At 35.5% G+C, this 121,896-nt stretch overlaps 2 protein-coding genes across 6 annotated transcripts; one reads left to right on the plus strand and one right to left on the minus strand.

Annotated features, from left to right (window-relative positions):
• Positions 1-8,397: 8,397 nt before the first annotated feature.
• Positions 8,398-118,694, minus strand: LOC136026162 (ATP-dependent DNA helicase Q1-like). 5 transcript variants are annotated; one of them, XM_065702472.1, is made up of 12 exons: positions 118,676-118,694; positions 110,386-110,481; positions 105,565-105,735; positions 105,001-105,180; positions 103,128-103,258; positions 89,506-89,680; positions 86,080-86,246; positions 69,334-69,564; positions 62,824-62,925; positions 58,252-58,406; positions 39,356-39,717; positions 8,398-10,057 (listed from the first exon to the last, which is right to left on the minus strand). In XM_065702472.1, exons 2-12 carry the CDS (start codon positions 110,438-110,440, stop codon positions 9,687-9,689), a joined length of 2,100 nt encoding a protein of 699 aa, XP_065558544.1. In that variant the 5' UTR covers positions 110,441-110,481; positions 118,676-118,694; the 3' UTR covers positions 8,398-9,686. The 5 variants fall into 5 exon arrangements, with proteins under 5 accessions (XP_065558544.1, XP_065558541.1, XP_065558540.1 ...); XM_065702469.1 differs by lacking the exon at positions 118,676-118,694 and adding an exon at positions 112,156-112,186; XM_065702468.1 differs by lacking the exon at positions 118,676-118,694 and adding an exon at positions 112,134-112,171.
• LOC136026160 (uncharacterized) lies at positions 42,258-47,967 on the plus strand. Its single transcript, XM_065702465.1, has 2 exons — positions 42,258-42,366; positions 47,240-47,967. The coding sequence occupies exon 2, from the start codon at positions 47,246-47,248 to the stop codon at positions 47,879-47,881; it is 636 nt and encodes a 211-aa protein (XP_065558537.1). The 5' UTR covers positions 42,258-42,366; positions 47,240-47,245; the 3' UTR covers positions 47,882-47,967.
• Positions 118,695-121,896: the final 3,202 nt, after the last annotated feature.

The following is a 121,896-nucleotide window of genomic DNA, read 5'->3' on the forward strand; positions in this document are numbered from 1 at the left end:
TCGAGACATAGAGTGTCTTTTTCATAGCCTGGAAAGGCTTTCGACTGTATACAACAATAAACAATTTGGATATTCTTCGATGCAATTGCTTCCCTGTCAAGCCAGCTTGAGTTATTGCATGCCTTATGTAAAGATACATAAGTGTTTGTTGAAAACAACGATAATAATGGTAAGTACTATGGTAAGCTATTATAATTTAATTAATATCAGATAAATAAGTGTTGATAATTTCTTCAAGCGCTTTGCCTTTCCATCTTCATTTATAACGAACAGTAAACATGTAAACGGGTACAATTTTTCGATAAGGCATTGGAAGATAAACTCGACAAGTCCGAGTATTTCAGAAGCCTTTTTATATAAGAGGAAGTACTTCCACAGTTGCTGGTATGATCAGAAGAAACTTCTCGTGCGAGGACGACAAAATGCTTGCTCTACTATGCTCTACAAGTCCCTTGTCCGCCCGATTCTTGAGTATGGACAATGTTCTACAAGACCATACTACAACAAGGACATAGATGCTCTCGAAAATGTTCAGAGGAGGATAACTAAATCCATTATTATATTTATTTGTATTTTATTTGTCATTATATTTATTTGTGTGCTTAAGTCTTTAAGATAATTTAAGTTGAATACTGAAAGTTACTGATATAGCAGGCGGTGCAAGACTATGCAAAGTTCAAAATTATTTTGTTGTTGTCAGGCTACGTACTCACTTTTGACTCCTAAGTCAATATTCTTATTTTTTATACTTGTCTAGGGGTGTTTTCAGAAAACCGCTACTTTTCTATAATAATACTAACAAAAGGAAATATTATCAGTTGGTTTATTTGCACTAGTTTTATCGATATATATTAGATTGACCATGAAACAATACTTTTTGTTCGTTTTATGTTTTTACTTCGCTCTTTACTCCCCCCCCCAAATTCGTTTTTTAAAATTGATCTTTACCCGTTTTTAATTTAAATTTAATATAGAAGCAAAACTGCCAAAAAATTTGCTTTTTTGGCAGAAAAGGAAATATTATCAGTTGGTTTATTTGCATTAGTTTTATCGATATATAATAGATTGACCATGAAACAATAATTTTTGTTCGTTTTATGTTTTTACTTCGCTATTTATTCCCCCCCCCAAATTCGTTTTTTAAAATTAATCTTTACCCATTTTTAATTTAAATTTAATATAGAAGCAAAACTGCCAAAAAATTTGCTTTTTTCTGGGGGTAAGAAGTGATGCCTCACTCTATTTAATGAGAGCCCTATCCCTGCTTTAATGAGAACCCTATCCCTGCTTTGAAAGACATCCCTATCCCTTCATTCCAACGACAGCCAGCAGGTGCATGTTACATCATAGGGAATGTTTTCCACGAGATGCAAGTGTCTATTACGTGATAGTTTCTTTGAGTGTCGAGAAAAACATTCAGGGGGCCGCCAAATCAGGATTTATTGTCTTGTTATGATTAAAAACCTAAGAGTGGAGGGAAAAACCTTCAGGAGCCCGTCAAATAAAGATTTCTTTGCTTGTTACGTTTAAAAACCTGCAAAGGTCCTCCCAAAAATAAGGGCATGGTCCTTACATCACACAATATTTTCGTGCTTTACAGCCATTTCGTGTCAGCAAACAGGGGCTTTTTGCCACCATTTGCTATGACCAGAATCGTTTTAGATATCTATGGATTCTCCTAGGAATAAAGGCTTGCTGGTAAACATACGAAATCCCGCTATTTTCCACGAAACAGAAGCGTCACTTGTTCCACTATTCTTCCAACAGGAACCGAGGAATTTCTTTTGTCCCTGGGGGTATAAAAATGGGTACTAGAATGGAATTCACATCAGTCTTGGAAAAGATTTTGGAAGTGACACAACAAGACGTTCCAAAAAGGAAAAGTCTCAAAGATTCCAACAGGTAAGCCTCTCTATCTATATACTCCCTCCCTAAGCAAAACAAGTGTAGACACCCAAATTTGAGCTCATGTAACTCCCTATATTAGACATATCAGACATTAAGCACCCAAGAGCCCTGACCCCTGATTGGGTCAGATGTAACACTTGGCAACAGAGTAAAAATTCACTGATTCTATAGCTTTTTTCCTCTAACGTATTCTATCATACATATTTTTCATAAACAGAGTACCCTAACTCTCCCAAAATTTTAATTTAGCTACTTTTTGCTATCTTTAAAAGGGGGACTAGGTTAGGAAAATGAGACGGGTCTACAGACTTGTCTTGGGGAGGTATTTTGAGACATTTACCAGGCTTATTTTATCGCTCTTTAAGGAAATAAGTGTGAATTGAAGTGCTTTATCATCGCTAAAATTTTCAGACAGCTAAATAATGCAAAATCTTTTGTACAGCATTTTCTTTACTTTTCTTTGAAAAGTTTCTTTTATCACCGTGGACTGTGAAAACTACTTCTACGCTTAAATACTTCCATATACAGTTGACAATTTAAGTTGGAGAGCTGTCTGACGATAGGATTCTGACAATGATAAAGAAGGGGGAGGAGAAGTAAGCAGGTGCCAGGGGTATTGAGTGCAAAAGGGGCGTGATTTATTAAACTCGGATTTCATCTTTTTTCTACGAACGTTCTTCTATTAAATTTAACCGCACTATTAAAAACATTTGTAGTTCAGCTGTGAATGATGTTTTCTTTTTTACTATATTATAGCAAGAATGAATATGAAAAAATTTAAGGACTGTGATATTCTCTAATTCAAATTTTTCTGTTAAATACCCTATTTTAGACTTAGCCCCCTTAGCAATGGGGTTATTTCTGAAGGCTAAGATGATTTTTAAGCATAAATGTAACTTTTATACAAACTAATTCCATAAGATCTATCTTTTTCAGTACAAGAAAAACTAAGATTTTATTTCTTTTTAAGGAACATTCTGAGCTTTTTCCCCAAAAGAAGGCGCGGATTGTGCAAAATGGGTAGAATACGGTACTCTCAAGACCTTTGGCCATCATGTAGGGCGAGAATGCTGGCCCTTCCATGCCCCCAGCAAAGCAGGGAGAATGCGACGACCTCTGCCCTGCACGGTGATGATACACCCCCTTCGGCCCCCAAGTACAATGACAGTCAAGCTGCGGGGCCTTCAAGAGCTGTGCCACCTACGCAGTGCGAAGATAGAGCTGTCGATCTTAATGTCAGATTCGATTCTTTGATATTCTTTCATAAAGCTTATCTATTAACGCGATAAAAAACTTGTATTTTCTAGCTAATGTATATTCTTTTTTAGACTATGAAAGGGGGAAACCACTAGGATGTAGGGGTATTCTTTGCTGCCTCTGGCAGGGAGATTTGATGCCATCCCAAAAAATCAGACATTCTTTTCCGGTAAATAAAAGAGGGAATAGCTAGGATCTTCCTACCTCTAGAAATAATGCATTCTATTGTTGAAAACTTTGTGTTACACTAATGAAAATATTTTGGAGAGGGATTTAAGGGCATAAACCAATAGATGTTTTTCGCAAGAATGATAATACGCCATTCTTTTTTGGGTCAATAAAGGGGACATAGCTAGGCTTTTGGCGGTCCTATAGAAAATAAGTAAAATAACACATAATTTCAAGTTAATGATGGGCCCCTGGCCCGTTAGTTCTGGAGGCTTTGAGGAGTCTTAGATTAACATTCTTTTTTGGCATAATGACATCTTTTTTCATAGCTCCAAATCATAAATGCCTCAAGAGAGTAAGAATTTTTATTCTTTTTTCAGGCCCCAAAAATGATGTCCTAACATGGATCCAGGATATGCAGACATTTTATTTAACAGCCCCAATGGACACAACCTCCCCCTCAGAAAGTTTCTAAAACAATTTAGAAGATTATAAAAGCTGAAACGTGAGAGGGGAGTAGCTCTACCCGCATTTATATGGTAATTCCGGATATTAAATTCTTAACTAGTAGTGTGGGCCTACGGGTCCAAAGGGTCACTTTGGGGGTCCATGCATGGCCATTACACCTATAGTGTGGTCTCAATGCACCCGAAGGGTCACTTTGGGGGCCCATGTATGATATAATTTCTGGTCGTTACACCTTTAGGTGTTAGCGAAGTCCTTCTAGCTTTGAACGCTCACACTTAAGCATAAGCAAGGGTCTCCCCTCTGATATTTTTTTCAGTCTAATATAAATTGTTTTACAGGATGAAATCCAGAGTTTTTTAATGACCAAATAAGCTCTTATTTTTTCTATAGGTGCACATACTAAAATTACCACCTATACCAAGAGCGTACATTGACAAAGTATTGGCACCACCAATGCAATTTTGTGACAGTCCATGTACGACTCAAGGGAAAAGTGAATGCGAAGAAGATTATAGTGCGGTGTGTGAACCTTGAATGTAGCTCCCCTATATTTGATTTAGATGTCTTTGTCTGGGATCTCAGCCTTGATAGGGACTATGACTGGGTTGTCTAGATACCAACAAGCGAGGTCGAGAAAGCACCCATCCCGCAAATTAATAATGATATGGGGGATAATGACAAAGTGGTGCCGGTTCACCCCTGTTTTACATGATTCCTTTTTAGCATCTGTAGTTTAGTTATTTTTGTGCCTAACTAATAGTTTATTAGGTAAAATAGTAATTTGTGACAGGTAGTAAAATAGGTAGTTTCCATATTTCAAGGCAGAATTAGTAACATTTCATAGATTCTGGTAGATGCTCCATTCAGGGTTGAGCAAATAGACCATTGGAGATTAGGCGATTTAGACGATAGACAGTACAATCTTTACGATTAATTTGTTTCTCAGGTACTTACTTCAAAATTCGCCTTACAAGTAGAGCAACTGGAGTAGGAACAATCAATTGGAGTAGCAACAGCTAATTGGATACCTTCGATATATTGAGAAGAATAATATAACCGAAGATTTTTGTTTCACAAACTTATTCCTGGAAAAGCCAAATCCCTTGAAGCTTTTATGTAATTGACACTTTTTTCTAATGAGAAAGACATATTGTAGAAAAACTGCTCTTGACTTTGTACAGATGCTGCAAAATCAATGTCAGGACACAAAACTGGTTAAAACGAAAGCACTTCTAGCACTTGTCAAAATGAAAACACTCGATGTTCTCGCGATGCACTGCATGCTCTACAGACCAGCTCTTATATCAAGGATACTTATTAGTGAAGAGAACGCAAAGGATTCATGGCCACCTGGTCCGACAAGATATTCGAATATACGATGAACAAGGATACAAAGACGACAGTCGGAATAATAGGAGAACAAATCGATGAGAGACAGACTGAAGCTTCGATATTGATTTCCACTGCCATCACTAACGGTTTCATGCAAGTAGTCAACGTACAGAGACATTGAAACGTCACGAAGACAATCAGTCGACGACAGCACAATTACAACTTTCGCGAGATAGAGTTTGAGACATTTTCACTACATGTGGTAATCCGTTAGGCAGAGTGGACTTCTACCCAGTGAATATTGTGACGTCAGAAGTTGTGGACGATTGTTTCTGATATTACTTGTGTAGCCACAAAAAGGATAGAGGTGGTTGAGGACTTTCTGTGCAACAGGAAAGAAGATATGAAAAAGGTTCAACTCTGAACTCTCTCTTCAGAGAGAAAAACTCAGAAAGTGAAGGGTGTCCCTGGAACCGATCTCCTGAGCTCTGAAGTAACAGCCTTGAAGAGAATCATTACTGCTCAGTTGAGCTACGGCGAAGAAAAGGAGAAAGCAGTTTCAAGAATCCTCACAAAAGAGATTCTTCCTTTCCCTCCATCCATTTTTGAACATCTTCCGCCACAATCAGCCAAGACATCCTCTGGCTGGAAAATGAGGACAGAGAACAAAACTGTACTGTTGAACTGGCAAAGAAAAAAAGGAGGACTTGCAACATGGCTGGCGACTTTGAAATCTGAAGAAAAAACATCAGCTACAGTACACATCATTGACCTAATGTCCAAAATGAGATCATATCGGCCTGCAAGGTTTGAAAAAGTCAAATCCTTCACGGAAATATTGCTTATATCGTTGTAGCATGATTTTCCAGTGAAATTCTAATTGTCGCACATCGGTACAATGGGCTGCTTGGGAAGCTCATGGACACCGGATCTCCTTTAAATCAGCATGCAGACTCTGACGAGGGAAAGGAAAAAACCTCCAGATTTCCACTCTTAGTATAAACGACGAATATGATGCTGTACTTGCAAGCTCAGTGTATAAAAGCTGGCTCCTCAAAATTTTGTATGAAACCTGGGAGCAGATGGGTGATCAGCTTCCAAACGCACTCAACCTTTTTCGCTCAGGTGGGTTCAAGGAGAGATTCAAAGTGTCTCTCGTCAAGCATGGCTGCAGTCCAACTTTACCAGAACACTGTTACTCCAGTCAAGAAAAGACTGACCAACGCCTTATGACACATGCCAAGTACTCTAGCCGTTACGCATGTAGCATCGTTGTACATGGTAACGACACGGACGTGGCAGTAACCTATGTTAGTTTTCTGAAGAGCTTCAGGCTGAGGGACTGAACGAACTTTTCTTGAAGTTCGCAACTTATATTATCCCAGTGCACGAACTGGCGGATGGAGTCTACTTGTAAAAAGAGGAGCAGATTAAATTACCTTTCGTGCACTGTCTGTCAGGGTGTGACACAATGAACGTTTTCTTCGGCGTCGGGAAAGTCTCTTTCTTAAACACCGCGGCATCTCCAACTTTTGCCTCAAAAATTGTGTCTATGACGGAGCGGATCAAGGATGCAGAAGGGAAGCTATCAGTCGACGCGTTTGGGGAAGTTTACGACCTATCAAAATCCCTGGTCGCTGAAATGTACGGTAAACAGGCCAGATTTAATTCACCGGCCAGTGTAAGGGCTTACATTTGGTGCCAAAAACAAGATGTGAGGAGATTAACACCTTCCAGCCATGCATACGAAGAGCCATATTCGCTACATGGATAATCTTGTCGTCAGTACAGGCTCGGCCGAGCATTCCAGATATACACCTCCATAAATGGGAGATGGCTGAAGGGGGAGTAGATCCGGTTGGCTCAAGCTGTAAAGAAGCACCAAGGCTGGAAGCTTACTGCAGATGCCAGGGTGGAAGATGCTTATGCTTATTTTTCCCGCCAAGTTTCATCCCGATCCCTCCACTCTAAGCGTTTTCCTAGATTTTAGGTTCCACCTCCAACTTCCCCTTCACCGGATCTGGTCAGGATTTAAAGTAAGAGCTCAGAGACATGATATCCTTCCAAACATCAAATTTCATTAAGATCTGATCATTCCTTCGTAAGTTAAAAATACCTCATCTTTCGAATTTTTCAGAATTAACCTCCCCCCCCAACTCCCCCAAAAAGAGCGTATCCATTCCGGTTATGTAAATCACGTATCTAGGACTTATGATGATTTTTCCCATCAAGTTTCATCCTGATCCCTCCACTCTAAGCGTTTTTCGAGATTTCAGGTCCCCCAAAACTCCCCCCAATGTCACCAAATCCGGTCGGGATTTTGAAATAAGAGCTCTGAGACACGATATCATTCCAAACATCAAATTTCGTTAAGATCACTCCTTCGTAAGTTAAGAATACTTTTTGATTTATCAGAATTAACCCTCCACCCTCCAACTCCCCCGAAGAGAGAAGATCCGTTCCGGTTATGTCAATAACGTATCTAGGACTCATGATTATTTTTGCCACCAAGTTTCATCCCGATCCCTCCGCTCTAAGCGTTTTCCGAGATTTTAGGTTCTCCCCCCTTTCACCAGATCCCGTCAGAATTTAAAATAAGAGCTCTGAGACACGACATCCTTCCAAACTTCAAATTGCATTAAGATCCGATCACTTCTTCGTAAGTTTAAAATACCTCATTTTTTCTGATCTTTTAAAATTACCCCCTCCCCAAATCCCCCACAGAGAGCGGATCCGTTCCGGTTATGTCAATCACGTATCTAGGACTTCTGCTTATTTTCCCACCAAGTTTCATCCCGATCCCTTTACTCTAAGCGTTTTCCAAGATTTTAGGTTTTTCCCCTCCAGCTCCCCCCCCCAATGTCACCAGATCTGATCGAGATTTAAAATAAGAGCTCCGAGACACGATATCCTTCCAAAAATCAAATTTCATTAAGATCCCATCACCCGTTCCTAAGTTAAAAATACTTCATTTTTTCTATTTTTTCCGAATTAACCGACTCCCCCCCAGATGGTAAAATAGGGAAAACGACTATTTCTAATTTAATTTGGTGCAGTCCCTGATACGCCTGCCAATTAAAATATTAAAAAATGATTAGAACCGTTAATTATTTATTCGAAATTTTGCGCCCCTAGAAGTTCTGCACAATTGTGAACTCAGGGCAAGTGCCTCTGCCTCCTAAAACCACCTCTTCTGAAATGCAACTGATTAATAGAAGTGCAATCTGTCAAAACCTAAAGATCGTAATATATTCATCGCGAAAACAGGTTTTAATCAATTGTAATTTACTCAACTTCGAAAATTAAGTACAGCATGAGGAGAACACACGGAAACATTAGAATAATTATAATGATGTTGATTTACCATGGTATGAGTATGACTATAATCCCCCCTCCCGCATGTATCTTAGTACAGCCTCCTCATATGTGCCAATCATCTTACACTAAAAAAGAACGGTAAAAGTATTCACTAAAATTATCAAAACACAGTCCTTAGAGGAAAAGAGTTTGAATAACTGATTTTTTGAAATTTGATCAACTTTAAAAATATGCAAAAAACACGCGACAAAACACATGAACAATACAAAAGATCATTGCTGAATCCGTGCAAAACCTCGAAGTCTCGGGATGTAAAACCGTTCCTAGCCCCCCCCCCCCTTTCTCCACATATACCTGACTGCAGTCTTCTATATGCAACAGAAATCAAGAATTAAAAATACATTCCTTTCAAAAACTAGTTATGAGTATCTAACAACAAAACATGTTTTTTACAAAAATGTAAACTAAATTAAGACTATTATATGTATATACAAATATATGTCCTAAATTAAGACAAATCCTTGATTTCACAGACGTCACTAGTCGACAAAGTAGGGACAGTTGCCAAATATGGCATGTCTAACTCTAAATTACCTTTTGTGGAATAGATTTGTTTCAGTAACACTTTTTTAATGAATCAAAATACTTTCTGAAACAAAACAAGGCAGAAAAATAGGCCTCTTTTTATTGAAAATCCTGATAATTTTGTAGAAAATTTTCTAAAACACAAAAAGAATGAAAAAAAAGTACTAGAAAAAAGAAAAGAAAATACGAACATAAATAAATATAAAATGAAATAACATAAATGAGAACAAAACAAGAAAATGCAAGTAGGAACTGACAATTTTTTTCTACGAAAATGTGATGATTTGGTTATACAAACTTCAAGGTTTATTTACAATAATTTCTTACGAAACTTTTACACCCGTTTCTTTCTAATCTGGATGTTTGTAATATACATTGCTATCAGAGGCGCCAATCAGCGGGAGGAGGGAGGTGACTGAAAAGACCCTTTTTTATATTTTCGTTGAAAATTGACCCCCTGACTTTGAGAAACATTTTATTTCTGTCGCCATTTTAAAAGAAAGTGAAGGCAAATGTTTCGTCCCACTGTATTTTCGAGAATCGGCGCTCCTGACTACTAAATTTATTCTTATTTCAAAGGTTGGCTGATATTCCGTTTAAATTACGTGAACAATAGTTTTAATATAAAGAAACTAAAAAAAAAACTTTTTTCACTTGACAACTCTGCACTCATCGTCACTTGAGTCACTAATAAAACATTTCTGCACCTTCTTAATTTTCTTTCTGTGCACAGTTATGTCAAAATCTACATCACCCTCATCATCTAATATGGATTCCCCCTTTTGGCTACGTTTCCTTTCCTCAATACTAGTTTGCTTCCCTCTGGAAGTCTCACAATTCGCAACCTTCTGCATCTCCGAATTTGAGCTGATAAGAGATTGGTCAACGGAACTGACTGAAGAAACCTTGTGAGTGTTTTTACTGATGAGAGGGGTGGCTGGTTTTGATGTCACCAAGGACCTTCCAGGTAGTTCCATTGTAACTGTAGTTTTTCCAGAAACTACACTGTTCATTCGAGGACCTAGATTATAAATTTAACATTTAATACATGATCTTGGTGATTTTATGGAAATTTATTTAAATCTTATTTGTTAGATCTCCCATGATATATACGTTTAAACAATATGGGAAAGATATAATTCTGCTATATATTAGCACATCAGTGAGGTTGGGGATAAATGTTATTGGAACTGTAGTCAAAATGCATTAGCTACAATTGATTTGCATATTATGAAGCAAGAACTGTTTTCTTAACATGTTTCCTTCTCAACAGCCCCAATTCTATGCTTATACCAAGACATGTACTTAAATAGTTTTAGTAAATTTAGCTAAATATAACCCAGTCTGACTTTTCAATCTCAACAGAGTCTTAAGCTCAGACCTCTTCATCTACGGTAAGTGGGTTCATTTTGATGTATCCTTCTGTCAAATGCAACTAGGTGGCGAAGTTTATATTTTGACAAGGTTAGGTTTTATAAAAGTTCCTACTGTCACAAACTTACCTCTGCAGTGAGCAATCTTACCCTATTGATTTGCATGACAAATGTGCGAATCTGACGTAAAATATGGAAAAGAAGTACAAAAATTGTGAGGGATTTTGACTAACTATTCTCACAGAATCGACCATAAAACTCGTAAAACGTGAAATTCAATTCAATAAATGACACAAAAAGTGAAAGTAGAATGTGACTAGCTAAACTGAAGCCGCGCAGACACTATTGGCCGCATGGATTCTAGAAAGAAAACTGGCGTACAAAAAAAGAAGTACTAGTGGACATTAACTAGCAAAACTAATGCTGCCGTTACATTATTGACCGCAAAACATTAGAAAAGGAACTAGTGTATACATAGGCTGCATAGATTTTAGAAAGGGAACTAGTGTGTAAATTGGCCGCATAGATTTTAAAAACGGAACTGGTAAAAAAAGTAATAGGGGATGGTGACTAGAAAAACCGAAGCCGCCATGAAAATATTGGCCGAATAGATATTAGAAAGGGAGCCAGTGTGAAAACAGAACGCACGGACTCTAGAAAGGGATCTGGCGTGTAAATTAACCAAATGGATTTTAGAAAGGAAACTGGTGTATAACAGTGAGTAGCAAAACTGAAGCCGCCATGACAAAATTGGCCGCATGGATTTTATAAAGGAAACTGGTGTATAAAGCGGCCGCATAAATTTTAGAAAGGGAACTGGGTTATAAAAGATGTATTACAGGACAGTGACTAGCAAAAGTGAAGCCGCCATGACAATGTTGGCTTCACAGATGTTAGAAAGGGAACTGGTGTATAAATAGATAGACCGCATAGGGTTTAGAAAGGGATATGGTGTGTAAACTGGCCGCATAGATTTTAGAAAGAAAATTTGGGTTTAAAAAAGTAATATTGAACAGTAAGTAGCAAAACTGAGGTCATGATGACAATAATGGCTGCATAGATTTTAGAAAACGAACTGGTGCATAAATTTACCACACATATTTTAGAAAGCGATCTGGTGTACAAAAACAGTAATAGGGGACAATGGCTAGCAAAACTGAAGCCGCCATGACAATATTGGCAGCATTAATGTTAGAAAGGGAATGGTGTATAAATGAAAACCGCATAGACTTTAGAAAGGGATCTGGTGTGTAAATTGACTTAAGAGATTTTAGAAAGGGAACTGGCACATGAAAAAGTAATAGTGAAAAATAAGTAGAGAAAGTGAAGCTGTCATGACAATAATGGCCGCATAGATTTTAGAAAACGAACTGGTGCAGAAATTGACAACACAGATTTCACTAGCAAAACTGAAGCAGACACGACAAAATAGACCGCATAGACTTTAGAAAGGATCTGGTGTGTAATTTGGTCGCATAGATTTTAGAAAGGAAACTGGTGTATAAAAAAGGTAATGCATAACAGTAAGTAGCAAAACTGAAGTCGCCTTGACAATGATGACGGCATAGATTTTAGAAAGCGAACTGGTGCACAAATTGACAACGTATATTTTAGAAAGGGAACTGGTATACAGAGTGGCCGTATAGATTTTAGAAAGGGAACTGGTATAAAAAGAGGGCATTACGGGATCAGTGATTAGCAAAACTGAAGACGCCACGGCGATATTGGCCCCACAGATGTTAGAAAGAGAACTGGTGTATAAATTGACTACAAAGGGTTAAGAAAGGGATTTGGTGTGTAAATTGGCCACATATTAGTAGTCGGCGGATTGTGGATTTAAATGCAGCCCTAACCCTGCTTTTAAATGCAACCTCATCCCTGGATTTCGATGGGAGTCCTATCCTTTGCAATCCCAGTCCTGACACGTTTTAAACTTCTTCACGACGCAGGCGCATGTTACGCCATAAGGAATGCTTTCTAAGAGACACATGTACATGCTATGTCATAGGGAATGTTTTCTAAAAGACGCATTTGCATGTTACGTAATTGGAGTAGAGGGAGACGCGATCTTGCGTGACTTGTTGGATTTGCTTCAGTATTATTTCTGCATCGGAAGGATTAACACCTACATCTTATTTTTTAAAAATGAAGACAAGATATCCCAAGAAGACGAGTGTACATGATAAAGTTGTCGTAGCGATGAATACTGATAAAGAGAAATATCTAAATGATAAAGCAAGTGCTAATCGCGATCTTATTGGAAATGTACACGTGCGTTGTCATGACAGTAAGGAGTTAAGTTTCTTTGGAATACCAAGAAAACTCAAGTGTTATAGAGGTGGATATGTGAGTGTAACATCTCCAGAAAAGTTAGTGTTGAAAGAAAACAAAAACCTAAAACTTTTTGTTGATGACGAAGGCGAACTTCTTGCTGATGGTAAAAGTTACCCGTTGATAGATCTTATCACCATCCTCCTACTATTACCATTCAACGAAAGGTAAAAAGAAGACAAATGTAGCCCCGCAACGTCATGCGAAATGTCTTGTCTAGATGTCGAAATTGTTACCTATGTAAAAAATAATTTGGTAACAGACAGAGAAATTGCGAGTAAAACAAACTAGGTACTAGCAGACATTATCTGCAAGGAAATTTTGTTACTAGTGAGATTCATAGTTAGTCTATAATCGGTGGTGAGAGTGTCAGGATTAAAAATGACCGGAATTGATGAGCAAAAAATCATAAGGAAAATAGTGAATTTAGAAAAATGTCTGATTCTAGATGATGATCTTCTAGAGTTATCTCTTCAAAGGAAAATATTTTCTCAAAGAATGGTTAACGATTTAATGAGAAATGAGTCTCCGTCTATGGACTATTATAGGAACTTTTACATCATGGCCCATATGCATCTACTCAATTTATTGATATATTAATTGCAACAAAACAAAATAATGTTGTAATTTTGCTTTTGAACACTACCTAGACGGTCATATCGCATGGCAACAAGAAACAAACCGACATTAAAAAAATCCTGTCTGAACATGTTTTGCGACGTCACTTCTCCTCCTAAAAGACTATCAATTTTTCCAGTTACTTTCTTTTTAGAAGTGAGACAACAGTCAATCTCGAAAAATGTTTTACACATGCCCACTATGTTTGCATACATTGAGCAGCTGGACATCTTGTGAAAACTGTACTTTTGTTGCTGACTAAAATGAGAAGTGTAGGTTCTGCACTCCATGTAAATTGCATAGAGGATAGACAGTGCGAATTAAAGACTGTAATTACTGCCTCGAAGAGACTTCTGGATCTCATATTAGAGGCTTCCTATGCTCCAATTGTCACTATGATAAATGTGATCAACAGAAAAATACATACCCTGGTGTGATTGCAAAAAAACTCTAAAAATGATTTCAGTTTATTTTAAGAGACTGGTATCACCCTGGTTTTAAATTACTTTGTGAAGAAAAACCTGGTCTACATTTCAATTCCTGGAATAATAAAAGTCGGGTTTTTGCGACATCGCTGCGGCGATACCGGCTACTATGACTATAAACATACATACTTTTATTTGGCTGTTACAGAAAGTGATTCTTTATACGAGAATTTACTCTTCATACGACTCTTCATACGAATGCAACATTGCTTCAAATAAGCAAATTGAACCACGTGAATTTTATAATTTGAACCAAAATATTATTATTGACTTTACAAAGAGACATAATAAAATGAAGTTACATTATTTTGTACAAAATGTGACCATGACTTTGCTGCCAAGATGAATACACGTTGAATCCTTACGAGCTGCCGCCACTTACGGTTTTCGATGATTACCTATACGTAGAAGAAGAAATCTAAAGGACAGAGTTTTTGTACATACAAGTTTTATTAATAAACGAATTTACAAACATTTCAAAGCATCTCACTCTTAGGGCACTAAAATTTACATTATACAGACATAAAAGGGTATTTTCAACCAGGAAGGCGTTCAATCGAAGATTGTCACCATAAATCCTAGAAAATACACTGTAAGTATATCCGCGACATCAAAAAAAATTATAGTGCCCGAGAACCACAACTTTGGGTTGATAAATCTTGTACTGGCTTCCGATTTTGAATAATAGATTTTTCACTTTGCCCAAGAAAGTTTTTAATGCGAGGACAGGCCAAGAGGAACTGAAAAGTCTAATGTTCTTCGCTGTTTGAAAGATGTAGAGCCAATGCCCAAGATTTACAGTTGATGGGCTACTATTAACAATGATAAGGGTATTATTAAAACTTTGAATATGCTTGAGGAAATCAGAGAGTTCGCAATAACATTTGTATTTGGAAATGTAAGGATCCAAATTGAATAGATTGATTATTTGATTCGTGTTCATGGTGCAAAGTGTAAGACAACACTGCCATCAGGGGTAATTTCCCAATAGGTTTCAAATTGATTTAGCGAGATTAATGCAATCTCTCTTCCAAAGGCTCGGCAAAGGTAAACTCTAAGCGTACTGTACCCGTTTGAACAATATTCATATCTTGGGTACCGGACAAATCTAATACAATGATACCATGGGTTTTCGCAAGCATTTTTTCTGTTGTACCTTTTTCAAATAATTGTGAATCTCGATGTAGTGATTGCATTGCCAATTTATATAGGGTCGTGTAGGATTTATCAAAGAACAGATAGTAGAGTGGAATTCCATTTACTTTGCAGACAAAAGATTAGTCCTAACATTTCAAAGTCATGTTAATAATTCGCCGGGATCGAACGGCACTAGCACTTCTTACAAAAGCCAAAGCAAGTTTTGAAGGAATTACACCATTGATAAATGATGAGTTGGAATAGGCACGTGTACCCATGGCAATAAGTCATTGATTCGTGATTGTATTAGGAACGAGAAATTTGATATTATTTCCACTAGCTCTTAATTTTTCAATTGCCAAAGTAACATAACTCGTAACTTGTTGTTTTCGGATATGGAGTATTGCCGAAGTAAGAAAGACTACTACATCAGGTGCGTGTCAACTACTTTTTGCAAAATAAATTGGATTGAGATAGTAGTAGCTTTATATCAATTTTAACATTGGGAGGCAACCCTAGAGGTATATTAAATATCTCATGAATTGTTTTCCCAACCAACTGTAAATCTTGAGTTGTCAGATCTCTAAGTATATTGCTATTGTCAGTGCCCGTTTCATATTCATATCTAATAGCCACATCTCTCAATTTCTTGTAAAACATTTGAGTCATCAACATGAATTGTAAATAGCTTACGTACTTTGAAAAATTTTAGAAGCGACAATAAAACTTAAAAAGAACACAAACTGTTCCGTACATGAAACGGGCTTTCCCCTCCTCAACAACCCACTCTTTACGTTCAAGTGCTTTATTGTGTTAAAAAGAAGAGTTGTGAGAAAGAGTCAAACTTAGCGTAAAGACGGGGCATTGAGAAGGAAACAGCCTCTTTCATTTAGGGAATAATTTCTGTTCGTTTTAAGTTTTACTTCGCTCTTTACTTTCAGTTAAGAAACTTGTGTTTTCGATTTAATTTCTGAACGTTTCAAATTAATGCAGCTTTTGATTTTGGCTCACCGTACATGACTAATTAAAACGAAATTTTCATATCAATTTTACTTTTTTGGCTAAATGGCTTTATTACTGTTTTGATCGGACGATTTTGAGAAAAAACAAGGCGGGGAAGGGGGCCTAGGTGCCGTGCAATATTTTTGGTTACTTAAAAAGGCCAGTAGAAATTTTGAATTTATTTACGGACGCTTTTATTATTAGTAAATATACGTAACTTACAAACTAACTTACGTAACGAACTTATATATTCTTATATTTTTATTACATATATGAAGGGGTTCATTCCCTCGTCAATACCTCGCTCTTTACACTATAGTTCATATTTTGTTTCAATTCTTTAAGAATGACCCCTGAAACACAAAAGAAGTTCAATTAGAATAAATAGCTCTTTTGTAATTACTAAAAATACTTTAGCCCAAAGAGTGAGGTATTGAGGAGGGAACGAACACCTTCACCTTCCTCCGTAATAACTTCTGTTCGTTTTAAGTTTTAATGTTTCTCCCTATTTCCAGATGAAAAAATTGTTTTTTTATTTACTTTCTCACTGTTTTTTAAATAATGCTGGAAAATCCTGTGCCCACTTCATGAAAATTCTCTTCTCTCCTGATAAATTCCTCCATGGAAATATAATCTCATGTAACCCAGTCCCCCAGCCCACTCACCACTAAAATAATCCGTCCTGAAAACGTCAGTATACCTCCCAGTAACCAATACTATAAGTAACGAATGGGCGAAGTTCATACCTTGCAGCCCTTCTCCTGGGGACTTTTAGAAAAAAATGAGCGTATGAGGGGGCCTAGTTGCCCCCCAATTTTTATTCACTTAAAAAGGGCCCTAGAACTTTTAATTCCTGATACAACGAGCCCTATTACGACATTCTGCGACCACTGAGTCAATAAGATCACATCTGAGAAAAAAAAACAAACAACAAAACAACAAAAAAACAAACAAACATGCAAAAAATACAAAATTCTACATTTTTGTAGATAGGAGCTTGAAACCTCTACAGTAGGGTTCTCTGATACGTTGAATCTAATGGTGTGACTTTCATTAAGATTCTATGACTTTTAGAGTGTGCTTCCCTCTTTTTCTAAAATAAGGCAAATTTCCCCAGGCTAGTAACTTCTAATGGGTAAGACTAAAGGTGGTGAAACTTATATGTTGAAAATCAACATAAAAATCCAATTCTTTTTATGCATGTATTGGTATCAAAATTCCGTTTTTTTAGAGTTTCGGTTACTATTAAGCCAGGTCGCTCCTTACTACAGTTCGTTACCACGAACTGTTGAATAGGAAAGAAACGTCGAATTGCATCACATTCTGCGGTATACTCGTGGAGAAGCCATAACCAGTGTTTAACTGACTCAATGTACGGAGCCCTTACACAATATAAAATCCCCTTTAATCTTTAAGTTCTCTCTCTTCATATTCTGTGTCGTACTGTAACACTGAAACCCCAATCTTTAAATGCTCGTTAGCCCTCCTAAAATGTTAATCCCCTTAAGTGTTACAGGACACTGCCCCTTTAACAGGTTAAGTCTACTTTAGGAAACTAAGCACCATCTCCACCTCCATTAACTGTCAAATTTTTCAAATATATCTTACTAGAATCACCTCTTGATAATTTATGTCCTTTGACGAGGACTGAATACTCGAGACACTCTAAGGCCGTATCGTAACAAAAGTGTTGTAGACCACAACACACTCTCAGATCTGCATTATAATTTCTAAAATTAGCCTTCTTCCTTCTGCCTCTTAAATAGCTTCCTTTTTTAAGTTTCGTTACACTCACGTCTATATAAATAAATCTATCAAGCAGCTGCTATTTTTATTATGATTCCCTACCATATTAAAAATACTACCAACCCAATCTGAAAAAAACCCCTTAAAATTACAAAAATCCAGACAAAGCGTCCGTATTTCCGTTTGAAGGTAATGCTAGTACATATTACCGGAGTTTTTATTTTAAAAAATATTTTTCGAACGATGGATGCTTTAATGCTATCCCTATCTCCCACCTCCTCAATGTGTTTTTCCGAAATTTTGCTGACATAGGAGTGCGGCATGTATACTGGATCCGCAGTACTACCACTTGTAAGAGTATTGAAGGGATCTCCAGACTCAACTTTTAAAAACATAAATATTGCACAAAGCGGTTTCAGTAAGGTAAAAATCGGGCAATACAGGAGCTTCCCCAGTATCACTGTGAGGGGGGACTGTTCATCTAGCACCCTCTCGACTTTGCTAGGTGGCACTTGTTCTAATAGATTGTTTAAAAACTCCCAGTCGAAGCTGAGATCCTTCACGATACTATCCAAATCAAAATTTGGGTAAAATATACAAATAGATCTCACCCAAAACTATAATCCTCCTAAGACCAAACTACCGGCCAGTTAAGAATCTAATGACCAGAAATGGGCCTTCAAAGAGACCCTACGCACCATAGACCCCACACTACGAACTATAAATTTAAGACCGAAAATTACCCCATTAAAGTGGGTAAGTTGTCCCCTTTACGTTTCACCTATTACAATGTTCTAAAGAGTCCTAAAATATATACGGAGGGGGATGTTGTGTGTATTGGTGCTGCTCCAAAGAGGTCAGTGGGCAGATTGCCCATCAAAAGCTCGATATCATTATTGGCGGCCTGAAAAAAGAATACGTATTCTTATTCCCTTTGATGTATTTATGATTTTAAGCTGTAAAAAGAGTATTAAGCCAGTGGCTCCTCTCATAATAACGGACCAGGGGCCCGTTATTATGCTAAAAAGGAATATTAATCTAAGGATCCGCAAATCTCCATTCTTAGGAGGAACAGTAAAACGCTTTAAAAGAATAGAATAAGTTATTTTTTGAAATAGGAAGATCCTAGTTATTCCCCCTTTTATTAACCTAAATAAAATTTATTATTTTTAGCCATTTCCCTAGGATCTTCCCTCAAAACCATTGACAGCACCCCTAGAGTAAACTAAAAGGAATACGTCACTTTTTAAATATGGGAAATATCACCAGTGTTCTTAATATTTCCCAAACAACTTTAGTTTTTAGCGAAGAACCATTCAAAGCATTTACTTGGCTGAAAAGAATGGGCGATTTTTAGGATAGGGCAATACCATTAAACTCCGCCCTACGTCTTAGTTATTTCTCCCATTGTTAGTCTGAAACCTATAGGGGGGTTAGTCTAGACCTTTCCTATATGAGGAATCTAAACTTTCTTAGCCTTAATAAGGTTAAGTTAACAGAAAAAACTTCAATTAGCAAATATTACCGTCCGTAAATATTTCCTTGTGTTTTTATTCTTAATATAATACAGTGAAGGAAAACATTGGAGCTATACAAGTTTTTTACAAGTGTGTTTAAATGCAATAGAAGAACATTCTGAAAAATGCTCTGGTGCCTACATACTTTCCCTCCTTCTTTATCATTGTCAGAAACCTTCACTCTCCAACTTAAATTGTCAACTTTATATACAAGTATGTGAGAATAAAAGTGGTTTTCACAATAAACTTTTTTCAAAGAAAAGTAAAAGCTTTAAAAAATTTGCCATTGTTCAGTCGTCTGAGAATTTTACTGCTTCAATTCAAGGCCAAGAATTCAAAATCAAAATCACAATGCAGCAATCAATTGTGAATACAGGGTTTCGTCTGGATCCGAGTACACTGATTTACAATTGTTTCCTTAAAGAGCGATACAATAGGCTTAGTAGGTGCTTCAAAATAACTTCCCAGGAAAAGTCTGTGGACCCCCCCGTTTTCGAAAACTAATCCCCCTTTTCAATATAGTGAAAAGTAGAATTCTTAGAGAGTTAGGGTACTCTGTTTATGGGAAATATGTATAATAGAATAAGCTTTAGGAAAAAGCTACACAACTTCAGGATTAAACCTGGCCCTATCCCGGGGGGGGGTCAAATAATTTGATATTATTGTAAAAAAAATGACACTTTCTTTTGCTTCTTTGCGAATTGCAAAAACCCCAGTTTGCAATTCGCTTGAAATATCATAGTGTTCAATTTTTCCGGTTGGTAAGAGTCCCTTTCATGCAATTATCAGAAGAGCAGCTGTCCAGTGAAAAGTAAACCTTTAGATCATTAATGGTTTAAGCACAAAATCTTCTAGCAACCTTCTAGAATATGCTTCGATTAGCAGATAAGTGCATCAACATTGCAGACGGGCTAAAAGCGTATATTTTGCGAGAAAATCAGAATATTCTATCACTGGGAGAACCATACAATAGCGGGAGGGAGGTTTTTTTTATAGATGTTTATCTAATATAGAGAATTATAGTAGGTTCAACTGGTGTATGCGCACCTTATTTTTCGGTTAGGCGAGGGTATAGGAAGAGACCTGTTGATATCTTTGAGACATATCCGTTTTTTGAAAGTTGTGTCACCTTCAAGATCTTATGTAAGATTTGATATTTCCTTTCTAATACCCGTTTTTATAGCCTCACAGGAGACAATTGAAAATTACTCGGTTACCGTTAGAAAAATAGTGGATGACACTCCTGTTTTCCTGGAAATAGCAGAATACCAACAAGCCTTTGTTCATAGGAAAATCAATAGTCTCTCTAACGGTTCTCCACGTAGGAAATGGCGGTGAAAATCCCTCGTTTTATAACAAAAAATAGATGAAAATATTGGGATTATGTAAGGACCATGCCCTTATTTGAGGGATTACTCTTAAAATTTTTAAAAGTAAATCATGATTTGGCGGGTTCTCAAAAGTTTTTAAAGAACAATCTTAGAAATCCTGGAGTAAAGAAACCCAGAAAGTTTTTTGTTAAAAGAACCAAAGAAACTATCAGGTAAAACCCAAAGAAATCCTGATTGTTTTTTTTTACAATATTTTAAATATTCAAAGAAACTATTAGGTAACAAGCTAACATATTACGCAAAGGTATACATTCCCAATGACGTAACATGCACCTGCTAGCTATCATGGAATGATGGGATACGGATCTCACGGAATCCAGGGATACGGCTGTCGTGCAAAGGTGGGATAGGGATGTCGTGGAACGGTGGGATAGGGGTGGCACGGGAATGGTGGGATAAGGCTGTCGTGGAAACTGGAACCCCTTCACTGCTTAAATCAATTCATTATTTTATATACTGTGTAATGATTTAAACTTATTATTTTTATGCCTAAGTTTTAAAATAATTTTAATTGTATGTTGATAGTTACTGGCATCACAGCTCCTGTAGGACTATGAAAAGCGTTATAGACTATTTACTTTTGACTCATAAAAAATATTCTTGTTTTTTATGCTTGGCTTTTGTGTATTCAGCAAAAGGGTAGTTTTCTGTAATCCTACAAACATAGAAAAATGTTACCAGTTGATTTATTTGCATTAGTTTTATTGATATAAGTTAGATAGGCTATGAAGTAATAATTTTTGTTCATTTTATGCATAAAAAACAGACGTATCATTAAATAGACACCAGACCGCATGGGATTTTGCAAGTTCCTTGCGCGTTTTCTTCTTTGTCTCCAGTAAACGCGTTAATTTTGAAATTCGTAAACGTGTTAATTTTTAAACTTCAAAACTTAACTCTAGCAAACTCATTAACTTTGAAACTTATACTAAGGGTAATTGTGGGAGAACTTTTCCACAGAGGAGGGGATTTCCGGAACGATTTTAAAAACAAACAGCAACTAAAGTCTTTCAAATGAAATTAAGCTACCGAAAAAAAATTTCGCCAAGAATTGTCTGCAAGAAATTTCCCTAGCGGGGAGGGAGGGGGGTTATTTTACAAGGGAACAACTTTCCATGGAGGGGAACCCAACTTTCCTCCATTATTTGATAATGATCAGAAAAAAACAACAAGTTTTATCAACTAAAAGTAAGGATGAACATCAAAACTTAAAACGAACAGAAATTATTACGTATATGAGGGGGATGGTTCCACCTCAATACCTCCCTATTTACGCTAAGGTTTGACTTTTTGTCCCAATTCTTTAAAAACTACCCCTAAAACACAGGGACTGTTGAATTAGAATAATAACCCTTTTCAAAAGTTCTAAAAAAGTAAAAATTAACGTAAAGATCGAGTTATTGAGGCACGAGCAACCCCCCTCATATAAGTCATAATTTCTGATAGTTTTAGGTTTTGATGTTGCTTCTTACTTTCAGTTGAAAAAACTTGTTTGTTTTTATTTAATTGTATACCAAAGATACATAATAATAAGGTCAATGTTTAGCAATATAAAATTGACTTATCAGAAAAAAAAAATGCAGACTACCCCTTCCCCTTCTGTGTATGAAGGTTTACCATTCAGATAAAATATTTTTGTTGAAGCTTGCGTATTTCCTGTAGTCTATAAAAACTACTGCTGTCGCAAACGTGTTTTTCAAAAAAGATGATCAAACAGTTTATGGTAACAAACTGTAGTAAGGAGCGACCCGGCTCAATAGTAAACGAAACCCTAAAAATCGGAATTTTGATGCAAAAAGATACATCAAAAGAATCGGATTTTCATGCTGATTTTAAATACAAGTTCCATCAAATTTAGTCTTTGCCATCAAAAGATACGAGCCTGAGAAAATTTACCTTATTTTGGAAAATAGGGGAAAACATCCCGTAAAAGTAATAGAATCTTAACGAAAATCACACCATCGAATTCAGCGTATCAGAGAACCCTATAGCAAATATTCATAGCTCTTATCTACAAAAATGTGGAATTTCGTATTTTTTGCCAGAAGACAGATCACGAGTGCGTGTTTATGTTTTTTTCTTTTCCCCAGGGGTCATCGTATCGACCAAGTGGTCCTAGAATGTCGCAAGAGGGCTCATTCTAACGGAAATTAAAAGTTCTAGTGCCCTTTTTAAGTGACCAAAAAATTGATGGGCACCTAGCCCCCTCCCACGCTCATTTTTCCCCAACGTCAACGGATCAAAATTTTGAGATAGCCATTTCGTTCCGCATAGTCGAAAACCCTAATAACTATGTCTTTGGGGCTCACTTACCCCACAGTCCCCAGGGGAGGGGCTGCAAGTTACAAACTTTGGCCATTGTTTACATACAGTAATGGTTATTGGGAAGTGTACAGACATTTTCATTTTGGCTTGGGGGGGTGGGGTTGAGGGGAGGATTTTCCTTGGAGGAATATGTCATGGGGGAAGATAAATTCAATGAAAAGGGCACAGGAATTTCTATCATTACTATAAAAAAACATGAAAAAATAAACAAGAAAAAGGTTTTTTAATTGAAAGTAAGGAGTAAACAAATACAATGTAGAGACAATAGAGAAAATTTCAAGACAGTGGAAATTATTTCTGTAGATATTTCGGTCCTATGTCCAAGGGCCGTCTTCAGCACAATACAAGAATAAGAGAGAAACTATATATATATATATATATATATATATATATATATATATATATATATATATATATATATATATATATATATAGAACTTACATCAAATTGTGAGGATTAAAACTGAATAATTAAAAACACTTTTTAAAACTTTTTTTAAAAATAGCCCTAGCACCCTTACTTCAAGGAAGTTCAACCAGGACTGGCGAAAAGAATGAAATGAGAGTATAAGCTCATTCAAACTGAAGAGAATAAAATGATTAGATGCAATTTCTTAAAGCTAATCTTGCTTGTTTAGCAGCCTGTCTCAAAGGCCTTTTCGTAGTTGGTTCAGTACTATTATAAATCGGTTTAGTAAAATATTTTGTTAGATCAGTTTTAATTAAATTTGAGTATAAAGAATTTAGTGAGTATTCCCCCAAGTCCCTGTTCAAAGAAATATTATTATTTATTTTGAGATTAATTTCGATTGATTCTCGAACCACCTGTTTTATTCCCAAATCATTACTAATGAGTGAAGAGTTTTCAAAAAGTAACATGTGGGACGATTATTAAATATATGCCAACCTAAAGCAGAATCAAAGGAGTTGTTGGAACTATTTGAAATTAAGGCCTTGTCGGTGTCATTTTTATGCTGTTGTAACCGTTTGTCTAGATTCTGATGGGTCCTGCCGACATAGTATTTTCCGCAATCACATGGTATTTGATAGACCCCTCTTTGGCGAGTAACTGGGGTCTTATCTTTACCCGAATTTAAGAAATTGATGATTTTAAAATTATTAGTAAAAATTATGCACAGATTATTTTTTGTGGAAATATTTTTTAATTTTGTTGTGATCTTTGGGATATACGGAAGATAGACAATATTTGAGGGCTTATCAGTAGCCTCACATTGTGAAGTATCTTCGTCGATACTTCTTCGAAGTATCGATTTCCCTCACTGATCGTGCCCTGAATATTTGCTCCAATTCATATATAAATGCAGAAATAAACTTTATCAGAGATATTCTTTTTGGTAATGGATACCCCATTCCTTTTGTCAATAAAATAATTAACCGTAGAATAAAAAGACATTCTTGTAAAATCAAAGAAGATACTTCACAATGTGAGGCTACTGATAAGCCCTCAAATATTGTCTATCTTCCGTATATCCCAAAGATCACAACAAAATTAAAAAATATAGAGCTTATATTCTCATTTCATTCTTTTCGCCAGTCCTGGTTGAACTTCGTTGAAGTAAGGATGCTAGGCTATTTTTAAAAAAAGTTTTAAAAAGTGTTTTTAATTATTAAGTTTTAATCCTCACAATTTGATGTAAGTTCTTTTATATATATATATATATATATATATATATATATATATATATATATATATATATATATATATATATATATATATATATATATAGTTTCTCTCTTATTCTTGTATTGAGCTGAAGACGGCCCTTGGACATAGGGCCGAAATATCTACAGAAATAATTTCCACTGTCTTGAAATTTTCCCTATTGTATCTACGTTGCATTTGTTTGTTATGGAAAGGCAGTGTGGTCTTCGTCGCTATTTTCGTAAAGTAAGGAGTAGCATTAAAACTTAAAACGAACAGAGATTATTAAGCATATGAGGGATTCTAAAAATACCTTAGCATAAAGAGCTAAGTATTTAGGAGGAGATAAATACCTCGCTCTTTATGCTGAAGTATTTTTAGTAATTTCAACTATTTATCCTACGGCCTTTCTGATACAGGGGTCATTCTTAAAGAATTGGGACAAAACTTAAGATTTAGCGTAAAGAGCGAGGTATTAACGAGAGGACATACCCCCTCACATACATAATAAAAATATAAGAAGATAAAAGTTTGTTACGTAAGTTAATCTTATGTTACGTATATTTTTTACCAATAAAATTCATTAAAAATTATAAGTTTTAGTTGCCTTTTTAAGTAACCGAAAAATTGGAGGGCAACTACGCCTCCTTCCCCAACCTTTATTTCTGAAAATCGTCTGATCAAAACTAAGAGAAAGCCATTTAGCCAAAAAAGAATTAATATACAAATTTCATTTTAATAATTTATGGGCAGAGAGCCAAAATCAAACGTGCATAAATTCAAAAACGTTCAGAAATTAAATAAAAAAAACTAGTTTTTTTAACTGAAAGTAAGGAGCGACATTAAAACTTTAAACAAACAGAAATTACTCGTATATGAAATGGGTTGTCCCCTCCACAGTCCCTCGCTCTTTGCGGTAAAGTTTGACTCTTTGCCACAATTCTACTTTTAAAACATTTAAAAACTTTAGCGTAAAGAGCAAAGGATTGCGTAGGGGACAACCCATTTCATATATGGAGTAATTTCTGTTCGTTTTAAGTTTTAATGTTGCTCCTTACTTTCAGTTAAAACAAAGTAGTTTTTTTATTTAATCACCACAGCCCCTGCCAGGTCTACGTAGCGGTTGTTTTTGCCACCAAATATTGTTTCCGACACGATTTAGCGAGCGGTTTCATACGAGATCTGGTATCTATTTAAAATTAATAATCTATGGTTTTAAGCTTCAACTTCGCTCTTTACTTCCCCCGGAAAAACTTTCTTTTTTAAAAATTAATTTTAAAAACAGAACTAGTTGTATAAAGAAAATAATAGTGGGAAAAGTCAGCAAAACATTGTTCAGCTTCAGCAAAACTGAAGCCTCCATCACAATATTAGTTGCATAGATTTTTTTTTTTTTTTTTTTTTTTTTTTTTTTTTTTTTTTTTAAAGGGACCAGGTGCATAAACACTTAATAGAATGTCCCACAAACAAAAGTTATATTTATTCTGCTTTACAATATAAATATTATTTGCTCCTAAAACCAGGCAAGACAAATGAAATATATATATATATATATATGTATCCCAACACCTGGTTGGTGGGGGCACTTCCCCCCTCAAGCCCCCCCGCGCGCGTAAGTCGTTACGCGCCATTGTAGTTGTGTGTCCTACCTATGTCCCACCTGTGAATCTAGATATATATATATATATATATATATATATATATATATATATATATATATATATATATATATATATGTTCTTAACTACGTAAAACTTGCGAATATACAACATTCTTCGCTGTCCCATTGTCTGTGCATATAAATAGGCTGTCAGGTTTACCGACTCTTGAACATGCAACATATAATGATGGTCCATGGGAAAACAATCCGTATTCAGATCTATACCTCATGATTCTAATGATTGCCCTTGAGCTTTGTTGATGGTGATTGCTAATCCAACATTCCCTATGTCCCCGTCGTCATTTATATGACGTCGTTATTTCTTTTTAGTTTTTTTTTTATTTTTATTTTTTTTAGTTTTGTTTTTCTCCTTTATTTTTCATTTTTTTCCTCCTTGTATTTTTTCTTTTTTATTTTTTTTTAGCTTTTTTAGTTTTTTTATTGGTTTTTAGTTTTTTTTTTCTTTTTAGTTTTTTTTTTGTAGTTTTAACCTTTTTTTTAGTTTTTTTAGTTTTTTTTTTACTTATGTCCTGGTCGTCATTTATACTCCCTGTGTCCCGGTCGTCATCTGTGTCCCGGTGCTTTGTTGATGGTGATCGCTAATCGAACATTCATTGTGTCCCGGTCGCTTTCTCTTTGAGTGTCCCGGTCGTCATTTATATTCCCTATGTGCCGGTGTCCCGGTCGTCATTTAATTAAGCTGTGTATTCATTATAGAAGATAAGGTTTCCCCCCAAAAATTTTTGTGAAAAAATTTAAAACATACAGATATTCACCTCTAAAAACAAAATAACTTGAAGAATCATCCCCATTCCCTCTCAATTTCAGCTGTGAAAACCTACCTATGAAGAGTTGTGCCTAACTGAATCGGCCTTTAAATTTTTGTCCTTTTTCACGACAATTCGTATAAACACTCTGAAGCACTCAAAAATTCCCTGGAGAAATATTGTTTCTTAGAAGAAATTTACGAACAGCAGTTTGGTTTTACGTCCGCCTGTTTGGAGAATCACCTGGGGAATGCGAATGAATATTCAATGATGGATAGTCAAACAAGATAAAATGAACAAGAATGGGTTTAGTTTACATGCAACTGGTGTCTACGAGGTCTTCCAGCAATTTTCTCCTTCGAGAAATCCATTTGACAAGCCAGAAAATTTGAAATTTTAGAAGTTTTTAAAAGTTGTTTTATCAGCAAAAAAATCTTCACTGAACATTTTTATGGTATATGGGATATAGAGGAGTGCGTATAAAGAGCGAAGGACTTCAAAATCTTGTCAATACTCAATCTAGCAAACATAAGTTCCTTTCTCAGTGGCGTCAATTCACGAAAATATAGGGGGGGGGGGCAAATTTGTAATATTTTAAAAAATTACTCAATGCAAATGACAGAAAAGGCATTTTCCAATGAAAGCACCCTAAAAAAGGTATTTTAAAATTTCGAGGGGAAAGCAAATACACGAGGGCAACTGTCCGCTGCCCCTTCAAAATGGAACCCATTGCCTTATCTAAGTCCCAACACGCAGCTATTACAAAACTTCCTCTACAATTCACAAAAAAAGTACTTGATGCATAGGTATAACTTGTTGACCCACTTTTACTCACAATTATGTTCTCATACCAACGAGAGATAACCATGGTTACAAGCAGGTAAGTACCCAGAAATTTTTGTCGGGGCGCCAAAAATAGAGAAAACTTCGATGGAGCCGAATAATAAAAAAGATTAGTTTCGTGATAATTTCAATAAGAAATACTCATTAATTCAACACAATTTTAAGATTTTGGGGAGTCCCCCCCCCAAGAAAAATGAAGTCGAAATTTACAAAGAGAACTTGAAATCGCATCAGAAATGTGAAATTGATATTTAGTCCCTTATGATTTCTGGGGGGAGGTAAACGCCTAGAACAGGTTACGACAAGCAGAGAAGTAAACAGGAACTTTTTTGGGGGACAAAAAACAAACAAAACTTCGACTGGGCACAATAATAGAAAAAGGTTAGTTTTATTTGATAATTTGGATAAGAAATAATTATAAATTCAACAATAATTTTACATATCAGGGGGAGGGGATAAACTCCACCCCCACTCCATACATCCTGACCACGAGGTTCCCAAATGCGGTTTTAGATATATTTTCAACTTTTCAGACGAACTTACCACTTGGTTCACGAGAGGGACGTTTTTAAACTAGCAAAAACGTCTTTTGCGTGTCTTGGCTAAGAATCTTCTGTCAAACTCTATCAATTAAATGTATAACTAAAAACCAAACTACCTCGTGCATGTTTCCAAAAAAAACTTTTAAAATAATCTTATTACTGGAAAAGTATTATTTGCAATTCAAAACTATGAGTTTCAGACATCAGTAATAAGAATAATTTTGGAAGATTCAAAGAACATCTTGACGAGTTTTGAAGTTCCATCTAAGATCTACATGGTCTTTTTTTCAAAAAAAAACAAAAAAACAAGTTAAATTAAAACTTAAAACGAAACAGAACTTTAAAATATTAAAACTTAAAACGAACAGAAATTATTCCGTATATAAAAGTGGATGGCCCCTCCCCCACGCCTCGCTCTTTACGCTAAAGTTTGACTCTTTCTCACAACTCTACTTTTTAAAACAATAAAAAACTTTAGCGTAAAGAGCAAGGCGTTGAGGAGGGGTAAAACCCCTTCTGTATACGGAACAATTTCTGTTCGTTTTAAGTTTTAATGTCGCTCCTTACTTGCAGTTATAAAAACTTGTTTTTTTATTTAATTTCTGAACGTTTTTTTAATTAATGTATGTTTTTATTTTGGCTCACCGCACATGAATAATTAAAAAAAAAATATTTTTTTTTTTTGGCTAAATGGCTTTCTCATGGTTTTGATCGGACGATTTTGAAAAAAAAGGGAGGGCGAGGACGCCTAGTTGCCCTCCATTTTTTGGTTTGTTAAAAATGCGACTAGATTTTTTATTTTTTTACGGACGTTTTTTATTAGTAATAAACATACGTACCTTACGAATTAACTTACGTAATGAACTTCTATGTCTGTATATTTTTATTACGAATATGAGGGGGTTCACCCCTCGTCAATACCTCGTTCTTAATACTAAAGCTTGAATTTTGTCCCAAATCTTTAAGAATGACGCCTGAAACACTAAGGCCTTAGAATAAATAGTTGAAATTACTATAAATACTTTAGCGTAAAGAGCAAAGTATTGTGGAGGAGACGAACCCCCTTATATACGTAATATTTTATGTTTGTCTTAATTTTTAATGCTGCTCCATACTTGCAGTTAAAAATTGATTTATTTTCTCATTTTTTTTTAATAATTCTAGAAAATCCTGCGCCCCCTTCATGGAAATTATCTTCCCTCATGAACATTTCTCCATGGAAAGATCCTCCCATGTAACCTTCTCCCCGCGACCCATCCCCACATCCCAACGCGAAAAAGTCACCCTCAAAACGTCCGTACACTTCATAATTAACAATTACTATGTGTAAACAATGGTCAAAGTTTGTAATTTGCTGCCCCTACCCCAGGGACTGGGGGATTGCCATCCCCAAAGACATAGTTATTAGGTTTTCGACTAAGCTGAACAGAATGGCTATCTAAAAATTTTGATCTGGTGACTTTGGGGGAAAATATGTGTGGGAGGGGGCCTAGGTGACCTCCAATATTTTCGATCACTTAAAAAGGACACTAGAAGTTTCAATTTCCGTCAGAATGAGCCCTCTGGCGACATTCTAGCATAACTGGGTCGATACGATCACCCCCGAAAAAAAAAAAAAAACAAAAAAAAACGCATCAGTGATCTGTCTTCTGGCAAAAAATACAAAATTCCGCATTTTTGTTGATAGAAGCTTGGAACTTCTACAGTAGGGTTCTCTGATACGCTGAATCTGATGGTGTGATTTTCGTTAATATTCTACGACTTTTAGGGTTTGTTTCCCCCTGTTTTCTAAAAATAAGACAAATTTTCTCAGGCTCGTAACTTTTGATAGGTAAGACTAAACTTGATGAAACTACTATATTTAAAATCACCATTAAAATGCGTTTTGGTTACTATCGAGCCGCGCCGCTCCTTACTACAGTTCGTTACCACAAACTGTTTGATTCCCGACAGTTTTGTAGAGCGCGCGGGAGGGGGGTTAAGTCATTTGTTTCATTTGATTGGAAACTGAAAGTTCTAGTTCCCTTTTTAAGAGTCAAAAGAGATCAGAGGGCAACTAGGCCTCCCCCTACACACACGCGTCTCTTTTTCCCCAAAACCTATCCGATTAGAACTTAGAGATAGCCATTTTTTTTTAAAAATAGTTCAAAGATCATATAACGAAAACTGATTGAAAATTGAAAGTTCTAGTTCACTTTTTAAGAGTAAAAAAAGATCAGAGGGCAAAAATCCCCCCCCGCCCTTCCTCCTAAATACATCCCATTAAAACTTAGAGATAGTCATTTTGTTAAAAATAGTTCAAAGGTCAGACAAGAAAATTCCAGTGTCAATACAACACCCAAAGCCCGGGGACAGACATTGTAAGTTATGTATTTATAAATCCGATAAATTTAACTACTATGCAAGCATCCGCCCCAAGAAAGATAAAAAAAAGCGCTTGCGACTGAGTGGCTACATAAAACTAATTTTCTAAGTAATAATTCACTACAAAAAAACAACTAATAGCAACCAATCTCTCATCAACTCATCAATAATAATAACCAATTTCATAATAATAAACAGAAAAGAGAGAAAAAAGAAAAGAAAAGAAATAAACTATGAACCTTTGCCTAGCAAATACTTTTTCAATTTATTTTTAAATAACCCCAGGTGCTCAGCCGCCCGAATGCACTCTGGAACGGAGTTCCACACATTAGGTCCTGAAAATCTAGTAGGAAAGCTGGCCCTGGTTCCACTTCTGTGGGGACGCCGAAATCACTAGCGTGACATGTTTCATAATGATGCAAAGATCTATTTTCACTAAAGTAATCACGAAAAAACTCTGGACTTACATTTTCCCGACATTGATAAGTAAAGACTCCAACTTGGTACTCCCATAGCTGTCCTACATTCAGCACTTGCAACTTTATGAAGCAAGCTGTGGTGCTGTGTTCACCTTCAACATATCCACCACTTTGACGCATTGTTTTATTTTGAAGAATCTGAACACGTTTAAAATTCACATAAAAATTTCTTGCCCATAAAATGCAGCCATACGAAATATATGGATGAATCAGAGCGTGGTATAAAAGCAATAAAACTCTTGGAGGTAAAAATTATTTAAAACGTTGAATTGCTCCAAGAAACATTCAGATAACAAAAATTCAGGGGTCGACACCCCCACCCACGAGTCCCGGGGCAAGTGTTTTAGGTTATGCCCCGGAGGTGTTTAAGGTTTTGATGTAATGGTGGTCGTATAAATTTCCAAGGCGAGTCATTTGAGTGGAAATCCAAAGTTCTAGTTACCTTTTTATGAGTCAAAAGTTAACAGAAGGTACCTATCCCCCCGAAACACACACCCTCGTTTCCCCAAATGTATCCAATGAAAATTTTGAGATAGCCAGTTTGTTTGAAATAGTCCAATGATCAGACAACAAAATCTCCGTTGTCAACATACCCCCAAGAGCCCAGGGAAGGGTTGTAACTTATGCCGCGGGGTCATAGGCCTATAAGGTTTTTATGGAAGAAAAATATTTGCGTCATTATGCCCCCAGGGCATATTTACAACGCCAACTTCCGGACCCTGGAGGGTTGTGTCGATATGGGAGTTTTTTTTATATTATCTCTGAACTATTTTAAACAAAATGGCTATCTCAAAAGTTTTATCGGATGCATTTGGGAAAAAAGAGCGTGGGGCGGGGCCTAGTTGCCCTCCGGTCACTTTTAACTCTTAAAAAGGGCACTAGAATTTTCGATTTCCAATCGAATGAGCCCCTCCGAAGTTTATACGACAACCCCTTCCATTTTAAGTGCTTCTGGGAAAAAACAAACAAAAAACATTGGATCCGCATGACCTTTACTATAGGTAACGCTATAACGTTGCCTCAGATTCCATTCGGAAGACGACGCTATAGCGTTGCCTCTGATTCCATTCGAAAGATTCAAATATTTGCCAATAAACCTTGTAGAAATTCCTATGCAGTTTGTTACGCGAGAGCGAGTGTCTATACCTCAATGCAATGCCCTTTTCACCTTGTGTATTTTTAGACATAAGTCATCATATGAAGAACTAGACGAAAAACAACTAGATTGATCGTGATTGATTTGCATCCAAGATAAGAATTAAGTCACAAGTCTTAGAATTGAAGCGGTCAGGTAATATGAGAATGCAGCGATACCTAGATGTTTTCATTGCACAAATATAGGCACATTTTTGCAGCTAGGGCTAATGAAATTAAAATTCAAATGTGTTAATTTGAACTTTATTTCAAACTAATACTGGGATTCTGGTTGAGAACAATGACTAAGGGGTCTGTGGTGCAGACCAATAGAACTAGGATATACAGAGAGAAATACTTTTTTTTCATCCTGCTTCTACTGGACAGAACCTCTGCACCTTTACAGTCAAATGAAATGAACAATAATAGACATCGCAGTAATGCTACCTAGTAAAGAGCGATGAGCGTATTATGTTTTTTTTGCCAAGGCACTTCGTATAGAAGGGGTAGTCGTAGAAACTTCGAAAGCAGCTCATTTGAATGAGAAACTTAAAGTTTTAATGCCCTTTTTAAGAGACAAAAGTAATTTGTGGGCAACAAGCACCCCCCACGCCCATGATCTCATAAAACATACAATCAAAATTTTTAGATAAACCATTATGCTCAGCGTAGTTGAAAGATCCAGTAATTATGTCTTTGGGAAAGTCGGCCCCCCTTAAATCCTTCAGGGCAAGGGCTTTTAATTATGCTAGTTGGATATTGTTAATATATAAGGTTTTTATGGAAGGTGTGGTCGTATAACTTTGAAGGGGGCTCATTCAATTGGAAATGGGGCGTTCTTACGTCCCTTTTAAGAATCAAGTAATCGGAAGGCAACTAGCCCCACTACGTCCTCATTTCCTCAAATGCATCTGATCAAAATTTTTAGACAGCCATTTTGTTCAAAATAGTTCAAGGATCATATAACAATACCTCCAGGGATGACACAAACCCTCCAGAGCCTGGAGACAAGGGTTGTAATTTATGCCCCGGGGCATACATGTTTTTATGGTCGTCGTACAAATTTTGGAGGAGGCTCATTTGATCGGGAATTGAAAATTCTAGTTCCCTTTTAACAATCAAAAGTCAATGGAGGGTAACTGGCTCCCAATACAACATCTTCTCCCCAACTGAATTCAATCGAAATTTTGAGAAACTACTCTATTTAAAACAGTCCAAGGACCATATAACAATGCCTCCAGAGTTTACACAGCCCCCAGAGCCCGAGGGAAAGGTGTTAAGCTACCTCCCAAGGGCATAAGGAGTTTTTATTAAAATTGATAGTTCTAGTACCCTTTTTAAGAGTCAAAGTGACTGGAGGGGAGCCAGACCCCCTCCCCCAAACCCATTATTTCCCAATACACACCAAATCAAAATTTCGAGAGAGCTGTTTTGTTCAGCATAGTTGAAAGGTCCAGTGATTATATCTTTGGGGATATCGAAACCACCCTCCCCCTCACACCCCTCAGGGCAAGAGCTGTAAGTTAGTCAATTCGTCCATTGTTTAGAGATAGTATATGTCATTGAGGAAGGAGGTTATGTTTAACCTTCAGTTTCCAGAAAGACGAAGGGCATTCAGGTAAGGTTTTCAGATAATGTCGAGAGGAGTCTAAACTAAATCAAAACACGGTATGTGCATGCGGGTTGTCAGAAAGCCGTAACTCAAAAATTACTGAGTATATTGATTTAGAAATTTCAGGAAATGATAAGTGAGATGATTAATTGACCAAAAAGGCAATATTTGCACGCTAATACTACTACTGAGACAATTACCACTACAACTGCTACCAGTGCTGCTACTATGGTGGCTAACCCCCCAGATAATACCACCCCCATTCGGCTAGTTGGTCTCTAATCCTTTAGGATTTGAAAAAAGGACTATAACTCCCAATTTCTGATCTATTGAGCGAACTCCGAAATTTCTGCGACTATGAGGTGGAGGTGTGGATGATGAAGGGATATTCCCCTCCTATACGGAATAAATTATGTTCATTTTGGGGTTTAATGTTACTTTTTACTTTGATAATAATAGCATAGACCAGAAATATTCCCAGAAATAGTAATGGAGTAGATATCAATTTCACATTTTTGATGTTTTTTTTTAAAGTCTCTTTTTACCCCCCCCCCCCCGTCCAGAACAAATCCCCTCCGAAAAAAATTACAGTCACGGGTCTGAAGGATTAAACATCAATTTCGACTTCATCCTCCCCTCGTCTCTCCCTTAGAACTAGTTCAGCGTTAATGTGATGCTTCAATGAGAGCTGGGATGTTTTGGCATTAAAATACACCCTTTGAGGTATCTCCCTCCCTCCCTAACCACAAAAAAACAGAGAGCCCCACTGTAGAAGTTGAAGTGCTTTTTTAAGTTTTGTAATTTGTCCATGAAACAGTTCGTGGTAACGAACTGTAAGTAAGGAGCGACATGACTCAATAGTAACCGAAACTCTAAAAAACGGAATTTTGATATTAATAGATATACCAAAAGATTTGGCTTATTATGCTGATTTCAAATATTTAAGATTCATTAACTTTAGTGTTACCCATCAAAAGCTAGGAGAAAATTTGTCATTTTTGAAAAAAAGGAAAAAAATACACCTTAAAAGTAAAAGAATCTTAATGAAAATCGCATCATCAAATTCGGCGTATCCGAGAACCTTCTTGTAAAAGTTTCCAGCTCTCATATTCAAAAATATAGAATTTTGTATTTCTTTTTTTGCCGAAAGAAAGATCAAGGAAGCGCGTTTTTTGTTTTTCGTTTTTTCTTTTGTTGTTGCACCCTTGTGATACCGTCTTCTCGAGGTAATAATATGGCAGATGAAGACCAGGGGACCTGGAATCTTTCAAAAACAAATCCCTTAAAAAATTATCAACGACTTTCATGTAAGGTTTTTTTTGTAAAAATTAATTTAAAAAAACTTCATCCACAAGACAAGTTTTTTAAAGAAAAGTAAAGAGCTCTATTACACCAAAAATGAGCAGAAATAAAGTCAAACAAACTTCAAAACAAAAAAAAACTATGGAATCTGATAGAAAAAAAAATTAATTTTTTCCATGAAAAAGATAATGTCAACAAAAACGAACAGAAATTAATTTAAAAAACTTTCCACAAAACAAGTTTGTCAAAGAAAAGTAAAGAGTTCCGTTAAGCCAAAAATGAGTAGAAATAAATTCAAATAGTTTTCCAAGCGTAAAACTACCACAAATCACCAATAATAGATAAATTAAACCCAAAACGAACAGAAACTACAATAAATAACCGAGTCAAACTCAAAATTATCAAAAACTAACATGAGTAGGGCTGACAACCCCCCCCCCGCCTTCTCAAGATCAGAACATAATTTTTCACTTTACTGAAAAGAAAAAAAATCTTAAATGTCTTCACTTTTTTGACTTTAATAAATTAAGAAGTGTTAAGACTTTAAGGAATAAATATCAGAAAATATATTTCAAACTGGCAGTCCACGGCTGCTTGCTTTTTTTTAGTAGAGTACAAATTATGTTCTGGTCTTGAGAAGACATGGGGGATGTCAGCCCTACTCCCTTTAATAATTGCTTGTTTTTAGTTTGACTAGGTTATCTATTGTAATTTCTATACGTTTTGGGTTTCATTTATTTATTAATGGTGATTTGTGGTAGTTTTACACTTGGAAGACAAAAAAACTATCTCGTAGAATTTGACAACGTTTTCGTCCATAGAAACTTAAATCATAAAAATTTGTTGGTTTCCAAAGCCAACTATGCTTTCAAAGGAAACCTTTTGGTGCCACATGTTTTTAGCTTAATATTGATGGTTTTCCTCCTACATTTTTTTTTCCTTTTTTTTTTAATTTGGCACCCGCTACTGCTAAAAATTGCAGAAGTTCACATGGAACATAAACAAAGATAGATATGCTGTTTTTTCTAAGTTTTGAAGATACTTATGGTGTGTAAACTCCTCTTTTTCGCTTTCCTTAGTTCTTCTCAACGAGAAAAAAAACAACAAAAAAAAAAACAAACACACAACTCAAATAAAATTCTCAAATTTAGAAAACTCTGTTTTCCACGGGGGGGTATTTTTCAGAGGGGAGATATTTTCTGCAGGGGTGTTTTCCACAGGGGTTATTTTCTAAGGAAGGTTAAACACCTAGAACCTACTACTACTACCACTAAAACTACTGCCTCTGTAATGAGAATTACCAAGGCTAAAGATATTGAAATAAACATCTGAGAAAACACGAAGGGGGAAAGTTGAATTAAATCAAAACCTACTATGTGCATACATATTGGTGATATGAGCGTACCAGTAATACTTTTGGAACGGCTTACCGCATCACGATGAAACTTCCGGAGCATCATAAGGGGTTTTGTTCAACTGACCGACATGTACATGACCAACATAAACATAAAAAATGAACATGTACAAGCTACTACTACTATCAATACTGCTATTACTACTACTAGTACAACACTACTGTTGCTACTACTTCAGGATTTGTATGAATATACAAGTAATCAAAAGGGCATATCTACAATATCATAGCAACGGCTAAATGTATTTAGTTGAAATTTCCAGGACTTGATGAGGGGATGTTCCACTGACCAAAAGGCAACATGTTATGATTACTGCTGCTGCTAGTACTAGTACTATTATTGTCAATACCACTAGTATTTTAAAGAAAATCTAAGGACTCTGATCTTTTATCAGAGGAGTTCTCAGGTCGTTTTTTCTTGATTCTTCTCCAATCAGTGGTCTTTGAACTTTGATGAGAATAGCATTTACTCTGTTTAGTGTCCTATTGAGTACGGAAATTTAAATTTAAGTCTAAAAGCAGTGAGATCTAAGATCTCAACACTTTGACAAAAAAAAGTTAGCTAGGTTAGAAAGGTTTTGATATCAGTCAAGCAAGATCTTAGCAACAAAAACAAACCTTATGTTTTGCTCACTGGTGAAACTATAGTCTGGCTTGCGCATAATTCAGACCATGAAATATGTACCGTACATAAACTGCATTGATTTTTCGCTGCTTGTCTACGGTAAAACAGTAGAGCAGAAAGAGTTTAAAAAATTTCAGGGTTTTTGGCTGTTTTTAAAAAGCTGTTGTTTGACAAGATATGAGTCAAACAAGTCTGATATCAAAACCTATCAATTTTCATAAAATTTTTGCAAGCAAGAGAAGAAAATTTATAAAATAGATCAAATTCTTCATTTCTTCCACTAAGGAGCCAAATGAGGTAAGATATTATCCCATCGATAAAATTTATTTCGTTTGAGTAAGGGGGACGGGATTTAAATCCAACTACCCTATAAAATATACACGACTGAGTGTGCTCCATTTAAACTGAACATTTTACTGAAAATTAGTGAATTTCAGTAAACTAAAATTACTAAAAATTACTAAAATTACAAAATTACAAAAATTACTAAAAATTAGTGAAAAATTAGTAAATTAAAACGAAAAGCAGAGTGTTTTTTCCTTGTAGAATCCCCTTTTCAGGTCTAAGCGTTCCCCCTCAGCCGGAAAATTCCCCTTGGATTATTTCCCCCCATTTTTCCCAAACATGTTTGATTAAAATTTTGAGATAGCCATTTTGTTCAAAACAGTCCAAAGGCCAAATAACCATGCTTCAGACTTGACAACACCCCTTCCAGCCCAGCGGCAAGGGCTGTAAGCTATGAAAGTTGCCCATTCATAAAGTTTCAATGGGAAGGATGGTCATATAAACTTTGGAGGGGGACAGGTACCTCAAACTATGAATTTTAGTGCCAAAACATTCTAACTCTCATTGAGCCTCAGGGTAGGGTGAGCCTACCCTGTTATTATGAAAGTAGAAAGCAACATTAAGCCCCAAAATTAGAAGAATTTGTTCTGGATCGGTAAGGGCTAGTCCTTTCTCATCCTGAACCTCCCCCTCATGGTCGTAAAACCTTCAGAGGATGCTTATTCGATCGAAAATCAAGAGTTCTAGTCTTTTTTTATAAATCCAAAGTGATTGGAGACCAACAGCCTCTGTCCTCGAACAATTTTGACATCTGGTCCTTTTTTTTACCCCTTAGGACGTCTGATCGATATTTTCAGGTAACTATTTTGTACTTTCTCTGTGGCTGCTCAATTTTGCGTGTGGGAGAATTTTCCATGAGGGGGAATTGTCCTGTGGGGAGTTTACTGCGAGGGGAATTTTCCGCATGGAAGAATTTTCCGCGGTGGCAACTTTCCAGAGGGGAGTTTTCCACGGAAGGGAGCCGGCTCCCCCCCTTTTCTATAGTTCCAGTTACTATTGACAGGGTTGCTCTTTACTTGCAATTGTTTCCACGAGCTGTTTAAAACAAAATTATGTAAATGTGCCCAATGGGGTAGAGAATAGCCATAAGGACTATTGCAAAAACATACTTTTGGGCGAAAGACTTTCATTCAGACCCTTTAAGAGACGATAACATTGTGTTTGCGATTTTAAGATATTTCAAGAATAATTTGCAGAACGAGCATTAAGTAACGAAGCTTAGCTCATTTATATAGAATATTTAAAATTTAAATCAAGGGAATACAGCATTTCTTTATATTGGAAAGCTAAGTATTAAAAAGAATCGTATTTCATCTGAAAACCGTCTAAAGGGTATTAAAAGTAAAGTCCATGGCCCAATCAGGTCTTATTTGTAAATTTCGATTAGTGTTGTTGGATTGTTGTTGATATTATGATAAATAAAAAACACTCAGCTCATTTTAGTCTTGTATAATCAGGTTATTTTCTGTTTGTTTTAAGTTTACCACAACCAAGGAGGTCATCGATGAAACTTATTTCGCTTGAATGGAGGGGAGGGGAAGAGATGCGAACCTACCTATTTCCAAAACATTGTCACAGAACGCTTTTTGAATTGCCACAGTGAAGCTGAAAAACCAACAAATAATAGAAAAGGCAATTCCTTACCTGCCAATACGTAACTAATTGTGTTATACGGTGTAAAATGAAAATCTTCTTTGAGGAAACCTTCTAATAATAGATAAGATACAACGTTTTCGCAAGATTCCCTCCCTAGTGGCGGTGCTTTGAGACCAGCGACTTTCAAATTTGATTGACCTTTCCCTAGCCAGGCATCAACTAACTTTGGGCCAGTAACTTTTTGTTGGGCAGCCTTAGCGTTGGATAATACCTTTCCTAGATCTCGAGTGTAGTTCGTTATGTCAACCAACTTAACTGTCTTGGGATAGCGACAATGGTCACACATTTTATCACAATCAACACTTTCCCATATTTCTTCGAAGTGTTCAGCTATTATGTGTCGACGGCATCTGGAATGGAAAGGAGCTGCTAACGAAAATATTTTAAAAAGCTGCTTCAGAGAAACAAACAAACACGTTAAAAATACCATTCAGTACAGAAAATAAAACAAATTGACGTTGAAAATATTTTCCCAGTAGGTTAATAAATAATAGGACTTTCTAGAAAGTCGCGAACTGCTGCAAAGAGATGCAACCAGGTACACCTGAATCCCTGAATCTATTAAGGCGTCGATTACTCTGTTAACAGAGGAAGAAATCGGCAAATAATATGAAAATGGATTAAGCTTCAAATATAAGATGTTACGGGCTAAGGTCCTTTCCTTTACATAATACAGTAATTCAAAAGACGGTATGTTACATACCATAAATTTTACAAGAGAGCAAGAAAACGGAAATGTTTTTTTTCTTTTCTTTTTTGAAGAGTTAGCCGCATATAAATATTTAAGATATAGCAAAAACAATTTCGATATAAAAAACCCCATGTCTCAACCATTCTGAGAACAAAAAAGACGATAAAATGCATTCAGGAAAGACTTGAGAACTATATAAATAAGAGAATACAAATTAAAAAAGAGGAGAATACCATTCTCCCTTCATTCCTGGCCATTGGGCCTTGGCGGGGGGGATATAGTGATGCATGTGTTTTTATTGTTTATTGTATCTGAATAAATATGTCTCGAATCCAATCGATATAGCTTCCCCAGTTGAAGGGGATGGACTGTAGATGCAATTCTCACAGAAAAGATATCACACAAAGCCTTTTAAATTACTGCGGTCGTACTGTGTGTTTGTCGTCAGAACCAAAAATAGAACCGACGATCGAGAGGCACTCAGCTCTTCTCAGTGAAGACCTACTTTTTGCACCAAATATCGATCTTGAGTTAAGGATCTCCCCCAATCTTGGCATAGCGAGCCCAATGGCACAATCAGAAATTTTCTATTTGCTATAATTTCAGTGATACGACCTAGTATCTATAGGGGTAAAAATTGATGCAAATCGGATAAAGGATAATAATGGCAGTTAGTAATGATAGCACATGGCCCAAGACTAATGCCCGAGCCACATCATAGTCACACTTGTTGATAAAAAAAAGAAGAAGCTAGATTCCCGAATCATAACATGTCCTTCATTGATTTTTAACTTCAAATTTGTATTAAAGAAGCGAAGAAGATAAATGACAGGAACTTGGTTTGAAAAGCTATTATCAACACTAACCAAGTGATGTCTACAACTACGATGTCTTGGTGACTTTTGTCGTTCCCGGTCTACTTTATAGTGACACTTCGATAAGATCAAAATCACGCACCACTACAGCGCCAATTATGAATGCCGTTCGCAATTTCTCGAGTTGACATTGTTCAGCTTCATTACTCAATATGTGGGGTTTACCAATCGATTCGAAGGTTTAAACACAGTTCTTTGAAATAGATATTTTACTAGTTATAAGATGTTATCTCGCGAAAGAAAATTAGACAAAGTATTAGTAGGTAATATTTGGAAAAAAAAAAATTGATATTCGAACTTCCAACCGATTTCTCCCTATTTAAATTTTTTACTTTTTTAGTACAAGTATAACGTTGAAACCAAGAAAACATGTCATTCATATATCTCGGCTTTTTAATCAACATGAATATGCTGCAGTTCGGGCATTATCATGATTACAGTGATAACTGCAACCTCGTTAAGAGCGAACCACGGCCCATAGTAACCAAAAATTGAAAAACGCATTACAAATAGATTCTAGCGCGGAAAAATTGCTATTTGCGGCTGATTCAGGAAAGGTAATTATTATTTCTACTAATCTAAACTGTAAAATGCTCTTTGAAAACAAATTTACTGGAATTAAAAAAAAAAGAACCTGAAGTCTCTCGAAAATTACGTCGATTAGAAACGAAAAATACACTACTGGAGTCACCATTGTCGAGACCATTAAACAAGAAACTTAAAACTCCTCACCTTGAACAACAACAAAATGACAAACAAAAAAACAACAACAAAATACAACAACAAAAAATTGCATCAGCAGCACTGCTCTTTTTTCTCCCAGTGCACCCCTCTCGTTCTATAGAAATACTCGTAAGCAACCGGAAAAATGATAGCCTGACAGATGGCCACAGTTTGGCTTCCTCAATCAGCCGACTCTTCAAGCCTCCTACCACATTTAAAAAGCTTGATCTATCCCAGAGTTCTACTCATGTAGCCAACACATACTTTACAATGATAAAGCATTTTAATGTAGGCCTATGTAATTAATTTCAAAATTAACAACTTTACTTTTTACAGTCCGATTTTTTTTAGTCTCTTGCTCAGGGAGCGATAAATAAAACACAGATGCAGTTACAGGACGAAACACGTTTGTTGCTCAATATTTATGTCCAGTGAAATCATTTCTTAGACGTGGAAACAAGTCTTAAATATGCCATAAAAAAACAAACAAGATCGAAAATCAAGAGTGACCAAAGAAGGAAAAAACCCTTTCAGTTCTTGATAACCATCAAGCCACTATGAATAATCTTGTTCCAAGAAAGATATTTTGACACTTCCTTAACGGACTTAGCGGTTTAGACTATAAGAGCAAATAATCCATTACAATAATGTCAGTTTATGTAGGATTTCTGAACACATACAACCTCGTTTTGAGATAAAAACAGGCCTAAGTAAGAATTTTACTTTATTTTAAGAGCAGGTTTCAAATGCTGAGCATTCCCATGCTCAAGGGTACTTGAGGGGTCAAATGGGTCTCACGTTTCCCTCCAGTTGGTTTCGGCCCTTAAGACAAAAGAGTCTTTAATTTGCGATAAAATACACCCTCTCAAAGTTCCCCAGACAAATCATTCTATATGATGAGGCCAAAATAAAAATACACTGGAGGCACATCACTCTTCATTAAGTCAGCATTATATCGCTATAAGAAGCTTCTATTTAATTTAGAGTCTCTACCACACGGGTTACAATTATCATGCTTCCCTGGGAACGGTTTTTTAACTTTGCGGCCATTTTGATAAGTCTAAAACAATTACAGGAGATAGGCCTAGGCACTTGTTTCGTCGGGGTGACTGAGACAAAACAAGAAAAATAGGTGTATTAAGTCGGATTGAAAGAGATCATATGAAAAACATAAACATTTTGGGACAGGGGAGCAGGATTCAATACTCCGCCCCTCAGTACACGACTCATTTTAGGATCCAATACCAAAGCAAAGCCTGAAAGGAATGTTAAAGCATAGAATCTTAGGATAAAACGGGAGAATTTTTACAGTCCAGTCCAATACAGAAAGATACAGAGGAACTGAAATGGGAGGAAAGGGGGAAAGAAATAAAAAAAAACAAAATAGACGAAAATAAGAAACTTGTGTCGAGTATTTTATTTCTATTTGAAGCTCCAGCTGGATGAGAATTTACAGCGAAAGAATCCAAACTGGATGAGATATTGAAAAACCACTTGATTATATTAAATGAAAAAAAAAGTTGTGTGCGAAAGCAAAAAGTTGTTACGACTCAAAACGAGTCAAAATTATAATGCGGTATATTTGTTTTACCACCATTTTAAACCCTTTCCCTATTAAGAGCGGTAAGTTAAAACTTACTGTTTCCTAATGAGATAGAAGATTAGGGAACATGCAAGATTCATACTTTTAATTTGTGACTTAACTTCGGACCTACGGAACTACCCTATAGTATTCCGTGGTCCTTCAAAAGTGATAACAACACTAGAAACATCCCATCATATTGTAGTCATGTGCACAAGAGTTTATTGCAGGGTGGTAGATAGGAGACATATATTCGAAAAAAAAATTGTATGATAAAATGATCTAGTGCTAAACATTGTTAGCGTCGGTCCTAAAGAAATAAAAAGTGAAGGGCAAATTTTTGTTCAATTCTACTTAACAAAACATTCTAAATAGTGCAGGGGAGGGAATTTTTTTCCATTTCCCCTGAAAAGTGTGGGTAAGCCGCCCTCTGCAGTGGCTGCGTCAGGCAAAACGGCATTGTCAGTTACAGCCACACAACGTTTTCCACCCATACCTCGTGACTCCAAAGGAGAAGCCAATGAGCCACCTAGAGAAAATGAAGACATTGGAAAACTTCCTTTTGGGATATATAAGCCCGCGTACTTGCCTACCATTCCTCGTCCTATGGTATGTTTAAAACCGAGTCATTTAAAACCAGTAAAGAAGACATTATTACTACAACCTATTAATACACTGAATGTACTATAGTTCGCTATCATGACACCTATTCATCGGAGAATTGCCCCCCCCCTGAAAATTTCCTGGCAGGCTCCTTAAGTCGACGCAACAATTCATCTTGATAAATTTCGTTTAACTGCCTAGGACAATATGTTGCTGTAATCTTGAGACATCTTAAAAAGGCTCTTTGGTACTTGAAAATCGAATGGCTACGCCAGAACACATTTTGACGCTTTTAGGGACAACATTGTCGTTTTGTAGAACACAATGGTACAGAAAGTGGCACTTTGCAGTAATTTGGTCTTCTTGTTAATTAGTTTTAATGAAGATCCGAATATTTTTAGTATTTCCACAATTCTGTCCTAACAACAGAATATCCTGGTATGACTGTCATCAGGAAATGTCCCCGAGGGTGGTTATAAGTACTACTAGAAGGTTTTCTTTTTACCAAGATTAAAAGACAATATTTCTCATTTTCTTATTTTTATATATTTTTAATGTGCTGTTGTTTTCTAGGAGGGTATAGCCCCACCCCCTACCCCAATCAAAAGGTCTTAATACACATTACTGATTTATTCTGGATGACTCTAATTTTGATAGAAATTAAGATAGTGACAACCAACGTAAACAGTGTTAGTTTGCTCATTAATTAATTGATAATAGATAGGGTACCCTGTGTTCCCTGTTAAATGTCTTGCCTCTAATACTGATTGGTTCCCTTATGCTTGAACCCCCACTGAATTTTCACACTTGGAGAGTTTGTATACCAACCAATGTTTCTGCCATGTTTTACTCCACCAATTTCAAATAGATCAAATGGTTTATAAAACCCACGTGGCCAACCTACCTTAAACTAATCAGCAGTTTGACCCTGTACCTCCCCGCACACTTATTGCCGTCTTAGGGGATAAGCTTCCAATGCTCTTTGCAGCGCGCGACAGCGTCAAAGGGAAAATACTATTTCAACCTGCACTTACAATGCCCAGAGCAAGGCTGGAGTTACTTCGAAAATATCAATCCCTAACAAAGCGGCTATTCCCACGTTTCAACATGACACGTATCAGGGAAAGGGACTGGAATTGTTCTTTTTTGATTATTATGATTTAGCTTGTATAAGAAAAATGTGGAGGCAATGAGCTAGCGTTGAACCAATCAGCTGTGGCCATTTTAGCGAAGTTTGCAGTTAACGTTGTTAGAGAAAATACGTTTGTTTTTTGTAGAGTTTTAGGCATACTTTAGACATGCGGTTCATTAGACCGCAGTAATTATACTGCTGTTCTGCGCTACTGTGAGCAGGATATGCTTTAGGTTTACTATATGAATGAGCAAAGCAGAAAGCTAAACCCTTACTCAGTAGTGACTCAAGATTTTAAACACTTGAAGACCTCAAAGTTTTAAAAACGTTGGGACCTTCAAACTAGTAGGAAACTTCCGTAAAAATTGATGAGAATGACAAAACTTCGCAATATTTTCGTATTATTCTGTTTTCTTAAGAGTAAACAACTAATTTGACGGTTCCAATGGGCTTGAAAGAAGGTTCGGCCCTGAATTTCCCAAAATTTATGGGTACTTCTTATTCAAAGTAACAAAAACATATTTGATTACTGGGCCCCCTGAAAAAGTACATGTCGATTCATCACAGATAAATGTTTTATTTTTCAATGGCAATAACTTTAAAGCATATCCAGAGAACATTTGGAGACGGGGCTGTGTGCAAAGGAAGTCTTGGGGCCAGCATCTTGAATTCTGAATTTTTCTCATATCATGGACCCTTCTTAATAAAATCATCAGTTTACTACCCCCCCCCCCCAGAAAAAATCGACGATCAAATCCAAAATGACTAGGCCACGGCAAGATACCATTTTCTGCTATTTTATGCCGCTTGAAAAACATTTTGTCTCGAATAGAGTCAAAATACTTTCTAGAAAACGGTCACCAGGAAGCCCCTAGCTTTGAAACCATCAAAAAGCTGTTATGATGCCTCTTACTTACTGAGGATATACTGCCACGCAGTGGATCCCTAAATTTGCCACTAATCTATTTAAAATGAATGGTTATTACGGTAGTAAAAAAGAGTGACCCCTGTCAATAGGACCTGAAACTCTAAAAACGGTATTTTATTAACAGCACAAACATCACAAGAGCCTATTCTTTTTTTGGCTCATATTATATGCATAGAATCCATTCTTTTTAAATTCATCTATAAAAAGCATAGTATTGGAAAAAAGGAAAATACCCCCCCCCCCACACACACACACAAAAAAACACGGTCTCGCTGAAAGTTACATCCACAAAAACAAAACATATCGGTAGCTGTATCAAACGGAACGCACTCAAGATATACACTGTTATATCAGAAAAAAAAGTTTCTTGCTGTATTTCAGTATCTACTCGGTGATAATCAGCTTAGCATGAGGGAAAAAAACTAAAATGTTGATGCATTTTACTTAAATATTTTAGTTGGTATTTTGGTTAAGTTAGGTTAGGTAAGAAACCATTTTATATAATGCAAAAGATACTTTTCTTTCTCTGTTAAATAGCAGAATGTTTAATATATTTTAAAACTTATGCGGATTGAATTACGTCTGATATCTGACACTTTCTTAAAAGATACTGACTGAACCCATTTAGACAGTATAAAAGATAGGGACTTAACATTCTTTTTCTGAGACAACTATTTGAGAATTTTGACGACTTATTGCATGTAGTCCTTTTCTTTCATCACATACAAAAAGAAGAAACAGATGCGCGGGGAAAGGGGCTCTTAGGGGCCATACTTCTCCCAACTCTCACAAAGGGTGACGCAATCAACCAAGTAATCACATAATATCAAGAAAGAACTCACTTGAACGGATATTTAAAATCTAGTGCTCTATTCTAGTAACAAGAGAAATGGCAAAACGGCATGCCGCAAAACAATCGTGTTCCAAATGGGGCCAAGGTCGTTTTGAGAAAAAATTATGAGATAGGCACCTCCTTTAGGGGGTTTATCAAAGAAACCTATCATTCACATGACTAGAAATAATCCCGAGAAAGACAAGAGAAAAGTATGGTAAAAAAAAAGAACTATCCACTTGCAAAGTCTTGCAAAGAAAACATATTCAATTCAATTCATATTATTATCAACGCGCTCACAATACGTGAAAAAATGAAAATGAAAATGTACATTTCTAAAACAACAACAAAAAATAAACCAAAAGTGACGAGAAAATAACATCAAAATTTACCAGTTCTTTTGCAATAAAAATGCCACTCGAAAAATGAAAACTACAATATTTGTTTTTATTTTTAAAAGGTCACAAGAAATCAGTCATAAATAATACCAACTTCATTAATTTCAGGTCAAGATGCTGAGATTGCCAATCATGAGACCCGTGGGAATGCAAAGAGGGCCCATGTCCCGGTTGGGAAGCATGCCAAGCCCCATGAACCGTATGCGCCGTGAAACCATTCTTGACCCAAAAGACATCTTGCTTAGCGAAGAAATTCAAAAAGAAGAAACCCGTGAGCGTCGCTCTACCTGTGAGTGTGATAAAAAGGAGGAGATGGAAACGGAGTGTTGCATTGAAGAAAAGAAAGAATACAAACGCAAAGACCATAAGTACCGTGAAAAACGGCAATGGAATGATGTAGCCTTGTCCCGCGAGAAACGTCAATGGCAAGAGGAGCAGCTATCCCGAGAAAAGCGCCAATGGGTTGAAAACACACTTCCACGCGAAAAACGCCAATGGAATAGCGATAACATCTCACGCGAAAAACGTCAATGGAATGGAGATGTTCAGTCGCGTAAAAAACGCCAATGGAGCGAGAATGTTCTACCACGTGAAAAGCGTCAATGGAACCCAGATAGTCTCTCTCCTGAAAAACTTCAATGGGTCACACGTTTCCGACGCGAAGATGCTGCTAAGCCGACTTTGGTCGTAGAAGATATCGACGAAACAGCTGCTAGTGTTCTTCCAGCGCTCGAAAATTTCAAATTTTAGCACACATATGCATTACAACTTTATTTTTTTATGCATCATATTTGTGTGAATTTCAATCAGTCCGAATACATATATTTTCGATAGTATGTGCAGAGTTTAAGCAGCAGTATTAGACAATTTACGAGCTCTGGAAAGTAGGAATTGGAAATACTTGCTAGTATATAATGAAGATTAAAAAAAAAAAAAAAAAAAAATCGTAATCAAACAATACATCATAAGTAGCAGGAATTTATTTCAATGTTTGGTAAATAACTTTGAGACACATACACACACAGAAAAAAAAACATCTGACAAACAAAATAATAAAATAAACAAATTACAAAAAAATAAAGGAACTGATTAGAAAAATCATAATAATTTTGGATTTTTGGGTAACCGAACCAGAAGCATCCCTCGGCGTATGTGCCTGATAATTATTTCAATTAATACACGCAACGTAACAAGTAACGGAGTATTTCTTTAACAACTGGAAAAACAAGAAAAGCTTCGAACATCGTCTCCTCTTTTGAACATTTTTTTTAGACAAGAATTTTGATTGTTTTTTTTCGACAGGGTTGAGCTATACAGAATTTCAAATCGAGCAAAATGAACTCAACAAGAGTATTACCCACTCAGCCACGTGCGCAGATATTTTTCAGAGGAGGGGGGAGGTAACAATAAAATAAAATAAAGGAAATTTAGGATTTCGCGGGGGGGGGAAGAACCCCTCCTGTATCCGTCCCCGTAGTCGCCTGCCAGTCCCTTAAAAATTAATGTAACATAATTTTATATACCCTTTACTGAAAACACAGGTTCCCTGGAAAACATACGGCGTAACATATATTAATATCAGGAATTGAATGCTACATTTGCCTTTATTTTACCTCTGTTTTGCATCCTATAATCAAACAGTTTGTGGTAACGAACTGTAAGTAAGGAGTGATGCTGTTCAATAGTAGCCGAAGCTCTAAGAATAAGAATCTTGATAACAATGGATACATCAAAAGAATCGAATTTTGACATTTATTCAAAATATATACGATTTATAAAGTTTAATGTTGCCCATCAAAAGTTACGAGGCTAAAAAGTTTGCCTAATTTTCGAAAAAGGGGGCAAACACCTCTAAAACATTAAGAAATCTTGATGAAAATCATACCATCAGATTCAGTATATTAGAGAACCCTTGTTTAAAGGTCCTATATACAAAAATGAGGAATTTTGCATTTTTTGCCAGAAGAAAGATCACTGAGGCGCGTTTATGTTTTTGTTTGCGCATTTGCTTTTCCCAGGGGTGATCGTATCGAACCAGTGATCCTACAAGATTAGGAGAGAGCTCATTTTATCAGAAATCAAAAGTTCTAGTGCCCTTTTTAAGTGACCGAAAATATTGGAGGGCAGCTTACGACCAAAGAAGCGATGATCGCTTCTACATAGCCTGTCAGAGTTCTTGATGATGGCAAATATCAGACAGAGCGAAGCACGAATGGTCACACTGGACCGAAGGGTATGGAGGAGGCGCACGTCAGTCTACGCAAAGCAGCACTCGGCAGAAGACCAAAGTCAAAGTAAGTCTAAGCAGCTAGCCTCCCTCGCATCCGATCAATATTTTGAGATTGCCATTTTGTTAAGCACAGTCGAAAGAACTAATAACTATGTCTTTGAGGATGACTTGACCGCTAAAGCTCCCGGGGGAAAGTCTGCAATCTATGAAGTTGGCCCATTGCTTGCAAATAGTATTGGTTACTGGAAAGCATACATATATTTTTGGTGGAAGGGGGCTTATGTTGGAGGATCTTTCCATGGACGAAATTTTTGCGGGGAAGGGATTTTTCTATGGAGGGGGAGCTGGATTTCCCGGTTTTATTTAAGAATGATCAGAAACTAAATAAAATATTTTTTCAACTGAAAGGGAGGAGCAACATTAAAATTTAAAACAAGCAAAAATTATTACTGCCCCTCCTCAATACCTCGGTGTTTACGCTAAAGTTTTTTTAGAACTTCAAAAAATATCTTATTATTCTAATCAAACTATCTTATTATTCTAATTAATAAAATGGGTGGATGTATTTTTGAAAAAAAAAAAAAAAACAGTTATATATTTAAAATCCACCGCAAAAAAGGTTATCTTGGTCTGCCTTGTCTAATATAGTTTCCCTCCATCAAGCATCCGTTTAAAAATTCGGTGCACGGGAGCGTTGTGGAGAAATTACTGCCTTATCTGACCTCTTTGGCTTCCTTCAAGGGAGCGGAATATCTTTTAAATAGATTTAATGAAAACTGGCTTCAGAAATTCAAGAATTTGTAGCCTTGCAACGATAGCAGAGGAGACAAGACCTCTTGGGCTTTGGTGCCCTATATGATTCCACAAAAGGATAAATTTCTCCTATGAAGCTGGAAAACGAAAGCATTAAGTCAATTTTTTAATTCTAAATTTATAATTAGAATTACATATTTTCATAAAATATATTTTTTAGTGCCAAACTTTTCCATCAAGTGCAAAAGTTGATTTAGCTAATGATTAAGAAATGGCTTCGAAATAATTTTATTCGCAGCCAAATTTTATTTTATAGACGAATTTGATTCTATGTCTCTTATTAAAGATGTGAAGCAGTAAACTGAAGAAGCTGGTTTCGATTCCCGTTTTACAAAGCGCTACACATGGTGAATGCTCGATATGCCACTAATCCTCTACTGCATTTAAATTTTAAGCGATAATTTTCGTATTTTACACTAAATTTCTACAAGAAAAGTTTTACTCTGTTCAACCTGCCACTAGCCTTTATGCCACTAATACCTTATAATATTAGAACTTTACAAGAAGAATTTGAAATAATTGGACTCTTATATCCTAGAATTTGCAAAGCTACTAACCTTTCGTATGAGCGAAACTTAAATTGGCATGGCTAAACTTTGAACCTCTGGCACAGATTGGTATGAGGCTTTAATATGAGCCGAACTTGAGTGAGCCGCCACTTGTGTTGTACTAGCCAAATTCCTTTTTTTGGGCAATAGTTGGTATGAGCTTTAGACGAAGCCTAGAATTTCTATAGCTTTTTGGATCAAGAATTTCGTAGTCTAGTGTTTTAACGGTCATTTTTTGGCTCAACAGATTCGTAGCCTATTTTTGAACACCATTACCTTTTTGCACGTCAATTCACAGGCAAGCATTTTAATTACATATTATTGGGCCCTAAAAGTTTGCAGGATACTTTTTTGCTCCATGATTCATGTGCTAGTGTTTCGATCACAACTTCCAAAGGTAAACTGAAACCGAGACAGGGGGAGGGGGTATCCTTTCTAAATTATCCTAAAGATTTCGTAGCTCTCAAACTTGAGTCTTAATGGTCGACTATGCAACATGCAATTGTGGATTTTATTTGAATTGATATAAAAAACAAGATCTAAGAGCTCATACGGCACTTGTGACGAGGCAAGAAGAGCTAAGAGCAAAGAGCTCATATGGTGTGAGCTCTAACAAAATTCTAAGAATCAATAGATTGATTTAAAAGGAAAATCAGAGGGTTAATGCCGGTCAAGATTTTAAATAAGAGCTCTGAGTCACGATGTCCTTCTAAATCTCAAAATTCATTAAAATCCGATTACCCACTCATAATTCATAAATACCTAATTTTTCCTAATTTGTCCTCTCCCTTTAGCCCTCACATGGTCGAATCTGGTAAAACGACTTTATCAAGTCAATTTGTGCAGCTCCCTGACACACCTACCAATTTTCATCGTCCTAGCACGTCCAGAAGCACCAAACTCACCAAATCACTGAACGCCTCCCCCGATTCCCCCAAAAAGAGCGAATCCAGTACGGTTACGTCAATCACGACAGTTGCTTATTCTATCCACCAAGCTTCATCCCGATTCCTCCACTTTAAGTGTTTTCCAAGATTTCCAACTCCAACTCCCCCCAATGTCAAAACATCTGGTCGGGATTTGAAATAAGAGCTCTGAGACATGAATTCCTTCTAAATATCAAATTTCATTAACCTTCGATCACCTATTCGTAAGATAAAAATACCCCAATTTTCACGTTTTCCAAGAATTCCGGTTTCCCTCTCCAACTCCCCCAAATGTCACAGGATCTGGTCGGAATTTCAAATTAGAGCTTTAAAGCACAATATCCTTCTAAATATCAAATTTTATTAAGATCTGGTCACCCTTTCGTAAGTTACAAATACCTCAATTTTCAAATTACCCCCCCCCCCACTCCGCCGAAGAGAGATCATATCCGGTCCGGTTATGTCAGTCACGTATCTTAGACAGGTTTTCATTCTTCCCATCCAGTTTCATCCTGATCTCTCCGCTTTAAGTATTTTCTAAGATTTCTGCCCCCCCCCCCAATGACGTTGGATCCGGTTGAGATTTAAAATAAGACATCTGAGTTACGAGGTCCTTCTAAATATCAAATTTCATTGAGATCCGATCACCCGTTCCTAAGTTAAAAATACCTCATTTTTTCTAATTTTTCAGAGTTAACCCCCCCCACCCCAACTACCCTTAAGAGAGCGGATCCGTTCCGGTTATGTCAATCATGTATCTAGGAATTGTGCTTATTTTTTCCACCAAAGTTTCATACCGATCCCTCCACTCTAATTGTTTTCCAAGATTTTAGGTTTCCGCCTCCCAACTCCCCCTCAATGTCACCAGATCCAGTCGGGATTTAAAATAAGAGCTCTGAGACACGATATTCTTCAAAATATCAAATTCCATGGAGGTCCAATCAGCCTTTTGTAAGTTAAAAACATCTCATTTTTTCTATTTTTCAGAATTAATCCCCCCCAACTACCCCAAAAAGAGCGGATCCGTTCCGGTTATGTCAATCATGTATCTAGGACTAGTGCTTATTTTTCCCACCAAGCTTCATCCCGATCCCTCCACTCTAAGTGTTTTCCAAGATTTTAGGTTTCCCCCTCCCAACTCCCCCACCCCAATGTCACCAAATCTGGTCGGGATTTAAAATAACAGCTCTGAGACACTATATCCTTCCAAACATCAAATTTCATTAAGATCTGATCAACCGTTCGTAAGTTAAAAATACTTCAATTTTTCTATTTTCCGAATTAACGGGGCCCCCACTCCTTCCCAGATGGTCAAATCGGGATAGTCAAAAAGTGCCATAAAAACTTTTTCCACAGAAAGAGTTTTTCAACGAAAAGCAAAGAGCTACATTAAACCAAAGACGAGCAGAAATAAAATCAGATAAGCTTAAAACCACCATAAATCAATATTCTTTTCTCTTTTTTTTTAGTTTGAATTGCAATTGTTGATCGCTTAAACAACAAGAGCTAAGAGCTCATATGGCACTTGTGACAAGGCGAGAAGAGCTAAGAGCCAAGAGATCATATGGTATGAGCTCTAACAAAATTCTATGAATCAATAGATTGATTTAAAAAGGAAAATAAGAGGCTTAAAACCGGTCAAGATTTAAAATAAGAGCTCTGAGTCACAATGTCCTTCTAAATATCAAAATTCATTAAGATCCGATCACCCACTCGTAAGTTATAAATACCTAATTTTTTCTAATTTTTCCTCTCCCTTTAGCCCCCCAGATGGGGGGCTAAAGTCAATTTGTGCAGCTCCCTGACACGTCTACCAATTTTCATCGTCCTAGCACGTCCAGAAGCACCAAACTCGCCAAATCACTGAACCCCTCCCCCCAACTCCCCCAAAGAGAGCGAATCCAGTACGGTTCCGTCAATCGCGTATCAAGGACATTTGCTTATTCTATCCACCAAGCTTCATCCCGATTCCTCCACTCAAAGTGTTTTCCAAGATTTCCCCCTCCAACTCCCCCCAATGTCAAAAGATCTGGTCGGGATTCGAAATAAGAGCTCTGAGACATGAATTCCTTCTAAATATCAAATTTCATTAAGATCCGATCACCTATTAGTAAGATAAAAATACCCCAATTTTCACGTTTTCCAAGAATTCCGGTTTCCCCTCCAATCCCCCCAATGTCACAGTATCTGGTCGGAATTTAAAATTAGAGCTTTAAAGCACAAAATCCTTCTAAATATCAAATTTCTTTAGGATCTGGTCACCCTTTCGTAAGTTAAAAATACCTCGATTTTCAAAATTACCCCCCCCCCCCAACTCCACCAAAGAGAACAGATCCGGTTATGTCAGTCACGTATCTTAGACAGGTTTCTATTCTTCCCATCCAGTTTCATCCTGATCTCACCGCTTTAAGTATTTTCTAAGATTTCCGGTCCCCCCAACTGTACCCCCCCCCCAAATTACGCTTGATCCGGTTAAGATTTAAAATAAGAGATCTGAGTTACGAGGTCCTTCTAAATATGAAGTTTCATGAAGATCCGTTGACTCCTTCGTAAGTTAAAAATCCGTTATTTTTTATTTTTTCTTATTTTTCAGAATTAACCCCCCCCCCAATAGAGCGGATCCGACCAATTATTTAAATGACGTATGTAAGACTTCTGAATATTTTCCCCACCAAGTTTCATCCCGATACCTCCAATCTAAGCGTTTTCCAAGATTTTAGGTTCCCCCACCCCAAACTTCCCCCATTGTCACCAGATCCGGTCAGGATTTAAAATAATTGCTTTGAGACACGATATCCTTCTAAATATCAAATTTCATTGAGATCCGATCACCCGTTCGTAAGTTAAAAATACCTCATTTTTTCTAATTTTTCAGAATTAACCCTTCCCCCAACTACCCCAAAGAGAGCGGATCCGTTCCGTTTATGTCAATCATGTATCCAGGACTTGTGCTTATTTTTCCCACTAAGTTTCATCCCGATCCCTCCACTCTAAGTGTTTTCCAAGTTTTAGGTTTCCCCCTCCCAACTCCCTCCCAATATCACTAGATCCGGTCAGGTTTAAAATAAGAGCGCAGAGCCACGATATCCTTCTAAAAATCAAATTTCATTGAGATCCGATCCTCGTTCGTAAGTTAAAAATTCCTCATTTTTTCTAATTTTTCAGAAATAACCCCCCCCCAACTACCCCAAAGAGAGCGGATCCGTTCCGTTTATGTCAATCCTGTATCTAGGACTTGTGATTATTTTTCCCACCAAGTTTCACTCCGATCCCTCCACTCTAATTGTTTTCCAAGTTTTAGGTTTCCCCCTCCCAACTCCCCTCCCATTTTCCCCAGCTCCGGTCAAGCTTTAAAATAAGAGCTCTAAGAAACGATATCCTTCTAAAAATCAAATTTCATTGAGATCCGATCAATCGTTCGTAAGTTAAAAATACCACATTTTTTCTAATTTTTCAGAAATAACCCCCCCCCCCCCAACTACCCCAAAGAGAGCGGATCCCTTCCGTTTATGTCAATCATGTATCTAGGACTTGTGTTTATTTTTCCAACCAAGTTTCACTCCGATCCCTCCACTCTAATTGTTTTCCAAGTTTTAGGTTTCCCACTCCCAACTCCCCTCCCATTTTCCCCAGTTCCGGTCAAGCTTTAAAATAAGAGCTCTAAGACACGATATCCTTCTAAACATCAAATTTCATTGAGATCCGATCACCCGTTCGTAAGTTAAAAATACCTCATTTTTCCTAATTTTTCAGAATTACCCCCCCCCCCCCAACTACCCCAAAGAGAGCGGATCCGTTCCGATTATGTCAATCATGTATCTGGGACTTGTGCTTATTTTTCCCATCAAGTTTCATCCCGATCCCTCCACTCTTAAGTGTTTTCCAAGATTTTAGGTTCCCCCCCCCCTCCAACTCCCCCCAGTGTCATCAGATCCGGTTGGGATTTAAAGTAAGAGCTCTGAGACACAATATCATTCCAAACATGAAATTTCATTAAGATCCCATTACCCGCTCATAAGTTAAAAATACTTCATTTTTTCTATTTATACGAATTAACCGGGCCCCCACTCTCCCCCCCCCCTAGATGGTCAAATTGGGAAAACAACTATTTATAATTTAAGCTGGTCATGTCCCTGATACGCTTGCCAAATTTCATCGTCCTAGCTTACCTGGAAGTGCCTAAAGTAGCAAAACCGGGACCGACAGACAGACCGACAGAATTGGCGATTGCTATATGTCACTTGGTTAATACCAAGTGCCATAAAAACCACAGTAGATTTTTTAGAGAACAGAAGTAAAGAAGTACAGTAGATTAAAAGAGGTACAGACGTACAAACAAACAGTATATTTTCATATATATATATATATATATATATATATATATATATATATATATATATATATATATATATATATATATATATATATATATATATATATATATATATATATATATATATATATAGTATATTAATTAGGGAAAATACTTCAGACGGTGAAACTCCGCAACAAATATATGCCAAACATCTTTAATTTACATCCAGAATTGTTTCACAACAGAAAAACAACAACGAAACGAAAACTGTATTTTCAGTAAAAAAAAATCCCCCCCCCCCTGTGTACGAGCCTAGTAAAAGGCCACACGTTTGTGCGTGTAACACATCTGCTGTGAGGGATTGATAGAAATCTTGAAAAATACAATACTTTATTCATTGCTTTGTTACTCTGAATGTATAGAAGTGAAAACATCCAATATCTTACATCCTGAAGTGTTTTCCTATTCATCAAGGACAACAGGATAATGAAGAATAGAAATTATGCAACCTTTGAATGAAGCTCCAGCTAACTCAGATTTCTGGGTGATAGCCTTTCCCCAAGGCCGGACTTTAGGGCCCTAGCGGCCGCCAGACATTATTTTGGGCACACCTTGAAAACAGCGAATTCACAAAAAAAAAAAAAAAAAAACAGGAGAGAAAACTTGTGAGCCAAAAATATTTCTTTCTTCTTACTGACTTAAAAGTTTATACAAGACAGAGGGGAACCAATCAGGTTTCAAAAACTGGGGATACTTGATTTGCTTTTCTGACATATAGTGAAGGATAATGGGAGATGGGCAATTTCTTTTATCTGGGAGGCAATTATTTTTCGAATTTGTTTTCAATGATTACACCAAAAAAGTTCTTTTTTCCACTGAAAATAGCAAAACTGATATTTTTCAAAATATAGAGAGGGACAAAAAATCTAAGAGACAATACCCCAATCCTTTATTGACACGCCCGATGTAAAACTTTTAATATCGAAGTTATTTTCGCCATATTTTAGAGTACTAAGAGCAGAATTCCTTACAAGTAGGAACACAATCACACTTAAATCCACGAACTTTTTTTTTTTCATATTTTTTGGTTTTTAATTTTTGCCTTTTCTGCCTTTTTCATATAATTTAGCTAGAAAGGTTTGATAGTACATAACTTGATGCCTTTATTGTGCTCTTTCCAAATTAATAATCACTTCCGGGGAAAATCCCATTTTTAGCCTTGAAAAGGGTCCCTAAAGTTGAAACAACAACACAAGAAAGTGACGATCACCAAAAATTGGTTTAGAAAGTGGTTAAAAACATACCACTTGTTTATAAATCAACTATTCAAAAGTAATATATTTCATAGACACAGATTTATAACTATCCAATTTCAGAAAAAAAAAATTGTATTTATGAATTGTATCCTAAACTGTCAAACGTTTTCCTAACGTCTGTAGAGAAAGGCGCGTTTTCTGCACGATAAACTTTCTAGTAAACTAAATATAGCGAATTAAAAAAGGTCTGTTTCCCTGTTTCTTTTTTAATCCAGTTTTACGGTTTTATGATATTTTTCAAATTTAAATAATAAAGATTTTTTAGTTCTGTAATTTTATCGATTAAAATATTATGTAATTTAGTTGTTGTTTGTTTCCATCATTTTTGATGAGAGAAGCTAATTGGTCATTTTTCACTCAATTTTTCCGTTCGCTGTTGTTATGTTCCAGGAAGATTTATTGAATAGGAAACGCGCCTTTAAGTACAGACGTCAGGAAAATATTTGGGATTTGAGAATACTTCCGTAAATTCCAATGCTTATTGAATTAGACTGTACACATTTGGAATGAATCAATGCCCTTGGAATGTATTACTTTAAAGGAATGAATTATAACTGAATTATTAGTTTTTAACCTATTTATTAAATTTACATATAGTCTAAACCTATAATAAGGTAATAAGTTACACTTTAGGGCCTCACTAAGGGCTCGAAATAAAATTTCCCCCGGATTCGATTTTTATATTTGGAAAGATCATAAAAAAAGCATCAAATGACGTATTTACTTTCTTATTAGCTAAATTATATGAAAAGGAAAAATTGACCTTGGAAAGCAGAATCTCTTGTTCTCTTTGTTATAGCCCATAATAAACACAAAATGTGATTTTCTTTTTCTTTAGATAACTTTTCGTTCTTTTTACTGGCTCTTAGCACAGATGAACCACATCAGACTTTAAAAAGGCCAGTTAATAGCATGACTGTATTACCGAAATAAGTCACTTAAGCACCAACGAAACCAAATCACGCTTTTTACCTTTTTGAATCTATACAGTACGAAACCATGCCGTATACATTTTCCAGACCTGTAGCTTCAGCAAAAACCATAGTGCTTATTCTGAAAAGGTCACCAAAACGGTAATACAAAATGCAATCTGCTGGGCTATCGTCTCGTCCAGCTCTTCCACTCTCCTAAAAGAATGGAAAGAACAAAACCTAATAATCACTTCCAATTCTTCAATTATATCCACTTCAACCATGTTCACCTCACCAGTCTTTACAGCGCTTCCCACTGCCACGTATTATGTATTTATCCCCTTTTGGAAGATATTCACTTTCGAACCACATTTAAAAAATAAATTTTTACCTTCGTCCCTTTCTAACAAAGAGGAAAAACCCCCCTAGAGCTTTTAGTATCATTTCCGTCACATCTATGTAGTAAAAGACGGGTGACATTATTTTTAATGTTGGCATTCCCACTACCGGGACAACTAATGCTATTCTTACCATTTTGTTACTGCCACTATGTCTGGACTTACCAGCTGTGTTACTAGATGTCTGGTTTAAAGTTGCGCTACCATTAAAGTGAAAATACGCCAAAAGATCGATTTTTCTAGTGAAAATGCGCCCAATGAATGCTTCCCCCCCCCCTCAAACATGGAAGAATTTAAAAAATGCAATGTACAACCGTCTCAAAAAGGGCCAAAAAGATGCAAATACGCCACATCTGGCCACTCTGCTAGCCAGATGTTTGTGAGGATCTCCGTTTCATCTATTTTCACCTCGCCCGTCTTTACACCTCTGTCGCGCTGCCTCATATACTGTATGTTATTCCTTTCTGTAACACATTTAATCAACTGATAAAGCAAAAATCCGTTCCAACTTTTCTTGTTTTTCCAAATTTTATTCATACAACCACTACGGATAATGAACATAATATTGTTCAATGGATGTATATAACTTCGTTTTTCCTTCTTACCTTTATTGCTCTGTCCTTTTTATATTGATGTAGACGGGTTTTCAAATAATCAAACAAATAAAATAACAACTTCAGGTTACCAAACATGTTTAAAAATGAAACGCACACCGCAATCCTGACCACAAAAGAACTATCATTCAATGGATGTTTTCTTTTTTCCTTGAACTTTTTTTTCTTTTCATATTTGTTCCTCTGAATGGGCGAGGAAATGGTCTAAATTATCCAAGTTATTATTCAAATAAAGGATAATTGCTCTCCTTACTCATGACAGAATGCTGCCACCTCTTTTCTTAAACATAAAAAAAAATGCGTTTAGTATTGAACTGTTCATGGTAATGAAGGATGACCTTTGCTAGGGCCCTAATTTGGCGAGGTCGTAATCCCCCCCCCCATATACTTTATATGACACCGTTTTGTACCTTCATTACACAAAGAATCGAAAAAACCTTGCTCACTCTTCTGTATTTTCGTGAGCCCCTTCACCTTTGTCAATAAAATTGGGTATTTCCCGTATATGAGGAGGATACCCCCTGCTCTTTACGCTAAATTTGTACATGTGCTTTATTGATATCATTTTGAGCGCAACAAAAATAACGAGCTAGTAATCACAAATGTCTTCCCACCTCCCAAACTAATTGAGCTGACAATCATATTATTCAAATCAAGTGCACATCAATAATCTCTTCTATTCTTGGGGTAGTGGATAGAGAAATGGTCCATTCTTGGTCATTGAAGACCGGTCCAATCTTGGGTAGAAAAATACCGCGAATACCATTCCGAATTGAAAAATCAGGGTTGGAATGTCGTATCTGTATTTCACTTATGGAATACGGTAATGATTTCTGGAAAAATCTTATTTCAAGTGTGGAATGGTTCTAACTATATATTTCAAATTTTTTATTTTGGTGCAAAGAAGTGAGCTGGAAAGTAGATCTGGAAAATAAAGCCAATTTTCCAATCGCGTTCATATCGAAAAAATTCCGACGCTAAACAGGACAAAAACACTCACGCGATGAATCATGTTGATTCCCGTCGGGTAATTTTTGATAAGATCCAACTCATTTTAGGGGGTGTTTAACCTCTTTTATTTCGAGAAAATATGCAAATTTTCATAGTAGCTCTTCATGAGTAAATTAACAAATTACGCATATTAATAATTAGAAATAATAGGCATCGACACACATATTATAATCAAAACTTTGTTCTGGTTTCTGGGGTTCTGGTTTCTAGTGACTAGAGGGTCGCTCTTTAATTAGTTATTCACTACAAATTGTTTGATCTAGGTATGAATTAAATAAAAAAAACAAGTTTTTTCAACTGATAGTAAGGAGTGACATCAAAACTTAAAACGCACAGAAATTACTTCGTATATGAAAGAGGCTGCTTCCTCATCAACGCCCCGCTCTTTACGCTAAAGTTTGACCCTTTCTCTCAATTCTTCTTTCTAAAACAGTAAAAAACTTTAGCGTAAAGAGCGGGGCGTTGATGAGGAAGCAGCCTCTTTCATATACGAAGTAATTTCTGTGCGTTTTAAGTTTTGATGTCACTCCTTCCTATCAGTTGAAAAAACTTGTTTTTTTTATTTAATTTCTGAACGTTTTTGAATCAATGCATGTTTTGATTTTGGCTCTCCGCAGAGGAATAATCAAAACGAAATTTGCATATTTTTTTTTGGCTCAATGGCCTTCTCATAATTTTGATCGAATGATTTTGAGAAAAAAAGAGCGGGGGACGAAGCCTAGTTGCCCCCCGATTTTTTGGTTAATTAAAAAGGCAACTAGAACTTTTAATTTTTTACGAATCTTTTTATTGGTAAAAGATTTACGTAACTTATAAATTAGCTTACGTAAAGAACTTTTGTATTCTCATGTTTTTATTACATATATGAGGGGATTCGCCCCATCGTCAGTACCTCGCTCTTTACACTAAAGCTTAAATTTTATCCCAATTCATTAAGAATGACCCCCTGAATCACAAAAGCCGTAGAATAAGTAGTTGAAATTACCGAAAATACTTTAGCGTAAAGAGCGAGGTATTAGAAGGAGGTGAGCCCCTCATATGGGTAATAATTTCTGTTTGTTTTAAGTTTTATTGCTGTTCCTTACTTCCAGCTGAAAAAGCTTTTTCACTTTTATTTTTTAATTGTTTTTTTTTTAATAATGCTAGTAAATCCTGCTCTCCCTTCATGGAAATTTTCTTCTCCCATTACAAATTCTCGAAGGAAAGTTCCCCTAGCATATCCCCCTCTTCTCAACCCCTCCCCCAAACCAAAAAAATCCTCTTGAAAACGCCTGTATACTTCCCAATAACCATTACTATATGTAAGCACAGGTCAAAGTTTGTAACTTGTTGCCCCTCCCACGGGGACTGTGGGGGAGTAAGTCGTCCCCAAAGACATAGTTATAAGGTTTTTCGACTACGCTGAATAAAATGGCTATCTCAGAATTTTGATCCGTTGACTTTGGGAAAATAATTAGCGTGGGAGGGGGCCTAGGGGCCCTCCAATTTTTTTGGTCACTTAAAAAGGGCACTAGAACTTTTCATTTCCGTTAGAATGAGACCTCTTGCAACATTCTAGGACAACTGGGTCGATACGATCACCCCTGGGAAAAAAAAACAAAAAAAACAAAAAAACAAAAAAACAAATAAATACGCATCCGTGATCTGCCTTCTGGCAAAAAATGCAAAATTCCACATTTTTGTAGATAGGAGCTCGAAACTTCTACAGTAGGGTTCTCTGATACGCTGAATCTGATGGTGTGATTTTCGTTAAGATTCTATGACTTTTAGGGGGCGTTTCCCCTATTTTCTAAAATAACGCAAATTTTCTCAGGCTCGTAACTTTTGATGGGTAAGACTAAACTTGATGAAACTTATATATTTAAAACCAGCATTAAAATGCGATTCTTTTGATGTAGCTATTGGTATCAAAATTCCATTTTTTAGAGTTTTGGTTACTATTGAGCCGGGTCGCTCCTTACTACAGTTCGTTACCACGAACTGTTTGACTGTTTGATCCCGGGTACACTTAAATGTTAGAACAGCCCCCCTACACCCACGTACACAACTCAACTTGATCCAAAAAATCACCGCAAGTTAGGAGATTTTAGCCTAAAAATGCCCTTGTTGAGGCTTCAGACATCAAATCCCCTCCCTCTTTGCAAAAAAGACCTTCTGGTACTCCTTCTCAACATGGTTCCTAACCATGCACCACTGTGCATAATTTCTTGAAGCCTATTTATATTTATTTTAATATATTATATATATTTATTATATATATTTAATATATTATATAATATTATATATATTTATTTTATATTGTATGCACGAAATAAATATTTCGTGCATACAAAGTTCCCTAGTGAAACCTATAAACAGTATGAAATATAGAGATCTCACAAAAACCGGAAAAACTGGATTTTACCTCCATTACTCCCACATATATGCACCCATATATGCTTCTATTCAGATAATAAAAATGGACTAAGTATTACATAATGATAAGAGTTCATAAAAGAAATAAGAAGACTTTTAATTTGCTTTGTTTAGTGTGGCGTCAATCTTAGCATTATATAAGTGTTTTATAACGCCGTTTAGATTACCGAAACCTAGCTTACCGCAAAGGCTTACCTGATAAAAGTTGGCCATAGACTTCGAAATTGAGTGATGAATTACAAAGCGGACATCCGGTTTGTCCATACCCATACCAAAAGCAATAGTAGCGATTACTGCCTGAAAAACAAACGATAACGTCATTTAAAAGTTAAATTAAACAAAATTATTTTATTTTTCAACGTCAACTAAACATAGAAACAGAAACGTCCCTTCAGTGGCTACAGATTAGGCGGGCTCTCAGAATACGACCACATAAAAGATTTAAGAAAAATATAAAAAACAACTTAGATTTTAGTTTTGAAAAAAAATATTGCATCAATACAGAAACGTTTATTTATAAAAACAAACTTTATAATTCATCCATTATAAAAAGTCACTTCGCAACAACCGTCAGAGGAATAAGGTAAAACATTAGTCCGGAAACCCTTTTACTTTGTTGACGTATTTATTAATTTCAGAAAATTACAAGATTGTAAGAGGAAAATTCCTCAATTATGCATTTGAGCAACAAAAGATGTCTGCTAATTATTTGTATTATATTTTATTGTAAATTATATCTCATTACATTTTGTACAAAATATTAAATATATAAACATTTATGTAAATTATCTTTACATATGTTTTTATTTATCATTGCTAAAATGTTTGCTAAAATTGTCGTTGCTGAATGTTTCATAATGGGTTGGTTACACCAGGATTTCAAGGTTTGAAATTAAAAGCAAAACATTATGCTAACTTAAGGCTAAATAAATTAAACACGGTGACACTGACGAGGTGTAAGGACGAGGCAGACTGCCCAATTTAAATTTGGTCGATATTACACCTTGAATATACTCAAAGCGTATAAAAATGTATCTAATTTTTTCATTTTTATAATAATGAATTTTAAGTACCATGAAAAAAAAAACATTTAATTCTTATTCATATTTTGTAAATTTATTTACCTATTGAACACCCATCAATCACAGAACATTATAAAATGGAATAGAGGAAAAAGAAAAGAAGATGAAGCAGAAAAAAAACACATCTTAGGTCTATTCGTACTTGAAAATTGCGATTTCTTCAGGTTTATCTTTTGACTGTGAGCAATTACACACTTGCATCATTATTGCTATGTTCAACCATAAAAATAAATAGGCAAAATAAAATTAAATTTACTAATTTAATCAATTTATTAATTATATTTTATTAAGTTCAACTGGTAATCTCATTTTAAGTTAGTAATTTAATTTTAACTTAATACAAAAATAGTTAATTTAATAATTTAATTTATAAACATATCTAATTTAATTTGATTAAATTTTCAATGCTTTCTGTTCGTGAAAATTCCAACATTAACGATTTGTCAATTTCCAAAGACACATAGATCTTTGAAGAAGCTCTAAACCTTCTTAATCTACTTGGCGTCACATGATTTTTGCTAATTAGTTTTACTGATCTTTACACAAGTTTTCTTTTTTTTTCAATTTGGCACCCACTAGTGTTGAAAACCACATAGATACAAGCAGAATTCTATTTGATTGAAAATTGAATTCCTCTCCATTGATCCAGAAAATCTACACTTTCTGACCCTGATCTTGCAATTTCTACGTGAATTTCAAAGCATAACCGAAAACACAATTTTTCACAGAATGATTGTTATCCTGCTATAATTCAATAGTGCTTAGTATTTTTATACGTCTGTGTCATGACAATAATTAGTGTAATAGTAGTAAAAGTTTTTTTTAATCTCATGCTTTATATTTATCATTAAATGACGTTGCCCAGACAGGAGTTAGTGCAGTAATTGACTTCTTGACCATGTGTTTTTTTTTTCCTCTTTTTTCTGTTCTTCTTCGTCTGCTCTATCTTATCATCTTATGTAAATGATGGCAATTCAATAGACAAAAAAAAATTATCATACATAAATAAATAAATACAAAATCAACAAATCTAATAAAATAATAGACAAATGCATTTATTTATCATTTATTTATATATTTATTATTAAATTTTGTTGCTCTGGCAGGAGTTAGTGCAGTAATTGACTTCTAGATCATGTGCTTTTTTTCCTCTTCTTCTTTTCTTCTTCATCTACTCCATCTTATTATATTATGTCAATGATATTGTTTATCTAATATTATTTATTAGATTAATAAATTTATCAAATATAAATAAATAAACAAATTTATTTATTTATCAAAATAAATTAAAATTTTATTTATCAAATAAAAATATAAACAAATATAATAAAATAATAGACAAATAAATTTATTTATCCTTTATTTATATATTTATCATTAAATGTCACTGCTCTGAAAGGAGTTAGTGCAGCAATTGACTTCTTGATCATCCGTTTTTTCTTCTTCATGTACTCCATTTTATCATATTATATAAACGATGGGTGTTCAATAAATGAATAAATTTATCAAATATAAATAAATGAATAAATACAAACAAATATAATAAAATAACAGACAAATAAATTTATTTATCATTTAGTTATATATTTATTATTAAATGTAGTTGCCCAGACAGGAGTTAGTGCAGTAATTAACTTCTTGAGCATATGTTTTTTTTCCGCTTCTTCTTTTTTTCTTAATCTACTCCATCTTATCATATTATGTAAATAATGGGTGCTCAATAGATAAATATATTTATCAAATATAAATAAACAAATAAAATAAAATAATAGACAAATAAATTTAATTATCATTTATTTATATATTTATTACTAAATGTCGTTGCTCTGATTTTCTTAATCTATTCCATCTTATCATATTATGTAAATGATGGCTGTTCAATAGATAAATAAATTTGTCAAATATAAATAAATAAATAAAAATATAAACAAATAAAATAAAATAATATACAAATAAATTTATTTGTCATTTATTTATATATTTATCATTAAATGTCGTTGCTCTGACAGGAGTTAGTGCAGTAATTGACTTCTTGATCAAGTGTTTTTTTTTTTCCTCTTCTTCTTTTTTCCTTCATCTACTCCATCTTATCATATTATGCAAATGATGGATGTTCAATAGATAAATGAATTTATCAAATATAAATTAATAAATAAAAACATGACCAAATATAATAAAATAATAAATAAATACAATACCCTAAAGAAAAACACAAATAATAAATAAAAATAATATAATAAATAAAAATACAAATAAATAGATAAATTGATTAACAAATGAATAAATTAAAAAGGGAAGATAAATAAAGGATGCTCATTAAATAAATAAATTGACCAATTCAAACAATCAGACTTCTTTTTTACCCTCTTGCTACTTTAATTACAGTTTAATAAATAGGATAATAAGTATAATAATATATATAAATTCATGTAAAACATCAAAAACAAGTTTCCAAATTTTACAATATAAAAAAAAAAAACATTTCTAACTCCAGAGTCATTGGCTGGTGTGAAATACACCAGTTTTGAAAAAATTATTTTATTTCTAGGTTGAATAGTATTGTTTCTTTCCTGCTTAATAGGCACGTTGTTTACAAATTAACTGTTATTTAGTTTGGCAAAAAGAAAAGATTTATCTTAAAATTTCATAATTTTTCAGGAGAGCGATGAAATGTTTTTAAGCTTTCCACAAGAACTCTTTTTGTTCAAGAATTTAAATTTAAAAAAGGAGAATTTGGGAAGCATGATAAATTTGTAAATGAATATTACAGTTAGATAGGGCATATGACAACATTTCAAAAGAAAAGTTTTTTTCTTAGCTATCCTATTATTCAACTGTTCATGGAAATATTTGGAGAGGATTTTAGTCATCCTGGTAAATGAAGTCACAAATTACAAACCAGATGGAACGCTTTCAAAACTTTTACCTAAAAAACGTAGACATCATCGTAAGTGATGTCAGAAATCACTACACGCATGTGATGTTTTGAAAAATTTTAAATCGAAAACATAATTACCATCGTAAGGGACACCAGAAATTACTTTGCGGATGGAATATTTTCGATACTTAGACCTCAAAAACGTCGTCACCATGGTAACTGAAGTTAGAAATTAACGCGTCGATGGAACGCTTTCGAACCTTTTACCTCGAAAACGTAGTCACTAAGATAGGTCACGTCACTAATTAAAACGCGGATGAAACGCAAATGGGACAACTTTTTTTTTATAGTTATTTCAGAGAACTGTTTATGAAGCTTTTCCGCAGGCGGCTAGTCGAACCTTTCAACTCGAAAACTTCGTTACCATGGTAAGTGACGTCGCAAATTACAACATTATGGTAGGTACTCATTTTTACTAAGATCTTAAATCTGTTCAGGATTGAAGTAATAACAATAGCAAATGCTTCCATATTCTAAATTGAAAATGAAATTTGTCAAAGATATTTATGATAGAAATGATTTTACACTTAGATAGAGCATTCATTTTGCTTCATTTGTCGTCATTTTGAATATTTTTGTTATTTTTTCTCAGCTATCTAATTATCAACTGTTCAAATCATCCGAAAATACAATATCCAATAAATACAACAAATATATCCGCCTTTTTTATTGATTAAATAAAAAAAACGAGTTTTTTAACTGAAAGTAAGGAGCGACATTAAAACTTAAAACGCACAGAAATTACTTCGTATATGAAAGAGGCTGCTTCCTCATCAACACCCCGCTCTTTACGCTAAAGTTTGACTCTTTCTCTCAATTCTTCTTTTTAAAACAGTAAAAAACTTTAGCGTAAAGAGCGGGGCGTTGATGAGGAAGCAGCCTCTTTCATATACGAAGTAATTTCTGTGCGTTTTAAGTTTTAATGTCGCTCCTTACTTTCAGTTAAAAAAAACTCGTTTTTTTTATTTAATTTCTGAACGTTTTTGAATCAATGCATGTTTTGATTTTGGCTCTCCGCAGAGGAATAATCAAAACGAAATTTGCATATTTTTTTGGGGGGGGGGGGCTAAATGGCTTTCTCATAATTTTGATCGAATGATTTTGAGAAAAAAAGAGCGGGGGCGAAGCCTAGTTGCCGTCCGATTTTTTGGTTAATTAAAAAGGCAACTAGAACTTTTAATTTTTTACGAATCTTTTTATTGGTAAAAGATTTACGTAACTTATAAATTAGCTTACGTAAAGAACTTTTGTATTCTCATGTTTTTATTACATATATGAGGGGATTCGCCCCATCGTCAGTACCTCGCTCTTTACACTAAAGCTTAAATTTTATCCCAATTCATTAAGAATGACCCCTGAATCACAAAAGCCGTAGAATAAATAGTTGAAATTACTAAAAATACTTTAGCGTAAAGAGCTAGGTATCATAGGAGGTGAGCCCCTTATATGGGTAATAATTTCTGTTTGTTTTAAGTTTTATTGCTGTTCCTTACTTCCAGCTGAAAAAGCTTTTTCACATTTATTTTTTAATTTTTTTTTAAATAATGCTAGTAAATCCTGCTCTCCCTTCATGGAAGTTTTCTTCTCCCATGACAAATTCTCGATGGAAAGTTCCCCCAGCATATCCCCCTCTTCTCAACCCCTCCCCCCAACCAAAAAAATCCTCCTGAAAACGCCTGTATACTTCCCAATAACCATTACTATATGTAAGCACAGGTCAAAGTTTGTAACTTGTTGCCCCTCCCACGGGGACTGTGGGGGAGTAAGTCGTCCCCAAAGACATAGTTATAAGGTTTTTCGATTACGCTGAATAAAATGGCTATCTCAGAATTTTGATCCGTTGACTTTGGGAAAATAATTAGCGTGGGAGGGGGCCTAGGTGCCCTCCAATTTTTTTGGTCTCTTAAAAAGGGCACTAGAACTTTTCATTTCCGTTAGAATGAGCCCTCTTGCTACATTCTAGGACAACTGGGTCGATACGATCACCCCTGGGAAAAAAAACAAAAAAAAACAAATAAACACGCATCCGTGATCTGCCTTCTGGCAAAAAATGCAAAATTCCACATTTTTGTAGACAGGAGCTCGAAACTTCTACAATAGGGTTCTCTGATATGCTGAATCTGATGGTGTGATTTTCGTTAAGACTCAAATAACTTTTGGGGGGTGTTTCCCCCTATTTTCTAAAATAACGCAAATTTTCTCAGGCTCGTAACTTTTGATGGGTAAGACTAAACTTGATGAAACTTATATATTTAAAACCAGCATTAAAATGCGATTCTTTTGATATAGCTATTGGTATCAAAATTCCATTTTTTAGTTTTGGTTACTATTGAGCCGGGTCGCTCCTTACTACAGTTCGTTACCACGAACTGTTTGACAATCTTATACGTTATAATTCTAACAGTACCTTTTTAGAACATTTGCTTATAAGTTCTTTTTACAACCGTAGCCTATTTCCGTAAACAGAGCAACTGCTTAATTACAAGGGCACCAATTCATAAGACTGCAGAAGGGGGGGGGTGTATATCTTTTTAATTTAGTTTTTCTAAGGGAGGGCCCTATTTTTCAACGAAAAAACAAAAATGGTATTTTTTCAAAATTTAGAAAGGAAGTTGCCCCCCCCCTCCAATCGGCACCCCTGATTAATGCTTCTAACACAAATACTAAAAATTATCCTATAATTACTTGATAGTAATTTGATATCCACTTTTGATGACATTTACTTCTCATTTCCGGGCTTAAATTGGCATGGTAACATCCAACTTTCAACCCTCTTGACCTAAGATCCTTCATCAATTCTTCCGTGTCCTTAATAGACGTTGAATAAATAATCCCAGATTGACCTCTATATTTGGTAGTTAGTAATTTTTCCAGTTCATCAACACATTCCTTATGGGACGCTGGCTTTGGACGAACCTGAAAAATATCAACAAGAATGAGCCAGTTTATATATAAAGACCACCAAACACATATTTAGAAACGATTCCAGAAAAAAATCGGCTGGTTTCAAACCATTTCTTTTATCAGTTCTTACCTAATGTTATTCAGTTCAAGAATAATGTTATTCAGTTCAAGAATATGAATAATGTTATTCAGTTCAAGAATAGGTTGAAACGTTACCTACTAGGAATTTGTTGATGATTTAGACTAAAATTAATCAATTTAAATTTATTAAATTTGGTTATTTATTTTTCAGTTTTATAATTTTCTGAATTAAGTATGAACATGTAGTAGTAGGTTATAATGACTGAAACAACCATCATATGCAACCTAAGAGGTTTCCAAGATCACCGTTGAAATACGAAGTAAGCTTTGCTTTTGCTAATAAACTGATTTGTCATGTTCCCCATATTTTAAAATTATCCCGTTAAAATATTCCTATTCCGCAACACACAAACTGCGATTATAGCTTCTTTCTTATAAGTTCTACTACAGAGAACAAACTTAGGTTTTTTTAGACACACTCGAACATAAATCTAATTTACGTCTTTGCAAAGAAATATACCTTCTGCACTAAAGTTTCGGTATTTGCTTGAACTTTGGTTTGAACATTAGTCAGAAATTTAAACCATTCACCTTTACAGCCCAGGTACTAACAGGCTTCAAAGTTTTATGGGTCAGGAATTTTTCTGTATTCCAGAGTTACTTGTAAGCAAGAACCGTGAAAATTGTTCACCATCAGGGGCAATGGGCTACCGTCGTCAGGGACGAGGTGCTAATAACTAGACGTTTTCCTCATTTTCGATATATTTTAGAGTCGAAAATCTGTCTTGATACAAGTGTTTAAGTATCAAAAATAATATATAACATAAATGCCGTAATTTTGCAATTATTAGCAAAGTGTTAATGGAGCAATTACTCGGGATAGAGACACACCAACGTACAAAAGTGGGGTAGCATGGTAGCCATGCTACTTGGCAGTTTCCATGACCTAGCAAAATTTGTCGGAAGATTTTGTTAGAAAATGCTAGTGTTTCCACTATCCCCGAATTTGTAGGCAAATTTTGGAATTTCGTCGATTTTTTCTACTGGTCACTTTGGAACTTATGATATCACGAGTCTGATTAAAAATGTTTTGCTACCAAATATAAAGGAAGCAACTAACAAGTGTTATGTTTTTGCTCAAATCATTGTAGACTTAGCTTGAAAATGCTATAATTGTATGTATGTATGTATGTATATATATATATATATATATATATATATATATATATATATATATATATATATATATATATATATATATATATATATATATACATATACATATATATATATATATATATGTGTGTGTGTGTGTAAGTCCATGTCCCAAGGTCAACGGTCAATTGTGCCTTCTAAATCTTCATCGCATTCACCATCTTTACTGTTAGTACTGTCCAACCAAGGGAACCCATCCGTTTTTCCAATTTTTTTCATTGCCTAACATCACTTCTTCGCCTCATTTATTCTTAGTCTAGGTGACTTGAGCACGATTGTTTCTTTCTAGGCAAGAACTATTCACTGAAGTTGTCCATTTAATTACTTTTCTCGTTATATAGTATTGACTCTTCACCCTTAGTTATTCCTAGTCTAAGCGATTTAAAGACGATTGCATTTTAAACAACAGTCAAAGCCAAGGAAAGACAAGCCTGTACAATCTTAACAGCAATTAATTTTGTTTATAGATGGTGCTTAAGAGCAGTACCAAATTATTGATAATATTTTAGAGAATTTAAATTTTTGTATTGAATTTTTGAGTTATGTGAATTTTTTTCACAATTCTGAAAGTTAATAAAGCACGAATCTTAGCAGATCTGCTGACACATTCTCGAAAGCCTTTGCAATTTACATTAACTTTTAGGATGATCCATTATTCCTGGACTTTAAAATTTAGAAACAATATATGCCAATCATTCAATGTAAAAAAAAAGGTCAAACCTGGAAAAAAATTGACACCCAAACTATTTTTGTACCGAAATATTCCCTAAAATCGGGAGCATAACATACTACAGCTCGACAACATTGAAACCGGAAAATACCCATAAATTCTACCTAATTTAGCCCAATTTTACTTCTATCCATTTAGCCAATTTCGAATTTTAGTCCAAAAATATAACATAAATGTTTGACTTCGAATAGGTTTTTAAGACTCTTATGCTAGGCATTTAGACCTTTTGAGAACAACTATCAGCGTTAAAATTGTTACAGAATTCATAGCCCCCCCCCAAAAAAAAAACAAACAAAAAAACAAACAAACAAACATGAAAGCCAAATTTTACAGGAAGAAGTCCAAAGGTTTAATTTTCTTAGACAATGTTTCGGAATATTATTTTATGCCTTATCTAACCCTATAAATTACACAAATTTTATGCACAATAGACCTTACGACCCCATATTCACGTAGCCAAAATTACTTCGACAGAAAATTTAGCCAAAAGTTCAAAATCATCTTTTTTAGCCTTTGAATGTAAGCTATAAAAACATTTATATTATGTTTACGCATTAGAAAAGATTACTCACTAAAAGAGACATAATTTCTGTTAGTGTTTGAAGTTAAAAGAAGTCCCAACAAGGCTTCTCTTGCAAACTCAACCTATAAAATATGCTTCAGATTCGATCCCGTGGCCTCAAGCCCTTCTCGCTGCTGGAGGATAATTGCTGCACAAGATTCCGTGACAATTGGAGCTATCTTAAGGGGTCATTTGTTACAACTATGTGGCTTACTTGCCGAAAAATATCAGCAATGCGGATTTTGTCTTTGACGGATATAACGATGGACCTTCGATCAGAGACAAGACTACAATCAGCGAAAAAGAACAAAAGGTATCTCTAGTCGGAAGAGTCACTTCCTGCATTCTACGCCACTTTCGGTTAAAAAGGAGGAATTTATAAGCAACAAAGCGAACAAGCAGAGGTTTATTTTGCTACTTACACTACGGCTTGAAGAGAGACCAATTAAATTTCACCATACCATCAGCGTATTCCCGCATTCTAAAACTGAAGCAGAGACTCGGTGACGCTGCACCTGACATTCTGTTCTCACATATCTTCCTTGGTTGTGGCACTACATCGAGACTGCAGTATATGGGTAAGCCTGTCACACTAGCGCTTTCGAAACGGAATGAGCGCTGTCACGAAGCTGCTTCAGTGGTTTACCAAGACACAGTGTCAAAAGATGAGCTAGTTAAAGCTACACAGCAGGCGCTACTTAGACTTTATAGGGCTAAAAAGGGAGAAATCCTCGTGTCCCCATGATACAGGTTGTCCGTCAGATAACTTCCAGCCTAGACATTATTTGAGTCCTGAAAGACTCATCACCAACAGCCTCAGCTGCTCGATACCACTTCTGCAACGTCACTTTTCAGGTAATACCACTTGGGATTGGAACTTCAAGATGATGAGCTCGTGCCAGTCATGGCAGATGCAAAATCCACATCACAGCGGCTGCTCAGTGTCATCAAGGGTACATGCAAGCCGGGAGGCTAAACCGCAAGATGCGCATGTCAAAGACATACACTGTGATGCACTCCTGCCTATTCAAAATGTTTAAGCAACAGCTGCAGGAACGTAGACAGAAGCCAACAAAACCACAACAAATGTTAAGCTGAAACACATTATTAGCATAAAATCAAAGCAAAGCAAGTAATGCTGTTATTCTACTTAAAGATAATTAATTTTAGCCAAATTTTGTTTCTCACCTTTTATGAGATTTTCTAAGCCTTTGCAAGTCATATTTGAAGTAGCCTACAGCTTTCTTTTAAAATATTATGTCATAATTCCAGGTGACTGACACGATTGTTAAATTACACAGGTGCTTTCCGTGAAGAACAATAGGCTGGTTATTTCGTTAGAAATAGATTCGACGATTGCTTGTAGTTAATTTTCTTGTCTCATACGTCCATTTTAGTAGGAAACGATTCTCCAAATTTTTTATTTTTTCAGCAAAACATATTTATGGACTTTTTCCTCAATTTTGAGCTGCTTAAAATTTGAGCCACATGAACTTGGGGTCGTAAGTGCTTTTGCGGCTAAATTTTGACCAATTTAGCAAGTATGATAATGATTGAAATACATCCGAAAACCTTTGCGAAGGAAAGAAAATTTTCAAACTTTTACCCGTGAAATTTGGTATTTATGTGTCGAATAACACAAAACTGAAGTCTAAAGCAATGTTAAAGCTGATATTCACTCTCAGGACGTCAAAATATGTAAAACCCTTGTAAACTCAATCAAAGCCAAGGCATTTATTTTTTTTAGGACAAAAATTTCCATCTTTAAGTTCGATTTTTGGGTTTTTCCAGGATTCACATTTTTGTAGAGGTTTACTATGTTATTCTCAAAGTTTGTCGGAACAATCTAGGGCCAAAAAAAGTGCGTTGCAATTTGTTCCACCCCAAGACGTAGACTGATCAATCTAATATTAGGCTGCTATAATATGCATTGTAATTCAATATTGTGTAAAAGTACGTATTGTAGTTTAATAATGTGACAGCTATTCTTCAAATAAGGACTAATTTTACGACAGTAACATTGAATTTAACTAATAAGTTAGAATTTCCCACTAATTTCATACCTCAATTCCATAATAATTTCCACAAAACTCTTAAAACGGCCGCAAAATCGAGAATTTTTGGAAATTTTACAAGAATTCAAGAAGTCTATTCTATAGGAAATTTTGTCTTTTAAAAAAATTTAAAAGATTTATTTAGCTCATCTTGCATGAATTGGTTTGACATAGGTATGTTTATGTATTCTTTTTGCCTTTTTATGTATTTTGTTCTGTTGTATACTTTTTTTCGCGGTTAGAAGCTGTCCCTTAGTATTTATTAAAGATCAGGAAAAGAGCTACACATTCAGACTACGCCTTTTTTTTTTTTTTTTTTTTTTTTTTTTTTTTTTTTTTTTTTTTTTTTTTTTTTTAAATTGATTCATGTTAAAATGCGCATATAATAATACACAACATTATTCCCAAAAAAGTTTTTGGCCTGCAAAGACGGGTGAAGACAACCAAGTCACTTGCTCAGAGAAGAAAAAAAAATCACTAACTCACAGAGCAGACAAAAAAAAAATATAGAACATAATTTAAATATGTCAGATAGATTAAATGAAATAAATAGATTCTAATGAATCCTGCGCAAAAAAAAAGAATAATATAAATAAGATAAAAAAGTAAAATGACTTCTAAAAGTTTAAGGATTATTTTACACTTTTTGTGACAAACTGAAAAACTGGCACATTCAAATTGAGTCAGGCATCATCCTATACATAATATGAATCCCCACTATAGGATTGAAAAAGACCTTCGTTCCTCTTTTAACATTTGACAACCCAACTGGAAAGACTGGTGGCATCAATTTAAAGAGGAGTTATAGTCAAAAAAATTAAAGACAGGTAAACTCGTTGTTGTTTTTTCAACGAAAGAAACTAAAATACTATGTTTAGATGAAAATACCCAAAAGTGCGTATTTTGGAATCCATGGAAGGGAAGAAATTTGGGGGAAACAATAGCCCTCCCCCAACAGCTAATGCACTATTGCATCAGATTGCAACTTTCAAAGTATCTTAATTATCGTTTTGCAGCATTTGCCTTTGCAGCAGGGAACCATAGCCATGCTTCTATCTAAAGGATAAAAGACCTCGTTTCTAAGGTGACAAGACCAAATCAAATAATAAATTAGGCAATAAACTCTTTGTAAATCTATGATAACCTCTCTTTACGAGATATTTAGTTCCATTAAAGAAAATTGAGTAACCTAGCCTAATACTACAACAATTCAACACCACGAAGAAGTAACTAGGCAATCTATCACCTAGACAACAAAATGAGAAAAAAATTCTATGAAAGAGATAATTTATAATAGCTAGAATACTAACGGTGTTACAAGTAGAAGTTCATACGGATAAAATTTTAGACAAAATACTTTTATTCCCAAAATCCACTAAAACTAAAAACAAAAACTCCCCACTACCTGAAAAACTGAAAAAATTTTCAGTTTGGAGAGTACAAAATTCTTTTTTACTTTTTAATACTACCGAGACAAAAGATTTCTCTTAAAAATGTTTTACTGAATGTTTTTTAATTATTTCAAGATTTTCTTCTATGTTCGGGTATTGCTTCATTACTGGTAAAGCACCAACGGCTTCAAAATAAAACATTTTTATTCCATTGCCCATCTTACCCAAAATCCATGATTTTCCAAGATTTTTTCTTTTGTTTGTTTGGGAATTATGAAATTTTTGGAGCAGTATCACATTTATGTTAGGGTTACCACGCTGAAGCTTGAAAAGAAACAAGCACAGCCAATTTCATGCCAACACGACGCTTATTTTCCCTCAATAACAGCAATAGTCACAGACTTACTTTCATGTAATGAATGCCGTCGCTTAATTTGCGAACAGTCAGTCCAAAGAGTATGGATACAGTCGACAAAAAAAGCAACTATTGGCACCATCTACCGCTTGGCGAAACTTGGCATTTTAATAATGAGAATAATTAACTAAATTAGTATAATTGGTAAAATTAGGGTTGTAATAAGTGTCTGATCTCAGTTCCTGACAGAAAAACGAATACGAAGCTTGAAAAATGCAATGTGTTGCCAGAAGCTAGAAGGCGTAAACAGTTTTCTTTTGTGGACGCTAGTGTCAGTCTTCCCTCTTAAAAGTTACCCATATTTATTGGGATAGTCTTCAAAGCCACGCTTATTATACATTTACTTCAAACAATCAATATTACCTATAGATCTGCCTGATTGATACTATAGCCTAATTTTTAACCGGATATCTGAATTTCTCAAGATCTAACCTACAGTCCCCTAAACATACGAAAAAAAAAACGATATAAGAAGTGCTGTTTAACAACATGATGGCTCAATGATAGACCTAAGCACGTACACAATAGGTTGGGGATTCAGAACCCTTCAGCTTAAATCATTTCAATGATTCATACAATGCAAAACTTCAGAGATATTCTTTTTGTTATGCTTAATTGCAATTACGCATACCATTAATGGCTGCAATACATAACGACTGATTGTGCATTGTTAATTTATTCATACTTATAGTGGAGTGTTCTTTTGTATGGTAGCTATATATTCCTATCTATTTTACTACAACTGTCTATTTTAAAATTCAATTTTATTTTTATCATTGTCTATTTTACAGATAAATTCTTCCTTTCTTGTTCTGCTTTTCTCCTTTCTTAAATAAGAACTCAACAACTATTCGCGAGGCCAAATTACTTTGACTACTATTTTTCAAATAATTTGTCTACGATGGGACCAATGCATAACTTAAAGTTGAAATTTACACATTGCTCTGTAATGTGGCTAAAATCTTAAGAAATACCAGGGACATTGCAAAATATACAGATTCCAGAAAATCAAGCCAAAAAAAGAAAAAGGCATAGAGAGAAAGAGACAGAGTGTGAGACAGATTGCGACAGAAAGAAGGACAGAGAGAGAGGGGGAGAGAAGAGAGAGAGAGAGAGAGTACCATTTAAGAGCCTGTCTTCCATAACAATTTTATATATGTGGAGAAGTCCGGGCATTAGGGCATAGAAATAAATTTTCGCTTGAAGCTTGAAAAGAGAATAAGAGAGTGAGAAAAAGAGAGAGAAAAAGAAGGAGTGGAGAGAGAAAAAGAGAAAGGTTGGAGAGACTGGGAAAGGGAGAGAAAGCGAAAGTTAGACAGGGTAAAAGATAGAGAAGGAGAAAGAAAGACTTAGAGAAAAGGAGAGGTTTTCACCAGCTAAGGGCTCACCTCCCAGGACAATTTTACCTACGTGGAGCGTGAAATGAACAAGAGTGAAACGAATCAAGCGTAAAACGGACAAAAATCAACACAAACAAGAGTTTGAGTTTTGGCTCCTCTCACTGTAAAGTTATAAAACCTACTGCATCGTTGGCACTTTAGTAAAAACTATGTGTGTCTGAACAGTCTAGGAAGTCGTGGAAAAAATCAAATGAAGTTTCATTGTCAGTTTAATATACATACGCTGATGTTTATTCCTTAAAATCTTAATTAATTTAAGATTTTAGATTAAAACATCTAAAAGAATTGTTTTCCAGTAAAGTGCAAATTATATTCTGGCTTTAAGAAAGCATAGGGGTTTCGAACACTACTCATGTTAATTTCTGCTTGTTTTAAGTTTGATTCGGCTATTTATTATAATTTCTATTCATTTTGGGTTTCATTTACTTATTGATGCTGGTTTGTAGTAGTTTTATGCTTGGTAGATTATTTCCTTCATTTTTGGTTTAATGGAGTTCATTACTTTTTTTTGAAAAGCTTATTTTGTGGAAAAAAGTTCGTTTTTTTTTATATTGATTTCTAATCCTTTTATATTGACATAGTCTTTTTCACGGATAAAGAAAATAATAGTTTGAATCTTTCCGATTTTTTCTTTAAGAATTTATAGTTTAGACTGCTATTTATATGCTGGAGAAAGTTTTTCAGCAATTTTTAACAGTATAAACACTTTTGAAAATCATAACAAAAATAGTAGTGTTTAACTTGGTCACATATATCCACTAGTTGACCTGATAAATAAAACTTAATATAATTTCAAAAAAATATGAATATGCTCTTTCACAGCGTGGATACACTTGCGCTCTTTTGATTTAGTAGAATTTTACGAGCAGAAATAGTAACAGAAATAGCCCCGAAAATTTGAGCTTAACACCCGTTCTTGCTATATATGCTTGCTATATATAAGTCGTTCTTGCTATATTGCTGATAAATAATAAATAAAACCTGATAAATAAATTTAATTAACCTAATAAATAAAACTTAATACAATTCCCCAAAATTGTGTTTATGCTCTTTCACAGTCTAGACACACTTACACTCTTTTGATTCAGTAGAATTTTACGAGCAGAAGTAGTAAAAGAAGTAGCCCCAAAAGTTCGAGCTTAACACCCTCTGTCATTCTTGGTATATTGCTGAGATGTCTTATTGGAAACCAGCTTACAAACAGTGAGTTTTGCTTTAATTTTAAAGCAACGTTTAGTTTTTAAGCATAATGGGCAAATTACATAACTGTGGGTGGTTGACCTACTCAAAACACTAGAGATATAGTTACTAGACCGTTCGGCTATTCTGAACAAAATGGCTGTCTTAAAATTGTGATAGGAAGTGTCTGGAAAATTATGAGCTAAAAAAAAAGGCTGATTGGCCTCCTTATACGTTCGAGTCTTAAGAGGGCACTAAAACCTTTAATTTTAAAGCAAATTAGCTCCTATAAATATCAATGATATTACTAGCTATGATAGAGCATCGCTGCCTATGTCCTTAAATGCCTATATTGCTTATACGCCCTTTTAATACTTGTATGCTTGCAGTTTTTTCGTTTAACTGAAACCCCCCTTAAAATAATCCCTAAAAGTTTCACTTAATACCATTAGTGTCGTTAGTTACAGTAACCATAGAAGCAGCATTAAATGTATACATACAGTCTTCTGGCTAGATCAAAGACCACAATCGATGAAGGTGAAATTTTCAGAGAACATTTCTGTTGTGCGGATGACAACTTACTATCCGTAAGGGCATATCAGCAGTATTTTAGAAACAGTTTCATGTGTGAAATTAAAACTTACAACACTTGTTGTGGGGGATGTTGAACTAACCAAAAGACAGTATTTGCATCACAATACTACTGCTTCTACTCCTAAAACTACTACTACTGCTACTATTTTTATTGCTGCTACTAAAACTAGGACTACCCTACTATCAACTAAACTCCTACTGCTACTACTATAACTACTGATAATACTACTACTACTAATAAACCTAAGATTACTGAGGCGAAAATATTTGGCAATATTTAACTGTATTGAAATAAATCGAAACACATCGTGCAAATATTGGATGTCAAGAGGACGTGTCGACAATGCGTCAGAGCCGGTTGATGACATTAAGTTTAAATCTCATAGTGTTGAAGGGGATGTTGAAAAAAGGGTGCTATTTTCATACTGCTACTAGTGCAACTACAACTATTACTACACATAATTACTGCACCTTTCAAAAGTGCTTAAAAAAATTCATGCCTAAAAACTATGTTTGGGTGTTTGTTAAAGCCCTTATCAAAGGGCTCGGGAGGGAGGGGGGTTGTACCAACCATGGAGGCATTGTTATATGTTCTTGGACTATTTTAAGCAAAATTGTAATCGCAAAATTTCAATCAGATACATTGGGTGAAAAGAGTGGTAGTTTGAAACGAAGAAAGGAAAGGATATAATAAATAAAAAATAGAATCAAATGGATAAGAAAACAAGGACTTTGTTAGCCAGGAGAAAAATATGAATACGAAAAATAAGCACACATTTCGACAAGGACTTCCGCCAAGTCGTCCTCAGTGCTCATAAAAAAGATCTAACCTTGCGAAGCGAACTATACATGAGGAGAAAAGATAGGCTACAGAATAAAAAAAAGCCAGAAATAAATGAAAGACAATTCACCAGTTGGATCGGACAAGTATTCTTTGCTTGGCAATAGATCTAGCCTGTCTGCAACCTCAATTTTCATTAGATATGCAGATAGGTTGTCTTAAATTAAACTGGCGAAAATATTGACATATAAAGATCATAAATATCTCCTGTGTCTCTATTAAGTGCCAAATTTCTGTTTGTATTTTTTTTTTATCTCAATTGCCTATTTAAAAGATTGCGGTTGCCATTTACAGTAGATATTAAAGTTGCCTCTTCAAACAGAAGTATGTGTTCAGGATTTTTGAATATATGGAAGGTCAAAGCAGAATCAAAGTTGTCACCATTGTTTTCATATCTAAGGGACTTACCTGTTGAAATTTTGTGTTTATGCAATCGTTCCCCCACCTGTTGATGGGTCCTGCCAATGTAGCATTTCCCACATAAATACGGACTCTGTAGTCACCACAACCCAATAAAGGGTCAATTTTATCCTGAGTTGAAAAAAATATTAAACTTTTTGTTCAATTTTAAAAGAAAGAGAGATATTGTGTTTTTTAAAGTTGTTCCAAGTTAGTCGCTGCAGAAAAGCCATTGCAGAATAGAATTTCTAAACATAATTTAATTCAGATTTTACATGATTTCGTGAACAGATTTTTAGAACTCGACCAAAGAGATTATTACCCTTATTTTCACAGAAGGAGGTTGATTTGACGAGCAATATAGATACGGATCATTATAGGTCGGCTTTCTATATATGGGAAATATAGAATAGATATTCTATTCTGCAATGGCTACCCAAATAACCTTATTGAAAATAACATAGATATACGATTAAAAAAGATAAAAAGGGAAAATAGTTAGCCAGTCCCCCTTGATTCAGCTACTCTGGCAATTGAAACCGAAATTTCATCATGTTACCATGCACCTCAAAACTCAGTCACAAATTGGAAAATATATATATATATATATATATATATATATATATATATATATATATATATATATATATATATATATATATATATATATATATATATATATATATATATATATATGATCAAGAAGTTCAACATTTTTTCAACTCAGGATAGGATAATACTGACCCTATACCGGGTAGCGGTGTCTACACAGCCCCATGTTCATGTGTGAAATTTTACATTGGAAGGACCCATCAACAGCTGAAAGAACGATTGCATGTACACAAAACTTCAACAGATAAGTCCCTGAGATTTGAAAATACCGAAGAAACCTTTGAATCTGCTTTAACCCTCTATATCTTCGAAAATCCTGAACATTTATTTGTTGTGAAGAGGCAACTTTACTATCTACTGCAAATGGCCTACCACAATCTTTTAAAGAGGCAATTGAGATCCAAAAAAATATATAGACCAAAATTTGGCAATAGAGACACAGGAGATATTTCCTGAAGTCCAATATTATAACAACTTAATATTAAAAGACTCAGTCAATATTTTCCCCCTGTGTAATTTGACCGCATGTCCGCATATTTAATGAAAATCGGGGTTGCAGACAGGCTAAATCTGTTGCATAGCAAAGATTACTCGTCAAACCCAATTAGTGAATTGTCTTTCATTTATTTATGGCCAGTTTTTTTAATTCAGCATCTTTTTTCTGCATGTATAATTCACTTCAAAAAGCTAGAATTTGTTTTTTTTTATTATTTTTTATTTTTATGAACACTGAGGACGACTTGGCGGAGATCCTTGTCGAATTTTTTGTTTGTTTTTCGTCTTCATATTTTGCTACTGGCTGACAAAATCCTCGTTTTCTCACCTTTTTGATTTTATTTTCCATTTATTATATACTTTTTTTTCTTGGTTTCATATGTCGTGTATAGACAGTGTGGTCTTAGAGTTGTAGTTGGTTGGAGGGGGGACTAGTTGACCTCCATCACTATTGACTCTTAAAAGAGAACTATAACTTCCAATTTTAATCAAATGAGCCACCTATAAGGTTTATGCAACCATCCCTTCAAAAAGAGCCTTAAATATCCCAGGGGCATAACTTGCAACCCTCGCACTCAGGCTCTGGTGGTCTAAAGCAACTTCAAAAGCCTTGTTATATAATATTTGGACTATTTTGAATAAAAGGATTGTCAAAATTTCAATTGGATACATTTCGGTAAAAAAATAACGTGTTTGTGTTTGTGCGTGGAGGGGGTGGCGTTAGCTGCACTTTCATCACCTTGAATCTTAAAAAGGGCACTGGAGCTTCTAATTACAAATTCAATGAGTCCTCTCCAAAGCATATACGACCACCCTTTCGGTAAGAAACAAATATGTCCCCAGGGCATAACTTACAACCCTTTCCCAGAGCTGTATAGTGGAGGGGGGCTATCTTCCTCACAGACATAATTCCCGATACCTTCAACAACCATGAACAAAATTTTTATCTCCAAATTTTAATTGGAGGTTTTAAGAGAGATGATGAGCGTGGAGGGGGGGGGGAGGCTGGTTACTCTCAAATCGTGTTGACTCTTAAAAAGGGAACTATAAATTTTAATTTCAAATCGAGTAAGCCCCATCTGAACTTTATATGACCGGCCATTCCATTAAAACCTTATATTACCTGATGGCATAGCTTAAAACCCTATCCCTAGGGCACTGTGTCACCCCAAAAAAGGTAAAAGATGCGGGATTATACTTTTAAGGTCCGATCCGGCGGAGCTAATCTCCGTATGAAGGCCCTTTAGCCAGGAATTGCAATGGAGGGATGGGAGGCCAGAAACCCCTAGAGACACTATTATAAGTTCTTTGGAATATTTTGAACAATATCACTATCTCATAATTTCAATCAGATGTATTTGGTGAAAAGATGGGTTGTCAAGTAGAGGGGGAGGGCTAAATCCATCTCATCACTTTTGACTCTTGAAAAGAAACTAGAACTTCCAGTTTTCAACTAAATAAGCCTCTTCTAAAGTTAACAACCATCCTTTCCACAAAGGCCTTAAATACCCCACGATATACCTTAAAAACCTCGCCCCTAAGCTCTGGTGGTTTGTATCAACCCCAAAAGCCTGTTTATACTATCTTTGGACAATTTTGAATAAAATAACTGTCTCAAAACTTTATATTCGATGTATTTAAAAAAACACAACGTGTTGGGGTGGGGGAGAGGGTTAAGTGCCATCTGATTCAGATTCCCAACCCAATGAGTACCCTCTAAAGTATATACAACCACCCTTTCTATAAAAACCTTATTTGCTTCCGGGACATAGCTTACAATTCTTGCTCTGAGACCTATGGAGGCGAGGATGTCTTCCTCAAAGACATAATTCCAGATCTCTCCAAATACAATGAACATAATTGCTATCTCTAAATTTTGATTGGATGTCTTTGGGGAAATGATGAGAGGGGGGGGGCTGGTTGCTCTTAAATCACACGACTCTTAAATAGGGCACTATAGCTTTCAATTTCAAATCAAAAAAGCGCCATCTAAAGTTTATGCGACCAATCATTTCATAGAAACCTTACGTGACCCCTTTCCATGATTTACAACCCTATCCCCAGGGCACTGGGGGGGTGGGGTGGGGTTGTCAACCCTAGATGCATTGTTTCAGCTCTTAGACTATTTTGAGCAAAATCCGAGGGCTAGATGCCGTCCATCAATTCTGAATCTTAAATGGGAACTATAACTTCAAATTTTTATCCAAATGGGCCTTCTCTAAAGTTTATATAACCATCCCCTCCATAAAGACCTTAAATACCCCCTGAGCATCCCATAGGCTGGGGTTTGTTTTCACCCAAAAAGCCTTGTTATATGACATTTAGACTATTTTTGATAAAACGGCTATCTCAAAATTCCTATTTAGATGCATTTCGGGGCAATATGACGTGTGTGTGTGAAGAAGGGGATAGCTACCCACCGATCACTTTGTCTTAAAAAGAGCACTAGAGCTTCTGATTACGAATCCAATGTGTCCCCTCCGAAGTTTATATGGCAACACTTTCTATAAAAACCTTTTACGCCAAGGGCATAACTTACAGCCCTTTCCTGAAGGCTATATGTGTGTGGGGGGAAGGGAAAGGTTGTCTTCCTTGAAGACAGAATTTCCTGACCCTTCAACTACGTTGAACAAAATGGCTATATCAAAATGTTGATCGGATATGTTTGGGAAAATGATGGTCCTCTCAATTTAGGGCACTAGTCCTCTCAATTTCCAATTGAATGACCCCTTTCTGAAGTTTCCACAACAACAGTTTCTATAAAAACCTTATATGCCCCAAGGGCATAATCTATAGCCCTTCTCCTGAGGGCTATGTGTGTAGGGGGGTGTCATCCTAGAAGACATAATTCCTGGACACTTCAACTACGTTGAACCAAATGGCTATATGAAAATGTTGATCGGAAGTGTTTGAGGAAATGATGGGCACGGGAGGGGGCATTCGCCCTTCGACCAATTTCAACTATCAATAAGACACTAGCCCTCTCAATTTCCAATCGAATGAGCCCTTTTTGATGTTTCTAGGACAACATTTTTTATGGAAACCTTACATATCCCCATGGCAAGACTTTGCCTTGAGGGCTGTGGGGGATTGTCATCCTCAAAGACGTAATTTCCAGACCTTTTAACTATGTTGAACAAAATGGCTATCTCAAAATTTTGATTGAATGTGTTTGGGGAAATGATGAGCATGGAGGGGTGTTAGCTGTCAACAATCACTCTTGACTATTAAAAAGGGCACTAGCCCTCTCAATTTCCAATCAAATGAGCCCTTTTTAAAGTTTCTAAGATAATGCTTTCTACAAAAGACTCAGATGACCCTAAGGCATAACTTACAACTTCTGTCTTGAGGACGGTGGGGGATTATCATCCTTAAAGACATAATCCCCGGACAATTCAACTGCATTGAACAAAATGCCTATCTCAAAATTTTGATGGGATGTGTTTGGAGAAATGGTGGGAGGACCAGGGGTCAGCTCCTAAGATTTTTAGAATAAAATGGCATTAATAAGTTTTTCTTGTGTGTGGGTGTATGTAGGGGCCAGGGTCAGGCCGTGGAACTTTTTCGGGCCATAAGCTTTTTCAGGAGGAGGGAGGGGTCAGACAACGGAGGGAGGGCCAGGGTTCGACTCCCATGTTTTTTGGAATAAATATCACTAAAAACTCGTTTTGTTTTGTTTGGGGGAGGGGGTTCTCGGGCCATCCAGGGAGGGCAAAAGGTTGGCTCCCTTAACTTTAAAATAAAATATCATTGATAAGTTTTTCTGAGTAGGGGTGGGGGTCGTGCTTATCTGATCTTTGAACTATTTTTAAAACCCTAGCATAAAAACCTTAGATGCACCCAGGACATGCAACACTTGGCCAAGGGCTCCGGGGATTGGTGTTGACCCTTGTTTTGTTATCTGATCTTTGGACTTACTTTAACAAAATGGCAATAAAAAAAATTCTATCACGTTGATTTGGGGTAAAGAGGGTAGGGGGGATAGTTACCCTCCAGTCGCTTTTGACTCTTAGAAAAGTAAATAGAACTTTCAATTTTCAATCAAATGATCCACCTCTGAAGATTATACAGCCACCCTTTACAATAAAACCTTGCCCCCCCCTCATACAATTACCATGCCCCGGTGCATAACTGAAAACACTTGTCCCCGGACTCTGGGGGGTTGTTTCAACAATAGAGTTTTTATTATCTGATTTTTGAGCTATTTTTAACAAAATGGCTGTCTCAAAATTCGGATCGCATTTTGAAATTGATAGCCAATTGTATCTACTTGGGGGAAAAGGGCTGGGGAGGGGGGAAGGGCTAGTTGCCCCCAGGTACTTTTGACTCTTAAAAAGGGCAATAGAACTTCCGATTTCCAGTCAAATGAGCCCCCTCCAAAGTTTATACGACCATCTTAAGTGCCTCTGGAAAAAAAATACTAATAAAACTTTGAAGCTTCATGGCCTTTACTATATGCATCACTACAGCATTGCCTCTGATAACAGAACTACTATCATCATAAAGAGTTATCAGACTGAGAAAAGCTAAAATAACTATAAGAGCCGTGGTTAAATTACCTCATAGTAAAGATTAGGTCGGTTAAACGAAGCACGGAACACAAGGCAGCCCTCTATATTAAGAATCTTTTGGACATCAGCCAATACTCTTGAAGGTGCAGTAGCAGTCAATCCTATTATCGGTACTTTGGGAAAAAGATTCTTTAGCACCCCAAGGAACTTGTAGTCTGAAATAAGAGAAATTTTTATATTACATAAGCAAATAATGGGTATACTTAATACCTTACCTTAGATCCTACTGTGCCTCCGAAGGCACACAGGGCATCAAAGAAGAGACGTCAGTCATCCCTCAAATGGGCTGCTGCCATAAAGTCTACCCAATGGGGTTGTATGGATGCATTCGCATTGAGAATGTCCTTTTGGTATGTTCGTCATGCTGTGTTGTTTGGTTTTTCCCCTTTGCCAAGTTCCCGTTGGTTGCCACTGGAGGATGGACTATGGTGCTCGGTCGTCTTACATTCGGACAACATGTCCCAAGTATTTCCATCTTCGGGTCCTGATCATGTTGATGACTAGAGGTTGCCCAGTAATTTGGCAAATTGTCTGGTTCAAGACACGTTATGTCCGTTTTATGTTGAGGATTCTTCGCAGAAAATTGTTCTCAAAGGCATGAAGTCTCTTCTCTTGCTGCTGATTTAACTTCCATTATTTGCTTCCGTACAGCTTAACTTCGAAGACAATACTGTTGAAGACTCAAAGTTTTACCGGTTTGAGAACTTCTATGAGCGCCAAATCCGTTTAGGCCTGGTAAACGAGGCACAAACCTGTCCGATACGAGAATGGATCTCTCTGTCTATTGCTCCTGTGTTCTCTACTATGCTCCCCAGATATTTAAACTGAATAGTCTGTTCTATTAATTGAATAGCCTGTCCTGTCCTCGTTGCTGTACTTAACGTTGAGAGAAGATCCCGTGACAGCCATAATTTTAGTTTTTGATCCATTTATCTCGAGACCAAACCGTAGTGCGTTTTATTTCACAACATCCAAGAACTGTTGGAGTTTCCGCTTGTCTGATTCGAGGAGACTAATATCGTCTGCAAAGTTTGTATCTGCAATCCTCTTTTCGTTTCTGATTGGGATTCTGTAATTTGTGCATCCGCGGAGGATGATATCTATCACCAGTATGAAGAGAAAAGGGGACAGGACACATCCTTGCTTTACTAACACCTCAATGGCCTTTTCGACAATTGATTTTTAGAAACTCTGGATGTGGTAAAACAAATCTACTCTTGAACTTGGTTTATGATTACTTTTATTTTCAAAATTTATCTATATGCTAAAGATCTTGAAGAAGATAAATGTAAAAATTTAAAGATTAACATGAATGTCAGGAAGAAATAGAAGACATAGATCTTTTGGTTGCGAGCAATGATAAAAGCGATATCATTGATGTATTAAGCAAAATGAAAATGATAAATAAATATAATCAAACTACTAGGAAACAAGATTTAGACATTGGAATGGAATACACGGTTAAAGCAATGAAATGCGTGACAATTAAATATAGAAAGAAAATCGTTATCATTATTGATTTTAAAGGTTAAATGGTTGATCTATTTGCACCTAAGCGTTTTATTTCTAAAGCAGCGGATCTTGGCATAAAAATTTAAAAAACTAGATAAAGTATGATTTTAAAGGTTATAGAAAGAAAGGGGAAAGACAATAAAAATTATTTAGATATTGATATCGAACTACCCACTAGATACTAATCATTAAAATATTATATTTTATCAGTAGTAATAGAAAAATGGAATATAATTAACCTATCATTTCACAATTTCATCGAATTCTTATTTCATAAGACCTGTTTGGATCTTAAAGCTCAGAATGAGAAATTATAAGAAGGGTTGAAAATTTTCATTTAAAATGGTGTGAATTCAATTAAAAATGGGGTATATTAATGGGGTAATCCAGCTGGGGCCTAGAGCCCGTGTTCACATTGCGAAAAAGGATAAAAATGAGACCAACTTTGATTTCCAAGGACCTGTTTTCATGTTGAATTAAGAGATGAAAAATGTTCAAAATATACAATATTTTACATTAAAATGATGTAAAATGAACAGAAAATGATTTCATTTGAATGGATGAGATAGGTGAGGCAAAATCAGCACTAACTATACTACTTAGCTAATAACTATACTACTTAACCAATAACTATACTACTTTCAATCTAATCCATGCTTTATCCAGTTTATGTTGTTTTTGAACTGAATTTTTTTTTAATTACCACAGGTTTTTGGGCTGTAAAAAATTTGTACAACTACACCGCCTATATATTTCTCGAAATCAAAAACGACTGAGCCACGATGAGCTTCAATGTCTTTTGAATTGTTAAATAAGCACAAAAGATCCCTTTCCTGAAACCATTATCCTATTAGTTACACCAAGGGACATCATTAATGGCTATGCCCAGGGGCAAGTGTCCAGAAAAATTGGGGGGGGGGGTACATTTTTCAAAATTTTGTGGATAGGGGGAAAATTTTGTCTTTTTTCGTTTTTTTTAAATGGAAAAATCAAAAAAGGTATTTTAATGGTATCTAAGCAGAACATCTTCCCTCCCCCCTTAATTGACACCCCTGGTTGCGTCAGCTATCCTAAAATAAGGTTTGCTATCCAGTTTACTGCTGAATTACTTCAAAATGATGTCAAAATATTATCAATCAAAGGCACAAGTCACAGTTTTGGGGTAATTATCTGACTCACTTTCAGAATCGAAAGATTTGTCGATTTGAGAAAATCCGTTATTGCTTGGTGAACGTCTTGCTCAACCGTGACATATAATGCTCGATCTTACATAAAATGCATAGGCCTACATGAACATAGAATCCAATGTGAGGCTTATTTTGTTAATTTACTTCTATAGGCACTTAAAGCTTTAACATGATTTCCACAAGCATTAGTGTGAGCTTTAATAATTTGAACAAATTAAATTCATTGCAAATAGGACGAAAGAAATCAAATTGTAAATACTATTGAAAAATTAAATTTTTAAACCATGATACAATTTAAAAAAAAGTAAAACTATTAAAAAACCTAAGCCACAAAAATAATTTAAAATACAAAAATGGAAAATACGTAAAACGTTACTACTAAAAACTTAAAGAGAAAAAAAGGGTATGAAAAATTTTCAGCGTGTGAAGCTGGCTAAAACACAAAGAAAGTGCACTTTAACGTCCATGTTTTTTTTATTATTACTACCCCATTTCCTAAGATAAGTCGACACTTATTTTATCAGAAAAAAAAACGCAAAAATACATTTCCCAAAATCATGAATCATGACCCTTTTTCAGTGATATTAAGTCTATAATAATTTAATGTGAAAAAAAAAAAATACAAAAATACCTTTTCTAAATTCATGACTCGTGACTCCTTTCCTGCGACATATAGTCTACAATAATTTTATCAGAAAAGAAAACACAAAAATACCTTTTCTAAAATCATGACCCCATTGACTACAACAATGAACCTCATCAATGGCAATGCGATCAAGACGTTTCATCTCATGTGCTTTTTGCAATTTTGCCATAAAACGCTTACTTTTCGCTAATTTCTCAGGAGTTACATATAAGAGCTTCATAGATGACAGCTTATCGATCATCGCCTAGAAGAAAGAATGTTTAAGGATCCGCTCTAAAACAAAATCCAAAATTCAAAAAGAAGATATACCTGACTGTAATTTAAACATGAGCTATTTAATCTGAATCAAATATGTGACTTAAATGTTTCTATAATATACGAAAAAATGTATCAAGTTTGGTAGGCTAAAGCAAAATATACTAAAGCGTCTTATTTTGAAGTTCTTTTTTTGTGTTAATAAAAACAGATTTTTTACGTAGGCATAAATTTTAGGAAATATTCGCTGCTAAAGTAATTTGCAAGGGGTCGACTAAGACAATACAGAAGCTTATAAATTCAAAAAATCTGATTGGTTGATTGCAAAACTCGAAAGGGATGTCTTTATGCAGCAAAAGCGAAACAAACTTCCATTGACCCATTAATGTGTTGCCCCTTCCCCTCCTATTTTACTGACTATAATTGGCAATATTCAAAAACTTTTAGAATGGATTCGACACTTGTCTCTTCAAAAATAAGAAATATACGAAAATATGTTATAGGCATAAGTAGGGCTGCCAAAGGTTCAAGTGATAAAAAAATAGGGACTAAGGGGCGATTTTTTAGCCAGAAAAAGGACCTCTCTAGGGGCCATTTTAAACGCAAAATGGAGCCACAGACTCACTTTTTAGAAAACTTTTGAAAGAAAAAGCAGTGACACAACAGCTAATGACACTTGACTGAGGAAAAAAAATTGACTAAGACATCTCTCCATGATCAGAGGTCAGGTGACAATAAGAGTAGAAGCTACATTTTTTTGCTCAGTGTGTATCGACAGAGCCCCATCTATCAAGGCGTCCGCTAGCTGTATATCGACCATGTCCTTCTTTTCAGTGCCTGAATGAGTGAGCTTTTCAAGTTCACTCATTCGTCGAGGCTATTTCTTCGTTAAGAGCTCCCCCGGAAAGGGAGAAAACCTCAATTAATGCTGACAGACCTGTGTGAAATGGTTAAAGCATTTTTTACGACTTTAGACAAGTTTGGATATTTTCCTCCCTCAACCACGTTGTTCCACTTGTCGTCAATCCTTCCTGGCTCTGCTGGAATTCCAGATAACTGGACTAGCTTAAAATTGTGAGCTAGCATGTGAGCTAAATTTTCCACTGAGACTTTGCTTAAGGACATATTTTGCAGCCGCAGAATAATGCCTCCGAGCACGGTACATGAATGAGGGTTTAAAAGCTCGTCTACTGGCTCAGGACAGTCAACAATCTCGTTAATCGCAACTGTCTGTAGCAGTGGCACAAAGTTCTTTTCCATCTTCGAATGGCTAGAGCCTTATTTCATCCCTAAGTTCTTCGGTCGCTTCAGGTTTTAAAAATCGTCAAGCCAATGTCAACACCAGGACATTGCCCCATATAGAGCTCATGCACTAGGAGCTCTTTCCTGTAAAACTTTTAGGCGAAAAGTGTGAAGAGGTTCAAACTACCAACAACAAACTACACTCTGTTTTCACGGTTGGTTTCCTGATCAGCCGGATGATATATTTATACGCATTTGATTTCATTAGACTAGGGTCTTTCTTTGGAATAGAGAGCTCAAACACAGCTAACATCTGTTCCCTTAGCCTTGAGGTGACGGGTCCTATTGTTAACCATTTTTTGGGTACGTGTTTCAAAAAGCGAAACTTAGGAACACCAGTTTTGTGGCGAATCTTCCCATAGTATTCTTGTGTAGCCGACCAGCCTTATTACACTTTGACGATCAGGTCAGAACAATTCTCACCGATTTCCTGCAAACCCTTCCAAAAACCATTAATGTGGCAAATGGATCTTGCAGGTACCAATATCAAGGAGACCTTCGGTACGTGTCAATTTACATTATTCACTGTCAATAAGCCTGAAAAGCTTTTTGTTCACGTTCGGACCGTCAAAACTTAACGCTAGAAGTTTAGAGATAGATAACGCACTGTCATCGATCGATTTGACTATTTCTGAATTCAAGTCTTCAGCTGTGGCATGTCCAATAAATGCAGTTTTCACATGTCTTTCTACCGCTCGTTTCATCTTTTCAGACCAGAATCAGATCCCCAATTGAAACTCGTTCTAACTTTCTGAGTTTGTGGTTTAGTCAAACTCGACACAATAACTAATGCCGATTTCAGCAAGGGTCATAATCCGGAAATGGGGTCCAAGAACTTCAGTTGTAAAAAAACGAAATTAGTTCCCCTGAATGTGAAATTTCTGACAACTGTGTCTTTAAACCTATTTCCAAATACATCTATTATCTATATGAAGGAGGAAAAAAAAAGATATAATAAATGAAAAATATAATCAAATAGGTGAAAAAACGAGGAGTTTGTCAGCCTTTGGTAAATTATGAAAACGAAAAACAAGGAAATATTTCGACAAGAAAGACCTCCGCCACATCGTCCTCAGTGCTCAGTAAAAACAAAAACAAAACAAAATCTAACCTTTTGAACTGACCTCTAAAAGAAGAGAAAAGATGCTGAATCAAGACCAAACTAGCCAGAAATAAATAAAAGACCATTCACCAACTGGATTGGACAAGTATTCTTTGCTTTGCAATAGATTTTGGCTCGCTATACCCTCGAGTTTCATTAGATATGCGGAAACGTCGTTTTAAATTTGACTGATCGAAAATATTGATTTAGTCTTTTGATATTAAGGAATTATAAGCTTGGCTTAAGGAAATATCTCCTGTATCTCTATTTATAGCAAAATTTCCGTTTACATGTTTTGTGATCTCATTTGCCTCTCTAAAATATGCGGTAGAGCATATTACAGTAGATATTAAAGTTGCCACTTCAAAAAGAAGTATATGTTCAGAATTTTCAATAATATAGAGGGTCAAATCAGAATCGAAATCTTCATTTTTATTTTCAAATCCCAGGGACTTATCTATTGAAGTTTTGTATTCATGCAAACGTTCCCCCACTTGTTGGTGGATTCTACCTATATAAAAATTCCCACACGAACACGCAAAGTGGTAGTGGTGCATACAGAGTCTCGTGTTCGTGTGGGAAGTTCTACATTGGTAGGAGTTCACTTCACTTCTAGAGTTCACTTCAAAAGGTTAGATTTTGTTTTTGTTTTTACTAAGCACTAAGGACAACTTGGCAGAGGTCCTTGCTTGTTTTAGCGGAGGCAGAAATATTGGCTTATTTCTCGTTTTCATATTTTGCTACTCTCTGACAAAATCCTGGTTGTTCTAACCTATTTGATTTAATTCTTCATTTATTATACCGTTTCTTTTCCTTCCTTCATGTGTCATGTATAGCCAGTGTGGTCTTAGAATATATTTACATCTACTATTCCATCTGCGGAGGAATGCGGAGAATGACTATTTTTTCCCAGAATAGTCAGACTCGATCACCTTCAGAGCCCATACAATTTCTGTAACTATTGTTTCATCCCACACTACATAAGCACCTAAGTGCATGGGCCGTTTTGCCTTTCTCTATGGAAAATGCTGCAGAGAAACACAGCTGACTAGGCGTTAGCTTTACGGTAACATTTTTCTTATGTTCAGCAGTTCGGGTGTGCTCCTGTAAAGCGTGGAAGCCCTTATCGCAGAACAGTGGTACATTGCAGGTAGAACAGTAGAAAAAGAACAGATCTCCCAGAACGGCTCTACATCACTCTTTCCTTTGTTGCCCGGTTGCATCTTTCTCTTCCAACCAAGTCTCATTGAACTTGAACTTTCCCATCTTATCCAAACTGAAGCTTCAAACCCTAAACCTTAACAAAAGAAAAGGAGTAAGTAGAAAAATATATAGGCGACTACCAGAAATGCATTCAAATAAAAAAGGGCGCTATTAAGTAGTCTAATAGTTCGAAAAACGTATGTAAACTCAAAATTGTGCAAGAAACCTGATTTTAACACTCCCCCCCCCCTTCGTATCTTGTACTTGGAGCCATTCTCTTATAAAGTGTGCAACAAAGTGACCCCAGAAAAGAATTTCCTAAGTAAAAAATAAAGTTAACGGAAACCTACTGTCTCCTAGCCTACTGACTCTAGAGGCAAAGGGGGTCACTCCTTTTCTTTACTAGTCTTTCTGCTCTATCCATACAATAACGCTGTAGTCTATGAAACAACAAGTTTTGTCTTTCTTAGACAAGCTAAACCAGAATCCAAGAATCTCAATCGAAACAAAAATAGTGAAAACCGTACACTCACAGGTAATGGTAGCCTTCAGGATACGGAGCTTTGAACCAAAGCAAGAAAAAAACTTCAGGACCTTTGTCAATTTAAAGGACCTTAGGGACTTTGTGGCAGCCCTACATAAGTAAATTGAACTGAACCCACTTTTACCATGGAATTATAGCAGTTTAATCTATATTTTTATCTTTTGTAAAAGCGTAAGAGTCGATTGTCTTGTCACTAAGTCTAAAACAAAAGAGAAAATTACGTTATTTCAAAATATTGTGAAAGTTTACGTTATATAAGGTGAAAAACTTTGCAGTGTGAAGCGAGGGCCTGAAAAAGGGCCCCGCGCCGCCATCTGAAATGAACAACTGATTTTCAAATTGTGAAATTGTCTTAACAATTCCAGTAAGCGTTGTTTCTGAATAGAGATCACTTTCCAGGCTAAAAACAATACAAAAAGTCTACAAGATATCAACGATAAATCAAGACTAAATATTTTAGCAATCGTATTGATTAAAAGCGAAGACATAAGGATGATAGATTTTGAAACCGTTTTAGAAGCATTTGCAAAACAAAAGTTTTGAAATATATAAATTCATGTGCCCACATTCGGTGATCTAAATTTCAAAAGGCATATTCAGCAGTTTCATAATATCTAGAGGACATAAACGTAAATTAACGTTAACCCAAAATTAGTACAAAAAAGAACAAAAGAGAACAAAACCGTTAGCTCAAAATGAACAAACTAGAGTATCAAATGAGACAAGATCAAGAGAACAACCTGAGAAATAAAAATGTACGACGGATGATAATGAACAACCAAGACCATCAAAAGTGACAAGAACAATCCAAGGAACTAACGCAAAAGGCACTGAAGAAATGTCTGAAGCAATGATAAACGAAAATAAATATCAAAGAGATATGTAGTTTAAATATTAGCGAATCCAACAATTAGAACAAGTCAAAAACGAAATTGAAAGATATAGAGATATGCACTTAAAAGATAAGTGGCTGCGAGGATCACAACGACTCAAAAACAAAAGTGAGGAACAAAAAATATACGGTTACAAGACATGCAAAAACGAGGATCAGAACAAATCAAGATGAATAAAAGAGAAATGTGTGGGTAGAAAAAATACGACCGTGAGAACAAAGAATACCAGCCACAAGAATTTCAAACCAAACAACAGCAGGAATCAGCACTTTCCAAAGATGTTGAAGAACAAAGAATTGGAAGGTTAGCAGACACGCTAAAGAAGTATCAAGAGTGACACTCTTGATACTTGAACAAAGAACTGTGCTCTTAAAGGACAGCGAGAATCTGAACGAATCAAAAATGAAACTAGAGAAGAAAAAATGTACTTGTGTACTTAATGATACACACTCGAGAACAAACCGGTTTTATCTGTCTGTATTAAGAGACAATTAGCTTACGCTCAGTGGAAAACAAGGAATGGGTGGCATAATACATTGGACTTAAATAGTTTTGGCCATATATTTGCACTTTAGGGGGCAGGGGTAAAGTATTTGGACAGCGTGAAGTTAAAAAACAATTCTTACTTTATCACATACAATATACTTGTAGCTAGGACATTTTGCATGCAGACCCACAACACTTTATCCCTCCCCCCTTAATGTGCAAAAATATAGCCCAAATTTGTTCATAAAGTGTTATGTCTTGGTATATTTCATTAGGATTGTCCTAACTTTACTTCTCGACTGTGTACCGTCATGTACATAAGTACCAAAAAATATTATGTTAGAAGAACAGCCCAATCTTCGATGCCAACAAAATTGTGAAATAAAACCCAGTAATAACCTACAAAGATGCTGTAAACTACACAAATGTCATTTACAGGTCATTGGAACCCATCATCTCTGTATGCATTCACTGTGGACTCCTCCACTATCCCACAGGAACAGTAGTCAACAAAGCTAATATACCTGGGGACTACTGCCTGCTTGGTCGAACTGTATTCCAGCATCAGTAAATTCCAAATTAATTTGTTGGGCCTGTTATAAAACATCACTTGCTCTCTAAAGAGTTCCACAAACAAATTCTGAACTGGAAATACGAAAATCAGTTTAGCAGCACACACATCACAGATCCTTGAAGGCGATTTTGAACCATATTCGTATTGCCAAATATACTTTGTATACCCCGATGGAGATGTTAAAGAACACCTTTCCATCTTTTCAATTATTATATCAGTCGTCACCCAATAGATCTCTAGAAAGAAGTATTGTGAGATACAAACAATTCCAAAAAAAATCCAGTCGGGCCTCGGGCCCCGCACCTAGTCGATATGGCCCTGTGTGAAGCCAGCTCAATGTCGGAGAAATCAATCCCAGGACACCAATCAAACACCTATTCCACTCTCAAGAAACTTTAAAAATATTTGTTAAACATAGTGCCACAAAATTATCAGCTGACAACTACAAATTTTTGAACGCCGGTTGTTTTTTTTTTGCTTTTTTTTTACCAAAACTACAGACATTAAAGCTCCTGAATAAATTTTTGCCCCTCCTAAATTTCTGTAAATTGACTGGCTAAATTAATTTTCTCATATCTTAATTATGTTCTGCGTAACCTTCTATGACTTGATTTGACTGCAGGTGGAGTATAGTCAACGTTGGACTTCAATTTAACGAAGAGAAGTCTGATGTACTGACATTTAATTCAAAGGCTGCTTATGGCGCAGCAACACACTTGGCACATCCACTGTCCAGGTGGAACCACCAAGGAAGGTGGCTATATATTGTGTACATGGGCCTTCCCACCGGGAGGTCCAAAAAGACACCAGATGATTACTTCTTTCGCTTTTCCGCAGAAGGATTTCTTTTGAGTATAGACGAATAGTCAGAAATAATCAAAAGACTTACAATTAAATGCCAACTTTTTTACCTAATGCTATGGCGTTACCGTGAGTCTTTCTCTACCTAGGTCTTTTCTTGCACATCTTACAGCTATTTATAAATAAAATCTACCTAATTTACAATAAATGCTATAAGTTGCTATTGAATTTACCTTACTGGGTAGATAAAGGGCTAGACAGATGTAGCCCTTTCCTCCAGCATTTTAAGAGGTTACACGTGCGAATGATAAGTAGGCTATTTAAAAAGATGGTAACATATTCCTGGCCAGTTAATTTCTAAAAATTAAAACTCAACGAAAGCAATTTGCTTAGTCGCACCATCTAGAAGCACATTTGATGAGCTAGGAAGTTATTCGACAAATCTTACATGAAAATATATAATCATAGTCAATAAATTTTACCACGTTACAAGTCAGCCTGAAAACTGCGCAAAATGAACGATTAACCTGGATAGAAACCCTGCTTTGAAAGCTGGCATAAAATATGCGCGTATGAATTGAAAATGACAGTTTTTAGCTCAGAAAACACTATTTCTGCCTCGGCTACAAAGCATATATATCATGTTGTTATGCTGTGACAAAGCCAGAAGAACTAGTTCTGTCCTAAATTGTTGGTCATGACTTATTTTGGCAACTAAGTCCCACCTGTACGCTAATATCTTATGGCACCAGTTTTGTATATATATTGTTTTGATTGCCAGTTTATTTGTGCTTCTTACAGAATTAATTATTTCAATTTTTTGTTTTCTTTCCGCACCATCTATTGTTTTATTGACAGGTAAACAAATGCATTCATTTATATACAATAGATTGAAAAGCCCGTGTTAAGGACTGAAGTAAATCGGATGGCACCCAACCTTTCTTTAAGCGCCTTTTGAACCCTTGGTCACCTCAAAGGCACAAATAGCACCGGATGAAACTTTGCGATAGCCAAGATTGCCAATTGGAACATTCTAAATTTCTGAAAATATCCCTTGTGCCAAATGATTGATGTATTCACAGTGTTAATTACTTTATGTTACGCAAATTACCCATCGAACATAGAGGCTTCATAGACACATTTTAGAAGAAAATTGAAAATATTATGCTTTTTAAAATCAGAATTATTTAAAGACGTTGGTGAAGATAACCAAAGTTTCTTGAGCCCTAAGCCTCTCCCACAGCTTTACAAATGCACATGGAAGGGAGTCTTTACATATGAGTAAATACACATGGAATTCGATCGACTTCCTTTCCCTCCCCAATTTCACAAATACTTCTATTTTGAACTGCTTTCTACTCACTATTTCCCAGTTGTCATTTAGACAGTTGTATGAAGTGAATACATATCATACAGTTCTATATCACAATATCACAGTTCCATATCATAACACGGTAAGTGTCTATTTCTGACCTAAACTTTGAGTTGCATCAAAATTGCTCTCAAAGAATTTGTAAGTATAATGCTCTGGTTTGCAAAAACATACATGAAATTTAATAATAAGAACACTGATCCTAACACTCTATTAAAAAAAAGAAACAGTAAATACATTTTTGGCACCATTAGCTTAACGTTAAAACTTAGAGCAAGAAAATATGTCAGTGACGCGAGTGACACAATGACTCATACAACATTTTTAAGAACAGATCTCAGAACAACTAGTTTCAATATTTTACAAATATTTGAAAACTATAAGATGTAAAGTTTTTATAAAAAATCCTCGCTATAAAGCATCTTGGCCGTTATTGCTAGTTGCAAAAAAAGTGGATCCACCACCTCTTGTGTGTTTCTACTTTGGACCAACATCTCAGCTGTTCTGTTAGCTCATCAAAATGGTTTGCAAGTTATATGAACAAGGAAACATAAAAATAGTATCAACCTTAAGATCGCTTACTTACATCAATTTTAGATGCTTGGGCCTCTAACCAGGTCTAGCCTACCTTCAACTCAAGGTATTATTTAATGTCAGGACTCCCTGACAGTAGCCCCAGACAGAGTAAATGATTAATGTTACCCTGGCTATAATCAAACTGTCTACTATTATTGTTTTAATATCTTCCGAAGTGAAATTATACCACGGTACAAAGATTTGATCCCAACTTAAGCCTCCCACAGAATGCTTTTACCCCCTCCCTAGCCCACACATATACTAGTTTTGGCCTTAAATGCAGTTTCCAAATATAGATAATCGTTGTGACATGAGTCACATACAGCGTGGCTAAGAGCAGAGTTCAGAATAGCCAATTTAAATATTATGCAAAAGCTAAAAAAGGACAAAATACAAAAATATCTATAAGATTTTCATAGGAAAATATATATTTTCGATGGAAGCATAATATCAAGCCCAGATTCTTGTCACAAACTGGCTAAAGACAAGAGTCAAACAAAATCACACTCGAACCAAATTTAAGTTTCGCTTCTCGAAAATAAGATAATTCTTCACAAAGCGAACAATTCTAAAAAACTTATTGGCAAAACTGTATTATTCAACCACTTATTGTTCAACCTCAGTATTGTTCAGCATTGTTCGGCACAAACTATCAATACATGACAGTTCAGTTTAATAATAGTTTTTTGCTTTCTTAAGAGGTCATTTCACTGCATTTCATATGGTACTTTAATAATATTCCACAAAAGTCAAAACAAGTGTATCAGCAATGTATGCATCATTATGGTCCTATTTAGCAATGAATATCACTATTTAGGTATTCCCTCCCCTGTAGTAAGTTGGTTTTCTTTTTAATTTCGTCAATAGAGAAGATATATTTTAGAAATTCATCATATTTTATGTAATCAGTACGTCAACCAATTCGTGCTGTCAAAATAATGAGGTGATCTTATTATTTGATGTATTTAGAAGTTCTACATTGTCACAAGTACAATGCCAAACTTATAAGAGTTGAATCTTGGGTAAGTTGACGATGGCGAATAAAACTTATTTAGTAATAAAATTACTAATTTTTAACGATTAGTTGTTGCTTCACAGTGCATGGATTCCTTAGTATTACTTTTTTTTATAGATTTTTTCATAAATCTGTACTCACAACAACCCTCTACAATTAATATAAACCCTAATAATAGTAACCATTCCTGATTCAGCATTAAACGTCAATTTTTACTTACAAGACAGTTAAAAAAAAGACTTCGAAATGTTTGGTTACTATGAGCGGGGGGTTCACTCCAGACTAGTTAGTCTAGGAGAGGGGTGGGCAACCATGATGTGGTTGTTCAAAACTCAATGTCAAGTATACTAATGTCAAAATTTAATGTTAAAATTATAGTGTGTGTCAACTTCAAATTAGTATAATACCAATTTTAAATTAATGTGAAATATGTCAAAAAACAAATGTCTTTCATGTCGTAAAATGTCAAAATTAAAAGTAACTTAAAACAAAACTTTTAGAATCTGACTAATTTTCTCTTACTACTAGCAGAGATATTGCTGCAACTAGCAACTTATTACAACGCCTCAAGAGGCTAACACCTGCACACACCCCACGTCCATAAAAAATATATTCCAACCATCACTCTTCACTCCCTTCCATCAAGTTACGATTTCCTTTAGTGCCTTTAGTGCCCCCATTAGGGGTGAAATATTTTCAATTTTAATAGGATTGAAACATACTTTTCACATAGATTATCAATCAATCAATCAATTTATTTCTGACAATTGTTTATTTATTTCTGACAAATTTATTTCTGGCAATTGTGACGAGGTAGGAAGAGCCAAGAGCTCATATGGCATGAGATCTAGCGGAATTCCAAGAATCAACAGATTGATTTAAAAGGAAAATCGGTGGCTTAATGCCGGTCGGGATTTAAAATAAATGCTCTGAGACACAAGGTCCTTCTAAATATTAAAATTCATTAAGATCCGATAACCCACTCGTAAGTTAAAAATACCTCATTTTTTCTAATTTTTCCTCTCCTTTCAGCCCCCCAGATGGTAGAATCGGGAAAAACAACTTTATCAAGTCAATTTGTGCAGGTCCTTGACACGGTTACAAATTTTCATCGTCCTAGCACATCCAGAAGCACAAAACTCGCCAAAACAATGGACCCCCAAAACTCCCCCAACGAGCGCGGATCCAGTCCGGTTACCTCAATCACGTATCTACGACATTTGCTTATTCTACCCACCAAGTTTCATCCCGATCTCTCCACTCTAAGCTTTTTCCAAGATTTCCGGTTTCCCCCTCCAACTCCCCCAATGTCACCAGATCTAATCGGGACTTAAAATAAGAGCTCTGAGACATGAGTTACTTCTAGATATCAATTTTCATTAAGATCTGGTCACCCGTTCCTAAGTTAAAAATACCTCAATTTTTCTATTTTTTTCAAACTAACACCCCCCCCAACTCCCCCAAAGAGACCGAATCCCTTCTAATTATGTCAATCACGTATCTAGAACTTGTGCTCATTCTTCCCATCCAGTTTCACCCCCATCACTCCACTCTAAGCGTTTTCCAAGATTTCTGTTTCCTCCCTCCAGTCGACTATGTCCCGGGATCGGATTCAAATTGAAAATTGAGCATCTTAGACATAATATCTTTCAAAATATTAAGTTTCATTAAGATCCGATCACCCATTCATAAGATAAAAATACCTCAATTTTCACGTTTTCCAAGATTTCCGGCCAACTCGCCCCAATAACACTGGATCCGGTTGGGATTTAAAATAAGAGATATGAGTTACGATTCCCTTCTAAATATGAAATTTCATTAAGATCCGATCACTCCTTCGTAAGTTGAAACTACCTCATTTTCAAATTTTTCAGAATTAACCCTCCCCCTCCCCCAAAGAGAGCAGATCGTTCCGGTTATGTCAGTCAGTATCTAGGACTTGTGCTTAGTTTTTCCGCCAAGTTTCATCCCGGTCCCTCCACTCTAAGCGTTTTCCAAGATTTTAGGTTTCCCCCTCCACCCCTCCCCCCCGATGTCACCAGATCCGGTTGGGATTTAAAATAAGAGATCTGAGACATGATATCCTTCTAAATATCAACTTTCATTAAAATCCGATCACCCGTTTGAAAATTAAAAATACCTCATTTTCTCTAATTTTTCCAAATTAACCGTTCCCCCACTCCCCCCCCCCCCCAGATGGTCGAATCGGGGAAACGACTATTTATAATTTAATCTGGTCTGGTCCCTGATTAGCCTGATAAATTTCATCGTCCTAGCTTATCTGCAAGTGCCTAAACTAGCAAAACCAGGACAAACAGACCGACAGACAGACCAACAGAATTTGCGATCGCTATATGCCACTTGGTTAATACCAAGTACCATAATAAAAAGAGAAAATAAAAAACAACGAAAATAGAGATTACAATCTACAAACACAAACTTAACTACATACTAACGGAGAGGGAAGACCACTGGTGGTTGAGTTTTCTATTGGAGGACTTGAAATCTTCCACTCTTTTATCAATAAGTTTGCAGGCAGAATCAATTTAAATTTTTATACCAGAGAAGAATTACTGGTCCAAGGAGGCAGATACTTGGCGAATTTAAAATAGATTTGGTTAATATTTTTTTTATTTGAAGCAGATAAAAATTTCCAAATAGGGGACATAGCAAGAAGATTGGGCACAGTTAGACTGCTGTAAAATTTTGATAGGTTATCGACTATGATTTGTAATATTAGATGCAACCAAAGCATATGCAATTCGAATTTTTTTAGCGAAGTTTTGAATTACAAGCTTAATGGTTTCTTTAATACTTCTTCCAATGGGCATACCAAGATATATAAGGCTATCAGAAAGCGGAATAGATGTTTCAGAAAGTTCAAGTTGCATGTCAGAGTTACCTTTGAGATTGAAAGCGATTGCTACGGTTTTATCAACATTAAAATTAAGACCGATTTGCTGATATTGATGCTGGAGTTTAGAAAAAGTTCTCTTACTTCCCAAAAAGGTGCAAGTTGAAAAGTTCTCAAATAAAGAAACTTCCCAAAATAAAGAAACTTCCCAAAATAAATACCTTCCTTCCTTCCCAAAATAAATACCTATTTATTTAAAATAAATACCTAGTTATTTCTAAGAAATAACTTCCCAAAATAAAGAAACATCGATTCCACCAAAAAAGGTAAGGGCTTTCGTCGCAATGTCATCGGAGCTGGCAAGTTTACAAGAGCGAGTTGGATAGTTCAAAACAGTGTTCGAAGCAAGTTTTTCGCTTGTCATATCCAAAATGGGAAGTGTGGGACCCGGTACATGTGTCCCCAGCAGTTTAACTACAAAAGTACGGCCGGTACTACAGCGCTTCTATACCGTTCCCGCCCTCTTCTGCAAAGTTAAAACCTCTCTCTCTTTTTACTTTCTTTTTCTTCTTTTCTCTTTTTCCTTCTGAAATTTTAATTAACTTTCAATTCAATTCCTTTGTTAGATTTTAGTTTGATAGACGATCATTTTATTTTCGATCAACTTTTATCAGCCAATAATGCAACCAAAAAAAAGAAATTATAATAGCTTACGTTCTGAAATTGAGTAACTTTGTCTTTTGGCGTGGAGGCGGATATCATTTCGGCATCTATGTTTTTCTTCTTTAACGCCATTATCTGATCTTCCATCAATGCCACTAACGGAGACACAACTAGAGTGAAACCTAAAAAACAATTAACCTTTATTTTTGTCTTCACTTTGTCATATCACGAAGGTCTAGCTAAGGTCCATAAGCAGGCAAAAATACTTCTGATTGGTTAATTATTTTTAGCTGACCAGTCATCCAGTATTTTACATAATACAGTTCCATGCGTAGGCTCTTATGTAGCAACATAAAAGTTGTATTAAATTTAAGATTTGAACTAAAATAAATTTCGTACGAAGAATTGAGAAGCATGTACGCTGGAATTTATTCTCGATCAGGGGAGAAAAGCATCAAGGACTGAAGATATGTATGTGCTTGGGGGAGGCAATAGCTTCGAACATGCAGCCCTCCGTATGAGGTTCCTAAACTATAACATATTGTCGCTTTAAACCATAATTCTCTATTTTTGAAGAAGTTTCGCAGCAACAGTTTTTTATTGCTTAAATAAATGCTAATCGAATTTATTTTAATAACTTCAAGTTAATAAATGATAACTTTATTATATACTGTCTATTTATATATATATATATATATATATATATATATATATATATATATATATATATATATATATATATATATATATATATACCAGGCATATCCAGTATTTTTGTTCGGGAGGGGGGAGGGGTTACAAAAACCTTAAAGATGCATCAAAATTGGTTTATATGCATTTTATTACGTTTTAACGAGTCTTACAACAAATTTGAAGGGAGGGGGATGTATATAATTAGTTGGGGACAGGGAAGGAATACCCTCGAAAGTCCAATCCTCGATATTAACTTCCAAAACAATAAGAAAACAGTTTTCCAAAAACTTAAAATGCGTTGTTTGAAGAAGTTTGTAGAATCAACCTATTTTTATTGTTTTGATAAATCATGATTAAGTTTTGTTATCAAATTTAAGTTAATAAATGCTAAGTTTGGTATATATTACCACGCAAAAAAAAAATTAAATACAGTTATACATTATAATTCAGTATTGGTAAAAAGTGTGGCCTACTAGAATAATTTTGGTATATGCTACTAGGAGAAAGAATAATAACATAAACAAATGCTAATAGGTCTTTTTTCAAATCCTACCTCCTCTCCTCATGATGGCATAGCGATCTTATCGCTTAAACTTTAATTAACTTGGGGAAGGATTATTATGATACCACTACAAATATATACTTAAAGGAGAATGTACTCTTACATCACTGGCAGGTATCAAGGGAAATCGGCCAAAAACAACAAAAATTTTGATTTGGTAAGGATCGTTATGATGCCAATACCAATATATGCTTAAACAAGAATGTACCCTTGCATCACCGTTAGGTATCAAGAAAAAACGGCCAAAAAGCCTAGATAATGACTTAAACAATATGAAGATGGCGTAGTGCCCAATATAAGTATAGGATAAAGAGCAAAGATTATCCAGAGCCATTGATGGCGCAGTCAAAATGTTGTTTCAGTTGCGGGTTCTTTTTCGCAAGGATAGGTAGCGAGTCTGACGCCCGTCCTTCCAGTAGCCGGAATTGACCCCATTACAGGAATACTAACGAATAAATGAATGCAATGTGTAAATGAATTCATTATTAGATGATCAGTAAAATAATACAATCTTGAATGAAAAGAAATAGAATTACGAATATGAAAACCGTGTGTTTTTTCTCTTTCAGTAAATAAATAACAAAGCGAATAAGCATACCACTTATAGATAATAATATCAACACATAAATAATTCAACAAGTGCAAAATCAAATAATTAGTAATACAAACCACTAGAGATGACTGCAGGAAGTTGAAAGCATAAACTCTTCCCTCCACCTGTTGGCATTAGCAGTATTACGTCCTGTCCAGACAGGGATGCATTCATTGTCGGTAGCTGATGAGGGCGCAGTGAACTTATCCCAAACACATTATTCATCGTCTCCTTCAATTTCTTTGACCAAGCATAGTCTAAAAAGGATTCGTTAAGGTTATTTAAGACGCATAAATCAAAAAAAAGATGATCTGCAATTTAATTTCAATGTTTACTTCTACAACTACTATTGCTACAACTGGGCTACATCAAAATGGATTAACTGCATTCAGGTTATTAATATATCCAGTCAGAATATCTAGAGTATAAAGTAAACACTTCAAAGAAAAGTTTATGTTGCTTTAAGATTAGATGAAAAACACGACATGTATGCTGGTTGTCAATGAGATGTCTCAAAAATATCTTAAAAATAACTTATGGTATTCCCTAAAAGCTTCACCTTAATGCCCTCTTTTTTTGGAAAAATAAAGAAAAAGGAGGATTTAAAAAGGGGAAAAAGTGGATCATGAAAGGAAAAATACCTTCAGAGTTCCAATTCAAGGCTGCTAACTTGGCAGTTTTTTTGTTGTTAGCAGCTTCAATTAATTTGTCTTTCTTTTGCACAAGGAGACGACGCTTCCGCTGGAGTTCGGCTATTTCTCCATCTAGTGATTCGATTTCTAAAGTTACTTTCATTACATGTTGCTCTGGATCTAAAAAGAATGTTATTGGATGAAATAAAAGACATTGAATGAAATGTTTTAATGGAATATGTTAATATAAAATACGAAATAGATACAAATATTTTTGAATGAAAAGAAAATAAAAGTTCTTTTGAAACAAAAACAAAATTGACTGGTAAAATTTGTGAAGATGAAAAAGTATGTAAAAGTGGACAGCATTTGGGATATTTCAGTCTAAAACATTTATCTATTCTGTTAAATTGGGTATAATGACAGGGCTTTTAATGACCCTACATACATAGCTATATGGTTGTCCTATATTTGGTTGGGGAAGAGGCATCAGAAGAGTTTAAAGGGGGAGCAGAGAAATTCAGCACGCCAAAAATAATTCAAAGTAATATGATTGCCAGATTCTATTTATCTAATTACATTAAATCTTTCACATTATTGCTACTGCACATTGACAACAACACCTCGCACGCACCCAGGTTCATATTCTGATATACTTAATAGGAACATGGTTAGACTAAAACCCTTCACCAAATACTGGCACAAAGTAAGAAGTAAACTATACTAAATGGTTAAAACGCAAAAGAAAATACCATGAAGAGACAAAGAAACGTTACATACAATGAGGTATCTAGGGGAAGAGACGGAGTTTGAACCCCCACCCCCTAAGACTTTTGTCCAAATAAATAGCAATACATTAAAAAAAATTGTAACCCTTTCTCCTAAAACAAAATCCTGGATACGCCCTTGGTTAAAAAACAAAAGAAAATTTTATGACATTTTTTTTTCCATTTTCCCTTTTGTTATACAGTTTTTCCCCATAGAATGATTTATCAGTGACCCCTTCTCCCTCTCTCTAAACTAGGATTAAGGGAGCATGGGAGGGAAACACTGTTTTAAGATAAAACATGATAAAAAGGAATTAAAGTAAATAATATTGGCAAGAGGAAATTTGTTACCACTTGGGTGTAGGAAAAGTATTTGAAAAGCGTGTTGTCAAAAATGCAACCTAATTTTTGTCTAATATGTGGAAAGGACGAAGATTTAACTTGATTTTTGTTATGGATTCTACAGAGATAGGGAGAATATTTTCCTGTGGTAAGATGAAAGGGGAGATTAGACAGACTTTTATATTAAGTAACAGAAATTTTATGGATATTAAAAGGTTGCAAAAGTTGGTCAATACAGGTATGGCACATAGGGACTATTTCCTTTATATGTTAGTCTAGATATTGGAGGGTGATTTTGATTCCAAATTTTATGCTGTTCCATATTTTTGCATTAAACAGCCCAAAAAGATTTTTAATAGATAGGCATTACTGTCTAAGAACTAAAAATCATCCATGAATTTTGGTTTTTCACCAATATTTTGACTCGAGATCATTGTAGGAATAGCTCAAGGGGCCTCAAGATGATTCAATATACCAGGCCATAATTAATGTTTACTTAGAAAAATTGCTTTGGAAAGAAAAAGGTGTTTTCCTTAGGTCTTTAGGTGTTGAACTTCATTTATAAGAAGCAAAAACTGTTGGGTGACAGACATAAAAGACAAATGATGGACAATGACCATCATTCATTGTTACTTCTTTTGAATATCTTCCTTCAATGAGAACTCCAGTCAGGGCACATAAAACTAGACAGAAGAAACATGTTCAGGTTCAGGATGTTAATAAACCAACGCAATATTCACATGTTGGGGCTAATTAAGATCATTATGTTTATTTCAGATTGTTACAAAGTATGAAAGTAGAAGAATATACAAAGCTGGTATATAGAATTTCTGTGCAACAGCAGAGATGGCATGAAATTTGCAGCCACTTATATGACATCCAGAATAACCCCCAGTTGCAGAAGCATCGTCTGCCAAAGGTTGCCTCACCATCTTCATCTGGGTAAATCTATTTGATATTGCCACTTCAGAAATTCATTCACCTTGTTAAGTCCTAAGAATAATTTTTCAAAATATACTTTTGGGTCACCTTACAAAACTTTTTTTTTTGTTATCTTTTTGCTGTGAGTTTCATTTTTCATTAGTTTTTTTTTAAGAATTGTTGCTATTTTTCTTATTTGTCTTTTTGTTTCTTTGTTCTGTTGTATTTATTGCTCTGCTGTCTCTTTCACAATTTTGCAGAATAGATAAAAAACTAATTATTTTTATTTACTCTGGGTACTTTGTTCTCCACATTTGTCAAAATCAGATATATTCATATAGGCAGCTGTATCATATCATTGATTTTCTGTAATTTGTCTTCTTTCAGTTCTTAATGCTGAAATATCCCACTGCATATGTTGAAGTTTTGTCAAAAATCTTACATTAATAATAGTTACACATGGTTTCAGTTTTTATCATGAATGCATTAATCTTTTTTTTTAATGTACTATTGTGTTTCTATTTCAGTTTTCTTTCTCATTGTTTCTTAAAGACAGTTTCCCTGAATGCTGTAATGCAACTATGGGTATTTTGTTGATCTTCTTTCTTCCGAGTCTTCTATACCCATCATTGGATATAGCAACTTCTCATAGTCTTTGAGGAAAGGAAGGAACAATTGATTGTATAAAAGTTTCAGCTGGTATATTTGTGTGCTTATTTCCTTTTGCCAATGTCATTTTTACTCTAGTTTTTCTTATTTTTTGTCTCATTCTACTATATTATTACTATTAAGCACTCAATGCAGGACCAGGCAACCTGAAACTATAACAATAGTCATGCTCCTCTTCCATACTAATATATTTTAAATCCTCCTCCCATTCCATTCAAGGACAACCTCCTTTTCTTTGGCTCTAGATGAGGAGTGGCCAAATCAGATGATCTTTGGCAATCTGTCATCCTTCCTCTGCAGAATGTGTCTTAGCCATTTCAGTTTTTCTCTCATTATAGCCCTAGGAATTAGATAGAATCACATTTGTCTTACAGATAATTATTTGAAATATGGTCATTCAGGCAGGTACCCAAAAGAGACCATTGACACTTCATCTGAAAAACATTTAACAACTCCTGCTTCATATTTTGGAGCACCCACATTTCAGAATGATACTTGACCACTGACATCACTGCAGCTTCTAATATTCCAATGTTGATTCACAGACTTAACTTCCTATTTTTCCAAAATCCTAGTAGCATGCTATATCTTTGTTATGTAGAGTGGATTACAATAGATTATTACCACCCTACTGTTAGTATTTCTGAACTTTCAGTTGCAGACTATAGTGTCTGAACAGTACATTTAGCAACACCTTTTCTGCAATACTACTACTACTACTAATAACTCACTGCAGCACCAAGCCGCCTGAGGCCAACACAGCTACGCACGCTCCTCCTCCAACCTAATCTATTTAAAGCCCTCCCAGGAAGTTCCCATTTCCTTTAAATCTTTATTTATGACATCCTCCCAACCCAGACAAGGACGACCTGCTTTCCGTGTAGCCCCAGACGGTTGGCCAAAAAGTACAATTTTTGGTAATCTGTCATCCTTCATCCGTAGAATGTGGCCTAGCCATCTCAACCTTTCTTTCACTATAGCCCCAGAAAGCGGGATTGAACCACACTTTTTGTACAACCTACAGTTTGAAATACAGTCAGTAAGCTGGGTACCCAGAACAATCCATAGGCAATTTCTTTGGAAAACATCTAGTAAATTTTCATCTGCTTTTTGGAGTGCCCATGCTTCAGAGCCATATTTGACCACTGTCATCACTGTAGCTTCCAATATTCTAATCTTGGTTTGTAGACTTATCTTTCTATTCTTCCAAACTTTTTTTAACTGTGAAAAAACACCCTGAGCTTTAGCTATTCTACTTTTAACATCTTCACTGCTCCCACCATCTTTAATAATAATACTACCAAGGTAACTGAAGCTCCCAACCTGATCAATCTTTTTGTTACCTAATGTCACCTGTTCATCTTTGCTTATTCCTAGCCTTAGTGACTTAGTCTTCTTAACATTAATTTTCAAGCCTATTTTAGCACCCTGAACTTGTAAAACCTCTAAAAATTCATTCATTTTGCTCACACTTTCATCTAATATGCTTAAATCATCAGCATAATCTAAGTCCAGGAGTGTTCTTCCTCCCCATTTGATTCCATGGTCTCCAATTGCCTTTCCTGTGCTCCTTAAGATGAAGTCCATCAAAATGATCCATATAAAGGGGAATTGAACACAACCCTGATCTATTTACAATATTAAATCTGTGAGTACTGTTGGAAAAAGCAGGATAGTCCAGGAGTGTTCTTCCACCCCATTTGATTCCATGGTCTCCAATTGCCTTTCCTGTGCTCCTTAAGATGAAGTCCATCAAAATGATCCATATAAAGGGGAATTGAACACAACCCTGATCTATTTACAATATTAAATCTGTGAGTACTGTTGGAAAAAGCAGGATAGCCACAAATTAAAAGAAATGCCCAAAAGCAAATTAAAATGTCCACAAATGACATGCAAATATGTAATTGTTTCATTATTAATGCAAAAGTCATTCACAAAAGCTAATTTTAATTAACAAAAATATACCATCTACTGTAGGGGTCACTTCCAACATCTACTGTAGGAGTCACTTCTTGTTAATTAGAAGTCTTTAAAAATACCATTTTGACCAAAAATATCAGGGTGCCTAACCTGCTTCTGAGGCTATATTACATAGACATGTTATTTTAAATATAAAATACAATATTACCATTTATTGTAGGTGTCACTTCCATTAGGTCTTCATCTGAGCTTGCCATCTTCATCAGCAGACAAAAATTATGACAAATGCAAGGTTAAATTTTATCTGGAACAAAATTCAAATTTTTTAAACATGACAAAAAATAAAATAAAACAGCACCAACAAATCACTGGAAGGGATTATTTTAATGAACTTGGTAACTATGGAAGTTACAACTTAGATAAACATACAAAATTTAGGCAAATTATGGGAAAAATGTAAGAGCAATTCTAAAATTGTTTGTTTTGTTTTTTAATTATAACAAGTTATGACAAGTCTATCTTTGTAGATAGGCTTCCCAAAGCCTTTTTAGATTAAGCTTCCTAAAGTGTAAAGTCTACCAAAAGAGGGAGAGTGAGGTAAGATTTGAAGTAAAGGAAGGGAGTGAGAGAAAAAAGATTGAGAAAAGGAAAGAAAGAAAAAGAAAGTGAGAGAGGAGAAAATACCTTTTTATGTATTATATCTTTTATGTAGCCTACATTTTAACCATCTTGTCTCAAACTGATATAAAATTTTACTCTAGCTGTACTGTTCTATTACAAATAGAAATATACACTGCCAATTGTATGTTATTGCTCAGAAAGCTGCCAGTATGACTTTTCTTCTGCTGGAGAAATCACCAACTACAAGATGGGCATTGGTGAACTAAGTGCTTGATAAATAAAACTGTGTTTTGGACATTTAACAATAACCAAATTATCTAGTCATGGAAAATTGGCAGCTCATGCCCAGGGACTTGCAACCAGACTTCAGACATTTGAATTTATATTTATGCTATATCTAGCAGACAGAATTTTTTGTTCAACAAACTCTGTGTCAGAGTAGCTGGAGGCAGTAGACCTAGTTTTTTTCTAGAGCTACCAGTCTACCAAGATACTTTCAAAATGGGTTATTTTCTTGTGATAGAGAGAGTGCTCTAAGTTTGAAAGCTGCTTCATGAATATTTTTCTATTGTTAGAGTCAGTTTCAGTATTAGATGTTGTTTCACTGTTCTTTTTAGGTCCCTCTTAAGGGCTCAAAATTTAACTTGCCCCAGAGGCAATTAGGCCTATTGAATTTGGAAAGAGGACAAAAAGACATCAGGCAATGTATTCACCTTTATCCTAGCTAAATTATGTGAAGATGCATATATTTACCAACCCAAAAGTAACATTAATTTCCATCAAAAATGAACACAATGAATTACCCATCCTAATGGTCAAATACAGGCTAGTCTATGACCTGCATTGAATATATATACACCAAATTTTTCTGTAAGTCCCTCTTTTCTGCAACGTGATTTGATTATATGCTCAGAAAATGTGAAAATAGGCTACCCCATGTTTTGTTTATACAATTCAGGGCATATATTTGACCATTAGGGAGGTGCCTAGGGGTAAAATATATATTTCTTAGCCAAATTTGATACTGACTGTGTTGACTATTGTGGGGAGCTAGAGTTGTGACATATGGAGATTGTCCTGCCTGATTAAATTCTGGTGTCAAAAAATACAAAAGAATATCAAAACCTCAAACCTGGTGTCTGCTGTATAGCTTGACCCTGATAATTCCTGGCTTGAGACATAGGTACAACTTGTGGAATAAATGTTGGATACATGGGGCCTGACCTTGCTCATTATTTGGAACAACTGCACTTGGAGAGGGATGTAGATCCCAATTTGCCTGCATTCCAGGTAAAACACACCACTATACCCAAAAAATACACAAAAATATCAAACCCTCAAATCCAAAATAACGTACCACACCGAGCCGTTTTTAAAATCTCAGGTTTAAAATTATTACGCCGCCAAAACACAGAACTAAGCCAAAAGATTAATTTTCTCGTAAGAACGGGCCAGCTGGACGATCCCCCTAAAAAAAGAACAAAAACGCGCTGATTTGAAAATATTCAAAGCACAGCCATCTTGATAAAGGTTCAAAATGGCACAAATACGTTCAATCTAAGTATTTTTGCATTCACAAAGAGTATGTGGCTAGTGCAAGCGTGTTTTCCCAATACTGGCGAAAAAACGAAAGCAGTAATTTTACCATCGATTTAACTCTGCGGTATTGACAGTTTCAGTATAAATAAAGATGAGAGATAAATTTTACTTTCAAAAGACACAGTATGCAAAGTTGCATTTGTTAATTCTGGGTTCTTTTACTCAATCCTGCGCGTCGTAAGATAGATTCATCGCGACGAATTTGCAAGTGTAATAGATAATTTATTTGTCATGTGGTGGCACTATGGGTTTAATTTCAGCTTTTTAATATAGGACCCAGAAATCTAGCCTGGTCGTAACAACTTACTACAGAGCCAAGGTAAGAATCTTAATAGTCAAGGAGCGTTGCTTATCCGATGTAATGCAATTTAACCAAAAATATAGTCACCCAGGAGTTATTGGCAAACTCAAAAAAAAGGATTTTCTCACTGTTTTAATTTTAAATATTTTCAATGTATGTCATAATAAGTCTTTAATAAGTCTTTATCCTTGTTTTATCAAGTTCCAGCACTCACTCCCAGCCATCAATAATTAAATATAATGAGACTGCCGATCAGCTTGCCAATGGCTCTTTAAATGGTTTTATACACCCAAATTTGAATGTCTAGACCCTTAGAAACATACTTGAAAGAAATGCTTTAAAAACAAGCTCTCTCTCTATCTTTATTTTCTTCAAAGGCGCAAAATATTGTATGTTAAAGAATTAAAATCAATTTTTTGATCCTGAGACAAGAGAAGCTTACACGGTAAAAACAAGCTGATCCATATGGTAGATTTTGTAACTATACTCGATAATTCCCGAGCCATTGAATTTTTGAATGTCAATTCATCCAGCGTGAAGCAGTTAATGTTAGAAAGATTTTCAAAAACACAATCCTCTACCCTGACATTAACGTATTGCTGCTTTCAAGCTTACCAGCCAACTCTGACAGCGGTACATAGACTTATTTTCCTTTTCTTGGGGAATAACAACATTTATAAGTATATTAAACTAATAATGGCAGGAATTAGTGATTCCTTTTTATCTTTTGATGGAAAATCATCATGAAATCAAAAGGAGACCAAAGTAGACTCCAGAAGGTTTTTAGTTTTACGACTATGAGGCAATTAGGAGGATTTTGGAGTTTTCTATAATCTTTGCTACAACAAAACCTTTGCATATAGACAGGGGTGAATCTTTAGTGTTTTTATTGGGGAGAGGAGGCGAGAGAGGTCCATATCTAGGTAGTCAAGGTGTGTTGAATATATAATATTTTTATCTCCACGTTATTGGGGGAAAGAGGGTAACTGAACCCCTTGCCCCCCCCCCCCCCAGAAAAAATGACTTCTGTAAACGTAAGATATCTTGAAAATTTTTTTAGAAGTACTGACCAAATCCTTATAGGATATATCTACTATTAAGCGACCAGAGTAACTAAGAAATTTGTATACTCTCTTTTCAGTTTCAAAAAGTTTTAGAGGATATCTTGAACAAAAATACAAAATGAATATAATGACAAAATATATAAGAAATTGCTTCAAAGTCTTTTGTACCTTAACTTTGTCGAGATTTCAATAATTTTTGACATGATTATCTCAAATTGCTATTTTTTTCAGCCTAGTCTGTATTCTTTCTGAAAAGAAATTTGGCCAAGATAATAGAAAATTGATATAATATAAAATTGATTTTTTTTTTACTAAATGGACCAAAATTTTTGACCATAAAATTTTGAATATCACCTTGGATTGCAAATTACATCTGGAAAAAATATATTAATTAATCTAGATTGAAATGATACGAATTCAATTACCTGATGGTTTTGGGAGTGTTGAATACGAAGTCCAATGATACACATAGTAAGCTGAAAACAGAATATTCCATCTCCATGAAATCCGGTTTAATCAGGGAGTTTTTCTTAAAAACCAGGTAAATTTTTGCTCACACTGCTATGGAAGTGCTACCTATTTTTAAAGTCTAGGAAGCAATTATGAGTTGTTCTAAGTGTTTCAGTTAAAAAAAATTCAATATTTTTAGATGTACCCCAATGAAGTATTCTCAGGTACATTCTGTTTCCCTGTGTTTTTAAATAGCCCAGGGGACGGCCTCCTGAGAAAACCTCTCTAAATTACTGATGGTGTGTTTCATACTGACATGGAAAAAAATTTAGATGTGGGCAGACTAGTGTCTTCTCAGCTTGAATGTACCAAACCCCATAGATATCCTCATTTTGACGCTGTAAAATGGGGAAGCTAATCCTGACTTTATGTTGTAAGGAGTAGAAATGAAAAAACATTATATATACTATGCCTTCTTGAAACTGTTCTTAATGTATCACTTGGATGGAACACTTCAGCAAAGTGAAATCCTCCTGGTTCCAGGAAGCTAAGACTCATCCTAAGATGCAAAGTCTCCTACCTGACAGGTCCTTCTTTCCTCTTTTCATACCATGCCTCAGACCAGGCATGGAATATATTTGCCCTCTTTTTGCCGCTACTCTAAAAACGCATATAAATTCTGTCCAGCGTGCTCAGAATATTGTTATTCATGCTGTAGTTTCTGACATCCCTGATGCAAAGCCCTTACAATCGATGCAAGATATTTTTGGCTTGAGGACTATGTCAGTTTGCTGCAAATATTCCCGTCCATCAGAGGAGCTATCAAAGCTTCTACGTGAAAATAAAAGCTTGAAAATAACTTTAAACAAAGCCTAGCCAGATTACTTATTTAAAAGGTACCTGAATTTCGGATACGATAATGAATGAGAGTTCAAACATTAGTCTTATGTAAAGATTTTTTGAATGCTAATTGCTTTCCAGGTATGGAATTAACAATGATAGGCTGCAAAATATGATTTGGTGGACAGCTATAAAATCACCTATAAAAACCCAAAATGAACAGAAATTACAATTAATAACCAATCAAACTCAAAAGGAGCAGAAATTACCAGGAGTAGGGCTCAAAAGCCCCAATACCTTCCAAAGGCTAAAAAAATTTGCACTCTACTGAAAAAACACAAATGAATGCGCATTGTCAGTTTAATATATATATATATATATATATATATATATATATATATATATATATATATATATATACCTATTATAGTAATAAGTACTTATTACTATAATAAGTAATAGTACTTATTTTTTATTTAAGGTACATCTTCATTAAAGATGGTATTAAAATCTGCAAATGATGTCACTGAAAGGTTGATAGTTCTGAAATATTATGGTGAAGCAGAACACCATCATGGGAGGATCCTCTATAGGAGGACAATTGCGGCAGGGTGTAAGATCCAGATTTATGGACAACGGCCTCTGTAAAGGGCTGCCTCGACCCTTTCGGGGTACCTGCAAGACTGGGAAACTTGCGGTCAATTTTTCCCACTTGAGGAGTGGCACCCCTTGAGGAAATTATAGCCTAGTAAACAATACAGCACTCGTACGGGATTCTGATTATTGGATAATTTTCTGGGCTTGGTTTGTTTTGATGGGCGTTTTCGGGCTGAAAAACCTCTTCCTAGCTGATTTATCTACTATGGGCTGCCTCCCCGTAGTAGCATAATATTTGTAGTCATGAATATATAATGAGCCGGAGGTAATAGGCTTGGGACTGTCTGTGCAGGATTTCGACTCTTGTTGATAGAAGAGCATCGCCAAGTGCTGAAAACCATGTTGTGACCAAGATGGGCCCAGGATTGCACAAAGCCTCCAACTTACTGGAGGTCCCAGGGACTTCTTGCTGTCCGGTTCTAAGCCGGCTTAAGCTCTTCGGTGTAGACTTGAGAAGATATGTTGGTCCCCATCCTGCACTGGTATCCGGGATCACTGCTTTTCTTGAGGCCAAAATAATTTCAAAGATTTAAAGAACATGAAAATTGGAACTTGGAATGTTACAACGTTAAAAAATGACTATCGCATCGACATTTTGACTGACGAATTCAGACGGTTTGAACTGGATTTATTAGGAGTTTCAGAAACTCATATACCAGGGGTAGGAAGCATGAAATTAGGTGACATAGAATTTGTTTACTCAGGCAGGAAGGATGGGGTACATAGACAGGGAGTAGGGCTCATGATGAATAAGGAAGCTGCTAAGTCTTGTTTAGGCTGGGAAGGTATTAATAATAGAATACTAATTGCTCATTTTATGACTAAAAAGTTTAGGGTATCAGCTATAGTAGTATATGCCCCCATTGAACCAACTGATGGAGATACTAGTGACTCAGATGAATTTTACTTACAGTTACAGGAGAAAATAGACAGGGTACCAGGTAGAAATACGGTGTCTTTGCTAGGAGATTTTAATGCCCAGGTTGGTAGAAATAGGGATAGATGGTATCCTAGCCTAGGTAAATTTGGTGTAGGAAAAGAAAACAGTAATGGCTATAGGCTTTTGCAATTTTGTAGGTATAACAACCTAGTTATAACCAAAACGGTGTTTGGTCACAAAATGGTCCATAAGTTGACATGGTATTCACGTGATGGTAAGACAGCAAACCTTATTGATTATGTTATTGTAAACAGAAGACTAGCAGGATCAATACAAGATACTAGGGTGTATAGGAGTGCTGTTATTGATGTTAAAAGTAAAGATCACCATCTATTAGTGTCTAAGGTTAATTTCAAAGCTGAAATTTCGGAAGGGTAACTCCCTCCCGGAAAGTTATGATGTTGGTAGACTTCAGGATGAAAATTTGAGAAAAAAAATTCCAGGAACAGTTGAGTACTAAACTTGAGGGTTTAAAATTTGACAATGTGGAAGATGGATGGAATAATTTCAGAAAAACAATTTGTAAAGTTGCTGATGGTGTCCTAGGGAAGAGTGCTAAGACAGCAACTAGGAATATTAGTGAAAAAGCTTTAGGTTTAATAGAGAGTAGAAGGGGTTTGTATAAGAATTATCTGAGTGATGGGTCGTATGAAAACAAAAGGAATGTAAAGAAAGTGGAGAAAGCATTAAAATATGAACTAAGGAGATGTGAAATGGAGGCGATGGATAAAATTGCTGAGGATCTGGAAGATGCGGCTAAACGGCATAATAGTAAAATATTATACTGGCATGTTAATAAATTGAAAGGGAGTAGCCAATCCGGACTAGTCCCAGTTAAAGATAGAAATGGGGCCACAATTAGTGATAAGGAAAAAGTTAAAGACAGATGGGTGGAACATTTTGAGAATGTGCTAAACCGAGATACAGTTGTAGGAGAAGATATAGACGGAAATGAAAAAGTTTGTGATACCTTGGATGTGAAGGAAGATTTGTTTAGTTAGGAAGAATTAGCGACAGTACTAGAAGGATTAAAAAATAATAAGGCCCCAGGTGCTGATAGTATGATTAATGAGTTCCTTAAATATGGTGGCTCTGAGGTTAGGAATAAGCCACTGAAGATTATGAACATGATTTTTGAAAAAGGGGAAGTACCCAATGATTTTAGGAAAACCTTAATTAAACCACTGTATAAGAAAGGTGACAAGAGTGAGTGTCGTAATTATCGAGGCATTAGTCTGGTATCTCTAGGTAGCAAATTACTGAGTAATATGATACTTTTTAGACTGAGACATGCTTTAGACAAAGTTTTAAGGGAAGAACAATGCGGTAGAGGATGTGTCGACCATGTTGTTAATAATTGAGAAGTCCCTTCGTTGTCAAACACCTCTGGTCCTTAGTTTTATCGATTATGAGCAAGCTTTCGGTTCTGCTGATAGAACAGAGTTAACAAAGGTCTTATCGTTATATGGTATACCAGAAAAATACATTAAAGTGATCTGCGCTATGTACGAGAATAATACTGCTGCGGTTAAGGTAGGAAATGAGGTTAGCAACTGGTTTTGTATTAAATCAGGAGTTAAGCAGGGTTGTGTTCCATCCCCATTTATATGGATCATTTTGATGGACTTCGTCTTAAGGAGCACAGAAAAGGCAATTGGAGACCATGGGATCAAATGGGGAGGAAGAACGCTCCTGGACTTAGATTATGCTGATGATTTAAGCATATTAGACGAAAGTGTGAGCAAAATGAATGAATTTTTAGAGGTTTTACGAGTTCAGGGTGCTAAAATAGGCTTGAAAATTAATGTTAAGAAGACTAAGTCACTAAGGCAAGGAATAAATGAAGATGAACAGGTGACATTAGGTAACGAAAAGACTGATCAGGTTGGGAGCTTCAGTTACCTTGGTAGTATTATTAGTTAAAATGGTCGGAGCAGTGAAGATGTTAAAAGTGGAATAGCTAAAGCTCAGGGTGTTTGTTCACATTAAAAAAAATTTGGAACAATAGAAAGATAAGTCTACAAACCAAGATTAGGATATTGGAAGCTACACTGATGACAGTGGTCAAACATGGCTCTGAAGCATGGGCACTCCGAAAAGTAGATGAAAATTTACTAGATGTTTTCCAGAGAAATTGCCTACGGATTGTTCTGGGTACCCGGCTGACTGACCGTATTTCAAACAGTAGGTTGTACGAAAAGTGTGGTTCAATCCCGCTTTCTGGGGCTAAAATGAAAGAAAGGTTGAGATGGCTAGGCCACGTTCTACGGATGAAGGATGACAGATTACCGAAGATTGTCCTTTTTGGCCAACCGTCTGGGGCTACACGGAAAGCAGGTCATCCTTGTCTGGGTTGGGAGGATGTCATAAATAAAGATTTAAAGGAAATGGGAACTTCCTGGGAGGGTGTAAAGAGGGAGGCTTTAAATAGATTAGGTTGGAGGAGGAGCTTGCGAAGCTGTGTTGGCCTCAGGCGGCTTGGTGCTGCAGTGAGTTATTAGTAGTAGTAGTAGTAGTATATATATATATATATATATATATTGATATTTATTCCTTAGAATGTTAATAATACATGATTTATCAAAGTTATACAAGGAAAAAATAAAAATTTTTAAATCAATTATATAGGATGAGCCAACATCAAAACATGCATTAATTCAAAAATATTAAGAAATTAAATAGAAAATAATAACTTTTTTAACTTAAAGTAAGGAGTGACATTAGAACTTAAAACGAACAGAAATTTTTCTGCATATGAAAGGGGCTATCCCCTCCTTAGCGTTCCGCTCTTTAAACTTAAGTTTTTTATTGTTTTAAAAGGTAGAACTATGACAAAGAGTCAAACCTTTGCGTAAAGAGCGGGGCATTGAGGAGGGGACACCCCTTTCATTTACGGAATAATTTCTGTTCCTTCCAGGTTTTAATGTCCCTGCTTACTTTCAGTTAAAAAACATGTTATTTTTTATTTAATTTCTTTATGTTTTTGAATTAATACAGGTTTTTGTGTTGGTTCATCCAACATGAATGATTAATACATAATTTGCATTTTTATTTCTGCTTTTTTTGGCAAAATGATTTTCTCAAAGTTTTGATCGGATGATTTTGAGAAAAGAGGGAAGGTTGATGGGGACTAGTTACCCTCCAATATTTTGGTTACTTAAAAAGGCCACTAAAATTTTTAATTTTATTTACGAATGTTTTCACTAGTAATAGATAAGCGCAACTTACGAATTAACTTACATTGCGAACTTCTATATTTGTATATTCTTATTATTTCTATAAGGGACTTTGCCCCCTCGTCAATACCTCGCTCTTTACACTAAATTCGAATTGTGTTCCAATTCCTTAAGAATAAACCCTGAATCACAAAGTTCATTTAATTATAATAAATAGCTCTTTTGAAATTACTAAAACTACTTTAGCGCAAAGAGCGAGGAATTGAGAAGGGGACGAACCCGTTCATATCCGTAATAACTTTTTTTCGTTTTAAGTTTTAATGTTACTATTTACTTTCAGTTGAAAAAACTTGTTTTTATTTAATTTTCATTATTTTTTTAAATAATACTGGGAAATCCAGCGCCCTCTTCATGGAAATTAAATTTAAAAAAAAGATTTTTTTCAACTGAAAGTAAGGAGCGACATTAAAACTTAAAACGAACAGGAATTACTTCGTATATTAAAGGGGCTGCTTCCTCATCAACGCCCCGCTCTTTACGCTAAAGTTTGACTCTTTCTCTCAACTCTTCTTTTTAAAACAGTAAAAACTTTAACGTAAGAGCGGGGCTTTGATGAGGAAGCAGCCCCTTTTATATACGAAGTAATTTCTGTTCGTTTTAAATTTTAATGTCGCTCCTTACTTTCAGTGGAAAAAATTTGTTTTTTTTTTTTTTATTTAATTTCTGAACGTTTTTGAATCAATCTATGTTTTGATTTTGGCTCTCCACAGAGGAATAATTAAAACGAAATTTGTATATTTATTTTTTGACTAAATGGCTTTCTCATAGTTTTGATTGAATCATTTTGAGAAAAAAAGAGGGGGGAGGAAGCCTAGTTGCCCTCCGATTTTCGGTTACTTAAAAAGGCAACTAGAACTTTTAATTTTTTACGAATGTTTTTATTAGAAAAAGATATACGTAGCTTATAAATACCCCTGAAAACGTTTGTACACTTCCCAATAACCATTACTATATGTATGCACTTTTCAAAGTTTGTAACTTGTAGCCCCTCCCAAGGGGACTGTGGTGGAGTAAGTCGTCCCCAAAGACATAATTATAAGGTTTTTCGACTACGCTGAAGAAAATGGCTATCTCAGAATTTTGATCCGTTGACTTTTGAAAAATAATGAGTGTGGGAGGGGGCCTAGGTGCCCTCCAATTTTTTGGTCACTTAATAAAGTCACTAGAACTTTTTATTTCCGTTAGAAGGAGCCCTCTTACAACATTCTAGGACTTCTGGGTCGATACGATCATCCCTGGGGGAAAAAACAAAAAAACAAACAAATAAACAAGCATCCGTGATCTGCCCTCTGGCAAAAATACAAAATCCCACATTTTTGTAGATAGCAGCTTGCAACTTCTACAATATGGTTCTCTGATACGCTGAATCTGATGGTGTAATTTTTGTAAAGATTCTAAGACTTTTAGGGGGTGTTTCCCCCTATTTTCTAAAAGAATATAAATTTTCTCAAGCTCGTAACTTTTTATTGGTAAGACTAAACTTTAAACTTATATATTTAAAATCAGCATTAAAAGGCAATTCTTTTGATGTAGCTATTGGTATAAAAATTCCATTTTTTAGGGTTTTGGTTACTATTGAGCCGGGTTGCTCCTTACTACAGTTCGTTACCACGAACTGTTTGATTCTCTTCCCCATGATAAATTCCTCCATAGAAAAATTCTTTGACAACCTGGATACACTTACACTATTTTTATTTAAAATGAATAAAAAAATATTTTTAACTGAAAGTAAGGAGCGACATAAAAACTTAAAACGAACAGAAATTATTCCGAATATGAAAGGGGCTGTCCCCTCCTTAACGTCTCGCTCTTTACTCTTAAGTTTTTTATTGTTTTAAAAAGTAGAACTGTGACAAAGGGTCAAACTTTAGCGTAAAGAGCGTGGTTCTTAGGAGAGGACAGTCCATTTCATTTACGGAATAAAATTTTTTCGTTTTGAGTTTTAATATTGCTCCTAACTTTCAGTTGAAAAAACTATTTTTTTATTTAATTTCTGAACGTTTTTGGATTA

The sequence above is a fragment of the Artemia franciscana genome, chromosome 4 (genome assembly GCF_032884065.1).
Source record: "Artemia franciscana chromosome 4, ASM3288406v1, whole genome shotgun sequence".
NCBI classification, from domain to species: Eukaryota; Metazoa; Arthropoda; class Branchiopoda; order Anostraca; family Artemiidae; genus Artemia; species Artemia franciscana.

Bases quoted from the DNA above. Each gene is read 5' to 3' on its own strand.
- LOC136026160 (XM_065702465.1), top strand. From the start codon at position 47,246: ATGCTGAGATTGCCAATCATGAGACCCGTGGGAATGCAAAGAGGGCCC.
- LOC136026162 (XM_065702472.1), bottom strand. From the start codon at position 110,440: ATGAAGATGGCAAGCTCAGATGAAGACCTAATGGAAGTGACACCTACA. The intron at 103,259-105,000 runs GTTTGTATTACT...ATTGTTTTTTAG, and splicing joins TCCTGCAGTCATCTCTAGTG to GTTTCACTCTAGTTGTGTCT. The intron at 89,681-103,127 runs GTAAGCTATTAT...TCTTTCTTCTAG, and splicing joins AAGTTACTCAATTTCAGAAC to GCGATGATCGATAAGCTGTC.